Here is a 105,149-nt window from a genome sequence, read left to right on the forward strand (position 1 = left end):
CAGGTGGAGTCTTGTGTTTACTGGCCAGCCATTGTAGTTCAATATAGTAAGACTAGCTTCAGTGAGAGATGCTGTCTCAAAGGGTTAGGTGTGTTGTGGTGGTGGGCTGGGGGGTGGGGGTGGGGGGGAACTGGAAAGATGACTCAGCAGGTAAAGGCACTTGCTGGATAAGCCTGATGATTTGACTTTGATCCCTGGAGGAAAGGTGGAAGGAGAGAACCAGCTCCTGAGAGTTGGCCTCTGACCTCCATATGCACATACACCACGGTACCCTCCTGACCCCCCACTAATAAATAAACAGGTGGAGAGCAATCCAGGATCGGTACCAGGTGTCAGTTCTGTCCCCCACACTTACTCACACACACAGGTGCACATATGCATAGGCCACTCGAACATGGGCATGTGCACATGTTCACACACAAATTGAAAACTTATAATTAATTGGAGTCCTATGATGTACCAGGCACTCCGCCAAACACTCCAGATTTGCTATCTCTCATTTAGATCTCATGACCCATCTATTGAAGCTGGTACTATTATTTCCATTGTTCTGAGCCTCAGAAAGATCTAGAACCTCTTCTGGGGGGAGGGGTGTATGACAGCACCGAGGGTTATGCTACCTCAGTGTGCTGAGTTCATGTTATTGTGGCTCTCAGCTGAGTTACTCCACAGACTCAACCCTACCAACAGACAGGGGACCTGATTTTGGCTGCCCCAGTGGTTGAGCTGGGGTAGCATGATTGGGGGGAGGGCTAGGAAACCCTTCCTATTTTGCTGAGTGCAGCTGCCCATTCCAAGGCTACTTAGCTATAACTGGGAGACCTTGCCCAAACTTGGCTACCCAGGACTTCAACTCCAATCAAAGAAAGTTTGCAAGGAGGGGGAAAGGAACAGAACCAATTTATTTTGGCAACCTGAGCTCTCAAAGTGTCTCTGGTCACTGTAGCTTCCTGTCACTCACAAGTTAGTCACTAGCCTTTCAGGAAGCTCCTTTGCTGCTAAAGATAGCTCCTTTACCAATTGAGCCATGCCCCCAGCTCTGTTGGTGGCCTTTTAGACAGTGTTTATGTCACATTAATGGATTAATCGTGTGTCAGGGCACAAGTGTGGAGGTCAAGGGATGATTTCCAAGATTCAGTCTCTTTCTCTGCCATGTGGTTTCTGGAATTGAACTTAGTTTCCTTAGGTTCAGAGGCAAGCACCCTCTATCCCTTGAGCCATCTTGCTGCTCCGTCAGTGAGTTTTTAAAGAGCTGATCCTGGACTCAACCAGCCTGGAGGGAAACCCTCTTAGGTTTAATGCTCCTAAGAAACCATAGGCAAAGACCAAAAGGAAAAGAATTGCAAGCCCCGCAGTGATTGTTCTTGGGATCGGTGTGTGCTGAGTACAAGCCAGGGCCAGAGAGAAGAGGTGGAGACACAAATGTTTAAGGAGGCTTCTCTCCAAAGTTGTGTGTACACAGGGCCAGCTCTTTAGTCACTGGCAGAGCTGGGGGTGAGGCTCAGTTGGTAGATGGCTCTTGTCTAGTGTGAAGGAGGCCCTAGGTCCTATCTCCAGGCTTGCATAAACCAGGTGTGGTGGTTTATGCTTGTAATCTCAGCTCTTCAAGAGGTGGAGGCAGGAGGATCACGAAGAGTTCAGGGTCATCCTCTGCTACACGATGATGCTGAGACCGATCTAGTTCCGAAGTCACTGACAAAGGTCAAGTCAACTGTCTCTAGGTGAGTGTTTTCTGGGCCAGTGGAGAGCTTTCTATTCCAGGTGACAATTTGTGGGACCGTGGCATTTTCCACATGGTGGCTCTGTCTTTACCCTGCACAATCATGGTCATCACAGGGTCAAGGCTGGGTGTAGCCCACAAGGAGGAAGAATAGGGAGGATGTGCCAGCTGACTTCACACCTCAGCCTGAGGTTTCATGCCTTCGTGGTCCACTGTGAGAAAGAGGTACCCCAGCTGACTTTCAGTCTTTGTCACACATGAGTCATGGGGGTGAGGGTAGGGCAACCATGTAATTACAGGAGGGAAAGTGCCACTGGTGGACCAGCTAGCAAATCCCACCAAGTCGCTGATCACAGGGAACCTAATTCCAGCAGGTTCTATTCTAAATGATACTAAAGGTCACCGAATAGTATCTAGGGGGCTCAGGGAAAGAAGGTGCTCACGGGCTGGAGTAAATGGGGAGGCATGAGGAGACAAGGGAATGCCACCCAGAGGAGGAACTTCAGAGCATCCCACAGTACCAGGAAAGGGGCCAGAGGACAGGGCCTGGCATCCTATTTTGGGCTAGCTCAAGGCAAGAGGCCTCACCAAAGCCATCACAACGAGTGGCAGACTTGTCGGTCAGTTGCCCGTGATTTCGTGTTAATTGCACATGACCTGCAGTCTCTTCAGCTCTAGACTAGACTAGAAGGTGGGAATCTGGCTGAGAGAAGGGGGACTCTGGGCTGCTATGGGAACGCGATCATCTGTGCTGAGGTGAGACTTTCTGGGTGTGGCCTGTTGGGGTCCCTCTCCCCACACTTCTGTAAATAATCCCTCAGCCATTGTGCTGGTCGGTTTTTGGTCAGCTTGACACAAGGTAGAGTCGTCTGGGAAGAGGGAGCAATCAGTTGAGAAAAATGCCTCCTCCATTAGATCAGCCTAGAAGCAAGTCTGGGAGTCTTTTCTTGATTAGTGATTGATGTGGGGCGGGCCCAGCCCACTGTGGGCCGGCCGTGTTACCCTTGGTCAGGTTGATTGGATTGTATAAGAAAGTGCACTGAGCAAGCCAGAAAGAAGTGTTCCTCCATGGCCTCTGCTTCAGTTCTTGCTTCCAGGTTCCCAGCTTGAATTCCTGCCCTAGTTCTCAGCAATGGACCATGGAGGTGTAAGCCTTTTCCTCTCCAGGTTGCTTTTGGCTGTGATGTTTTATCACAGCAATAGAAGGAAAACTATGACACCCATGTTCTGTAAGTGAGACCGATCAACTCATTGGTTCCCCAAGCTGGACTTGATGGAAGACACTTTGGTTTGTCATTGGCGCCTTAAGGGTGGCTTAGACATTTGTTCAAATGTTCCTGCAATAGCCTGTTACAAAATAAGCAAGCAAACAAATAAACCACCCACAACCATGAGGATGCTCACAATACTATGAATGACAATAAAAGATAATAGCATGAACCTGACAGGGTCTTCTGAACCCCCACTGAGCAGCAGACAACTTTGGCCCAACATGGTGGTGTAGACAAGGGCAGGTACACTATCCCAGGCCTCTGTTTATGTTCGGGAATAAAGCGATGCTGGAGTCACAACCCACATTTTCCTATGCTGCATTTCGCGAAAACAGAGACAGAAACTGTGGCTGAAGCAAGCAGTATGTGGACCCATTGGAAGCGTTGAGAGCTGACGGCCCCTGCAGGGGCTTTATCAGCACCGAGACTGTGAGGTTAATTCTGCTGCCCGGGTACCACCCTACTCACCAGCTGAGAAGAACCGTTTTCTATTCTAAAACGTTTGCGGGAGTCAGTGTAACAGTGCCTATAAAACTGCTTCAAAGACAGCGAAGTACCACGGGAAACGTGGCCATTATTTTATCTCTCTGCTGAGTGTCCGTTTCAATACAGAATGGATAACAGGATGTCTGTCTTCTGGGATTGCCCTAAGGATCTGCTAAGAGACACGATTTAAAAAAATAAGGAATTAAACACGGAGAGTGCGCCCTGCTGTCTATCACCGGTTGTATAGTTGGTCCCGTAAGACACCCCCACTTCCACCCCAGTCTTCTCTTCTGCAACTGGGGATCGCATACTGCCCTCCCTACCAGCCTACTGGGAGCAGTAAGGGAGATGGCAGGAGTGAGTCCTTGGCGCGGTGCCCGGCCTTGTTAGATCCGCAGGTGCGGTGACGAACGCCACCTCCCACGGATCCCTACCAACAGCACAGCTGAGCTGTACCCCTCTGCCTCTGCTCAGCGCCCACGGTCAGGCCTGGGTGCCGGTATAATTAGCTCCAACTCGGCTGCTCATAGCCTCTGACACGACTGTCACCTCCCACTCAGTTCCCCAAATCAGCTATTCCCACCGCTGAGCCCATCAGGTGAGCGTCACCAGAGGACAGCTTGCTCCTTACAACAATGTGTCGCAAGGACCCAGAGCTCTTCCCCGAACTCCCTTCACCCTTAGGCTGTGTACAGAAATAAAAGGAAAAAAAGTTTGGGTGGGGAACAGCCTCTAGTGTCTGCTGGGAAATCACGTTCCTTCAGACCCAATAGCCTGCAGGAGAAAGGCAATCTGTCTCTTTAAGAGGCCTTGGAGGAGGGGCGGGGCCGGCCGGCGACGCTCCAGCCCGCGCCCTCCGTTGGTCCCGCCTCCTCTTTAGTGACAGACAAACAGCCCAATGGAAGCAAGAATATTAAGCTTGACGGCAAAGAGGAGCAATAGGAGTCCGGGATGGCCTGCGCGGGGCGGGGCCGAAGGAGGGCGGGGCGGACGAGGCCGGAGGAGCAGCGGCGGGACACGGGCGCGGAGCTGGGCCTCGGCGGGCGCCGGGTGAGTGAGGGGCGCGCGGGGCCGGGGGCGGAGGGACGGAGCACTGAGGATGGGGGACCCGGGACCGAGGATGGGGTTGAAGCCGAGGGCAGTAGCTGTCGGAGCTCCAAGCCCGGGCACGTCACTGGCCCGGTCATCCCCCTGCCGTCGATACCGGCCCTCTCCTTTCCTTCTCCGCCGCCCTGCTTCAGTGCAGGCCGCTCTCATCCGCTTCTTCCCGCAGCGCTGCAATGCCGGGGATGCTCCGGGGCCAGTCTCCACCTTCCTCTCTTTCCCGGGCCTTGCAGATCTGGTCCTTCGCCGCCCTCCCTGGACTCAGGCAGCTCCCCGGCCTGGTTCTGTTCCTTCTGCATCCCTTTCTCTGGCCTCTCTCCGAGTCCTTCCCTCGGTATAGTCTAGTAAACTTTTCTCATCCTCCCAGTCTTCTTTCAGGAGGCTTCCGGGGTCCCGAGTTCTGATCCGGGTGCCACACTCTGACCGCTCTGGTGTCCCTCACAGCGCTCATACTTCTGTAGCTTTACAACTGTTTGAAGTGTTGATTGATGTCTGCCTGTCCTAGCAGGTCGGAGGACCGGACCTGATGTTGCTCCATGCACCCACAACGTCTCAGCAAGGCAGGCACCATAAATATGTACTACGTAAATGAACGAAGGGCTTGGATATGTCCAGAGGAATGCAAGGGCAGCCCCTGACATCCCATCTGTGGGGCATGGAAGCCACCTTTTAGTATGCTTCTGTGTGTAAGGCAGTAGGCTCACCCCGGACTCTCCCAAAGAAAAAGAATGCAAGTCACATTTGTTAATTATTAAAGAAAGATAATGCAAGTCACATTTGTTAATTAAACTTTTCCAACAGTCAATCTTGAGAATGTAAAATACGCAAGTGAAAATAACTTATTAATGTCTCATTTACTATGTTTCAGTATCTAATTAATAGTTCACATAATCAATGTAAAGCCGTGTTAATGGAGTTGTTGACTTTGTGTGCGCGCACTAACTTCTTGAACTCTGGTGTGTACTTTGCACTTGGGACAGCCCTTCTTGCTCAGTGAGGCACAGCAGCAGCCGTTTGTCAAGTGGTCCGTAACCACAAGACTACGGTGGCTGCGCTGGCTGGGAAGTGCTCAGTGCTGTGTGCATGTCAGGGTGTTTCATGCATTATGGTCTTTTGAGGAGACTGTCGTCATTCACATTTACAAGTTAAAAAGAGCAAGTTCCTGAGAGATTTTACCTCCTCCGGATTCATTCTACAGTTTGTGAGCGAAGGAGCCAGGCTAGGGCCTCAATCTGTTGTTTCTTTTTTTTTGTTTTTTTGTTGTTGGTTGTGTTGTTGTTTGTTTTTCGAGACAGGTTCTCTGCAGCTTTTTAGAGCCTGTCCTGGAGCTAGCTCTTGTAGACCAGGCTGGTCTCGACTCACAGAGATCCGCCTGCCTCTGCTTCCCGAGTGCTGGATTATAAGGCAGCGCCACCACCGCCCGGCTTGTTCTTTTTAACAGGTGGATGGTGTATGTGTGTGTCTCTGTGTGTGAGGTGTTTTCCGAGATAGGGTTTTTCTGTGTAGTCCTGGCTGCCCTGGAACTTACTCTGTAGACCAGGCTGGCCCCTGGTTAAAGGCATACATTACCATGCCCAGATTGTTTGCTACTCTTGAATCTCATAATTTTTATGCTTTAATGCTACCTCTAAGAGGTGCCAAGAAAGTTTGGGGTGTGGTTTGTGAGGACTAGACTTTAAAAAAATTGCACCAATATTTAGTATATTCTAGCATTCTCTGTGTCTGGGTCATGTCTTCCTAGGTGACTTACATAGTTAAGGAAAACCTGTCCTGGGTTTGGAGGTCGGGCACTCTGGAGGCTGGGGCAGAAGGATCCCCTGAATACAGAAGTTCAAAACCAATCTGGGCAGTGTAGTGAGACTCCAACTCAAAAGGAAAAGAAAAACCCACAAGGCAAGTACTCTGACCAAATCAGCATTCCTCAGCCCATCTGTGTTATTGCAGCCTGGTCCCAGGGTCAGGGCAGAAAACCTTCCATGACCTGTAGGATCTCAGAGATGCTTGGGATACTGGACTGGAGCTGCCAGTCAGGGTGAGTTATTTCACCAGGTGCTCACTGTTGCAGCGCTGTTCTGGGTCCCTTGAGGTAGCTGCACAGTGTAAGTGACAGCCTTCGTCTTCAGGATGCTCAGGGTGGACGTAGACAGAATCGTATCACATATGACTAGCGTGTGTACAAGAGAGCACATGGTGTGGGAAGACTCAGAATCCCTTCTGTATCTGAAATTGCCAAGTGGAGTCTTGGTCCAGCTGCGTGATGAATGTGGTGTGTGTGTGTGTGTGTGTGTTCTTGTCCACCCCAAGAAACTGAATTTGAACTTCTAGGCAGGGTAGAGCTTCATAGCTCGCTGGGTCCCCGGTGTGGAAGCTGCTTGGTTTATTTACTTACATGCTTGGCTGCATAAGGCACTTGAATTCCTCACCCCACTGAGAGTGCTCATTGAATTGGGGTTCTTAGGACCTAGTGGCTGAGTAACGGTTATGTTCCTGTCATTATACTGGCCTACAGTGGGACCGGAACAAGTGTCTCCACTGAGCGTAGTAGCAACAACACCACTTTTTTTTGTGGGTTTTCCTCTCCCCACTGCCCTGGCACCTGTTCTCCCATTTTGCCCACAGTATACCACAGTGTAGCAGGTAGGGCTCCTTGGTTCTGGGATAAGTGGTTCGCACAGTGTAGCAGGTAGGGCTCCTTGGTGCTGGGATAAGTGGTTCGCACAGTGTAGCAGATAGGGCTCCTTGGTGCTGGGATACGTGGTTCCCACAGTGTAGCAAGTAGGGCTCCATCATGCTGGGATACATGGTTCCAGGAGTTTGTCAGTTCTCACAGTTGGAATTCTTCCTACTTTGTGCCAGGTTTTATGTGAGCGCTTCACATACATTATCCCATTTCATGCTCACATGAAGTGGTTGGTTCTGATCCCTGGTTTAGCTATACAGTTCATTCCCTGCCTCCACATCCAGTCCAGAGACTCTGTGCTTGCAGCAGAGCTATGTGGCAGGCGAGGAGTGACCCAGAAGTGGAGGCTGGGCTTGTTCTTGTTGTTGTCGTCCCTAACTGGTGTCCTGGCCTGGCCTGGCTTTGCTAGTTCCCCTGGACCTCAGTTCTCTTCTTTATGAAATGAGAGGAAAGGCCTGGCCTCATTCTCAGAGAACAATGCTGTGTTGTTATGGCCTCTTTTGAAGGAGTTGGGCCCATAGCCTCCAGTTTTAGGGACAACTCAGGCTACTCTTAGCCTGCTGAGCCCCACCCTAGCCAAGCTCTTTCTGTGTGTAACTATTTAGTGAGAAACTTTTTCATTTTTTTTTTTTTTAGTTTTATGTGTATGGGTGTTTTGCCTGTAGGTATCTCTATCACCATATGTGTGCCTGTGGGGTCCAGATGAGGTTGTCAGATCCCCTAGAACTGGAATTACAGACTGTTGTTAGCTGCCATGTGAGTGTTGTTTTGAACCCAGATCCTCTGCAAGAGCAGCCAGTACTCTTAACCACTGAGCCATCTCTCCTGGCCTGAGAAACATTTTCTTAAAATTCATCTATATTTTCTCTCTTTGTTTCTATTCCCCCTGAAATCTGACCCTTTGTGAATTACTTGTCAGAGTAATTATAGTCAGGAATGTACAAGTTTTGGGAAATGGATAATGCAATCACTAATGGTTCATTACTTTTAAAGACAGTTAGGCCTGAGGGCATTTGGGTGGAATTCTATGGGCACAGCTCTGTGCTAGGCATTGTACTGCAAACTGGGGACAGCTGGTAGATAGGGAGGAGGTGTGCCATTCAGTGACCGTGTCCTCAGGCTGCTTCCCTTCCTGGAGCGGGGTCTCCATCTCAGCCTCCAGTAAAATCATCTGGAGGAGACTTCAGTGACCCAGCCAGCTACTGGGGGTACACAGCCAGTATGGAGAGCCATTGATCTAGAGCAGTGGTTCTCAACTTTCTTAATGCTATGACCCTTTAATACAGTTCCTCATGTTGTGATGACCCCTGACCATATAAATAATTATTCTCATTTTATATATTCATAACTGTGATTTTTATTCTGTAATGAGTCATAATATAAATATCTGGTATGCTGGATGGTCTTAGGTTTCTGTGAGAGGATTGTTTAACCTGCAAAGGGATCGTGCTCCACAGGTTGAGATCCACTGGTCTAGGGCCTTTTTCATGACCTCAAGATGCTGTGAACCACTTTGAATTGCATCTGAAGGCAGGTCCCAATCCAGAGGGTGTGAGCTGGAGGAGACTGGCTCCTAAGGAGTATGCCATGTGCCTAGTTACCAGGTAAGAGGCTTTCAGAGGCAGGATTATAAAATCTACAGTCGTGAAGGTGTGTAGCAAGGACTGGCACCATCACCAGTACCTGAGGATCAAGGATTAGGAAGCCACAAGGGAGGACTTGTAGAAGGTGGCCATTTGGACAGGGTCCTGGAGCTGATGAACAGCAAAGGGGCAGAGTCGTCATGGTTTCAAGGGGGTGGGTGAGAGGTGCATAATTTGCACAGGGGTAAGTGTGGACACCACCATGAAGCTGGCCTAAGTGTGGATGTCCTGATAAGACCAATTACCCACCATCCTCCAAGAACAGAAGTTCCATAAGGTGGCTGCAGTGTGAATGTGCTCAGGGAAGGGTGCCATGGAGCCTCTTAACACATATGTTGCTTTTTCACATGGTGGCCCTTAGCCACAGTTGGACGAGGCCTGTGTTCAAATGTCAGTGCAAAGGAGAGCCTTCAGTTTCTGTGGGTTTGGTGGTCCCGATCTTCTCTCCTGTGGCAGTTCCCGTTCTGCACCTAAGAGCCACACTGTAGTGTGGCTGAGCTGAGGGAAACTGAGTCATTCTCCAGATGAAAAGATCACAGGGGAGAAGCCTCTACTGAGATTGAGAGCTTGATTAAAAAGAGGGTGTGACCTGTAGTTACCTCCTTGGTGAGGCAGCATTCTGTCACAGGAAACATAAACCAAACTCACCCAGGCCTCCCCCACTCATGGCAAGCAGTGTAGAACAGAAAGCACACAGGGATCCGTACCAGCTGGGGGCAGGGGAGCTGGCAACCTTCTGGCATCCTCTCTCCCCTACACCTCCTGGGGAGATTGTCTTCCTTCTCGAAGCTGGGCTCCAGTTCTGCTGGTGGATTCAGCCTGATGCTTCCCTGCAGGGGCGCTGGACAAAACCTTCCTTCGTGTATACACCTCTTCCAGAAGCCCCTTGGAGATTGTTCTGTTGGAGTGCCTGTGCTGCCATATTCAGCTGCGCCGACTGTGTCACTGGAGGGCAGCCTTGGTGCTGTCCTTCCAGGACTCCTGGACCTGTGTGAACCTCTCTTCCCTTTGTTTGATCATCTTTGTATCTGTAGTGCCTTCAAGGCAGCTGCAGGCGACTGGGGTCTTGCTCAGGCCCAGAGACTTGCCTAGCATCCCTGAGGTCATGAATAAAGAAGGCTGGGGAGGAAGAAGGGTGAAGAATCATTGGGACCAGAAGGGGCTGCGGGCTGGGAGTGGGACTCCAGAGCTCTCCAGGGGCCGCGGGCTGGGAGTGGGACTCCAGAGCTCTCCAGGGGCTGTGGGCTGGGAGTAAGACTCCAGACTTCTCATGCTGGATGGTTGCTGTTGAATTGTTTGCACTGCTGTGAGTGGTGGAGCGAGTGACTATTTATAGCCCTGAGAATTTTGCAATGTTATTGAATTGCTTCAACCTAATTTCCCACTTCCTTTCTGAAATGGAAATGAAGAGAGTAAGCAGACACGTGCTAGAGGGTTTCCCTACAAGGAGCTCCTTCATCCCAGAGTGCGCATTGTCTGGGAAGTCCTGCTCCGTTCTCCTCCCTCCTTGTGGTCCTGGGGAAGGAGAAGAGATTGTTTTCCCCTAGCTAGATTCCCCAGTAAGGCTTGTTCTAAGTTCATTCTGAAAACAGGATTGTGTGGGGATATTGTGTTGCAAGGCTTCTGGACTTGATGGGAACAGTTTCTGCCTCCTGCCTGTTGGGAGCCAGCTCTAGTTAGTAGGAGTGGAAGAAGCCAGAGCCACAGGGTTTTGGTGTACAGAGGTCCTTTTCGGTAGGAGGAGCTAGTGAAGAAATCTGGGGGAACACAATGTGGTAACAGTGCACACACAATGAAGCATTCTACAAAAGGGGAGGTGATGTCCCAGCTGGGCTCTGAAGCTTGGATAGGAGCTTTCTGACAGCTAGTAGGAGGGACTTTTCAAAGGTACAGGAGAAACGAGGGAAAATGGCCACAAGCAGCCAGGAAGGGTCTGCCTAGGCTGGCCTGAGCACCGCCCGTGGGAGTGTGGGCAGCCTTCTGTAGACCGTGGAGGACCATTTCCTGTTGGACAGGGCTCTGGTACATCTGGCTTTGCCTTTCAGTCTCCACTGAGTAGCTGGGATGGTTACACACAAGGCTGCCTTCTTTGGTACAGCTTTCTAACACTTAACACCTGGTGACCAGGTGACTCCAGGTGACTTAGGATGCCCCTGACTTCCCTTATGTAGAAAGCATATCCCTACAGATTGGCTGTGGGGTCCAGGTGGCACAGGCTTGTCACCCTAGCTGCTTAGGAGAGTGAGACAGGAGGATTACAAGTCAGACCTGGGCAACTTTATGAGACCCCTCCCCACTGCCTTAAAATAAAAATAAAATACAGTAAAATTGAAACAAGGCCGGGGATGCAGAGTGCTCTCTAGCAAGCTCTGAACCCTGACTTAGAATCTCAGTACCTCTGTAAAGGGGAGGGAGGAGGGAGGAAGCTTCTAGCGGTGTCTTTGCCTTGTGTAATTGTTAGCTAATGTTACCTCATCAAAGGAAGGACAGTGTGGAGGGAAGACAGTGAACTTGGACATCACTGAGACCCAGTTCTGATGTAATTCCCTTCTCTCTTGCCCCTTCCCCTTGCATCCCACCCTCTCTTCCATTCCCTCTCTTCCTTCCAACTCCCTCTCTCCCCTTCCAGTCGGATGAATAGAATGGAGGGTGAGTTTCTCTGAACTTTGACCATCTTTCCTATTTAAAAAAAAAAAAAAAAAAGAATGTTTTCAGGGTCCTGAGGCATCAACTATAAAATGACAGAGAAGCAATGAGTTAGAGGCTGTCTATACACAAGTGTCATGTCTGAGGACCCCAGAGTCACCCTGTGAGTGGGCTGCTGAAAGCAAACCAGCCCTCCCTAAGTGGGTTTTGCTCATGAATTTAGCCAGTGTTAGCTGAGTGCCCACTGGGTACATCCATCACCTTGCACCATGACACCACTGTCTATTTTGGCCTCTGTTGTAGTTTCTCCCAGCTTGGGCCAGTCTTAGTCTTGGACTTTTCCTTTGCAGCAAAAACACAGTGTAAAGGGCTGTCATTGGCAGTATACAGGGGCATTTTATTTAAGAAGTGTCTCCGTGGCATTTGGAAAGTGGTCAGGCTTTGCCCATCCCTTGATTTTTTTTTTTTTTCTCATTGCTGGTTTTTGGCCTCACGTCAGCTGTGCAGGATAGCTTCCTCTGTGAGGCTCATGGCTTTTCCTATGACTTTGGTTTGTGAGTAGCTTTGACTCGCCCTGACACTCATGCTGGGGCTGTGACTTTACTGCTCTCATGTCTGTTGTCACCAGCCTCTTCAGTCAGTGTCCTTCAAGTTCAGAGATGGGATTAGATTTGTCCGCTGAAGCCAAGTGTTCTCTTCCTTTCAGCTGGGACATCACTCAGCGTTAGTAGTCTGCTTGTCTGACTGTGGGCTCGTTACCATCCCTTGGGTGACCTGGGCGGCTGGAGATTTTCCTGCTGTATATGACATGGGTAGAGTTTTTAAATGAATCATTCAGGACCAGCTTTGATGTGACGTGATGACTAAATTACTTGGAACCAAAACAAAGTAGTGACGGCATACTCAGCTTGAGATCTTCAAAGGGAGTGCTCAGGAAGGAGTCCAGAGAGTTTGGCGTGTTTCCTGACAGCAGAATAAGGGTTTAACTTCCTTGAGGACCTTTAGAAAGGTCATCTTCATTTGGGCATTTTTATGTTCTGCTTTGGAATCGTGAACTTGCACCTCAAAGGGCATCCAGGCACTTTAGAACTAACACAACTTGTGTTTCAAGAACAGAAGACAGAGACGTGGGTAAAGACATGACAGTCGTGGGCTCTGAATCCACCTGCTTTCTTCAGCAGGGACAGCGTCCCAGCCTGGTGCTCTTTTCAAAGTGCCTGCTACTCACTGTGTGCACGTGTGTATGCATGCATATGTGCTTTTACGCACTGAGCCGAAGTTGACGCCATGAGCCCCACTTATTTTGAAAAGAAAAAATCCCTTGTTTGACAAATGGTCTGGAATGCTGCACTGTACACTTCCATTTATAGGACGCACAAAAGCAGGCCCAGCTCCTTGGTGGCAGTGAAGTCAGTAGGGCACTGGGGAAGGGCTGGTGCGCTGTCTAGGGTGATGCTGGGTGGAGGTTTAAGGGAGCCTCGTGTGCTCCTGTTTTTATAATCTGTATCCATATGCACGTATGTATAGATATGCTCCGGTCCATGCGCGTAGGTTGTAAATTGCATGTCAGTTCTTAGAGGTGACCTCACTGCGGGAGTCTTGCCTCCAGTGTCAGCGACAATCTCTCCACATAGGATATCGCTGCTATCAGGGTCCGCAGCTCACTCTGCCCTGCTGTCCCTGGAGCCCCTCCTCCAGAAGTTAGCCTCATGGGACCAGTTTCCTTTTAGAGGTTTGATGTGGGCCTAGGCACATAAAAACTACACATTACTGTTCTGGCAGGAGCTGCAGAGACAGCCACCCACTGCGTCTCCTTAGGGAATTCAGATCTGCTCAGGGGAGCGGGAAGAGTTGCTGACGCTACGCTCTGGCCATCTGCCCCACTTCCTAGCTGGGTCAGCCAGGGCTTGACCACGCCTCACTCCTGTCCTCTTCACGTCTTCCCAGGGGCTGCTGGGAAGCAGCACTGGATGTACTTTCACACCCTGATGTTTTTGACAACTGGCTCTTGACACAGCCCACCCCTCAGGAAACGGTCTGTGCTTCCTCCTCTCTGTCTGGGGGTGTAGAGGACACACTTCATGAACCCTTTTCACAAGAGAGGTTTGTGCCCACCAGGCTGTGAGAACTGGCATCTGTTGGGGCTGGAAAATTGATATCACACACGATTAACAGCTTAGCAACGGCGGTGTTGCACACGCCAACAGAGGCAGGCGGTCCCCATTAGCCAGGCATGAACTGCAGGCGAGGGGCTGAACCTTGAGGAGGCAAAAGGTCTTTTTCATTAAGAGAGCGCCTGCTCCTGAACCTGTAGGCAAGAAGTGTAAATATACATTGAAATAATCCATCAGCAGAGTGACTGCCTTCGTCAGACCTTGGAGAGAGCCTCAGTGCTGCCCAGAATACCACTAAGCCATCAGAGTTGCCTAGGATACCAGTCACATGAGCCCATCTCCCAGACTTGCCCCAGATGATTTATTTCCCTTTATTTTCAAGGGCAGTGTGTGTGTGTGTGAGGGCTCAGATGCACTTCCACAGCCCTGCCCTCTAGAGGGGTCTTTGTGTGATAGGGGACACACTCAGATGCACTTCCACAGCCCTGCCCTCTAGAGGGGTCTTTGTGTGATAGGGGACACACTCAGATGCACTCCCACAGCCCCGCCCTCTGGAGGGGTCTTTGTGTGATAGGGGACACACTCAGATGCACTCCCACAGCCCCGCCCTCTAGAGGGGTCTTTGTGTGATGGGGGGACACACTCAGATGCACTCCCACAGCCCTGCCTTCTGTAGGGGTCTTTGTGTGTGATGGGGGGACACACTCAGATGCATTCCCACAGCCCCGCCCTCTAGAGGGGTCTTTGTGTGATGGGGGGGACACACTCAGATGCACTCCCACAGCCCCACCCTCTAGAGGGGTCTTTGTGTGATGGGGGGACACACTCAGATGCACTCCCACAGCCCCGCCCTCTGGAGGGTCTTGGTATGAGAGCATCCTTACTGCCTGCACTCAAGCTCCTGGCAGCCCTTGCCCTTGGCACTAGGGACCAAAATAGCATTTCCTGTCTCAGTTCTCCTCTCCATTTTCTGAATTCCACATTATCCCACAGGGAGGAGGCTCCACACTGAGTCCTTTGAAGGGGCAGGAGTGGCCACAGCAGTGGGGAGGAGAGAGCAGGCTAGGCCCTGCCGACACTGGGATCTGCTGAGCAGAAGTGGCCTGGCCCCTTCAGCCAACCACTCAACCAAGGAAAGACTGTCTTTTCCCTTCTGCTTCAGAGCACAGGTTTCTCTCCTCCCGAGGCCCCAGGATGGGAATTTGCACCCAGTGAGCTCTGCTCCCACCCAGTCCTGTTGGCCCTCACACTGACTGTCACACTGGCCGATCTTGCTGCCGCCTGGGCTGCAGATGATAGAGAGCTTTGTCCCATTTCTGCTGCTGATTGGATCTAAGGAGACAGCGGCCCGAGGAGAGGCTGCAGCATGAACTTAGACACTGTGCACCGAGCAGTTTCGCGTGTCACTTTAGATGTTGTCTTCAGCCCTCCCTAGCCGACAGCGAGAATGAAGAGGAAGGCACACTTTGACCTTCCCTTCTGTTTGGTTCTCTCTGCAGGCGGCTGTGTCTGTGTCTTGAAGCAGGGCCCGCTGAGAACAATGCCTCCTCCGTCAGACATTGTTAAGGTGGCCATTGAATGGCCAGGTGCTAATGCCCAGCTCCTTGAAATCGACCAGGTATGTCAGAGCTGTAAGGAGGGGCAGGTGCACAGAGGAGGATGTGTTTAGGCCCAGAGGCCACTGGCATCATAAGCAAGGGCAGTGACAGGAAGGCTGTGTGCTGGGCCTGGTCCTCTCTAGGGAAGATAGTCACTGTGGCTCTGGAAAGGCTTCTTCTCATCAGAGGCTAAGTGGTTCTGCTGGCAGTGTACCGTGTGCTGAAGGATCTCCTCCCCTCTCTTTCAGAAACGGCCCCTGGCATCCATCATCAAGGAAGTGTGTGATGGGTAGGTTGACTTCCTTTCCACAGTGATAGCCAAGAGTGGGGGAGGCTGCCCTGCACTGGAGGAACTTGTACAGAGAGGGTCCATTTGGGCTGGGTCATTGTCTTACCAAGGAAGGACAGCTAATGAGGATGTCCCTGAGGCGTCCTGGGATTCTCATTTATTCTTGGACCTAGGAGTGGCCTTTGGGAGGTGTGGGCAGTATGTGAGACCCACGCCCTTCTGTCTGTACCTCCTCTTGTGGTACTGACCCTCATTATGGTGGAGAGCCTTCCTTTCTCAGGAGCTCTGCCCAAAGCGTTGTTTGGGTTCCACTGTGCTCCAGGGCTGACAGTCCTTAAGTCACTGTTGAAAATCATGTGTTACTGCTCTAGACAAGCCCAGAGGAGAGGCCAAGAGGGTGTATTGTTTTCTCTCACACAGGTGGTCGTTGCCAAACCCGGAGTACTACACACTCCGCTACGCAGATGGGCCCCAGCTCTATGTCACTGAGCAGGTAAGAACAAAGTAATCAAGGTCAGGGCAAACTTAGCTTGCAAGTGACCTGCCAAGGAGATGGCACTATCCAGCTTCCTAGCTGTCCAGGCGGCCCATTTCCTGGTTGAAGAGCTTCCCTTTGGACAGCATGGAGCACACCAGCCTGCTCCCCAGTGGCTGAGTGCCTTTGCTTCATGAGACCTGGAACTCCTGAGGAGAATCTTAGGATCTCTTTGCAAGGAGCAAGCAGGAGGAGGCTTGCTGCAGAGCCTCAGTGAGCTATAGTTGTCCCTCGGTCCCCGTGGGGAGTGGTCCCTAGGAGGCCGGGACAGCAAACTCTGGGTGTTCAGATGTCACAGTAGCTGCCTCTCATCTGACACATGCACATGAAAACCCAGTCGAGAACGTGCTTCATGCAGCGGGCAGGCCAAGGAAGTACCTGCTGCCCAGCAATGCTTTGGGTGTACCGTTCAAAGCAAACCTCCCCCCTGCAGAGATCTGTGGTTTACTGCTGGCTGGATCATCTGCAGATGAGGAGAGCCAACTACACTTTTAAAGTGACCGCAAGTCCTATTGATTGACCTCCACGCACTCTTAATCTTGTCTTTTTGTTGTCTTTGATTCTTTGCTTCCCAGACTCGAAATGACATTAAGAACGGGACAATCTTACAGCTGGCTATCTCTCCGGTAGGTATTCCAGTTACCTAACACCAAGTGCTGTGGTGGGACCAACTCTGCTGTTAGAAATCCCTCGCCCTCGCAGCCTGGCCACAGCTTAAGAGCAAGGGTAGCAGGCAGCCTCTTGGCATTAGAAAGAGTCACTCCAGCTCTTGGGACTGAGAGGGCAGCCTACCTCAGCATAGGGTCTCCAGAAAGCTTTGCTGGAGCCTGAGCCTCGAAGATAAAGCTGGAACTAATGGAAGGAAGAAAAGACCTGTTTGCTGGTGTAGAGACCATAGCTTCCAGGTGTGCTGGGGCAGCACTGGTGGTCCAGGGACCCTGGAGACCAGTCCCACATTTCCTCGCTCTGCTGTCTGTGGGATCAGACCTTACTCAGAAAGAAAGGGAATCAACAAAGAAAGTAGCCTGTGCTTCCCTTTGGGTGTTACAAAAGTTACTTTCACAGGCAGGCAAGGGAGGCTGGTGGGAGAGTGACCTCTGAGAGCTTGGTAAGGAATGCTCACAGCCCAGCGAAGGCGGTGGATGACAGGGTTGATGGGCATGAGGAGGACTTAGGAGAACCTTAGTGAATGTGACAGAGTGCTGGGTGGGGACAGAGGGGGAGCTCAAGGGGATCCTCTCCTTCTGTATAAGCAACCCTAAACGTGGTTAAAGGGAGCTACCAGAAAGGGAGGAGCCTGGAGTAGTAGCACGGCCTGTGACCCCATCATTGGGAGGTAGAGGCAGGAAGATCATGAGTTGAAAGCCATCTTCAGTTATAGGCTGGTCAAGGCCAATCTCAGCTGTAGATCAAGACAAAAAGAAGGGGTGGGGGGTAGTGGCGAGGACAGATGGGAAGTGACTCAAGCAGAGAGCAGGATAGGGAAGATGTGGCCCCAGCTCGTGAGGAGCACAGGTGGCAGAGCGAGAGCAGGGCGACCGGAGGCACAGACTGCACAGCTCCGGTTCTGACAGGAAAGTGGACAGCCAGGTGTTCTGAGTGACAGTTGGGGGCACGGTAGAGGACCTTATGTCTGCTACTGTACCAGGGAGCTCAGTCTCAAAGGGAGTAGGGGAGGACAGGAACTTGGGAGATACGGAGTCCAGAAGTGTTGCTGTGAGAAATAGGTAAAACGCATTAACGTATTTCAAAACTTGTGAAATTTGGCAAAGAAGTGAGAGGTCTTTGTGCCCAGTCCTGCAGCCCGCTCTCCAAGCAGAGGCTCCTTTCTTTCTCTTGCAGTTTTTGTGTGTCCCATGGATGAGTTCAGATGGGAGAGGGTGAAGGTGCAGGAAAGGGGGTAAGGTTGCAGTGTGCATCAGGACAGGGGGGTGGGCTTGCGACAGAAGTGATCACCAATGCCCAGCCTTTGTCACCATTGTAGGAAGTTTAAGGCCATGTTTTCTGGTTGAGGGAAGGACCAGCTTGTCATAGGAGGGGTCAGGTGGAAGAGTGCCAGCCAGCACTCACCTTGTTTCTCTAGCCCCTCCTGATTGCATCAGCTAATCCTACCAAAGAACCAAGAGGGAAGCATTCTCGGTAGCCCATTTTACAGACAAGGAGACTGAGGACTTAGGTTGAATAGCTTGTCACTTGTTGTGCAACTGAAAAAGTAGCCAAGCCTAGTTCAGACTTGGACCTATGAGGCTTGGCCAGTTTCCTCAGCATCCAGTTCACCTCCCTCCACTCGTGAAGGGGCTTCTCCATGAGACACGCTTGCAAACACACTAGGCTCTGCTAATTTCACGTGACAGTTGTCAGAAGTGCAGAGCCTCTTGTAGACCTCTGTATGAAGTGGAGGGGGCAGCAGCCTGGGAAGGCCATCTCTGGAGGGAGCTTGACATTTGGACGGAAGATGCAGAATGGTGCCTTACAGACTGTCTTGAGGGTGACCTTTTTCTCTCCACTCATTTTCTGCTGTAGGGTTAGAAGGATTTATGAGCCCTGTACGGGCACAACCCTCCCCCCCTTTTCTTTTTTGAGACAGGGTTTCTCTGTACCTTTGGAGCCTGTCTTGGAACTCACTCTGTAGACCAGGCCTGCCTCCAACTCACAGAGATCCGCCTGCCTCTGCCTCCTGAGTGCTGGTGCTGGGGTCAAAGGTGTGTGCCACTTCTGTCTGGCTCAGACCCCTTTTTGTAACAGAGGCAAGGGAGGGGTAGCTGGCTCCATTCCCTGGCCTCCAAAGAACTGGGTTCCTGACACTGAGCAGACAGGCAGACCTGGGGCAGTCTGCTCTTCCTGCTCCTTTCCAGAGAAAGTGTTACACTCAAAGTGTGTGCGCTGAAACAGTGAGCTGGGCTCTGACAAGTTGAGCACGAGGGGTGATAAGTGGGTGTGGCAGAAGGCCAGCATCCTGCTTGGGGAGGACCCATGGTGGGAGGCATTTGTCCTCACCAGCCATCACGTCTGGGAAGCTGTTTGCAGTCATGGCTTCCGGATCCTCCGTCCTTCACATCTCACAAGCATGGTTCTTTTGGGGAAGGGTGATCTAGAACTTTGAATTTTAAAGTTTTAATCGTCAGGCCTATTACACTTTAGAATTAGAAGGATCCATCAGGGTCATCAGATTAAATTCTAGGGCAGGGCCTTGTCCTCTGACAGATGATGTCCAGTCCTCCCCCTACTCCCATTGCTTCCAGGGGTGGTGTTCGGCTTTTTAGCGGAATCCCCCTACTGTCAGGTAGTGCTCATCAGTAAAACACTCCCTGTTAAGCCAGATCTGCTTCTGCAGACTTGCACAGTTAGGAGATATCCCAGTTTTCTTTATCTTCTTGGTAGGAATTAAAAGAAAAATCTGTAGACCAGGGGCTAGCATGATGGCTCAGTAGGTTAAGGCACTTGCCGCCAAGCCTGATGGCCTGAATTCTATCCCTTGGACCTCATAGTGGAAGAAAAGAACCTACTCCTATAATTTATGCTCTAATAGCCACACTCAGGGTGTGGCATGCACACAAAAGAGATGTGATTTTAAAATAAATCCATAGGCTATAGGGGTATAGAAAAGGAAAAGATACAGACATCTACAGACCAGTCTCAGAATACTGGAAATCCTCTTATTGGTCCCATAAACATTTATTTAGCAGTTCCTAAGCCACATGAAAACGTAACTCTGCCCAGGGCTCGTCTGTGAGCCCACAGTAGTAACCTGATGTAGGAGCAGATGGCATCTCTTTTGTCCCTGGCCTCACAGTCCCGGGCTGCACGCCAGCTGATGGAAAGGACCCAGTCATCCAGTATGGAGACCCGGCTGGATGCCATGAAGGAGCTGGCAAAGCTCTCAGCTGACGTGACTTTCGCCACTGAGTTCATCAACATGGATGGCATCGTCATGCTGACGAGGCTCGTGGAGAGCGGAGCCAAGCTCCTGTCCCAGTGAGTATGGCCCAAGTCTTCCCTTGACCTACAGGGCTCCTGTTCTCACCTGTGGGTGTCAGCAAGGAGTCCAAGTCCACATACAGAGAGGTCTCGTCCCTGTTGGGGTCCTGCATCTCAGAGTCCAGGGGACTCTCGTGGGTTGAGTGACCTAAGTGCTGTACTAGGTGAGTAGTGAAAGTAGGGGCCGTGGACGTCAGGAAGGAAGCCAATGCACAGCAGACCTGTAACTTATGGAAAGTGCTTGGCCTGATGAGGTTCAGGGGAGAGAGGGGAGCTGTCTGTCATCTTAGTGACCTGCCTGCCCTCCCTGATCCCATCCCCTCTCCTGATGTGCGTGCCTCCCTTTGGATGCCATCTCCCTGCTCCACACTGTCAAGAGGAACTCAGGACTTGGTACCACCCCTGGACACCTCTACTTCCCTCCAGGCTCAGGTGGCTGTGCCCTATTTATGATCAGCAGTGAGTGACAGGGGCCCAGGTCTCCAACTAAGCCTGTGGAGCCTAAGCTAACAGGCAGGGAGTCAGAAATCTCACAGGCAGCGGATCAGCTCCCAAAACTGTCAGCCAAGCCATGCAGCTAATCCTAGGCATTTGTTTTAAAGTCTTGGATCCTCCAGCTGCACCAAGCAGAAGCCTCTGACAACCGTTGGGAGACCGTTGGGCTGCAGCGGACCAACCTTAGTCTCCTCTCTGAAATGGACTGACACTTAGCCCCGAGTTCTGCTAGCAGCGTTATTACCGCTGGCAAACGGGGCTCTGGCTCGTTAACTGTAGAGCACTGTGCTATGGCATGAATGATTAAATCTGTAAGGAGAGACAAAAGGCAGACGATTAATCCTTACACCACATTATTGTAAGGGCACCGCAGACCTCATCAGCTTGCTCTTCCCACAGCCCTGTGAGACGAATGCTCTGAGACTAACTTGATCTTACAGAAGAGGAAGCTAGAGCTGGGGAAGACAAAACAAGCATGGCAACTGCTCAGACAGAAACCGAAGGTTTATCCACACCCAGACTGTCCCCTTCGCCCCGGTGCCTCTCGGTCTAAGGGGCAACATGGGATATAAGCTCTCATAGATCCCCCAGCAAACTACATTTTGACAGAGTCTTTGGGGAGATAGTTAACAGACTAACCCAGAGATGAAGCAAGGTGGTGAAGACAAGCCTGGGTGCCTACAGCCCACTGACTTTGCAGTGTAGGTACCTGGGCCACATCTGCCCTGCAGCTGGCTGGACGCTGCAGGCACTGACTGCTGCTTCCGCAGATTTCCCATGGGTGTTTACTGAGAGCTGTCCCTTTTGTAGCTGCTTTCACACTTGTGCTCCCTAGATCTGAATCTGTGTTTTGTGTGTGTTGCACATGTCTCAGCTACAGTGAGATGCTGGCATTCACCCTGACTGCCTTCTTAGAGCTCATGGACCATGGCATTGTCTCCTGGGACATGGTTTCAATCACCTTTATTAAGCAGGTGAGGTCTCCAGCGTTCTGTTTGTCTCCTCCCTCTCCCTGTACGTTCTCTGGGCATAAGGGGAGAGTACATACTGCAGACTGTATGTAGTCTCTGGCAGGAGTCATCTTTGTATTCCCTGGGGCTGGATTTTTCATCCTCAAGCAATGATCTTCCCAGGACTCCTGAATGTTGTATACTCTAACAGATGCTTCTCAATTTACTGTAGGTTCTTTCTTGATAAACCCATCATATGTTGGAAATGTCACCAGATTAAAAATGAATTCACTTCCCTTGGCCCGCTGAACTTCCTCCTTAGCAGCTTGTAGTGGCTCCCTTGTTTGTCTCCTGACAAACATCCTGGGAGATGTGGCTCAGTTTGCACAGCCCGGTCTCAAGAGAGGCCATTGTCACTTGCCCAGGAAAAGATTTCAAGTCACAGTTTGCTCTCTCTCAGGGCCTGCACCAAGGACAGGGCTCAGAGCAGAACTGGTTGTCAGGGAGGCTGGCACAAAACAGCCAGTCATCAGCTCTGAGCTACCTGCTTCCTCAGCTCTTCTGAGAGAAAGCCGCATCTCATTTGCAAATGTGCTTCCTTTGTGCAAATCTGACAAGTAGCCTGCTTGGTTACAAGATGAACCAGGGCAGTGAGAGGAGCCCTTCCAAGTCTGCCATCCTGTCTGCTACCAGAAGAGGCAGTCTCAGCCCAGAAAACTGGATGGAAACCAGGCTGTCCGTTGCCTAGCGGTTCACATCTTTGGCTTGAACCATTGAGAATTTCCCAATGTTAGAAACATTTAGGCAGAAGTGAAGTGATAGTGTGTGGAGGGAACTGAGAAGGGGGGTTTAGCTGAAGGATTCTCCAGGTCTGATGCTCTAACTCTGTAGGGAGTGGAAGAGCAGGTAAAGATAAGATACAAGAGTCAGTACAGCAAGTCCACCTCAAGTTGAACTCTTGTTTTGAAAAGGATTAAGGTGTTAAGCATTTTGAAAAAACACAATTGAGTGGATACTGTCACATAGATGGAGGCGTCCATGCTGAGGGAATCCTGGTTCACTGGCCAGAGCAGTCATAAACCAGATGTTGTGATCCACCTGTCCTCCATTGCCCACATAGAGGCAGTGTGCTGAGAAGAGAGCATCAGGGGCTTCCTTGCCTCCAATTTCCCATCCAGTGTGCCTCTCCCTGGATCTAGATTGCAGGGTACGTGAGCCAGCCGATGGTCGATGTGTCTATACTTCAGCGGTCCCTGGCCATCCTGGAGAGCATGGTATTAAACAGCCAGAGCCTGTACCAGAAGATAGCAGAGGAAATCACCGTGGGACAGCTCATCTCTCACCTGCAAGTGTGAGTAAGGGCCCTGCCTTCCCCTGGCCAGCCCATCCTCTGTCTTATAATTCTGCCTGGCCCTACACATTCCTTCAGCACCTCCCCCTCCTCTGTGGGAATTCTTTTAATAGTTCAGACCCCAGCTGCCAGGCAAGGTTAGACACTCCCTCTTCTATGGGCCTGATAGTCTTGTTTGTACCCATGACAATGATATTTCTGTAAAATACTGTATTTCATCACCAGTTGCCCATCTGAAGTTCTGAGCTCCCTGGAAACAAGGACTCAGCCATTTTTGAAGCCCCTTCCTGATTTAAATGGAAGGGTGGTTGTTTACTATGGTGGCAACAGTGTGGTGACAACATCCAGAAATATGGGCTATGTGTGAGTTTGGGATGCCAGCTCAGACCCAGGCTCTGGCATGCCAGGGTTTGGCCTTGAATTACCTACTTGAGTCCTTTGGCCTCGGTTTTCTCATCTCTGGATGTATAAGTCATCTCTACTTTCCATACCTATGTGGGTCAAAGGAAATTTAAAAACTAGCATGATGGCCAGCCCAGATGGTTTTAGTTTGTTTTTTTTTTTTCTTTTAGCAAGCTTACTTTATCAGAACACACATTTAGCCTGTATTAAAGGCAGGAGACACACAGGCACCACTTGGAGCTAGTGTTCATGATTATAGGGGCCGAACTTGCCTAAAAAAGGGTGGTAACACTGTTTATTGACACTGATTCTCCTTCCTACTTGTTTGCCTTGATTGGAATGGGCCAGATCCCCTGTGGGGCCCTGAGGATGCATATATCTAGGATAGTCTCCCAGATGCAAGACGGGTAGATGCAGCTTCACCCAGGACCACCAGCCCAGGAGTGGCCCCTCCTACAATGGGCTGGGCCCTACTATCAGTTACTAATTAAGAAAATGCTCTCTAGGCTTGCCTACAGCCCAATCTTACAGAGGCATTTTTTCACTTGAGGTTCCTTCTCTCAGATGACTCTAGCCTTTGTCAAGTTGACATAAAACTGGCCAGCACAACTGACCTTTTGCCTAGGAATCCACAACTTTTCCTTTCCCCAAGATCACACATTAATAAAGACATCAAAATAGAAAACATTTTACAAGCTTAAAAAAATCCCACAGCCTTACAAAATTCAAGCACTTTAGAAGTAGTCTCTTTAAAAATATAGTCTCTTTTAAAATCCAAAGTCTCTATAAAAGTCTTAAATCTTTTTTTAAAAAAAGTTTGAAGTCTCTCAACTGTGGGTTCCTGTAAAATCAAAAATAAATACTTTCTTGCTTCAAGAGGGAAGAACCAGGGCACAGTCACAGTCTGAAGAAAGCAAAACCAAACTCCGTCTGTAAATAACTCACAATCTTCTGAGGGGCTTGGGTCAGTTTTCCAGCTCCGCCCCCTGTAGCACACACAGCTTGTCTTCTGGGCTCCAGTTGGCTCCACTCCACTGCTGTCGCTGTTCTTGGTGGCCATCCAGTGGTATTGTCGTCTCCAAAACGCTGGGGTCACGTGCTGCAGCTGGGCTTCGCTTTCACCAATAGGTTCTGTTCACGGTGCCACGCCTCAACTTCTCTGCGTGACCCCGTCAGTCCTGGGGCTTCCACTGCACTCCAGCTGCACCTTCCCAGTGCCTCTCCTGGCCTCTCACGGGGCCACTGGTGCTCTCCAGTATTCCTTCATGCCTTTAAAACCTCTTACATGAGGTGCAACCTTGGCTGCCTCCGGAACACAGCTTCCCTGTGCTCTCAGGAAACACTTCCCAGAAGATTTCACCTCCGTGATGCTGGTCTCTTCTTAGTCACTGCTAATTTCTCAGCTTCAACAAACCAGCACCAAGTGTCCCAGTAAAGCAACGGTTTCGCTTCAATGGTTCTGGTCCCTTGCTAATCACAGCTGATTCTTCGGCTCCAGCTGAGCAGATACACACCTTCTTCACACAGATGTACTGGCAGAGTCTTTGCCTCCCTCTGGAACTCGACAAGCCAGGTCGTCAGCCTCTGCATTTCTGTCAGCGTTCTTCCAGGCTCCCACAGAACAGCTCTCCAAGCTTTGAACACTCAATGGTTTTTCTAGCCCAAAGTTCTAAAGTCCTTCTACAGTCCTCCCAGAAATATATGGACAGGTCTGTCACAGCAACACCCCACTCCTGGGACCAGTTTCTCTCCTAATTAGGGTTACTATAAACACCATGACTGAAAGCAAACTGGGGAGTTTAGGGTCTGTTTGCCTTCCGCTTCCACAGCACTGGTCATTAAAGGAGGTCAGGACAGAGCAGGAATCCAGTCAGGAGCTGATGCAGACGCCATAGAGGGCTGCTGCTTACTGGCTTGCTCAGCCTACTTTCTTATAGAACCCAAGACCACCAGGCCAGGGATGGCCCCACCCACAATGGGCTGGGTCCTCCCCCCATCGATCACTAATTAAGAAAATGTCCTGAAGCCCGTTCTTATGGAAACATTTTTCTCTTAAGGTTCTCCACTTGCAGGTAACTCTACTTTGTGTCAAGTGACATAAAGCTAGCCAGCACAACCCAGTAGTGCTCCTAACCCGTTTCCCCATTAATCTAGAACACACATATGTGTGCCCTGATCCCACCTTGTCATTGGTGTTTTGGGAGGAGGAGTGGAACTCACGCTGTCCAGGCTGGCCCTGGACTCATGTTCCTTTTCCTTTCACATCTCACATTTGGGAATTACAGGTGGGTACCACCACCTCTGACGTCATCTTGTCATTTTTAAAGGATTCCTCAGCCCCAACTTTCATACTCGAAGAGCCAGGATAGAGAGATCACAGACTCTGGATAGAGATTTCATGGGTCCCGGTAACCTTCCTCCTCTTTCCTCCTCTCTGAATTGGAGGTGACCTTAGCTGCTCTCCCTGAGAACAGTAGAGAATTGTGACATTTCTTAGACTTCTGTCATGATTATTTAGCCCACACTGTCACCAGTGTGCATGTGCTCAGCAAGGGACCTTCCTGACCAGGAAGCTGTTGGCCCTCTGGAGGAAACTACAAGAGGCACCCACAGTGTGGCAGATGGAAGCCCCAAGCCAGCATTATACGATTCTGGGGAAATGCTTATGATTATTTTATTTACTTAAAGTAAGATAAATTTGTAGTCAAACTTTGAAAATATGGAAAAACATAAGCAGTACATTATTTGCTCACCATCCCACTCCAGACAGGACCACTGCTGAACACTAAGTTGAACGTCCCCGTAGCTTTTTCCTTTGTATGTTTTCGCCAAAGTTTAGATCTTGCTCTACATTCATATGTACCTACGTTTTTCTTTTTTTTTTTCTGGCTGAATAATACATCTTGAACATTTTCCCATATCAAGCTCTTTTACAAGGATGCTTCTAACCCTGTTCTACATCCCAGATGTTTGTGGAAACCAGTACCAGCTGAGCTTTTCTCCCCTTGAGAAGGTCACACACCGTCAGCTAGATACTCTCTGTACCATATCTGGGCTTTACAGATACTCCAAACCCATCTCTGAGTCCCAGGTTAATAATCTTCACCCCAAAGCAAGATTTTTTAGGAGGCCCTTAGGAGTCTCGCATATTAAACAGCCCCCAGTGAGAGCATTTGGATTACTTAACATTCTTGTCTTTTTAATAGGACTCTAGTGTAACAGCTCGTCAATAAATCATGCATAGCTTCCTGATTACTATCTTGGATAAATCCCTCCCGTGAATTACAGGGTCAAGTGTGCGCCTGCGCAAAATGCTTTTCTGACTTAGCCCCAGGTCATTGTTTGATCACAATCTGCGAGTGTTTTAAACTGTCTGTGAGCATCATCCTCTTGCTCTGCAGTGTGTTGATTCCCTTGCCTCTGTCTCTGTTGACACAGTTCTAACCAGGAGATCCAGACCTACGCCATCGCTCTGATTAACGCACTGTTCCTGAAGGCCCCAGAAGACAAGCGACAGGTCTGTAGCTGCCTTTCCAAACTTTTCTCTTGGGCTCTTCTGAGAGAAATGCTACAGTGCCTGCTTTTTGGGGCAAAGAGAGGGATCCAGCCGTGCTCCCAAGTGCTCCTTCCCAACATTTCCCGCCAGAGCCCAGTAGGGTGTTTTTGCTAAGGAAACCCCAAGAAGGAACTGGGAGGTGGGTGACCTGCTGCTTTTGGGATCAGGGCAGAGTTCTGATGGGTTTCCTCTGAAGGCTGGAAGGTAAATATTTTTTTACCTCTTATGGCAACCTGTCAAGTTCGGCTGTTGTAGCCAAAGGCAGCTTCAGACAGGAGGTAAACAATGGTACAGCTGTCTTCCAGTCAAATTGTTTACACAGACAACACACCCAATATGCCTTTAGTTTGCTAATTCCTGGGGCTAGAGGACCGAGAAGAGGAAGGGGGAAGGGGAGACCCCCTGACTGCCACTGGGGCTGAAATGGGGCTGGGCACCGTTTCGCCTGTGGACGTCCCTGATCTACTCCTCAGCCTCCGTCCTCGTTCACCCTCTGTGGCGCAGGTGGTTGTGACAGGCTCGTCCTGTCTCGTCGTTAGTCGCTTACCTGTAACAGTGGGGGTGACAGCATCTGCCCTGACCACTCACTCGTGGTACTGTCCTTAGGTCACAGGAGAGCCCTGTTTTATAGTGTGGGACCTAGACAAGTGCTTGTCCTTCCTCTGACCAGGCCGTGTATCAGCCTTCCACGTCTGAGCCCCTATGTGAAGTGAAAGGACAAAAGGAAACAAGCTCTAAGCCCCCCTAGCCCCTACCGTCCCAGATCTCTGCTAACCGCACACATAGTGTACAGAAGTAAGGCTTTCTAATTCTCTGTCACTATCATGAGCCACTAAATGAAGTTCAAGTGGGACCATGCACCACGCTCTGGGAAGTTCCTTTATTAGAGGGAGGAGCTGAAGCATCCATGTTCTGTCTGTCCTGTCTGTCTGGATGGTGTGACTCTGTGACCGTCTCCCTTCCTGTCGTGTTAACCATAAGCCGAACGCTCACCCTGTCTGCTTCTCTCTGTGCTCTTTGCTTTCTGCTGGCAGGACAAGCACCTTAACCCTCTAGACCTGCCTGCCACTGTAAGTAGCACTGCTGTTGCAGAGGGCCTGACTCTTCCTGGGGGTGGAGGGGTGTCAAAGCTGAACAGGAAGCATATGGACTGGACTGGCTGCTCAGGGAAGCAAGGCCCTGGAAAGGTGACATGTCTGTTTATTGGAATGCTAGAAAGGCTCCATAGGTGAGAGCCATCGACGGACGGAGGGATGCCTGCTCTGGGAGAGTGGCCAGGCATCCCTCAGGACACCTTTGTGAGAGTCTGGAATTAGCTTGGAATCAGATACAAAAACAGCCTGACTTTCTTCCATATGATTCCAAGAATGTGTCACCTCCTGGCTGCCAAAGCCAGAGTGAGGGTAAATCCAGGCCCCTTCTGGACTGTTCCTAGATAGATAATGAGAAGGGTTAGACAGTTTACAAAAGGGAGTTTGAGGTCTAAGAGATGGCCTGGCAGAGAACTCCAGCACCCACATGGAGGTTCACAATCATTTCTAACTCTAGTTCCAGGGGCTCTAACACCCTCTTCTAGCCTCCTCAGATACTGCACACATGCACACACACAATCAAAACACTCATACAATTTTTTAAGGTTAAAAAGAATTTGGGTGCTTATTCTTGGTTAGAGGGAGCTTTGGAGAGGTCACCTGAAGGGCCTGAAGGAGGGTGTGCTCCTGGTTGCAGCGCCAAGGGGAAGCTCTAATCTGCTGGTAGTGCCTTTCTGTGAGTTGTCCACTTAGGGTTTAGTCTTAATGACTTGTATTTAACATTCCAGGCGCCGTCCTCTGCTGGCCAGGATATGCTCGGGGGTCACAATGAACTCAGATGCTCCTGAGCAGACATGTGGAACATGAACAGAGGCTTAGAGACAGGAGGGAGCACACCGGAGCAGCAGCTCTCTCAGGCCCGCTGACTTACAGTCGTCTCTAAAGGTGGCCAAGGCTGCAGTTTAGAAGGGAGTGTCTGTAATTAATATCACTAAGACAATGCTGGTATTAGAAGAAAGGGACCGAGAAATTGAGAAAAGCTGTGATACTATTGGAAGCATCCTGATATGGGACCATTTTGTTTAGGTGAAATTTCAGCAGCTCCTCAGGGTGATAGTGTCATGGCAGAGTGATCCCCTATGAGCTGAGGAGGAGCTTGCATGATAATCATTGTAGCCCCTCGTGTATCTTTTTACAAGACGTCAGAATCTACCGATGGGCCCTTAAAAATCTCCGTGTAGGATGCATCTCTTAGGATATTTTATTTCTGGATACTTCATAAATAAAATGTTACTGTCAAAGTTTGAGCCAGATCTGATGGGAAAGCTGAGAGATTACCCAAAGGCACACGGCAGTCCCCTCTAAACAAGTAACCAGGCGTTGGTGCTGGCCCAGGCCCTGGTCTTGGAAGAGAGTGCTGCTCGGGGTTCTTCGGCTGTGGCCATCTGCCTGGAGTGGTGCGTGTACGGCTGTGTGCTCCGCGTGCATGTCCATCCCCAGCATCCTTGTGACGTGTCTTGTCCTCAAGCAATCTTAGTCCCCGGTGAAGGTGTTCAGTTTATTGTGCCTGTTTGAAGGGAAACTGTCTGAGTCCCTTTGGAGTCAAATAAATGTGAAGGTTGGTGGGTTTCTTCACTTTCAATTGGAAGGGAAACCTTCAAGGCTGCGAGGACACAGTCCCCTACAGCAGTCCCAGGTACCACCTGCCTTACCTGTTTGTTGCTTCCCTCCATAGGACATGGCCAATGCCTTTGCACAGAAGCACCTTCGCTCCATAATCCTGAACGTGAGTTCCCGGTGACTGCCTTTTGTTAAAGCTGGTTGCCGTTGCTGGTAGTCCTCATTCCATTGGGGGGCACAGAGCAGGTTCACTGTTACTACTTTTTAAGGTGCTAGGTCATTCTGAAACCTGAGCTTTTCCTTGGACTTGTCTGACCAAGCTGCCTCTGGGAAGCCGTTCTGTTTAGTTAGGGTTTCTATTGCTGTGAAGAGACATCATGACCACTGCATCTTATATAAAGGAAAACATTTAATTCAGGTGGTGGCTTACAGTTTCAGAGGTTCGGTCCTTTATTGTTATGGAAGGGAGCATGTTGGTATGCAGGACGACATGGTGCTGGAGAAGGAGCTGCTGCTACATGTTGCTAGCAGGCAATAGGAAGTGGACTGTCTCAGCAGGTATGACTGGCCATATACATGTTGATTGATAGCAGGCAATAGGAAGTGGACTGTCTCATACCCAAGACTCAAAACCCACCTCCACAGTGACACACTTCCTCCAACAAGGCCACACCTCCTTAAGAGTGCCACTCCCTTTGGGGTCCATTTTCTTTCAAACCACTACATATCCCCACTGCAGCTAGGAGATTGCAACCCTTCCAGGGAGAAGAGGTGAAAGCCATCTCTACTGCTTGTTATGACTTCAAAACCGTTAAATAAATACAAAAAAAAAAAAAAAAAAAAAGAAGAAGAAGAAGAAGAGCCAGCAACAGCTCAGAAATTCAGAAACCTGGGGCATACAGGGCGCTGATAGCTGAGGGCGGCGGACCTGTTCTCAGCCTTGTGATCTGGTAGGAAAGGTGGGGTCCAGCATAGCCATGGCCAGAAGGCCAGGCCGGTGAGATCTGCTTTGCGGGGGAGGGGTCAGGAAGCCTTTCAAGGAGCTGCAAGTATCAGGTACACAGGCAAGATACCCAGCCTGACCGCAGAGCCCAGCAGTGCAGGGTGGACTAGGTGCAGATCTGTACTGGGCACCTGCTCAGGTCAGGCTTTAGTCTCCCTCCTGGCATGGCTGAGATTCAAGATGGTGGTAGAGGTACGGTTGGCTTCTAGGTCACTACAGACCATAGGAGTTGGGCACCTGCTGAGGGGTTGGAGAGAGGAGTCTGGAAGGAGGTCTTGTCACCATAGTGGTGACACGGGGTATGGGAGGGCAGCAAGTGGGGGTGGGGAAGGGATCAGAGATTGGGGCTAAAAGGAAGAGAATTTATTAGTTGTCAAAAACAGGAAAAAAACAGACAGCAATGATGGTAATAAGCATCAGAGTCAAGCATAAAGATTTGGTGCTGATGGTGGGCGTTAGCTATTTTCCAGTTTGCTGTGATCTTGAGCAGGTGACCCCGAATCCCTGGGCTTTGATTTGCTTAGCTAGGTGTGAGTACTGAAGGAGCTAATGCAGAGAGCATACCTGGTAGGGTGCACAGCATCTGGGAAACTTTTCTGTGGCATGTATATAGGTGTGTGTGTTTTTGAGAGAGACAGTATCTGAGCAAACCTGCGGAGTCTGCTGGCTTTACCTGGCGTGACTACAACCCCTGCTCCCAGCAAATGCTTGAACACTGCCCTTACAGGGTGGGGGGTGCACAGTCTCCTGTGTATTCTTGTGGGCACTCCAGAACAGGCTGAGGTACCCCCTCCTCATGTGGGTGTGAGGAGGCACTTCCCGGGAAAGTCTACCAAGTTTGAGACTTAGCTTGATGGATTAGAAGAGAATCCCTCAGAGTAGACATCTGAGCAACAGGACTGAACTGATCTCCCAGGCAGTAGATAAGCGTCTGAGCGACCCCAGAGAGCTGTGGCATTGGTAGAGCACCCACCTCCCTCTTCACCTGAGAAAGGGGACAAAAACCCAAGAGCACATTGATGTCCACCTCTCTTCCTAGCCATCTCATGAGGGAGGGAGAGATGTGAGGAGGAGGGACTAGAGGTGGACACACGGGTGCAGTAGGGTGGTAGAGAGAGTGGGCAGCTGAGGAATTTGGGACAAGGTAGAAGAGGAGATGTAGAGGAGACAAGGGTGGCAGAACCCCTGGCTATGAGAACAGAACAGAGCATGACCTTGGGGGTGCTGAGTGGACACCTGAGCTTCAGCTAGCAAGAGACATGCTAGGGAGATGGAGAGGACACATGTCAGCAGGAGATCGAGGGCAGGAGACTTCCCACTTTTGTTCTGAGGGCAGCTGGGCAGATACACATTCCACTCACGGAAGTTCTGTCCAGAGAGGATGCTGCTTGGAAGGACCAGGGGTCTGAAAGGATGACTTTGATTTCAGTGGCAACTATACTGGGCAGCGGAGATGTGAAAACAGCAGATGAGGTCCACAGCCGAGGATGAGGTCTCGGATAGGCCCAGCTGGGGGAAATACAGCTCAAGCCTGGCATGGACTTGAGATGGGAGCGATGGAGCTCCTGCCTTTGTTTTTTTCTAGCATGTGATCCGGGGGAATCGTCCAATCAAAACAGAGATGGCCCATCAGCTCTATGTCCTTCAAGTCCTGACCTTTAACCTTCTGGAAGAAAGAATGATGACTAAGATGGACCCCAATGACCAGGCAGGTGCTACTTCTTCTCGACCGTGGTCATTCCACCCTCTGTGTGCTGGGAATGCTGCGTGAAGTGCTCTGTGTCAGTCCTGTCAGCGCTAGTGTGGGCTGCCCTCTTCTGTCCTGTACATTGCTGGTCCCTCCCAAGAGACTGGCTGTTCTCTTCCTCCCTCCCTTCGGTAGCTGATTGACCTGCCTACTGTGTACACCTCCCAGGCTCAAAGAGACATTATATTTGAACTGCGGAGGATTGCCTTCGACGCAGAGTCCGACCCTAGCAGTGTTCCTGGGAGCGGGACTGAAAAGCGCAAGGCCATGTATACCAAGGACTATAAAATGCTGGGGTTTACTGTAAGTATCTGGGGTGCCCCCTCCTAGACAGTCAGGAGGCCTTCTGTAGCCCTGGCAGCTCCCCAATTCCCATAGTGGTAGCTCTGGAGGAGTAGACAGAAAGAGGTGAGGACCTGTGTGTTCAGTTCACCTTGGCCATGGCTCCTCAGTGGGCGTACATCATCTGGGCATGCACATCAGATCCATTAGTTACAGCCTCAGCAGAGGGGAGGGGACCGTGTACCTAGAGTGGTTCTAGCTGTGGTGGTCTCTTCTCACCTTAATGGGGAGCCTCCTCATCTCTGGTATTGAGATTTAGCTTCTGTCCTCTGCCTCCCCACCTCCCACCCTACAGTAGAGAGGAAGGGATGGCACCCATGGTCTGTGTGAATCAACTCACTGACACAGCTTGCTTTTCATAAAGTTAGAGTGACCATAGTCTGGGAGTGAGTTTGGTTTAACTGCACTGTGTACATACTCAGTGCTGGCCTGCTAGCTGCTGGGGTGGATGACAGTCAGCCTTAGCCTGGTGTTTGGACATGCTAGGGTGGAGCTGAGAGAAAGGGAGGGCAGGAGGAGACTCTCAGGTTGTTCCACACATTCCTTGTTTACACCTGTCTCCTGGTTACTCCAGAACCATATCAACCCAGCCTTGGACTTCACCCAGACTCCTCCTGGAATGCTGGCTTTGGACAACATGCTGTACCTGGCTAAAGTTCACCAGGACACCTACATTCGGGTAAAGGCAGGGCAGCCTCTCAGTCCTGGTGCCCATCCATGCCTTCCTCTCCCCAACCCCCATTCCTTCTCTGCTTGTAGATTGTGTTGGAGAACAGTAGCCGGGAGGATAAACACGAGTGTCCATTCGGCCGCAGTGCCATTGAGCTCACCAAGATGCTCTGTGAGATCCTGCAGGTCGGAGAGCTCCGTAAGTCTGCTCTGCTTCTCTGCCAGCCAATGTCCAGCTAGAGATGATGGACAGCTAGATGTTGGGGACTGGAGGACTGCAGGCAGGGGCCATTTGTTCTTAATTACTCCATCCATTTTACCAGTTCGTGGCGACCATGACTGCTGCTTTGTCTGAGCTCCTGTCTGTGGTGATCATGGCTGCTGCTTTGTCTGAGCTAGTCATCTGAGGTGTCTCTTAAGCCCCCAAGTACTCTGTGTAAGGACTAGCTGGGTTTGTAACCAGGTAGAGAGAGACCAAGGGAGAAAACACCTGGGGAGAGCTAAGGCCTTGAGGGAAGGCCCTTCCTGTTCCTTGATGTGCTATAGTCTGTGGTCTGTTTTCCTTGTCTTCAGGACTTGGGTGCAGAGAATCCAGCGTTTCTAGATGGGTGCCCCTGGGTGCCTGAGGGCAGAGCCTTCATGCTTTTGGTTTTTCTCCACAGCAAACGAAGGGCGCAATGACTACCATCCTATGTTCTTCACCCATGACCGCGCCTTTGAAGAGCTCTTTGGAATCTGCATCCAGTTGCTGAACAAGACCTGGAAGGAGATGAGGGCGACAGCCGAGGACTTTAACAAGGTCAGTGCTGCCGAACCACTCAGAGGCTGGCGGAGGAAGACCATCACACGACAGCCTCGGACAGCTGGCCAGTGCCTGGGGAGTCCCTGAGCTGGAAAACCAGCTCGGTCGGTAGTGCTGAGTCACAAGGTCGAAGTGCTGGGGAGCCTGGGTTTCAGCTGCTGTGACTCCCTTTGTAACCTTGAGCAGACATCTTCCTCATGGTGCCCATGACCTTCATTTGCCTGGGGAAGCTAACACCTGCCGCTGTTCTCCACAGGGGTCAGGAGAATAGGGGAGCGGGATTGCTGTGCCTTTCATGGCTGCAGTGTGGTAGATGAGATCCACGGACAGCCAGTGTCAGCAAGGCAGGAGAGCTAGCTCGCTGTGCACATCACGGTGCCTGTCAGACCTCGGTGCTCTGAGTGCCCCAGTGTGGAGCGCCGTGCTAGACCCTCACAGGCGTCCAGGAGCCCAGTATTTTGAGACTGACTATCTCATCATGGAAATTTTAGAATTGAGCCAGCATGGTGCTGCATGCTTGTGAGGCTGTGGGTCATAAATTCTAGGTCAGCCTGGTTTGCACAGCAAGACCCTGTCTCAAGAAAGTAAAACTAAACAACAAACCTTAGGAAGTGTAAAGAAAGAGTCGTCTGTAAGACTGTGTGCGTGAGTGTGTGTGTGCGTGCACACGCGTGCGTGTGTGTGAGTACTCATGACTCCTTCCTGAGATTTTTTTTCCCCTCACTTGGGTCATGCTGCTATACAATGGGAAGGCAAGCATCTTGCTTTGTTCTCTGACAGTTGTTTTAGGGAAATGGGCACACTGTAACACCCTATCTGCTGGGCACCATGCCTGCCTTCCATGTAGCATCTTCTGTTAATGGCATCGTATATAGGAGGATGCCTCTCTGTAGAGACAAGGGGATGGAGCCTGAGATGTTTAGTCTTAATGAAAGAATAAGTTTAAGAGCATTCAAGAGTTGAGCCCAGGCCAAGCAGTTGTGGTGCATGCCTTTAATCCCAGCTCTCAGGAGGCAGAGGCAGACAAATCTGTTTGAGGCTAGCCTGGTCTACAGAGTAAGTTCCAGGACAGCCAGGGCTACACACACAAACAAAACAAAAACAAAACAAACAAACAAAAAACCAAAAAAAAAAAAAAAACCCGTCTCAAAGACACCAAAAGACAAAATAAAGAGTTGAGATCAGAACCCATTCCCTGCCACCATGGCTACATGATATATGTGAAAAATAGAGCACCAGTCACGTGACCTGAGTCATCAGCCGAGAAGGCGTCCATTAGGAATCAGGACTCTACACTGGGTGAGGGAAAGCCTTGGTCTCTAGTGGCCTGCCCATTTTCAGAGTGGCCTGGGGCCTCTCTCTTTGCCCAGGTTATGCAAGTCGTCCGAGAACAGATTACCCGGGCTCTGCCCTCTAAACCCAACTCTTTGGATCAGTTCAAAAGTAAACTTCGCAGCCTGAGCTACTCAGAGATTCTGCGGTTGCGCCAGTCCGAGAGGATGAGCCAGGATGACTTTCAGTCCCCACCAATTGTGTAAGTGTTAAGTGAGAGGGCCTGTGAGGGAGGTGACCTGCTACCAGCTCCTCCGGAGCACCACCATCTCATGGTCTTCTGCTGACGGGTGTGTGTGCCACAGGGAGCTTCGGGAGAAAATCCAGCCCGAGATCCTGGAACTAATCAAGCAACAGCGCCTGAACCGACTGTGTGAGGGTAGCAGCTTCCGAAAGATCGGGAACCGGCGGCGGCAAGGTAAGGGAACAGCTAGGGCACTGGGAGCCTGCCTGGGACGCTTGCCTGGGAGGCTCTGCAGAGCGGCCCTTTGCCCAGCACTGCCTGCCTCACCTGCTTGCCGTCCTGTGTTCCAGAGCGGTTCTGGCACTGCCGCTTGGCACTGAACCACAAGGTCCTGCATTATGGTGACTTGGATGACAACCCTCAAGGGGAGGTGACGTTTGAATCCCTGCAGGAGAAAAGTAGGTGTATGTCTCTGTTGGCGTGTCTTGACACCTGTGCTTAACAGGTCCCCTGAGTGCTCACTGTCTCAAACCCAATGTTTGGTCTCAGGCACACGCCCTCAGTTTCCTAGTCTGCTAAAGATCCTATTTCTAGCCCACCTCAGGGTGGTTGGGAGTTACTGAGACCCCAGATGTGGCAGTGTGCAGGTCAGAAGGGCAGCACAGGACTCCACTGAAAGACCGTGGGTGTCAGAGGCTCTGAAGCTACAGGGTCTGAATAGAAACCCTGGCTTAGTCCCTAGCTGATTGCTAACACTAGTTTTTGTGAATTAATACTCACTTCTGTACTGTACAATGGGATTAATGCCATACTTCTGTCCATAGAGGACCATGTGAGAAATGCATATGTTTCCACAGGGCACTGTGTAGCAGGTGGGGCCTCTTTGCCACCTTCACTACTGGGAAGAGAAGTGGGAAGGGTGCCCAAAGCTCTACTCCTTAAAGGAGATGAGTCCAAGTAGCACCTGTGGAGCACAGCCTGGCGTACAGGAAGAGATGGAAGAGCAGGGCAGGTTCACATGGGCACACCTCCCTGAGCCTGGGAGGGCCCTTGAGCCTGGGAGCTGCCGCGCCCTGGCACTCTGCCCAGGGCTCCCTTCTAACACTGAGGCGGTGCTAGACCAGTTTACAGCTTCAGCTTCCAGGTGTTAATTCCCATTGTTTATCAGTTCCTGTTGCAGATATTAAGGCCATTGTCACCGGGAAAGACTGTCCCCACATGAAAGAGAAGAGTGCCCTGAAACAGAACAAGGTGAGTGGGGAGGCTGTCCTGAACACCAGCACCCGCATGATACCTGCAGGCTCCAGGTGCACGCTGAGTCTCTTCCCGCTGTAAGTTATTCCTGTACACTCAATATCAAGAGGTTTGAACATATAAAAATAAATAGACCTCACGGTACAGCTCACCAGCCTCAGCAAATTCTGCCCCCCTCCCCCCACTTTCCTTTGGACTTTGGAAAACCCCAAGTAGAATATCACTTCATTCATGAGTATCTACTGTATGTCTCTAAACGATAAAACCACAGTTACATACCACGCTAGCAGAAGATAAAAAGCAATAATTTAATATCAAATATTCCATTAGCCTTGAAATGTCCACCCACTGTCTTATGAATGTCAAATGTACACACATGCACACATTGCACCCAGTTTTAAATTGGTTCTGGTAGGTTTGCTTGCTGCAGTGCTTGCGTCTCTAAGTCCTTCATTCATGCCTCCCCTCCGTCTTTTTCCCCGTCTTTGCAGTTTATTAGCTTAATAGACCATGTTGCTTATGTAGTCATTTCCCAGAGTTCGGGTTTTGCTGACTGTCTCTCTGTGCTGTCCCCGATCTGTAAATTGGCACAGGGACCTAGAGGTTTGATTTGGTTCCGATTTGACTTTGCCCTGGTGTGGCCATCTCCTAGATGGCATTGGGGCCTATCAGGAGGCCCATAATGGCCAGCTGGTGCTCCTTCATGTCAGCTGACTATAGCTGCTCAGCGGCTAAGGTTTGCAAACTAGGGGTATTCGGTTTACTAATGAGCTGAACCACTTCTCAGTAAAGAAACCTGCCTTTATCTACTTCCCCGTTGTGGTTTATAGGAAAATGGCTAACAGCTTGACTCTCCTTTCATAAAACTGCTTCTAAAGCTATGAGTTGTTTCCTGGTGCCACACAGTGATGACCAATTTTTATGTCTCCATTTTGTGTTTTTAGTGTTCTTATGAACTCATGGGTTTAAGCCGATAACGTGACTCTGAGCGAGTGGGTTTAAGCCGATCACATGTGACTCTTTGTACTGCAGTTATTTTCTTGATGCTCAGACTGTCTCAGCTTGGCAGTAATTTGCTTTTGTTGGGGTGTTTAGCTCTCAGGACTTTTTTGCACTGAGTACAGCACCGTACAAAGAGAAAGCCAGCCATCTTGGGATAGAGGATAGAAACATAGGGTGGTACATGGCCCTGGCATTCAAGGTTCTGAATGTGAAAAATACTTCGCAGCAATTGTTTTTGTTTGTTTGCTTTTTTGAGGAAGGTGGGTCTCCCATATAGCTCAGATCCACCTCAAACCTCACTCTCCCACGTGCTGGGATCCAGGCAGGCACCACCACACCGAGTTCCAAGTTTAAAATACTACCACCACCTCTTAGGTGTGACTGTGCCAGGGAGTGGGTGAGCTAAGGTTAACTCCCCCTGGGCGCGTGGTCAGGGACTTGGTGACATCATCACTGATCACCGCTCTTGGTGACATCATCACTGATCACCGCTCTTGGTGACATCATCACTGATCACCGCTCTTGGTGACATCATCACTGATCACCGCTCTTGGTATCACTCAAACTCTCTCTGTAGGAGGTGTTGGAATTGGCCTTCTCCATCCTGTATGATCCCGACGAGACACTGAATTTCATCGCTCCTAATAAGTATGAGGTAAGCACTGGGCCGCACTGCCTTGAACAGCTGTGCCCTAACTGTGGCTCTTAGTTAGAGAGGAGCTGTGGTCAGCACAGCAGTGTCCCCCTGAAAGCAGGTGGGCACAATGGATCATCAAGTCTGTGGGCCTTCTACCACCGAGTTGGATTCGCCACTTTACTTTGAGGGGGGTTGTTTTGTTTATTTTGTGTGTGTGTGTGTGATATGTAGACCAGGCTGGCCTTGAACTCACATAGATTCGCCTTCCTCTGCCTCTGGAGGACTGGGATTAAAGGTCTGCACCACCACACCAGCCTTTCACCTGACTCCTTAGGAGCAGCTGGCAATTATTAGACAGTTAGGCATGGCGTGGGGATGGTTTTCCTCTATGTGATCTTGTAGTCACATCTTCCCAGATGAGTTGAATCTCAGTTACATGCAGTGGATGCAATTAGACTGTGGAGCTAGATGGATCGGCTCCCCCAACAAGGGACCCCAGTTCACCAGTAGCCAGGACGTAGCTAGTGCCCAATTCAGTTAACTCATTGTTAACTGGGGGCCTGCTGTTGAGCACTTGGCATCAGGCTGTAGGAGGAGCAGGCACTGGGGCCAGCAGAGCTGTATTGGGATGGCAGAGCCTGTGCACAAGGCACGGACTAAGGAGAACAGCATCAGAGGGCTGACAGAGCAGAGCCTCTGCTGTACCATTGCATTCTGGGAGCTAAGGCTAGCTTTGAACCCTTGATCCTCCTGCCTTTATCTCCCAAGTGCTTGGATGTTATAAGTATGTTCCATCATGAAAGCTATGCCAATTTCTTTTGTACTTCCCTTAAAAATATTTTTTAACATAGTTGACTTAAAAAAAAAAAAACAAAATAGCTCTGCTGAGTCCCTGTCTGCTTCCTTCTTTTTTGAGTGTGTGTTTTCTGCTCCTGTTTCGTCCCACTGTTCCAGTACTGGTTCCATCTTCTTGTATTCCTTATTTAAAGTTTTCACACAAAACCCACCTAAAATCCTATCAGGTGATAGTGACAGCCATTTCCTGTCTGCCCTTGCTTTTGTCTCCTGTGAGCTTTGCATATTCCGAATGGTCCCAACCAGCACTGCCGTGAGTCCCACCGCAGCCCTTGGGACCACGGTGTGACATTTGCAACTTGCCCACAGTACTGCATCTGGATTGATGGACTCAGCGCCCTCCTGGGGAAGGACATGTCCAGTGAGCTAACCAAGAGCGACCTGGACACACTGCTGAGCATGGAGATGAAGCTGCGTCTTCTGGACTTGGAGAACATCCAGATCCCCGAGGCCCCACCACCAGTCCCCAAGGAGCCCAGCAGCTATGACTTCGTCTATCACTACGGATGAGCAGGAAGGGACTGGGGCCCAGGAGAGACGCTGGCAGCCTGTGCCTTGCCTCTACTTGTACAGACTCTGGAGTGGTCTTGGTGACTACCCCTCAAACCCAATGGGACCCAGGCCTTCTCTCGGACCCCATTCTCTAGGAGTCGTGAAGTCAGGGCCTGCCGCCCTCCTCAGCACCACAGAGCCTGGGGTTGGGCCTGGAGAAGTGAACTCAAGATGCTCTTGCCTCCTACCCTGAGTCTGGAATTGGACTTACCAACAGCCATCTCATTCCGAGCCTACTCTCTGGTTTTCTGGAGAACTCATGTGGGCTGGAGCTGGCCCAGGAAAGGCTGCCCATGGGGACTGGAGGACTGGGATGGTGTGAACCTTGGAGTGACTGTCTTCAGATGGCTCAGACAAAGACAGGCCTAGTGCTTCTGCTTACTAGGTCTCTGAGGGCTCAGTCCAGCCTCATCCTGGCCCTTATATCTCGGTCTCTAGAAGTATCCATCTCTCTTGCCCACACAGGTAGCAATCTCTTCCCCCAAGCACTCGGTCTCGTGCTGGCCAGGCAGAGGGCTCCAGGAACACTCCAGGGATAGTCAGGTTGAGGCCTCCTAGCTCTCCCGCTCCATTTCTATCTTTTCCTTACTGAGGAAGAATGTTCCCATGCTCCCTAATTGCAGGCCCTTCTGTTTGCTTCCCTCTTGCTCCCAGACTTGGGGCAGTTTGCCTTCCCTTTCTTTCCTTTCTGGCACTGTGGTTTAGCCATTAGCCATGATTTCAAAAAGCAGCTAGGGCTACAGCTGTGCCATAGGCCTTCTCTGGTGCTGCAGCACTTGAAGCACACGCACAGCCTCTCCTTGGACGCATGTTAACATGATGGTATTAAGTACTGGTAGCCTGGCATGGTGGTACTGCCCAACCAAGAGTGTACTATATATTTTCTTTACTATAGGCCATACTTATACAGACATGTATATATATTTATATAAGACCATCCTATCCTAGGACAGAATGTTGAAGGGAAGATGAAACTCAGCATAAAAAGGGATGCGCTGGGTCATGAGCTAAGCGTGTAACCAGAGAGCAGCCAGCTTCCTGTCAGTGACCGTGTTTTCAATAAATATTCTTTCATGGAGACTGGTTCCTATAAACACCTGCTCCTCTGCACTTGCTCCCTGCCACATGGGTAGGGTGGCGGCGCCTGACAGCCTTCATTCCATTTTGCCTGGGAGCACTCCCAGCCTCCTTCCTGGAGCCATCCATCCTCTCCCCTCCTCGTCTATCCTGCTGTGTCATACACAGACTACTCATACCTGCTGGCTAAGCATGCTCACAGATTGTGGTACCAGGACAGAGTGTTTCCTGCTCAGCCCTGCTGGGTACAGCGTGGAAAGGCGTACTGTACACCCCCAAGTTTCCATCCTCCCCAGCTTCCCTGCCAGGGACACAGCCAGGGAACAGCTCGAGTACTTGTGCTTTTCAAAGAAGACATGTTCCACACCCGTGTGCTGCCTGGACTCGGTGCCCAGCCTTCCAGCTGGTGTTTTAAGCTGTTGCTCCCATCAGCAGCCTTGGTAGCTGGGAGGCTTGAATGAGGGCAGTGATGAAAATAGATGCTTCCTCTGGCCACTGTTAGAAGGGGGTGAGGACAGGCGCTTTCAGAAGGCATAGAAAGTGCATGCAACACAGGCCTTGAGGGCTGAATGAAGCCAAGACCTTGGGCTGCGATGGGTACCATTGTAGGTCTTAGGAAGCATTGAATGAACTAATGCTTGCGTGATGCCAGCTGGCAGCAGCCTGCAGCAGCACTGTACACAAAGCACAGCTTACACTCTGGCCTTGAGCCTTCCGCTAGGAGCAAGAAGCCCAGCCAAGTCATTTGCGTGCAAGGATCTGTTTGCAGTCAGTCTTAGTACAGAGCCCAGAAGGGCAAAAGCAGAGAACCAGACCAGCTTGGGTCTGCAGCCCTAGCTTGCATGGCTTAAGAGATTCTCTTGCCCACATGCCCTGTGCTTAAAATGAATCAAATCTGGGTGTGCACGATTGGCGTTCTGAAGCCACTGCAACCTGCTTTCTTGGGCTCTCAGTAAAACTACACTCTTCCCATCCCTTCCTTTCGGGTTTCGTTTCCCCTGGGATGATCTTCACCCACTCAACCTATTGAATAATTCTCACAAATGTATAGGTTTATGTAATTTCACAAGTGTCCATTATCACTTAGCCCAGACTGTCTACATTTCTAAAATTTAATGGTCTTCACATCATTTACCGATGCTTAAGGCCCCAGAAAAAAAGCACACGAAAGAGTTATTAATATATGTAATTCGTTCCCGCATGCCAGTTTAGGGAAAGAGACAGAGGTTATAAAGCCTGCTGTGGCTGGCTTGGCTAGAGAAAGATGCTCTGGCTCCACCCAACCTCACCGGCTTCCGGCGGAAGTCTCGCCTCCAGCGGCCCAGTGCCCAGCTCGCGCTTCCGGCAGGAGTCTCGGGGTGAGCGCCTGGGCGGAGGAGGTAAGTGGGCGTGCGGTGGGCGGTCCCCTGCATTCCCGCCCAGCCCGGGCCTCAGTTTCCCCAGGCCTCTCATGGCCCTGGGCCCATTCACCGGGCATTTACCATGCACTTACGAGGGGCCGAGTCTTGAGGGGAAACAGATGGACGCTGCCGGGCAGGCGCGGCGATGACACGTGAGCAAACATAGACGTCACGCAGTGGGATGTGCCACGCGCGGAGGGGGCCTTGGGGAAGGGGGACCGAAGCAGAGAGCGTCGGATAACCCGGGAGGACACTGGCTGATGTGTTGGGCACACGGTTGAGTGTGCTGTTGCAGGGCTCCGGCAGGCGGGATCCTAGGAGGACCTGTGGCCCCAGCCCAGGGGTCTCCAGTCTGTTGGTGATGTCTGTCTTAGTTTCTCTCCCTGTTGCTGTGCTAGAGCACTCTAACCAAAACAACTTAGAAAGGAAGGGGAAGGGCGTGATTTTCCGCACAGTTCTGTGTGCAACATCGTGGGGGAAATCAAGCAGCAGGAGCTTGAAGCAGCTGGTCACGTTGCATCCACAGCCCGGAAGCAGAGTCTTGAATGTGTGCTGGTGTCCCTTTCCCCTCCATGCAGTCTGGGAGACCCTGCCCACAACTAGATGGGTTTCCTCGTATCAGTTAACCTGATCTAGAGACTCTCTCGCTGGTGTGCTCCAACGCCCCTCTCCCAGGTGATTGTAGACTGTGTCAAGTTGACAACTGAAGTTCTGAAGTGCAGGCAGTAGGTGAAAGGTAACTGTGGCTTAGACTGCCGTGGTGGAGAAGGGAAGAGAAGTGGGTGGGTCAACACATAGCTAGAGGTGGACTTGACAGGGCAGGATAAGAATGCAGAGGGATGACTGCCTGTGGCCAAAGCAAGCAGTCCTTAGGATGACTTTCTGAGTGACTTAAGAGTGGGACGGAGACCCGAGGAATATTAGGGTAGCTCCCTGGGGCATCTTGAGTTGAGCTGTCAACTGGAGCTTCCTAAATGGCAGTTAGGTTCCTCTGTCCTCACAGGAAGTTTGATGTGGTCTTGGTGGGATGGGAACGAAGGCAGAAAAGCTGGGTTCCACCCCTCAAGGACCAGTTCTGACCGGCTGAGTTGGAGAGAAGGCACTGGCCAAGCAGCAGTCCGGAAAGCAGAAGGCTTCAGGGACTGCGGCAAGTTACACCCCATAGGTCCCTGAGGAGGAAGTGGTCAGTTTCACCGGGGAGCCACAGAAACACAGCCCGACAGACTGACTGGAAAGCTGTGCTGTAGGAGGTGACCATGGGTCAGTGTCAAGTGCTGCTTCTCATGCCAGTGACGCCCTTGCCCCAAAAGCACATGGTCAGAGCATCTGAGTCCTCTCAGGCCCGGTAACCTGTGATCTCAGCAGGAGGTGGACGCAGAGGGGTCTGCTCACAGGGCTTTGATGTTCCAGCCTGTGCTTTGAAGCACTAAGCTTCACCACCGGGGCTACAGCTGAGGTGGTAGAGGGCAGCCAGGTGCCACAGCGTTGCTCCACCCTGCTCTGAGGTAGCTGCTGTTTCTCGAGAACAGGGAGACTGAATCCCTTGCTTGGGCAGAGGTGATCACAAGTCTTCTCTCCCTTACCGCAGAGTAAGGGAGAGGACCTTAGCGCTTTCACTTCTGTGTATCCTGTGTGAGGCCAAGCACTGCTTCTTGATGGCACGTGGAGCTAGGGGCCGTGTGTTTCCCGGGCTTTCCAGCTGGCACTTGGCTTTGTGTTTGGGGCTAGTGACTTTCTGCATGGTCACCTAGAGGTGGGGAGCTAGACAAGCTCTCTGAAAGAAAGGAAGGCTGAATAGTGGACAAAGAGCACCATAGTGATCAGGTAGGAAGTCATCAGAAGGTGGCGGGCCAGTAAGTAAGGCTGTCCTGGCGTGTAGCATGCTCCTCCAGGGAGGGGACGCAGTGGTTCAGAGGGAGCATAGTGTTTTTCCTGCAGTGTTGGAGACTCAGTCCAGGCCCTCCACATGCTCGGCCAGCACTGCAAGGTAACTTCTGGACCCAATATGGTTGTTACAGTGTGGGGTTGGGGTTATAGTACTCCTGGCATCCTGTGGGTAGAGACAGGGATTTGATAATGGATTGCAGTACATAGGACTGACTTCTCCCAGAAAGATTCAGTAGCGCCAGGCCACAGAGCCCTGGTGTTGAGAGAATGTGGACCTTGAGGTCTGTTCAAAGTTGGTTTGAGCCTGTGTCCCTAACTGTCTAGCAGTGTAAACAGGACCCTGTGATTAATGGCCCAGGTGAACAGGTCTAGTCAGCGGCTGGATCTGCCTCCAGGGCTCATGGGGACCAGAGCAGGCTGCATGCTGGGGAGATGTCAGCCTGCAGAAAGGATGTCAAGATGCAAGGCTGCCTTAGGCCAGTAGGGCAGTGCCTCTCCCTTGGACCCACCATGTCTTTCGATCTTAGCCTGTTCATTAACCCAAAAACCGGTGGTGTCCTAACTATAGGTGAAGGGAAGGAAATTGATGACGAAATAAAATGTGTCCGTGTGTCAGTTCTGACAGAGGTGCTGGAGTCACATGAGGTCACTGGTGTTCCTCTTGTTATAGAATACCTGGGAATGAGCCCACCATAAGGCTAAGCTCACAGCAACCATGACAGCAGCCCCAGAGATGTTAGCTGTTGTCAGTAAAGAGGTTTTCCAGAATGGGGACTCTTGGTTCCACTTTGACAGCATGCAATCTCAGTGTATGGTAGAGCCCTTTGAAAATCATGTTTACAGAAATCAGAAGTGAGCCCTCTACCTTTGTGACTGTCAGAGATGATCAGAATACAGAACGGTGCTGAGCTCCTTGGCCAGAGCCTTTGCAGTCCCTACTCACCGAACGCCAGGAGCTTCCTCCAGGTTCCAAACTCCTCGGAGATAGCCACAGTCCAAGAGTCCTTTTGGCAAAGCCCAGAGCCAGCGCAGTTTGCCTCAGGAGGGAATGTGATAACAGGTTCCAGAGTGCAGAGTGGACTGTCCAGGTTGGAAGGAGGGAAGTCAGATCCCACGATGCTGGAAGGCTTCCAGGGGAGCTGGCATTTCAGCACGGAGGGGAGGAAACAGCTGTAGTATACCCAACAATGGGCCAATGCTCCCCAGTGTTCCCTGAGCCAGGCTTGCCCTGGGCACTCATGGTGTTGCTGGGCTGATTGACAAGTGGTAATTTCGTTTGGTGGGCACCTGCTTTCTAGGAGTAGCTCTTGGGAGACCAGGGCAAGGGATGCCTGGGTCACTTTAGCTCCTCAAGACCTGATGAGTCCCCTGAAATCCCATACACACACACTGTGATGGGGCCATCAGACCAAAGGAGACTATAGAGAGTGCTGGGTGTGTGTGAGGCCCTTGTGGAGTGCAACCTTACGAGGGACAGCAGCATTACTCGGGGATGGGGTGTGGCTCAGTGGTAGCATGGACCCTAGCATGAGACTCTGGGTTCTGTCTACAGCACTAAAAAGAAAAAAAAGTCTTCTCAAATCACACCCCTCTCAGTTGCTACAAAAGAAAAGTAGGAGAGCAATGGTGGCTCGTAGACAGGTCCCTGAGGAAGAGGATTTATACTGAGGAAGGATGAAAGGATGGTCATCCCTTCTGTGCTGGGACAGACTGGCAGAGACAGACTAGACCAGATTAGACCTCAGAACTGCAGGCGGACTCTGGCCTTTGTGAAGGTACCTGGGTGCTGCTGGAGGGTTGAGGCAAGGTCCGACAGCACTACACCTACCTGTTGAAAGGTCACTTTGGTGGGAACCCATGGAGGACAGTGTGAATTATACTAGAGCCCTAAGTCCCTGTGCTGGAGTGGGACCCATGGCCTCTGCGGTCACTGTGGCCAGACTCTCCCTCTCTTCTCTCCAGCAGCAGAGCTGGGGACCTGTGACCTCCGTATCCAGCTAGCCATGGAACAGTTTGGCTCTGGCCACCAGCCCCTTAGGTGAGGACTCCGTCTGGGGCCCATTGCACAGTCATGTCATGGAGGTGAAGAGGACTCTTCCAGCCAGGGGAACTGTCCTTTGAAAACCGTGGTCCAGCTCTGCCAGTTCTTCCTGCTAACCATCTTCAAGCGAGGCTCCTGCTCCTGCTGGCCCACGGATGGGGAGGTGGGCCCTTGATGTCGCCTTTGTGTGGAAGGCGGTGCTGACGCTGGGCCTGGTCCTCCTCTACTACTGCTTCTCCATAGGCATCACCTTCTACAACAAATGGCTGACCAAGGTAACCAGGGCCTCACCAGCACAGTGCTGGCCTGCAGGTGGCTGGACTTGGAACAATTGTATTGGGTCATGGTGGCTTTTCCTAGACATTGGCCCTGAGAGGGCTAAGCAAGTGACCAGCAGGTTGTGATGAAACTGGGTAGGGAATGAACCCCTGGGCTGCCATTTCTCTGTGTGACCTACACAGTGGGGACTAACCCTTGTTCCAAGGGGTCACTGTGTGGCTGAGTCCCTGGGTTGGCCCCTGGCACCAGAGGGAGGAAATAGAGGGGCAAGCCATATCTCTCCACTCCTGCCCTCTGCTTTGGCCCCACAGAGCTTCCACTTTCCCCTCTTCATGACCATGCTGCATCTGGCCGTGATCTTCCTCTTCTCAGCCCTGTCCAGGGCGCTGGTTCAGTGCTCCAGCCACAGGGCCCGAGTGGTGCTCAGCTGGACTGACTACCTCAGAAGAGTGGCCCCCACAGGTAGGTCCAGCCCGAGGAGGGGGCTGCTGGAGAGCCTAGGCCGGAAATCAGAGGAGCCCTTGCTCCCTGCCTGTCCCCTGTGCCCCGCCCCTGTTTCTTCCTCAACTGTCTACTACCGTTGCCTCTCATCAAAGCAGGCAGCATCCCTGTTCTTGCTGGCTCACGTGGGCTTCACTGGGTTCCACCAGTGAAGGAGCCTTACTGGGTGACCATGCTAAGTTGGGCTAAAAGATTTCCTAGGACTGGTCTTGAGTGACAGGGCCTGAAAGGTGGATGGGCACCTCTGGCCCTGGGAGTGTGATGTCATAAGGGAGAGCCCCGCTGGTTGGGGGCGGGGGAGGGGGGAGTTGGCAGGCTGGCTAGTTGTGGATGGCCAGGTGCTCTGGGAGCAGCTTGACAGGATCAGGTTAATACTCTTGTCTGGAGCTGTTCAAATTACTTAATAAAGGAGACTGACAGGCCTAGCCAATCAGGATGGACTCACAAAGGAGACTGATGGGCCTAGCCAATCGGGAGGGACTCACAAAGGAGAATGACAGGCCTAGCCAATCAGGATGGACTCACAAAGGAGACTGATGGGCCTAGCCAATCGGGATGGACTCACAAAGGAGAATGACAGGCCTAGCCAATCAGGATGGACTCAAGAAGGAAATTGACGGGTCTAGCCAATCAGGATGGACTCACAAAGGAGACCAATGGGCCTAGCCAATCAAGGTGGACTCACAGAGGAGACTGACAGGCCTAGCCAATCAGGATGGACTCAATGGAAACTGATGGGCCTGGCCAATCAGGATGGACTCTTGACCAAGTGTTAACCTGGAGTTGCTTGGAAAGGAGGGACAAGCAGGGTCTCAGGTGCCTCAGCCACATGCTTGCTGACTGGCTTCTCTGACCTGGTATCCTCTGTCCCCATAGCACTGGCAACAGCACTCGACGTGGGCCTGTCTAACTGGAGCTTTCTCTACATCACCGTATCCCTGTGAGTACTGGCCACGGCCTCCACCCCCATACAGGCCAGCTGGCAGTCTGTGTGGCCAGCAGTGGGCCAATTACTCCATCAGTCTCTGGGACCATCCCTTGCGTTCCCACCGCTCCTAGCTGGCACCCAGCAGTACTCCAAGAAGCCTCCAGCTCCTTAAGCCCAGTGCAGAGAGAGATGCTGCACCTGCCTGCCAGGCAGCAAGGAGAAGCCAGGGGACTGGGCAGAGCAGCTACAATTGCTTGGTTGGGGAGCAGGCAGCAGAGTGAAGGACCAGGCAGTGGAGCATCACCGTCAGCCCAGCTGCTCACCAGTCACAGCTCTAATGTCTTGCTTTAGAGAAGGCAGTCCCTCAGGCCTCTGTCCAGGTTTCTCTCATCTTCCGTACCTGGTCTCTGCCAACAGCCAGGTAGAGAACAGAACTTGGTGAACTTAACACAGACGCACTCCTCCCCCAGTGACTGTCAGGCCCCTAGGAGGCTTCTCTTGAAAGCTCGCATATCAGCACAGATCCCACTGGCTTCCTGCTTTTGCTCTTTGGGGCCTGCTTGCCCTTGTGGGGTGGTCTGCATCCGTGTATTTGTGGGTATCTCTGCTCCAGGTACACAATGACCAAATCGTCCGCCGTGCTCTTCATCCTGATCTTCTCTCTGATCTTCAAGCTGGAGGAGCTGGTGAGGCCCCGCATCCCTTTCCCTTCCAGTCATTGCATATGTGGAGACCGCTGGCCTGGGTCTCTTAAAATGCCTTTCTTGGGGAGGGGAACCTAGATAGGGTTGATGGCAGAAGGAGTAGAAGCAAGTGCAGGAGGGCCAGCATTTCTTGGGGCCCTGGGGTTCCCATGAAGAAATTTGGTACTCACTGGTGCACTGGGAGCCTGGAATGGGCACCAGTACTTTGAGTATTTGAAAAGTTAAGTACATTGTTAGAAATGTGCCAGCTGTGTGTCAGCCGTGTCTGCCAGTAGGCCAGAACCTCTGCAGGAGATGAGGCATAGAATGGCTGGCTCCTGATCCCCAGCTTCAAATGTGGCACATGCTTGAGGCTGGAGCTCCCTGTGAGCTGGAGCTCCCTGTGAGCTGCACTGTTCCCCTCCTAGCGTGTGGCTTGAACCCCAAGCTCCCAGTGAACTGTACTGTTCCTCTCCTAGCGTGCAGCCCTGGTCCTGGTGGTCCTTCTCATCGCTGGGGGCCTCTTCATGTTTACCTATAAGTCCACACAGTTCAACGTGGAGGGCTTTGCCTTGGTGCTGGGGGCTTCATTCATCGGCGGCATCCGCTGGACCCTTACACAGATACTTCTGCAGAAAGCTGAACTGGGTGAGCCCCTGGGGAGGGTTGGGAGTCGGGCAGACAGGCCAACAGGCCAGGTGTGACAACTTCCATGTCGTGTTCTACAGGCCTTCAGAATCCCATTGACACCATGTTCCACCTGCAGCCACTCATGTTCCTGGGACTCTTCCCTCTCTTTGCCATATTTGAAGGTACGCTCTGTTTTCTACCTCTGAGCACCGTAGTACAGCAGATCCCACATTACTCCTCTGAGCTCAGCACAGTGCTAGTCACAGAGGTTGCCCAGATCTAAAACTCAGTCCCTCCACAGACACTGTGGTTTGGGACTGGACAGACATACAGAGACTAGACTAGACTCTCATGACAAGGGTACAAAAAAATGGTGTGAAGTACAAGGAGTCAGTGCAGACAGTTCCAGGTTTTCATTGCGCCTGTAACCAGATGTGGAGGACTGTTTTCATCCCTGTGTGGCAGGAGAAAGAAACTGAGGAAATGAGAAAGGTGAAAGCTTGCCCAAAGCCCCAAAGCTCATCAGCAAGCCAAACTTGGTGCTCAACAACCTGGCATCGGGAGGCTAGGCTCTCTGTCACGTGGAGTGCATGCCTCCCAGGGAGCAGAGTCAGGGTCTGCCCCAGGTGGGATGCTTGGGTCGGAAAGGGGGATGGTAGAAAATGAGTGGCGGATGTCTGGATTGATGACACCAGGACACCCTGGGAAGCAGGGGCAGGAGGCTCTGCCTTGTGGACAGAGTGGCAGCTCCCGCGGCTGGGGTTGGGAGACGGACTGGGTACATGAACAATTGTTCTGTCTCCTGTGGCTTCCAGAGAAGAGGCAAGGCCAAGGGGGTTGTACAAGGTGGGCAGGATGTTGCCACCTTCCTTTCTTCAGTGCTTTGGGATTAGTCTTGTTTACCCTCCTTCTCAGAGTCCCAGCTGTCCTCAGGGTCATTACCGAAAATTCCAGCCCACATCCATTTACGTTTCAAGCAGCGAAGCGTCTCCAGCCTCCCTGAGAAAATGATTCTGCAGCCTCGTTGTCCAGGAAACTTGTGTGTGGAGCCTTGTGCTCTTCCTTTTTAAAGACTCTTCCCATTCCTTCATTACGCCCCTTGTAGCAAACACCACACTCACCCCCCTCCCCAGGCGTCCTCACTGTCGTCCGTTCCCCCCCCCCCCTCGCTCTGCAAACCTCATCCAAAAGCCCCTGGTCGCTGCCACTTAGCAAAGCTGCATGGATTTAGCTCCTTTAATCTTCTCTGGTAAATTAATCCCCCAAGCGCCTTCATTACTTATGTTGCTCTTACCCGAATTCCCTTCAATTTGCCACTGCCTTTGCAGTACTGCTGAGCCCAGCACCAAACAAGATGGCCCGCATGCCAGGCTACTGGCCTGGGGCACACTGTTGTCACAGTTCTGTGCCCCCTCCCCCTCCTGACCCCCAAAGTTCTTGTCCACCTTCAGCTCCCACCAGTGTCTACTGTACCCAGTGGATTCTGACCTCACCCCTCTAACACACCGTGGGGAAAGAGCCCAGGACCTCTTTAGGGAGGGGCCGCAGCTCCCAAAAATGAAGCAAGGATTGACACGTTGTACAGTGTGCTCTGCAGCGAGGGGCTGTAGGTTTGTCGTGTAATTACATGTGTGTGGTTTGGTTTGGTGTGGGATGCGTCTTATGTAGGCCAGACTGGTCTTGAGCTTCCTATATAGCTGACAGCTGAGGTGACAAGTGTGCACCACCACACTCTGGGTTTTTTTGTTTTTTGAGGTTTGTTTTGTTTTTGTGTTTTGAGATCTGTTTATTAGATTATACTGCTCGTTGGAGAGATGACAGTCTAGTTGCAGCCCCATCATTCAGTAGGAAACCGGTAGCCAAAAAGAAGGCATCTCTCCACCCAAATCTATCTGCAGCTTTGTAGTAGCAAAGCCCAGATTTGAACTGGGCTGTGTAGCTCAGTGGTAGAGTATATGCCTAGCATATATATTTGTGTGTGTGTGTGTGTGTGCATGCACATGTGTGCCTGTGTGTGTGCACATACATGTTCACATACACACAATCTAAAGGTGAGGAGCCCTGCATCCATACATTTTGTGTCCCTGTACAATCAGCCTCTACCCACAAGTTTAGTTCCTCCTTGTTCTGATAATGGGCATGTATTGCCCTGGATCTGTAGTGCCACCATGGTCCCTGAGTCTCAGGCCATCTGCATGGTACTGTTTTCACATACCCCATCCTGTCTCCTGCCTCAGACAATCGTCACACCAGGCCCTGGCCTCCCACTCTCTCCCTGTGGCTTTCAGGTCTCCATTTGTCCACCTCAGAGAAGATCTTCCGCTTCCAGGACACGGGGCTGCTCCTGTGGGTTCTTGGGAGCCTCCTCCTTGGCGGGATTCTGGCCTTCGGTTTGGGCTTCTCCGAGTTCCTCCTGGTCTCCAGAACGTCCAGCCTCACTCTCTCCATCGCTGGCATTTTTAAGGTACATACTGGGAAGTGGCCCTAGACCTCCCCTAGAAGGAGGTCCATGAGGGTTTCTCTCATCAGGTTGGCCCTGGATGGGATATGGTCTTCCCGCTGCAGAGCTGAGGAAGTGTCCCTTCTAGCCAGTGCATACAGCGTAACTGCAGGGCAGGCCTCCCACTCCAGGCCTGGGTATGCCTGCATTGTACTTCACTGGCAGCTTGGCTCACATGGCAGTGGCCTGGAGCCCTCATCTAGGTTGATCAGAGAAAAGTCCCAGCTTTGAGAGCTGGGCACATGAGTCAGGTCTGTGGAGGAGCTTCCCTCTAGACAGGTAGACCCCGTGCTGGAGCAGTAATACCTAGAGCAAACATTCGGGTGTAAGGGTCGTCTGGCTATGATGAGGAGAGCCCTGTCCATCTATGGGTGCCTAGCAGTGACAGACTCCCTTCCTCCTATGGGGCACCTGTGTCGTCATCTGGGGCCTGAATGACTTTCTGCTTTTTCTGGGAATATGGAAAGTACCTGTGCACCTGCATCTCGGTGACACCAGGTGGCCTGCAGGCTGGTGATCTGGGCATAGAGGTCCCCCACTTCTGCCTCACCGGTCAGCCTGTCATACCAGCTTCTGACCCCTTGTCCTGCCTCTGCCACAGGAAGTCTGCACCCTGCTGCTGGCGGCTCACCTGCTGGGTGATCAGATCAGCCTCCTAAACTGGCTGGGCTTCGCACTCTGCCTCTCCGGCATCTCCCTGCATGTGGCCCTCAAGGCCCTGCATTCTAGAGGTACAGTGGCCTCCTCCCCATGGCTTAGTATTGTTGACTGTCTCGCCTGCCATCCAGCTACCTCTTACCAATGGTTGCTGTAACTTGGGATATGTGTCAGATGGCACTGCCACCCCGGGAGGATAGAGGTCATCTCCAGAGAAGGTTACTAGGTCAGTAACTGGTGTGTCTACCCCAAGGTGATGACGGCCCTAAGCTCCCGAAGGGCCCGGACCCCAGCGCTGACCTGGAGCTGCTGCTTTGGAGCAGCCAGCAGGAAGAAGATGACGAGGAGTATTTTGTGACCCAGGGGCAGCAGTGACCAGACCAGGAGCAGTGGAAGCAAGCCACTCTGCTGACCACTCTTGGTGGGGACCGGGGGCCCAGCTGCTTCCTCAGAGCAACTGCAGGTGGTGGCCTCAGAGTCACCTGTAGGACCCTAGTGGGGGTGAGGGTGGCTTCTGCTCTTTTCCTGGGGAGCGTGGTCCAAAAAGTGGATGCCAGGCTCACCCAGGACCTGAGCTGGCAGTGAAGGGAGCCAGTAACCTCTTCTCCACTGTTGTTCTGGCTCCGAGAGCCAAGATGAACTTCAGATGTGTGTAGTTTCTCGGGTTGCTGGGTTCGGACTGCAGGGCATAGCATCTGGGAAGGAGCCGTGGAGAGGCTGGGCCTCATCACCTGGACAGCAGCTTCCTCAGAGAGTGGATTTATTTATAGTTGAAATAATGATTTCCTTCTCCACTGCCCAATATTGCCTGAGGCATGAGAGCAAGGAGAACCCTGGGGCCTGGCCTCTCCTTCCCCTGCCTGGGGCCTTTTCCTCTGCCCTGTCCTGCCCTCTGTAGCTCATGCTCCTCTTTCTGCCCCAGACCGCATCCTTGGGGCCATACTACAGACCCACCACCAGAAATAAACGAGTATTTGCACAGTACCATCGTCTGGAGACTGCCAGTGTCACAGCCTAGGCTTGCATTCTCTCTCTGCCATGTCCTGCTCATTGTGTGACTTGAAGTGGATGACTCAGTTTCTCTGTGCTGTAGATTGTCTCTCTGTTTTTCAAGAAGAAGAAAAGAGGATAATGTCTATCCCAGGCTTTCTGGAGAATGTTACAGATTAAATATTATGTATGTATTCTTAAAATACTGTCAAGAACCAAGAGACCATGGCCTAGAAAAGAGAATTTACTGAGCTGCTGGGTGAGGATTCAAGGCGGCTTGCTATGTGCTGTGTGTGAGGAGGGACTCGGTTCCGGAATGTGGACCAAGTTGTGCACTTGTCTAGACCACAGTCCCATGGGAGACAAAAGGGCCATGCTATGGAGCTGAGCCCTCTCTTAGCTTGGCGCCTGGTGGTTGTGCCCTCCTCAGAGAGCTGATCCCCTCCCTCTGCTTTGGCAGGGGAGCCGCCGACCAGGCTCTCCTATAGAAGTGCTTCAGGCACTCACGGCAGGTGGCGCCATTGGCTCACAGTTTGGCTCCAGGCCTGCCTGCTTGCCACCCCTGCCCAAACCCTGGCAGCAGAGGGTGCCTGACAGCAGTGGCATCTGTGTAAGTTTGGGCAAAGACCCAGAAGGGGCTCTATGTAGAGCTGGAGAGAGTGGATCTCTATTGGTGCCCAGAACGCACGGACCACAGACTTCTGGAAGGGACAGATAGTAAATATTTCCATTGAGGACCATATGGTGTATGTTGCAACTTGAAGCAGGAAAGAAGCCTTGCATGGCACAGACACAAAGGGGCGGGGCTACATCCCAATAAAATCTGGTTTCTGAAAGTGAGTTCTTGCCCACCTCCTGCTGGAGAGGGATCCCTGGGAATTGAGAGTCTGGCAAGGAGACTGAGGCCCAGGAGCAACTGTGACTGCCTGCAGCCCTTAAAGGAGCTGAAATTGTGATCAGCGTCGAGTATCTGCCACCCTCCGCTCTCTAGAACACTACCTTATCTGGCTCCTGCCGTCTGCCTTGGGCTCTGCAAGCTTGGAGGTCAGAATCACACAGTGCTCTTGTTCCAGCCCAGTGATGTGGGAAGAAGCAATGGGGGTGGGGGTGGGGATGGCAGGGTGGGGGGCTGAACTGGGGAGGCTGCCTGCGAGGGAGAGGGCTGTGCAGCCCAGCCTGCTGCCTCAGGTGGATGAGAGCTTCCTGTCTACTCTGCACCGCCCCCCTCTCCAGGACACAAGCTGGCACTGCTGTCTGGTGCAGTAATTACAGGGTGTGGAGTGGGTCCTCACCGCTCACATGTTGGGTTCAATGACAGCCCCTCACTTAGCAGCAATTACCAGTCAGGCCTAGAGGAGGCCTCCTTCCCTCCTCCCCCACCCAGCCTATCCAGCTGCCTGGCCTCCTGGTCTAGACTGTCCACCCTCAGCCCTGAGCCCTCCAACCACCTATGCTGTCTGCAACCACTGCATCTTGGGGGCTGCAGCGTCACCATGGTAACTCGGCGTTTGCCCAGGTTGAAGGAAGCTGAGGATGTGACTGGTCTCTGAGGCTGTACTGTTTGTCCCCAGCTCCAGGGCTGCTGCAGCAGCGGAAAGGGGAGGGCTGACCTAGGTCTGAGCTTTAAGTGCTTACATGCCCACCACCTCTCCCAGGAGCCCACAGTGGGAGGAAGGTTAATGACCCCAATATACTAGGACACTTGTGGTTGGTGTGTGGACAAGAACAAGCCAGAGGTTTGCTGAGAACCTGGTATATCTGCGATTCCATTCTGGTACCCTCCCTACCTTAGGGACTCAGGAGCATCCCCCATCCATTTCTTCCTGTGTTAGAAAAACCCCAGTGATCTAAGAGAAGTTGTCTGGCACCAGGCAAATTTGCCCCATGGTACCTGCAAGCATCTTGGGTATTGTGAATTGGTGTAGACCTAAGGGCGGAGTTTCCTGGATCATCCTTCAGGGTGAGCCATCCAGGGAGTGTTGGGCTACTGCTGGACTTGAAGACAGGGTCATTGTCCTTCCAGCCCAGGAAAAGAGCAGGGTGGAGAGGACAGACAGAAGGGCCATTCCCTGACCCTTCATGTGGGTTACTTAATCCTAAGTGGCCCAGTACAGCTAGAATTTGTGGGCCCATTTCATCCTGGCTGTGGATATTAATTTCACAGAAGCCAAGGATCTAGAAGTCATCTATTTCCCTCTGCCCCAGTGGGCTGGGTTTCCTTGGGCATGTTGCTCCTCTGAGCTTGTGTCTTTGCCCATAAATGGAATACTCCTATGTCCCGAGCAACTGTAAAGATAAGGGATGTATGGAAATCCACTGGCCATGTTGAACACACAGCTGTTAGCTCTCTCTATCCAGATTTCCAATGTCACAACCTACCCAGGTGACAAGGGAGAGGAGCAACCAGCACCAGAGCCCCAACACACACAGGAGCCTCTTAATGGGTGTTTGCTTCACGGAGGAATTTCCAGTCATAGGGAGATGGCTCTGTGAGCAACAGCAACGACAGGAAAATGCTCCTCACCAATCCCTAGACTTGAGTGGATCCCTGGGTCCCCTGCACAGTAAGAGGAGACAACCAGCTTCCCCAGATTGCCCTCTGACTGCCACAAGGGTGTTGTGTTGCTCACATGAGCACCTCTCTAAATGTTATAAAAATATTTTTCAAAATAAAGTGCACAGGGGTGGTGCTAGTTGTAATTTTGAAATGATTTGCTCGGTAAGACGGGCAGGTTCCCATCCCCCACCAGCAGCAGTGAGTGCCAGTCCAGCCTCTGCCTGCCCCCTGGCCACACAGCCCTGACATCAGCCAGGCCCCTTCCCCCAGCTTCAGAGCAACCAATGAGCTTGACTGCTGTTCCCATGGTTATTTACAGTTTCGTTTCGTTGGCAACCCAGTACATTTCCCTGAAGCAGGCCAGCAACCCCCAGGCCCTGGCATCTGGTGGCAGGGCCATCCCTTTCTCGGAATGCCTGAGAAGAGTTCTCCTGTTGGGGACAAGGGAACCAGAATACATTCAGGACATGCTTCTGGAGAATCTGCAGGCGCCTGCCTGGTGTGAGCCATGGAGATCGTGAAAGTCGTTAAAACATCCACCCGCCCTCACAGAACCCAGTGGCCCCTCTGAGAAGCCCATTGAGAGCCATGGAAGTCGACTAGAAAGTGGCCCTGGGGGAGAGAGACAAGTGGGACTTGGCAGTCTTGGTGCCTAGGCACTGGAGCTGAGGGCCCATCAGAGTTACCCTGAGGGATAACTGCCTTTACATCAGTCCTAGTGGTGGGCCCACCCCTGGAATGAGGCATGACTTCCCATAGGCAGTTTTCTTCAAGAAAGTCAATCCCCCCACTGTATCATGGTGTCGCTGTCCTCAGGACCATTGCCAAGCTCCAGAACCATAAAGAATCCCAACAGAGTAACATCTAGCGTGGATGTGCACACGTTGTTTGTTTTGTTGTTTTTTTTTTTTTTTGTTGTTGTTGTTGTTGTTGGTTGGTTGGTTTTTAGGTATAGTGCTCTTAACTCCTAAAACATTAGAAACTGCTGCTTTTCTGATCTGGGGAAAGCCCGACTTGTCCAGTGTTCAGTGAATTCAGAGGTATACACTGAAGGCAATGTAGCGACTGGGTAGAGTTGGGTGGATGGGTAGATGGTGGATGGACAGTTGAGATGGGTGTGTGGGTGGTGCGTGAATGAGTAGATGAATGGATAAGTAGATAAATGGGCAGCTGAGGAAATGGGTAAGTGGCTTGATGGATTAATAGATTGGTGCATGGATAGATGATGGATGGATGGATGGATGGATGGATGGTAGGTATGTAGGTATATGTAGAAATGGATGATAGATTGACAGGTGAATGGATAGATAGTGGGTGAGGGATAATAGACAGTGGTAGAATGGGAGACAGAAAAGGGCATAACCAATTGTCTGAAACCATCTGGGTCAGGAAAGGCATTTTGAGAAAGACTTGGCCTTTTGAATTTAGTCTTCGAGACAACATGGGCGCTCACTGGGACAGAGAACACAAAGGCACGGAGGCTGGGTGGGCACCAGGATGGTGCCTGGACTTTGGGGTCAGGTTCACTGTTGCTATCCAGAAGTGCACAGGAAAGGGGGTGAGGACTGACTGGCTTGCTTCTGAAGAGCCCATGGACCCCAGGAGGCATTCTGACAGGCACTGCCCATCTTGTCCTCAGGAGCAGTTGTCCCCCCCACACACACACTGTTCCCCAAGCAGTGTTCACTAGCAGGTCCTGAAGAGCATCCCAAACCAAAACTTTTCCACTTACCTATCTGTGCCATCCCTGCTGTTAGCCTGCACCCTGGAAATGGTTGTGTCCAGTTCTGTGTCCAGATTAAAACAAACAAACAAAAACTGGGCTGAGAGAGGTTTGTCTATTGGCCCAAGGTCACTCACCCTGGCCACTCAACAAGGAGTCCTTCCTCCCAGAGTCCCGAGCCTTCTTCTTCCCAGCACTCACTGCTACTCTCTGGGAGGGATGCCAGGCGGTTTTGATTCCCTCCTGCCAATTAGGTCCCTCTGCCCAGGGGCAGCAGTAATGGCCTACCACAGGGGGCTGAGGTCTAGCAAGGCAGAGACCCCTGCTGCTATCTTTTGGCCCTGGGAGGAATCCCCCACTGCGCCTTGCCACCGTCCTGTTCCGGGCTGCCCCATGAATTAAACATGCCCCCGTGGTTAACTCAGTAATGCTTTTATTAATAGTTAATTACTCAACGTGCACTGGGGAAATGAGACTCACTCAGGCCTCGTAAATTAAGGCAGTGATCTCGCGCAGGAAACCAATGGGAGTTCATTACCGGGGCCCCTTCCCTTACTGTACCTCTGGGCTTGCCATTTAGCCGCACTAATCGAGACGTGCTGGGTGGCAGGGTGAAGGGACAGGGACTCTCTGCAGGGGCGGTGGTGCTGTAGGTTGGCATCTGGGTGAGGAGCAGGGCCCATGGAGAGGAGTGAGGTACAAGCTAGGAAACGTTCTTCTGCGCTGAAGCAGCTTGTTCCCTGCCCATGTGCCCTGTCATTACTGGGGAGGTGAAGCCTCCAGGGATTCCCAGACAGGACAAGGCTGCCAGGGCTGGACCAGGACCTCTTCCACTCAGTCCAAGCCTGGACCTGTCCCTGCTGCTACCAACACCCCCCCCCCACACACACACGTGCGCACACACACACACACTATCGTATGCATGCATACACGCACACGTGCACAGTAAGGCTCCCCATCAAGGCGCTCCCCATCCCTGCCTGCCTTTCTCATTTCACAGGTGTCAAGACTTCCACTTCTGTGTTTTTGTTGTGCCTGAAGCCAATTTCCCATCCTGAGTCTGCTGCCCGGCTGGATAAGGGTCTAGTCTAACCTGCCTTAGCTTTTCTAAATTTAACCCGCTCTTGTGTGTTTTGTTTCCCAGGAGACAGAAGCCCCAGGAAAAGCCTGTCTTCCAGGAAAGACAGCCATGGGTACTCTGAACCTACTGTGTGCCAGGGCCTGTCCTCAGGTTCTCATGGTTATTGATTTCCAACCAGGAAACCCCTACCTTTCTGTACCTCCTCTTCTGATCTGAAAGTGGAATGGATAAGACCTGTGTTGTGGGGTCGTCGAGAGGGTGTGTTTGGGGGGTGCAAGCACACGCATATGTACATTGTTGTTTGTTTGAAGAGTCTCCCTGCTGACTGGAATTCATTCAGTAGACTGATTGGCCAGCGAAGCCCATAGATCTACCTTCCTCTGTGCCTCTCCTTCTTCTCCCCCCCCCCCCATAATCTCTTTACCTCCCACACTCCAGCTTGGATTACAAGCAAGCACGACACCTGATTTTTTTTTTCTTAAGGGGAAAAAGAAGTAGATGGGGCATTGAACTCAGGTCCTCATACTTACACTGAAAGTTTTTTACCAATCCCCCCCCCAGCCCTGTTTTAGTTTAGGGGTTTTGTCTGAGCCCAGGTCTCATTCTGTAGCCCAGGCTAGACTTGAACTCATAGCAACCCTCCTGTCTCAGCCTCAGGGCTAGAATTACAGGCCTGAGCCATCACATCAGGCTTTCAGTAGCCGTTATAATTACTGCCTTCCTCATCTGCATCTGCCAGCTGAATATGTCCCCACATTATAGATATGCAAAATGATTTGTGTCTGTGTCCTTTGCCTGGGAACACAGAGTCCAGAATGAGTTACCAACATCACTACTTCCCTTTGATGGAGGCAAAGTGGGGAGCTGGGTCCCCTAGCAGGGCACATTGCCCAAAGCTCAGCAAAGCTCTGCCATCAGTCACAAAACCTCCCTGAGGCAGTGTGGATGAGAGGCTGCAAGTCCCACCCTGTGTTTGGACTGGCCCAGCTCTGAGTCCTTTCTCAGTCAGCAATTGTGTCCATTGCTTCAGGTTTTTGTTTTGTTTTTTTGAGACAGGGTTTCTTAGTGTAGTGTTAGCTATCCTGGAATTCTCTCTGTAAACCAGGCTGGCCTCAAACTCACAGAGATCACTTGCGTCTGCCTCCCGAATGCTGGAATTAAAGGTGTGCGCCACCACCGCCTGGCAATTGCTTCGGTTTTTACAGCTAGAAAATGGGCACACAGTGACACTTCCCTCCGTGGAAGGACAGCCATAGGATTTCTGGATATAGGGCCTGACATCTAGAAGGTTCTTTTCAGAGCATGTCACTGGTTTCTCTGTATGAAGTGGGGCTCAACAAGGACTCCCTCCCTTTTTTATGGAGGCCTCAGTGGCCACACAGAGAATAGGCCTCCCTGAAAGTCTCAGCTTCTAGGGTTAAATGCTTCCCATTCAAGGTGGCCCTTGTCCTCATGAGGACTCTCCTAGACCAAGAAATGCAGAGGCGTGGAGACAGGTGGCTGCCCCACACCCACCCCAGTTCCCAGCCGCTTTGGCAGGTGGAGGTTAGTGTCTGGAAATGACCCCCAAACTGCTGGAGCTCCTGGCTCACAGGCACAGGTTGGAGCTGAAAGCCTCCCCAGTTTGGGAGCTCTAGCCTCTGGAGTGCAGCTTGGGGTTCGTTTATAATATGTAACGTCAGATTTAAATGTCACTGCTGCAGGCAGCTGACCCGGGTTCCCACACAATGGGCCATGAGGGGTGCCTCCGCCGCCTCTTCATCTTCCTGGCGGTAGCTGACCAAAGGGAGGGAGATTTGGTTTCTTAAAAAACTAAACAGTTGTTGAGCACTCTGGCGTTGCCTGGGCAACAGCCGAAGGGGAGAGAGAAGCATCTTATTGTTTAAAGTTATTCTTGCTCCATTTCAAAGGTCTGCTCTGAAAAGACCGTATTCTCCAAACAGCCCAGGTCCTCCTCTTCAGCACAGGCATGCAGGCAGCCCCAGCTGCCCTCAGCCCCATTGCCACTCCAGCCTGAGGCTGTGGAGGGGCCCTGCTTGGGCTGACATTAGCAACCCAAGGCTACTTCCCTGCTGTCTCCTGGGCATTCACTCTAGGCCAGCGGGGGCTCTCCTGTAAAGACAGGGTTGCATACCGGGCTGTCCCAGCCACTGACTGCTTTTCCAGTCACTTGGGGACCTGGACATTTGGTGACTTGGGGGTTGGAAACATGCAAGGGCCTGTGCTGGGAGGGGAGACCCACATTGTACTTGAGAGGCATGCATCTTGATTTTCAACCCAGGGGCTGGATGAAAGTGACGAAATCTGGCCGTCACTCGCGGACAGTAGCCCGGAGCAGCCACTGGGATCATTTAAGAAACAGTCAAGCAGCCTGGCATCCATGCTTTCTGCCCCTCCCACGACACAGTACTGGAATTGTTTGCTCTCCTCTCTTCCCCACGAGACTGTCAGCTCCCAGGCAGCAGGACCACATCTATTCATCTCTGTATGTTCTCATAAGCCCGAAATCCTTGCAGGCGCAAGGCAAATGCTGCAAACCCAAACAAGATGTACATTTATTTTCTTAATTAAAAGTATTTAGATAGCGAATACAAACACATGACGCAGGACTCAAAAGGTTCAAGGGACCGAGTACTCGTGGCTCATAGCACCCACTTTTTCTGCATGGGGACAGTCATAGTTCCCTTCTCCAAGAAACACCTGCCATAAGACGCAAGTGAGGTCAAGTAAGATGTGTTACTCATAACTCAGGTCTCAGTACTTAGCATAAGGTATAGCATATAGTGGTGGGGGTGGGGGAAGAGTGGATGGATAGCAGGGTGGTGGAGGTGTAAGAGGATAGATGGATGTGTAAGCAGATGGATGGGCATGTGGATGGGTGGGTGGACAGATGGACGGATGGATACATGGGCAGGTGGGTAGATGGGTGAGAGGATAGATTGATGGTAGTGTCGTACAGTTTCTATTACTGTGACAAAACACCATGACTAAAGACAACCTGGGGAGAAAAGGGTCCATTTGGTTTACACTTCCACATCTCAGCCCATCATCAAAGGAAGTCAAGACAGGAACTCAAGCACGACAGGAACCTGGAGGCAGAAACAGATGCAGAAGCCACAGAGGAATACTGCTTACTGGCTTGCTCTTCCTGGCTTGCTCAGCCTGCCTTCTTATAGTACCCAGGACTACTAGGCCAGGAGTGGTATCACCCACCATAATCCCACATCAATCAGCAATAGCAGCAACAACAGACATAATGACAAAATGTACCATAGTCTTGCCTACAGGCTTGCCCATGGGCCAAGATGGTGGGAACATTTTCTCAAGGGAGGTTCCCTTTTCCCGGATGACTCTGTCCTGGGTCAGGCTGACATAAAGCCAGACAGAACAGGTGGTTAGATGGGTAGGTGGGAAGATGGATGGGTGGATGAGCCAATGAGTGACAGGATAGGTGGATGAGTGGATGAATGATTGGCAGGCATATGGTTACATAGATAGGTGAGTGGGTAGATGGGGAATGGATGGGTAGGTGGGTAGGACGAGAGGTGGATGGGTGATACGTGGGCAGGTGGGTGGTAGACAGGTAGATAGGTGTCCCACGTGCCGTGTACTCGCTTGCCCACCTGCTGTCATCCTCTAACTGTTACACAGCGACCTTATACCACCAGTTCTCCTTTGTCACATGTGTGCAGACTCCCTGAGAAGAAGAAGTCCTTGAGAGAAGGATAGGTGACTCAGCATTGGGCACACCAAGTCCCAGGGGCCTCTCATCATCCACATGGCACTGTCCAGCAGAAGCAGGATTTGTGATTGTGTCCAGTGGAGATTCTATCCCAATGTTAGTGACAAAACCCAATTAAAATGACTCAGGCCCTTAAAGGGTTTTGTCCCCACCAAGGGGAGTCCAGATAGAGGCTCATCCTTTAAGACAGCTAGGTCTACGGTACCCTGGTTTCCTTCACTTTCCTCATAATATACCAAAAAGACTCTTGGAGACAGAGGCCTTCAACATCCTGCCCATGTTCCAGGAAGAAAGAGGAAGAAGAGGGGCAAAAGAATGAGTCAGCCTCCTATAAAAAGCCTGTTCCTGGAAGCCCCACCCTATGACTTCTAATTAGATCTCCATGGCAACCCTTAACTGCAAAGGAGGCTGGGAGACATGGCCTCTAAGCTGGCCATGTTACATTGCAGAGGAGCTTGGGATGCAGTCCTCATCATCAGAAGGGGGAAATAGACCAAGGCAGGCAGCTGGCAGCCTCTGCCACGGGTGAAGAATGAGGAGCAAGCTGGCCGAGGACCGAGAGCCCAGCCAATCGGCTGGGGACATGCATAAGCCAGGCCAAGAAGGACTTGGGGCTCCTTCTACTGGTGCAAGCTCAGTCTCCAGTTCTCCCTGCAGGAATGCCCACCCCTGTCTGGTACAAGCCACCATCATGCTTCCCCAAATGCCTGACCTTGTTCCTGGTCTTCCTCTTCCTTTTCGGCTGTGCCCAACCCCTCCTCCATGCCATGCCAATATCCAAGGCAAGTCCTTCTTTCTTCATGTTTGTCTGTTTGAATGTGTGTAGTGCATGTGTGTGTGTTTGTCTGTTTGAGTGTGTGTAGTACATGTGTGTGGGCATCCTCCTCAACCACTCTCCCCACCTGACTCTTTTGAGACAAGGTCTCTCAGAACCTGGGACTCAGCTGGCAGCCTGCAAGTGCCAGCATTCCTTTTGTTTTCAGGCATGCATATAGCCACACCTGGCTTTTCATGGAAGTGCTAGGGATTTGAACCGGGGTCCTCGCTCCTGTACAGCAAGTACTGTAACCCACTGAGCCATCTCCCTCGCTCCCCAAAGTGGTCTTTCTAACCCACACATCTGATGGCACAGGCCTGATCAGCGGCAGTCCTCCTCACTCAGAAAGTGAGACCGTAGGCCATGCTTTCCTTGCTCTTCTGCCCTTTCTCCCATTGCTAACTTTGCTCTAGCACCCTGGGCTCTCAGATCCATCTTAGGCTAGGGTCCTTGGTCCTGGGCTTCCCCTTTCCCACTGTGAACTTGACCAGGCAGTTCATTTTGGAGGCTACCTTTGAGTAGCTAATAGAATACCCCTCCTCCAGAGGGTGTCCTGTCCTGGATACTCCATCTCGACCTGGTCCTGCGTATCACCCTCCTGCGGCAGCATGTGTGATAACCCATTAGAGGCAGGGCTGTGTGAAGCTTATGACCCCCTAACTCAGAAGAATGTTTGAAAAACAAAGAAAAAAAATGCACAGATTGGCAAAGGCAGCTGATTTGAAGTACAGTCTTCAAAATATTTGCAAAACAAATATGAGATACGGTCCCAGACCACCGTCTTACTGACACATCAGACACAAAGATCACGTAGCCGTTCCATTAACTGCCACGATTTTGAAGCGGTGATAAGTGTCAATGATCTTTCAAAAATGTCTGCGACAACTACCACGTGACAGGGAATATCTGATTTCTACAGGTGACAGAGTCACGGGCACTGTAATACTGCATCCTGCGTCCCCAGCCTGCATAACTGAAAAGAGATGTGTTTCAGGGGGAGACTGGGGAAATAAAACAGGCTGTTTTCCTGTCGTCCCTCGCCCCTCACTGATCTCTGGAAGCCTATCTGAGGAGTCTCTCTTTTTTTCTTTTCTTTTCTTTTCTTTCTTTTTTTTAACCTTCCCATCCCTGCAAGAACTTGGCTTGCTCACTGCCAGGTCCTCCCAGGACAGCAGAGCGGCAGAGACCTTGCCTATCCTGTCCTCTGCCGTGTCTGGAACACTGCCAGGCATACAGGTGGTCAGCAGAGGGTTTTCGTACAAATGAGCAATCAAGAGGCCACGCTGGGGAGATGGGCCCACACAGAGAGGCCTTCGGGGCTGTCCTCAGAAGCATGCCTGAGACCAGAGGGAAGAGACTCGCTCTAGGAGGGGAGGCCAGCCTAAGGAATGTCCGTGTCCCCACAAAGCTAGGCTGGCAGGCAGGATGACTAGAGGTGAGCAGGCCGCACGACCGATCCGGGCATCAATTGTGAATGTCAGCAGCTACTTTGCTCCCGGCTGCCCTCTGTCCTCATGGCCTCCCTGGATGTTAAGCAGGGACCTTGGAGAAGCTTGGCCCAGAGTGCTGTCATCAGCTTCCAGCATCTCCCGGGTGGTAATGGTGTGCCAGGGACAAGGGGAAGCAGAGGGCAGAGGCTAACAACGTGTCTTGGGGCTGTCCCAATGGCAACTATGGGAGAGCGAGCCAGTGTGTGGAGTCAGGGAGACAAGGATGAACCAGTTCAGTCATCTCAGACTGGGCAGGGTGTTCAAGGGCCCGGATCTCACAGCTACCTAGGAGTCAAGGAGAGAGCCGCCTTCTGGAACCTCAGGTGACACCCATCCTGCCACCTGTTTGTTGTTATTTAGTTTTGAGAAAGAGTCTCACGTAGCCCAGGATAGCCTTGAAATATAGGCTATATAGCCTTGACTATATAGGCTGCAGATGACCTTGGATTTCTGATCCTCTGCCTCCGCGGCTGGGATTACAGGCCTGTGCCACTACACTCTGTTTCTGTGGTGCTGGGGAGCAAACCCAGGGCTCCATGCCTGCTGGGCAAGGATTCTGCCAACCGAGCTATGTCCCCAGCCCCACTGCCACCTGCTCCTTCACTGCATGTGTCCAACAGGTCACACTTTAGTCCTAAATCTCTGTCTCAGTCCCTGGGGTGAGGGGATTCCTTCTGCCTGGCAGGTTTGAGAGGGAAGCTCTACAGGCCAATGTCAGGGACACGAGAGACACTCAGCCACCCTTGCTGTGCCTTTGTCACTGCTAACAGGGACGACGACTTGATGACACTGCCCATAGTCCTGCCGTTTGCCCTCATGAGCCACCTCATCGGCCTGCCCAGAAGGGGAGGGAGGGTGGAGAATCTAGTCTTAGCATGAGGCCAGCAGGTCAGAGGTGGAGTGAAGAACTCTCTGTTCTAATCCCAGCTCCGCTGTTAACGCCTGTGCGTCTCCGGGACAGCCACAGCACCTCTCTGAGCCTCACTGGCCTCATTTCATCAAACAAGGAAAACGCTTCTCTCCCTGCAGTGTCTCGAGCCATTACAAGCCAGGAATGATGTGAGCAGAGTCCCCGGGACAGGGCCTGGCCCTCCATAAGTGTTCAATCAGCGGTGGCCATAACTGCATTATCCCAGCCGCAGCCCCGTGCAGGGAGCCAAGGACACAGGTAACAAGGATCATCTGTCACTCTGGTCATCCTTAGAAAGCGCTCTCCCCGCCAGCCCTGCGGGGGGCCTGGGCTTGCTGCCCTCAGTCATGACAAGCCAAGCTGGTGACAGGGACTTGCAGGAGCAGCATGCTCGGAGCTTGCAGGGCCGGACGTCACTGGACAGACAGACAGGCCCTGAGCTGTCCTGGAAGGAAGCAATATTGAGCAGTGGACCCAGAGCTGCCCTCAGCCTGGAGGACTCAGGTCTAACTCGCCCTGTTTCTGCGTGGGGAGGGAGACCCAGGATTGCTTTTGAATGGCAAACTGGCAGCGGCTAACCCTGTGCTCACCCTGGCCTGTGGACAGGCCGGGAAGAAGAGGCCTTGCCGCTCTTGATCTGGGCCTCTCCTTAGACCACCGTGATCCCAGCACAAGGGTCCTACATGGAGGACCAGAGTCCTAACACTTGGGAGGAGCTGTGGCATCCCAGCTTTCCTCTTGCCCAGGCTCTTTGGAAAGTTAGACCAAGAAGAAAACGCTGCCCAGACTCATCTGATGTCAGGAGCCTATTTTACAAAGCCACATCCCTTGCCTCTGGGCTGTGCAGAGGAGAGAGCGCAGGGGGTCTGGACTCAGGCCAGCGTGGGTTCCAGGGCCTGCCTTAGACTCAACTAACACAAGATGAAATGTGGAGATGGGGGAACCCAGAAAGGGAAGTATCGTGATGGAATCGAGGACACCCAGCAGCCCTGGTCTAGAACCCGGGTCCCCAGACTGTCACCAAGACACATGGCATCACTGTCTCTCTGACAGGGAGGGGACCTGACAACCAGGTGGCCTGCTAGGGTAAAAAATCTGGGGCCACTAGCCCATTTGTACGACCTCAGGGCTCACAAATCCAAGACAGGGCACATGGATCGATGGAGCACCTTACATCCAGGGCGTCGGCCTACTCTCGCTTCTCAGCCCAGCACCCTTGTGCAGGGTACAACCTGTAAAACCATACACGGTAACTGTCGTTAGCTCCTTCATGATTCCTCGCCCCTCCCACCCCTGGTGCTTGCATACCCAGCCCTCAGGGTGCCAGACTGAGCCCAGTCTATGCCCATGAGAGTTCAACTTGGCTTAGGGACAGCCTAGTTGTTGGGTTGCACTTTCCGAAGCCCCAGAGCCGCGGCGGCCAAAGGTGCTGACTCAGCAAACTTTAATTTATCTCACAGGCCAGGGGTGCACATGAAGCAATTAGTGAAATAATGGTTATGTCGCACTAAAAATTATTTATAGAGTCACCATGCACACAGCTGTGATTAAATTAGACAACCAGGGGGACTTTAACTGCCAGATGAACTGTCATCCCAGACCCAGGCTCCAGCTGGCTAGGGATGGGGCGGAGCTGATTCTCACACATTCAGTGAGCGCCCCCACCTGCCCTGTCCAGCATCCAGCCAAACTGAGCCAGGTGGGGTGGGGAAGGTATGCGCAGGAGGGGCATGGGAGAGGATTCTGATCCTGCCCGATAGCCTGAGCCCCAGGGCCCTTACACATGCCTTCAGCAGGGGCTTCCCGCATTGGCTTAGCTCAGGCACCTTCCTTCCACCTTCCCTACTGAAAGTGATCAAGTGACCTAGCAAAGTCAGTCTTGGAGCTCTGTGGACTGGACAATGACCTTACCAAGACCCTGAGGTCTTCAGGGGGCCATACTGGAAAGTGACAAGGGCTGAAGATTGGCTCTCTGGCTCCCCACAGGCAGGCTGTGGAGACTTCAGTCCAGCCCATGCCTTTCACTGGACCCAAGTTCACGTCCCTGAGAGTTCAGATACACAGGGTGAGCACCTGCGGCAGATTGTCGTCTCCATGGGTGTTTGCTTTCTATTTCATTTCTTACAGCATTCCTGTATCCCCCTCTGTGTATGTCTTCTTTCATTCCATCTTTTAAATTTATTATCTATATCTATCTATCTACCTATATCTATCTATCTACCTATATCTATCTATCTATCTATCTATCCATCCATCTATCTATCCATCCATCCATCCATCCATCCATCTATCCATCTACCCATCTATCCATCTATCCATCCATCTATCTATCCATCCATCCATCCATCTATCTTTGAGACAGAGTTTCAGTGTGTAACCCTGAGATGGAACTCACTCTGTAGACCAGGCTGGCCTCAAATTTCCAAATACTCATCTGCCTGCAGAGTGCTGGGTTAAAAGCATATCCCACCATGCCCAGCTCTCTTCTTCCTTGTTGAGACAGGGTCTCGTGTATCCCAGGCTAACCTAAAGCTCAATATGTAGCCAAAGATGGACTTGACCTTCTGGTCCCGCTGTCTCCATCTGGATTTCTGGGGTTGCCACTGTGGCTGGTTTCCTTGGTACTAGAGACTGAGCCTAGGGCTTTCTGCATGCTAGTCAAGCACTGCCAACTGAGCCACACCCTCAGGCTTCCAGTAAAGTTTGCTTACTCCCACTTTACAGATGGAAAAACCAAGGCTCAGAGAGGTAAAAAGAACTGCCCACCATTATACATCAGTGGACGGGGGGGTTTCTGGAGCACTGGAGGGTTTCAAGCATTTGAGGGATGCTTCAGGGTGCAATGGGAAAATAGGGCTTTCCTCGAAGAGAAGCAGGACAGACACTTGGATGCAGGTGAGGAAACTTGAGTTGCAGGGTGGTTCAATGACTGGCTCCCAACCCCTCAGGAGGGGTAGATATCACGTGTATCAGCTATACCTGAGCTAAGAGCTTGGGTAAGGATATAACTGAGTCAGCTGCTGCAGGAGCCTGGCAGCTGCCATCAAGGGACCTAGGTGACAGCTGTGACCATCTGCAGTGCCTCGCAGGCTCTGGCTTCAGCTCCTGTCCCTGTTGTGATGTGAGTTCAGGCCACCTCCCAGCTCTCTGCCCAATGTCCAGGCTCCTTGGGACTCCAGATCTCTCTCCACAGGGACAGTTCAGCATGTGAGTCCGCACTGGGAGCATGGATGCATTCAGAGGCCCGTGGAGTGCCAGCTCCCAGCCTGCCCCCTCTCCTGCCCCAGGCACTGCATCTCTGGCACCCCTTTCCTTCCCCTCTGAGCAAAAAGATGTTTCTAGATTAGTTCACAAAGCTTTCAACCTCATTTTTTCATACTGCCTGGGGTGCTCTCTGGCCCTCTCTCCCTCCAGATAGACTGAGAAGTGGGCTGATGGAAAGGGGCCTCTAGACAGGCCTCCCCACTAGCACACCCCAGTTCCTTTCCCACCAGCACCTCTCCTGTCTCTGCTGTGACCATGGGTAGGCCTCTGCCTGGCAATTCTGCCATCACAGAGGAGGGAGATGCTTCCCCAGATGCCGCCTGTCCAGGGTCACAGACTCGGGTTTCTGCCAACCCACACGAGACACCCCCAGAGGAGGGCTGAGAAGAAAGGGCACAGCCGAGAGCACTGGGGGACCCAGGGTTCATCTCCCAGCAGATGCTACATGAGATGGACCCTCACTCATGGCTCCTTTGGCTGCCCATTGTGCCCCTTCCTCAAAGTCAAAGGCTGGCTTGGGTTACCTCCCTCTAAATAGAGACTCGCCCCTCTTCTGGGCCTCTCTGGGGCCTGCCACTGCCTCTGGTCACTTAACATGCAGCCCTGATGGTATGGGCTGCAAACAACCAAATGAGATTAGCTTGCTTGCTAACGCAAGTCCCTATTCGCTACCACCCACGGCCCTGCGCAGCCACCAGCTGTCGCAGTGAATCTCCTGCAGCCGCAGCCAGCACCACCTATCTAAACTGGGGCAGCAAGGGCCAGGTAGGAGCATAAAAGACCCTACCCGTCTCGGAGAATGCCGTCTTTCCCCAGTGGGGCTCAGTGATGGGGTAAGGTGCAAAGGGAGATACACAGGGTTCAGATTCCACACAGCCACCTGTCCTTCATGACATGTGAAAGAGACTTCACAGGGCCACCTGAGCCATAGCCCCCTGTGTCTCTGTAACTGCCTTAGCCTCTCCACCTATAGGGCACCTGCCCAGCCAGCAACAAGATGCTGCCAACGCCACCCAATGGTCTGCAGTCTGGGGATGAAATTCCTGCCCCTTCTTTTTTTTTTTTTTTGGTTTTTCGAGACAGGGTTTCCCTGTAGTTTCTAGAGCCTGTCCTGGAGCTAGCTCTTGTAGACCAGGCTGGCCTCGAACTCAGAGATCCGCCTGCCTCTGCCTCCCGAGTGCTGGGATTAAAGGCGTGCGCCACCACCGCCTGGCCCTGCCCCTCTTTCTTCCTCTCCAAAGGGTCCAGCTGATAGGAAGGAGCCAATGTGAGGAAGAATTCCCTCTGCCTCCTATCCTTGCCTAGAAGGAAGAAAAGGTTCTAGTGGGCCTTTTCCAGTATTGCCTCTCCTACCCCTTTCCTTGTTTGTGTGAGCTTCCCAGCTCCCCCACCACAGCCCCACACATTTCCAGACTCTCTCTTCCCATCTGCAAGATGGAGGGACCCCATCTAGTACAAGGCTCCAATGAGCTCACTGCTCTGTCTGAGGGCATGAAATACTTATAGCTCAGTCCTAGGGATCATTTGCTGTCATCGACAATTCTGGTCCTCCTGGGTCTGTGTCCTCTGGCCCTTGGCCTTTGTCCAGCCATGGATCCACTGCTCAGCAGGGTTTACCTGGAGTAGAGGGCTCTTCCCGAGACGGCACGTGCAGCAGCAGGAGGAGGGAGCCTCAGAATGCAAAGGCAGCTTGGATTAGAAGCCCATCTCGGGAGGGAAATGGCTTTCTTATCATGACACAGCCTGATTTGCCAGGTCCAGCATTGGAAATTGAATTGCTTCCCCCCATGGCTGCCTCTCTCTTACCTCTTCCTTCTATGGTTGCCCCTCCATATGCCTTCCCTCCGTGGCTGTCCCTCTGTCACCCCTTCTGCCCATAGCTGCTCCTCTGTTACTCCTCCCCCACCAGACTGCCCCTCCATTATCCCTTCCCTCCATGGCAGATGAGAGCAAGAGAAGGAAGTAAGAGAAACAAGTACCCAGGTAGCTAGGCATTAGATGGGGACAAAGACTGGGGACAGAGGCAGGGTCAGCTGGGCCTTAGGGTTTAGACAAGGCAGAGATGAAGATGTCACCCATCCTGCTGGTTCTGCACACACCCCATGTCCATTAGGCCTAAGTTTCATGGGCCAGGTTGCGCCCTCTCTATCTGCTGGCCCTTGTCCAGCCTCCACCTTGGCGCCTCTACAGGGCCCAGGGAAAAGTCCTGATGGCCTGGGGCAGAACCCTGGGCTGGAGCCCACCAATGCTTGGAAGAAGCTGCAGTGAGTTCCTGGCAGAGCCAGGCTGCAGGTGGTGGGGAATGGGCCATGGTGGCCAGGGGACAGACAGCTGTGTAATCAGACAAGCTCTCGCCATGAAAACCATGAAAGCTGAGAGTTAACGAAAAGCAGGAGGTGGCCGGGTCTGCAAGGCAGGTGTTTAGGGAAGACCCGATTCCCTTGCCTCTGCTACCTACCTTGGCCTCCAGGCAGGACAACCTGGAGCCTGGGGTGGAGTTTAGAGTCCAGAAACACAGCAAGAGCTGCAGAAGCTACGCAGAGGAAGGCTTGGAGGAAAGCCCCCATAGTTCCAGCCCAGCCCAGTGACCAATCAGACTGTGCTGCCCCACCTCCACAACTTGGTACCCCCTTTACCAACCAGCACCTCTGCTAGCAGCCTGACCATCCAAGGGGCTAACCTTAACTGTCCAGATGGCCTAGGGATAGCAGCCACAGAAACCAGGGAGCCCAGCACAAAGAACCTTAGCCCAGAATCACATGACTCTGCTCTTTATCATCCTGATCCCCCCCCTTCCGATCCACCCCTTCACACCCTCCTTAGAGTGAATCTAAAGGATGCTTTTTGAGCACTGGTAAGATGAACCAAATGGACAAGCCTGACACCCTAAGTTCTATCACCAGAATCCACATAAAGCTGGAGGGAGAAAACCACCCCACAAAATTATCCTCCGGCTACATACACGCTGTGGCATGAGTTCACTCACAGACACATGCACACACACACACACACACACAATCAAAAAAAAATTTAGAAAGCGAGGCAGGGTCTTCCTGTGTAGCCCAGGCTAGCCTCCAATTCAAAGCAGATTTCCTGTCTCCAGTTGCTGAGTGCTAGGCTTACCGGCACACATTACCATGCCTGCCTAAAAGGTATTGCTGAATCTCAAGTTCGCATGTGATAACTCTGGTTTTTGAGACAGGATCTTATAGATCTGTCCTTTAACTCTCTAGATACCCAGAGGTGACCTTGAATTTCTGATGCCCCTGCCTGCATTGCCTGAGTGATGGACGATAGGCATGTGCCACCGGACCTGCTTTATGTGGTGCTGGGATTGAGTTCAGAGCTTCATTCATGCTAGGTGAGCACTCTACCTAGTGAGCCACGTTCTCAGCCGCGCACTCTATAGGACTTAGTCAACTTGTTTTACAGACAAATAAGCTAAGACCCAAAGAGAGAGAATGGTCTAATCCAATGTGACACGGGACTTCCTCAGCCCAGCCAGCTCTCCATTTACAGGAAGATCTCCCCAACAGCCCTTACTGGCCACAAACGCTTGTCCAACTCTTGAATTTTCCTGGCCTCGAGTTTACCGGGGTCTTTCAGACTTGGCCAATTGCAGAGCCCCAAAGTTAATAAATCAAGGTGACTTTGGGGACAAGAATCGGCCTCTTTCTCCCTTGTCCCTCCCATTTGCATAATCCTGGCTGGCAATATGATAATGATGTTTGTTAAAGACAGAGCACAATAAATTAATACCGTTAAGTTGTTGCTGCAAAATGCAAAACAGGTAATTTACTGCCAGCGAGGACCGGAGCCTTTAAACTGTAATGGATTAACTTTCCCAGCAGCAGCAAGTTCCCCGAGGGAGGGAGTTGGGGAGACTCAGGCAGGGCTGGAGGACCACAGGAACCAGAGTCATGGCTGGGGTGTCCAGGCTCCGTGGAGTCCTCCGCTCTGCTCTGAGCCCATAGCAGGACAGGGAGCAGCAGAGGAGCTGGAGCAGCAGGAGCTCTGTCTGGAAGCTCACCCCCTAGAGGGTAGGGAGTCTTAGATGCCCATTTGCACACTGGCTCCAGGGCCTCAGAAGCAATCCTGTGGTGAACCCTCAATGGAACTAGAGATGTTCTAGGACCCAGCAGAGGCTTCAGCCCCACCTCGTTGCCCTGGACCACGCTCAGCCAGGGAGGGTCCTGGGTTGGATGAAGACCAGAGGAGGGAAGTAGCAAAGGAAGCAGCTGGGTGATGCTGACACCCTGGTTGGGGGCCCTTCAACAGCCCCCAACTACCCTCAGATCCCCGAGAGGAAGCTGTGGACAGAGACAGAAAGGGCCTCAGAGGGACAAAAGTACACTCCTGCGGGAGGAGCAGGGGCTCAGGGGGAGGCCAGAGGCTGGAAGGATGGAGAGGCCTAGACAGGAGCAGGCCTCTCAGAGACAACCCCTCCATTAGGACTCAAGACAGCTCCGCCGGTCCGGAGGAGAACTGCGCATCCTCTGCTCAGGGCAGGCTGGCAGGCTGGTCCCGGGGACCCCAGTAGAATTCTAATTTCCCATTTATCTCTGCAGCTTCTCTGGCAATATTAAAGGGACAACGTTCTGCAGTCGGCTCCCAGGCTAATTGGATTTGGGCCTCCTCCTCCAGGGCGAGGGAGGGGCAGCCTGATGGGGGAGGGGAGGCCCAAGGATCTAGGCTTGGCCCAGTGTGAGCTGCTGTGGTCCCTAAAGCCAGGCCCTTAGGTGGCAGCTCTCTCTACAGTTCTGCTTGTAGAGTGGCCCTGCTCAAGCCTTTTTCCAGCCTGGACCCTGTAATCTCAGGTCTCAGGTGGTGATCATAATATAGCAGGTTTCCTAATGGCTGGGCACTGTCTAGGTGTAGCACACACACCAGCTCCTCTAACTCTTATGGCCCAGGCCAGTGGGTTCAGGCGAGTATGCTGAGGCCCAGTTAAGAAAAGCCCTCCACTCACCGTTTCAGATCTGAAAGGTGTAGAGTCCCGGTTTGAAAAACTCAGTTGTGCCCAAACAGACTTGAGGTGTGGATGGTCTTCCCGGGGCCCATTTTTCAGATGGAGAAACTGAGGCTTGCTCTGGCGCTGCTCTTGGCATTAGGATTCTGGCTTTCCCACCCCAGAGTTCAGGGCCCAAAGCTGGGTTTTCAGATATATCAGGGTAAGTGACTAAGATCCTCTACCTCTGACATCTGCCCTTGCTGAATCAGTCTGTCACTCCCCTTGCCAGAGTGAGACTCCTGTGGGGACTCTTTGAGCCTGCTAGGTCTAGGTCACCCTATTGGGGGGGGCAGACCCCCCTCTTTATCTCAGAACCATTCTGAGTGAGTCCAGTGAGCACAGGTCCAGTGTGGGTGGAGGGGGCTCACTCCACTGGAGCCGTTTCATATGAACTAGGCTCTTTGTGTGGTCCCCAAGTCACCTTCACCATGGACTTGGTACTGCTCGTAGGCCCCTTTCACAGACCAAGCACCTCAGGCTCCTGTGAAGAGCTCGATGCAGGGGGCGGGACTGAGAAAGATGCCAATCAGGTGTATCCAATGCTGAGCTCCTGTTTGCTTGTTTTGCGCTGGGGATACACCACCAGCCCTGGGTAAGCTCTCCAGCACTGAGCTAGGCTCCTTATTCACATGTTGTACAGTGGAGAGGCAGAGCCACTGAAGCTGCGGCCCAGGGTTGGGGTGAGGTCTGGAGCCAGGGAAAGAAGCTATGGCCTACGGCAACCAGCAGGCCCAGAGTTAAATGTCCATAGGGCCCCAGCCCACTGTGGGGTCCTGAGTAAATGATCTCACTTCTCTGAATCACAGGTAAATGGAGATGGTAGCAGTTTACACCTACTGCCCCAACTATGAGAAAGCACTTTCTTTCTACAGGAAGATTCCTCCAAGCCTCCCAAGGCTGCTAGAGTCTTACATGGGACCAACATGGAGAATGCTCTTGCCCATCGGATGGGAAAACAGAGACCCAGCATCAGAACAAAAAGTGGCAGGGCCAGGACTGAGCCCCAAGTCTCTTGCTGCCTCCCTGCTCCCAGTTCCAGTCTTCTCTTGTCCTGGATGTCCGTAGCATCTGTCTGTCTGGACATCCCTCCCCTCTGAGGCCAGCTGGCCAGCCGACCAACACTCTGCCGTCTACCTTCCTGAGTCGATGCAAAGAGAGCCCCTTTGGAGGCCGCTCTTGCCATGCGTCCTCTGTCCAAATGTTAATTTTGCCAGGACTTTGATAAATCTTCCTGTCGTCTCCATGAGCTTGAGACATAGATTTCATCTTATTGAGAGGTGACACTTCTGCCCTTTGGTACCAGCTATCAATTTCAAGCAACAGAGCAACAGAGGACCAACCTTGTGTAACCCCTCTACCGGTAGAGCCTCTCCTTGAATGGGGCCAGCCGGAGACAACTGCTTAACCCATCTTTCCCAAGTGGCTTCTTGTCCTTAGCCGTTCTGTACATAGCTACATGGCTGGCTTCCAGCTTCTGGAAGCGGCACAGCTTCGCTGTCCAGGTGGCAGATGGGAGAGGCTGGGAACGATGTCCAGCTTGTAAGTGATGACTTAGGACTTGCAGCTGAAGTGTCCAGGACTGGGATGGGACTCTTGCATCCTTGCACCAGACGGGAGCACAGGAGTGGAGCTTCCAGAATCCTCAGGGTTCTGCTCATCCATTTGCACTGTAGTAGCAGGGTTTTTGTTTGTTTGTTGTTTTTTGTGCTGGCTGCTTTCCCCACTGCAGGTACTGCAGGGACAACTATCCTAACAGCAGGTTACCCTCGAATCCTTGTCTCAAGGTCCTCTGCTGAGGGAAGTCCCTCCCCAAATGCTGAGCCCTTGAAGACCTGTTGCTGTCTAGCCAGCGATAGAGAAGCATTGCTGATATCTCGGTGGAGACCTCCAATTGCCGATATCTTGGTGGGGACCTCCAATTGCCGAAATCTCGGTGGAGACCTCCAATTTCCACGCACCGCGCCCCCATGTCTGCGCTCGGTGCGCTGGCACCCAGTTTGCGAGATTCGGGCAAGGGGCAGGAGGTTAAAATACACAGGACACAAACAGACAGAGAGACAGAGACACGGGTCATCCTCGAATTCCCCAAGAATGCCCCCTTTATTGTGTTCAGGGGCAGATTATATAGAGATAGCCACGCCCCAGCCAAACCCACCAGAAACCACTCTCCTGCCATCAGGAACTCCTGAAGATCTCGTGGCTCGGAGCAGCTGTAGGCACTCAGATCAGGGGAAAACAAGTTGTTAACAAGAAATTCAGGATCTGGGGTCTCACTGCTCCCAACAAAGCATCAGGAAGGGATGGGGAGCTAACTCAGGTACAGTGCCTACCTACATAGCATGCATGCCAGAAGAGTGCACCAGACCCCATTATAGATGGTTATGAGGCCCCATGTGGTTGCTGGGTATTGAACTCAAGACCTCCGGAAGACCAGCCAGTGCTCTTAGCCACTGAGCCATCTCTCCAGCCAGCTCCCAGACAAGAGCCTTTCTTTCTTTCTTTCTTTCTTTTTTTTTTTTTTTTTTTTTTTTTTTTTTTTTTTTTGACAAGAGCCTTTCTTAACACCAAGATCAAGTTACATTTCAACAGCAAGCCTGCATGGGCTTTCCCAGTTTTGCAGGTAAGGAAGAGGCGCTAAGAAAGGTGAAATCATATGCTGAATGTCACGAAGCCCAGCCAAACTCAGGCAGCACCCTGCCTCATCCTCTCTCTTCCACCCCTCTGATAATGGGCATGTCGTGGAGCTAGGACTACTCCCAGCTATGACCAGCGGTTCAGTCAAGCAGGGTTCTTTCTCCTAGGGTATTTCTCTCAGTAGCCTTCTGCGAGGTGCTAAGGGCACAATAGTAGAAAGATGCCCTTTCTGTTGGTAAAGTTGCTGGAGGTCTGGTGTGTGTGAGGAGGGTAAATCCCTAGGCCGTTCAGCTAGAGGTCTAACTCAAACATGTCATTGCACAAACAGAACAAGCAAGGCCCCAAGGGATTGACAATTGCCCATGGTTGCCTTGCATCACCAGGGTGGCCCCAAGGGATTGACAGTCGCCCATGGTCGCGGTCCATCACCAGGGTGGCCCCAAGGGATTGACAGTCGCCATGGTCATGGTCCATCACCAGCGTGGCCCCAAGGGATTGACAGTCGCCATGGTCGCGGTCCATCACCAGGGCTCTTGTCTGTGAGCTCTTCTGATCATCATTCACACTTATGTCCGCAACCTCGTCTTGGTCCGTCCAAAGTCCCCAGAGAATTAATTAGCCTCCTAAGTAACTCTCAAAACTCAGAAGGCTCAAGTTTTTAAATTTTTTAAAGTTTTTTTTTCTATATAAAATGTTTAAACTTCTGAACTCTTAAGGAGAAGCCTTTATATGGATTTAGAAGAAGATATAGCAGATAAACACTTAGTAGCCTTACTATACAAAGAACTTTTGCTAGTCAATAAGAGAGAGTAAATTTAAAAATAGACAAAACGTATGAGCAGAAGATGCCAGTCTAAAGCGCTGATGGCAGAGCTTCAGGTTTCTGAGGATTCTGGGGGCATTAAAACTGTCATTACTTGTTAAATACGTGCTTATTTATTATTAAAAGGGTCATTAGTAGAGTGGGTCACTCACAACTGCTTGTTAAACATTTTCGGTGCTGGGAGGTACTTATTTACAGTTACAACCAAGAGAAAGGTGGCCAGTTGCCAGAGCCACAGACCTGTCGTGGAACCCACTTCCTAGCCTCTTCTCCAGGCTGTTGTCATACATGGTCCCTCCACTCCAAGTGGAATAACCTCACAATCCAGTAGTCCCTGCAGCCTGGATGAGGCCACTAGGGGCATCAGGAGGCCAGAGCCATGGTGGTCATGTCTCTGACTGCTGGTGACCTGGGCCCCATCTACAGGCTTCAGGGTACATCTGGGGTACCGTACACCACCATGACATCCAGAGTCCCTCCAATACCACCATGACATCCAGGGTCCCTCATGAGTCAAGAAGCCATCATGCACGGTGGAGGAGAACAGGGAGAGACTTGTCAGTCTTCCCCTTCTACACTGAGGCAACCAGAAGAGCTTTAACCAACCAACGTACAGAACCTGGCCCCCACCCATCCCCACTCCACCCGTCGCCACCTCCATTTCTGACCCAAGATAAAGATTTCACTCTGCGTGTGGAAAGTCAGGTCATCTAGTGGGTACCAGAGCCCAAGACACGGACCCCCTCTTGCTCTCTGGAGAAGTGGAGGCTGGAGCCAAACAGGTTCTGCCTCCAGTTGTCCTTCCCGAGGCTCCACCTCCTGGATTTCTGGGGCCCCTCCCCCTTGGGTGGGCAGGAAGTACCGGCTGCCCAATGGGGATCCCCCAGCCTGGGATGGGGGAATGAGGGCATGTTCCCCAGCTCTTCTCTGAAGGCCACTGTGCCTAATACATTCTTGTTGCTTTGGGTAGGTAAAGCATGACCCTATGGGGAGGAAACGGTCCATACACTTCGCAGTCTGTTTCTATGGCTGCTCCTCAGGAATTCAGCAGCAGCCCCCTATGCCCCATGATGGCAGTAAGAAAAGCAGGGTTTAGAGCCAATTCTGCCACTCACAGTGTGACTCCAGGCCAGCGGGTCACCTCCACCTCTCTCAGCAGCAGGACTCTTGTAAGGGGCCAGTGGGATGATGAATTAAAGGTATTAGCAGAGGCCCAGGACCGGCAGAGGCGGGCAAGAAGTAGCTACTGAAGCTATCTGAAAAATGGGATTAATAACACCTACCGTAGGCTTCTCGGAAGGGTAATGGCATAATGCATCCGAAAGGCATGACAAAATAGCAGGGGCTCATTTAGTGGCTGCCCTGGGCCCAGACCAACAAAGGCTGTGGCGGCTCTGAGGGCAAGGGGGTCCATCCTGGCGGCTCAAGTGTTCACTACAAAGCATGACCCCTCATCAGCTCCCATCTGGTACCCAGCCTGGGGACATGGTCAAGCTGGGGAAACAGTGTCCTGGATAGGGGGAGGGAGGGGATGCAATGATCGATACTAAGCCAATCTCCTACAAGATTACCCCGGCCTCCGGATCCAGCGGTAAAGAAAATCACTGGGCACGCGAGGGAGATGTGAAAAATGCCGTAGATTACAGTTTGGGATGTTCCAAGTGAGAAGAAGTGAGTCTGCGATTGTTTGCTGCGGTAAATAATTCATCCACTTTAAATTTTGTTCTTTCTTGCCAGCTCCCTCACCCCTCCCACCATCTCGTTCTCAGTCCTCGCTTTCCAGGACTCCCATCCCTGCGTCTGTCCAGGGCACCTCAAAGCCAGAAAGGAACCCATCATGCAAACATTTTGAATCTGTTAATGATACTAATCGTCTTTCGCTGCTAATTAGTAACGCTGCCAAAGAAAGTTCTTTGATAATGAGGCCACGGACCACCCAGGCAGGGCAGCTTACTTAGGGCAGTGTGGGGAAGGTTGTGACTGTGCTGGAAGCCAGATGTCACCAGTTGAGGGCACAGATCAACTGTAAGACAGTTCTGAGAGCATGGGCTCAAAAAAGAGGATGGGGAGCACCCAAAGGACACTCAGAGGGAGCATCTATATACCCAAGGAGCACTGGGGGTTATCCATTCACTTGGAGCATCCATACACCTAAGGAGCACTAAGGGGACATTGAGGCACCTAAGGAGCACTCAGGGAGTGTCCATGCATCTAAGGAGCATTCTGGGAGTATCCATGCATCTAAGGAACACTCTAGGGGCATCCATGTACCTAAGGGGCACTCAAGAGGCATTCATGTACCTAAGGGCATCCATGAACCTGAGGAGCACTCAGGAGGGAGCCATGCACTTAAGGAGCATTCGGGGACATCCTTGGAGTATCCTGTCTGTGCACAGAAGCTGGGTCTCAGCAGATGGTCAGTCAACAGTCTGGACTCTACTCCAACCACTAGAAACTCACAGCTTGTAGAGGGAGATGAATTATAATAATCTTTCTCCTCCCTCCCTCTCTTTCTTTCTTTTTTTCAGTGGTGAGCACAGAACCTAGGGCCTCCCACATAATTCTAAGCAAAGTGTTATGCTCAGGCACTGCACCTCAGTCCTTGGTTTCTTTATGTATGTATGATGTATGTATGAATGATGTATGCATATATATGTGTGTTTGTGTATATATGTGTGTATTATGAATGCATGTATGTATTGTGTGTGTGTGTGTGCAGATGAGTCATGCTATGTCACACATATGGAGGGCAGAGGTCAACGTTCCAGAGTCTGTTCTCTCCTCCCACTATGTGGGTCCTAGGGATTGACCTCAAGTCATAAGTCTTGGCCACAAGTGCCCTTACCCACTGAGCCATTTTTGCTCCTTGGTCTCTGTAGACAGCCCCCACTCACTATGTATCCCAGTGTGTCCTTCAACTTTCAGTCCTTCTCTTTCTTCTACTCCAACACTGGGATCCCAGGCCTGCACAGCCATGCTCAGCAAGAGCCGGCACTTCTTAGTCACCGTGACAGGCGCTTAAGCACCTCACTTCAAACCTTGTGGAGACAGTGCCTTTTTCCATAGGGTTTTTGTTATCACTCGCTTTTAATTTTTTTTCAAATACTTTTACCATCTCCATTTTGAGGGTAAGAAACCAAGGCACAGAAAGATTGAGCAACTTGTCCCTGCCATACGGTCACCAAGGCCACCATAATTTCACCATGACAAAACCAGGACGGTGCCTCCAACTGCCCAAACCCAGCTCATTTGCTTTAACCATAAAACCAAGCTGAGAAGTAAAATGTCTTTTCGGGACATGCTAGCAAAAGGGACTTGGGTTGGTGGAGCACTGAGGAGACATGAAGCTTCTGGCGCTCAAGGCAAGCTTCCTGGAAGAGGTGAGCTCTCATGGGGCCTTGAGGGATGCATAGGTGTCAGCCGAGGGAGAAACAAAGATCTCCCAAAAGGCCGGGAGGGGAGCAGAATGAGCCAAAAGCACTTGGGTGAACTCAGTGTTAGAAGGTGAGGGGTGGGGCATGGGTTCTGGGAGACAGAGGGAAGGCAGAAAGCTACATGAAGGGTCAGGAACTATGCAGGTACAGTGGGATACCTGAGTCCAGGAGGCTCCCCCAGGCCACAGGCTGAAGAGGAAGGAAGACAAGGAGATCTGCTACTGGCAACAGTGCAGAAAAGCAAGGGCTGGGCTTAGGGCAGCCTATGCTGGAATGGAGAAGAGACAAGCCCAAGAGTGATTTGGAAGGGCAGTGGGTCGGTGGGGTGGATGGGATGAGGACGAAGAGTAGATGGGGTGTTGGAGAGGAGTAGATGGGGTGACAGAGAAGAGGAGGCTGTACCCTTTCCAGCATTAAGCACCATGTCAGGTGTCCTATGGTGGGGCCTAGCCTGCGAGATTAATCCCAGCTGGTGCTGCAGGGGTCCCAGCTGCCAGGAGCTGATAAGACAAGAAGTACCCATGCCCAATCTGGCCCATGGCCAGCCTGCTTCTCCCCAGCATCTAAAATTCAGCCTCATTCCCTTGGCTAAATGATGCCTGCTCTCTGATGCGGACATCATAGGAGACTAGGACTCAGGCAGAGATGCAAATAACATATCATTGAGTTTGAGGTGCGGCTTTCCAGGGTTTCCCTAGACAGAACAAACTTTTGTGCCTCTGTGGTCCCCGAGTGCCTGGCATGTGTCAAAGCCCTGATGAACCTGGAGGAGTTTTCACCGCATCTCCCAAATGCCCCAGGAAGTTTCCAAAGGCAAAGCCAGAGGCAGTCTCTGGGCACATGTTCTTGCTAGCCTGTTGGACTTGTGTGAATGTAGTTTTGCATTATCTATTTATCTCGAGGGTGTGTCTGTGCACCTGTGCATGCCACAGTGCAGATGGAGAGGTGAGAAGATGGCATGCAGGAATCTATTACATCCTTCTTCCATGTGGGCCCTGGGAACGGAGCTCAGGTCGTCGGGTGCATTTACCCTCTGAGCCATCCCACCAGCCCTGAGTGCACTTTGGAAATGAACATCTTTCCTCCTAAGCCGCAAGCCCTCTGAAGGTGGTCTCTTGTTTGTTTTATTTGAATCATCATACAGTAGCATTGACTTTTTTTTTAAAGTGTACTCAGCCCTATAAATTTGAACACACATCTAGCTTTCGGCGACCTCCTTCTGATCAGACTTTCAATCCACAAATGGTATTATGCTGTGCAGACCCGCCGGTCTCGTTCCTTTGATCACATGCTTCAAAGCTGCGCCCTCGGCTCGTGCTGCGCAGTGCCTACTATTCTCAGCACCGCCAGGACAGGCACAGTGTGTGTCCCCCATGCCTTCCCTGCTTGTCACTCACATGGGTGCCTGGTGCCTTGACCCCTACCCCATCCCCAGCACAGTGTTGGGATAGCCACCCTCAGGTTTGTCCTTCATGAGGCATGCTAAGCAGTGTATTGAGATTTATAAATATCACTGAGATTTTAAGCAGAATCTTTGTGTTTGGACGTTAGTCAACAATTCTTTCTACATCTCCAACCATTGTGGAGGACAATCCCCAGTAGGCTATGCAGAGCTGGTGTGTACCAGTAGGGCTGGCTGTGCTGGCTCTCAGATGGGGACATATATCTGTGTCTACAATAATGGGCAAATGGCTGTGTCACTGTCCTGACCCCCTGAAGGCTCAATCTACCTCCTCAGTACTAGCTCCTTCCCTGGCCTTTGACTCCATCTGGCATCTTGGAAGCAAAGGGTCACAGGTGGCCCTGTCTGGCTTCTGATGCCTGTGACAAGCCCTCACACATTCTGAGGGTCGTGCATGTCGATGACCTCTGTAGGGGAATGGCTCCTGGAGCTGAAGCTCCCGTCTAGAGATGTAGGTTTTCTATTCATTCATCTCCATCATCTCCACACCCCCTCAGCACATGATGAGGACTCCACTCTCCATTCATTTACTCTCTCTCTCTCTCTCTCTCTCTCTCTCTCCCTCCCTCCCTCCCTCCCTCCCTCCCTCCCTCCCTCCCTCCCCCCTCTCTCTCATGTGTGTATAAGCCAGAGGAGAAACTCCAGTGTTCTCCAGTCCTCAGCCACCTTTCTTTTGAGACAGGGTCTCTCACTGGCCTGGAACTCATTGAGTAGGCTAGGTCGGCTAGCTGGCTAGCCAAAGAGTCCCAGTGCCTAAAACCATGCACCACCATGCTCAGCATTTTTATGTGAGTTCTAGGACTTGAACTCAGGTCCTCACGCTCACAAGGCAACTTTACCAACTGAGCCATCTCTCCAGTCCTCTGGATTTACTGAGATGAGGTCTTGGATAGAGCCCAGGTTGTCCTCAAACTTGTGATCCTCATGCCTCAGCTTCTTGAGGAGCAGGGATAACAGGTGTGTGCCTCTGTAATGAACATTTTTAAGTGCTTGCTGCCTTCCCAGAGCAGGCTCCCATCCTTCTCAAGGCCATCCTGGCATCCAGAAAGTGGTTCTCCCTGTCTGACAATGAAGACTCGGACCCAGGGAATGGCGGTGACATGTGTAAAGTCACTGAGTTGGGAGCAGAGCTGAAGCCCAAGAGAGTCTGAAGACCAAGGCAGATCCCCAGCACCCCTGCTTTGAGAGTCCTCATCCACTGTATCCCACATGCAGTCGGATGGCGATCCCACCTCATCCATTTTCATCAGTGCGTTTGGAAAAGAGGAGCTGGACCACGTTGGCCCAGTGATGGGTTTTGCAGTTACTTGATTAGACACACGTTCATTTATATTTTACAGTTTTCTTTTGGCATTTTGTAGCTAATCTTTGTTTTTGCTTCCATTTACATCTTGATGTTTTCTGTGGGCTCTTAACAGCTCCCTGAGGGTTGGTCATAGGTTCTAGGCCATGAAATGATGGGGCCAACTATCCTAATATCTTGGATGGACCCTGGGCTGTGATGGATCAGTTGTCAGAGAGTCCAGTCTGTCACCCTGAGAGTCTACATTCTCACCAGTGAAGGCTCTGTCCTAGAAGAGGGTCCTTCAGGACCTGGCTCTGGCTCTGGAGGCTCGGCACAGAGAGTCCCCGGGTGCCCAGCGGATGATGCGGGAGGACTGTGACATTGTGGGAGGAATCTCTAAATGACTAGAGTTTTCCAGAGGGTGGGAGGGTGGGGAAGAGAGAGACTGACCATCAGGATTCATGGCTAACAGCTGTGCACCAAATCAATAATGCCAAGTAGTGCCTGTGTCTACTCCTACGGGATGTAGGCCCTGTGTCTACTATACTCCTACGGGATGTAGGCCCTGTGCCTACTATACTCCTACGGGATGTAGGCCCTGTGTCTACTATACTCCTACGGGATGTAGGCCCTGTGTCCCATCGTCTCATTTCATCTTTGAGCCACTCTAGGACACAGACAGGGAAGATGTGTGGAATACTGACCCAGTGCAGTGTGGAAACAGCAATCAGAACATCAACTGCAGGTGCTGAAGCAGGCTCTTGAGGCCCTGACGATTTGACCTTCAGTTTGGGGATCATGAGGAAGGGAGGTAGCGGATGGTGGCCCAGAGGAAGGAGCAGGGAAGAGCATTTGCTGGGTTGGCGGTTTACTGACCAGCATGGAAGTCTTGTAAGGTTTGTTTGATTTTCATTTCTTTGAGGCAGGATCTCACCATGTACCCTGGCTGGCCTAAGGACTCACTAGTAGGCCAGGCTCCCCTTGATCTTACAGAGAACCACCTGCCTCTGCTTCCTGAATGCCTGGATTTAAAGCTGTATGTCACCACGCACTGTACTCTTACAGGGTTTTGACAAACCTTAGCTAGCACCTCCATCTTACACTAAGGAAACTGAGGTTCAGAGAACTCTACCACCTGTAATCCAGAAATGCTCCCTAAAAATCAGGCCTGTGCTAGACTCACTCCAGTGCTCATTCATCACTAGGCCATTAAGGTTTAGCACTGCTATCCCTAACACACAGGGCCTGTGTGCGGCAGCCCCCAGACCCAAAGGACTGGTACAGTGTTGGCAGTGGGAAGGAAAGGGTTAACTGGGTCACAGCCCAGGACCCCCATGACCTCTTTCACAGGCCTGACAAAGACTGGCACTTGCCCTGGCCTTTCATCTCTATGGGCTCCAGGTGAGAGGAGCTGGAGCCAGGCCTGCCAGGACCCTAGCCACGTGGCTTCTCTTTGATTCCTGTGGAGTCTGCCTGCTCTGAGCCTGGAATCAAAGGCAGGCAACAACCGCCAGTGCCCCCAGCATCCCCAGGATGGCAGCCTTGTCAGTGCCCCCAGCGTCCCCAGGACAGCAGCCTCCTGTTGCCCCTTCCACCTGTCTGGCCTGAAACTCTGCCTCGGGGAAGGTCCTTCCTGCCAGAGGCTCAGGGACAGAGCAAGGCCATAGAGAGTCTGGGGCAAGCTGGGGCTATAGGAAGAAAAGGGACAGTGAGATATGACAGAGGGTGTCAGGGACTCAACCCTGAGCGGTTTGAGCGGTTTCTGAGGAAGTAGTTCTAGAAGACTGGCAGGGAGTGCGAAGGTCCAGGGAAAACACAACCATGACTTTTCCCTGTGGTACTGATAACCCTCGGGGTTCAGGTCTCAAGGTGAGAGCCTGCGGGGGGCCAGAGAGAAAAAACATGGAATATAAAAGGAATTAGTCAGGAGGCAGTGACAGGCCCATTCTGAAGCAAGATGAATGGGTTTCAGTTGGCGAAAATGATTCTAATTTATAATCTGCTTCTCGCTGCCGCTCGCCAATTAATTCTCTATAGATACATAAATAGGCCGCGTGTTTGCTTTGCTTCAAACGTAATAAACATTACACTCTGTCCCCTTCTTTTGTGCCGGTTCCTGTCACGGCTTTAGTCCCCACAGCTAATTCCTCACACCTGTCTTCGCCGCTCAGGGGAGCGGGGCTGAGTGGGGAGGAAGTGCTGGGCTCCAGGAAACTCCTGGCACCAGGAGATAAATTGCGGATCCAAAGCTGCAGGCCCCCCGCAGCGCAGGCTAGGAGGGTAGAGGGAGGGGGGCGGTGCATGGGAGCCCCCGTTTCCAGACTCCTATGTCATCAGCATTGGGACCAGCTTTCTGTGGAGAGAAGGATGAAGGGAAGGAGACACAGGAGCAACCACCTGACTCTCCGACCCTCCTAGCACCCACGGACCCTCTGAGTGCCACACTCACCAGGCCGCCCCTGCTTCTCCCTTCTGCGCCTGCTCTTTCCTCTGCCTAGAAGGCTCTTTCTCACCAACACCACTACCTCCTTTGTATCTCTCTGCCTGGATCTTCTTCTAGGGGAGCTCTTTGCCTGCTCCTCCTTCCTAAAACTGACAGCCCTCTGCAGTTCTCCTGGGGCCCTTTTCCTGCCTTAGATTTCTCTGACATGCTATTTATTTTACTAATTTATCTTGCTCACTGGCTTCCCTGCTGGAAAGGAAGTCCTCGGTGTCGGACACGTAGATGATCAGTGTTAGTTGAGTGAAGGAATGAATGAATGAGCTAAAGAGATGGAGATGAAGTGGGTGGGGAAGGGCAGAAGATGCGGCCCAGAGATCGAAATGACACACCCCCTGAGCTCAAGCTGCTGTCTCGACTGGACGTGAGAGGAAGGTGAAAACCAAGGCATGGGTACTGGTGACTGGTGGCTGGTGGCTGGGAACTTGTCTGGGGTAACACAGTGAGTTAGAGGTAGAGACAGGACCAAGATCCCAGACCTGGGTTCTTCTCTGGGGCAGCTTCTGAGCAGGAACCTGCAGCCCACAGGGCCTCCACCAGTAGGGAACTCAGAGAGAGAGGGGTGTGACTCACCTGAGGTCATACAGCCACCTGCCCCATGAAAGAAGGAAACAGTGGCTCTGCTAGGCAGTGCTGGAGACGAGGCTGCAGGAGTGGGCGGGACAGGCACCATCCAGCAGAAACACCGACAGCAGGTCTATGAGCCCAGAGCAGCACTGGGTGTCCATTCTCATTGGTCCACTCCTGAGTGCCTACTGATGCACTTGGACTATGGTCCCTCGTGGAGAGCATCCCAGACAGGGAGGATGAGTGTAGGGCAAGCAAGGAGTCCTGAGTGGGTAGCCATTGAGCAAGAAGGGAGGTCAGGAATTGAAGGCAGGAATGACAATCTCTCTAGCAGGTCCACAGGGGGCAGGGCCTGGAGTGGGCGCTGGGAAGTCCAAGCTGACAAGTTGGTTCTGGAGCAGCCTGAGGGCAAGGTTTGGATAAACACACCCAATGGGCTACTTCCAAGGGCTTGCAAAACTGGCTTGTAAAATTTTCAGCGTGTGTGTGTGTGTGTGTGTGTGTGTGTGTGTGTGTGTAACAGTTGTTTTGGATAAACCAGTATAAACCAGCTATTTCAGGCCTGAAGTAGAATTCATGTAGAGATGGCATGGGAAATTACACAGGGGCAAAGCCCCCTGAGTGCTAATGACTGGGAGGGCAGTGCTCATCGTGCAATGATCGGTCACCCTCCTGTCTCCTGCAACGCCCCTTCTGTTTCACAAGGTAGAAAATCAAGGCTAAGAGCAAGACAGGGACCCGCCCAAGCACAGTGCCCTGGGACCAGTGTGTTGGGACCAGAGCCAGGACTGGGAGGAAATCGCTTCTCAGCAAGCCAGGGACCTGCCCAAAGTATAGTAAGCTGGGACCATAGCCAGGACTGGGGGTGGAGGGACACTTCTCAGCATCCCCACTTCCTCTCTCTGCTTCCAACCACCTGTTCTCAAGTAGCTGTGATCGCAGATCACCGGTGATGGCTGTATGCTGTTTGACCATGGAGGATTCTGATATTCATTTCACGGTCCACAAAGGAGGCAGCCAGAGCCAGGTGTTTCAGGCTGATGAAGTGCGGAGGCAAACAAGCTCCTTGCCATCCTCTGGAATTGGGTTTTGAGAGATAAACAGGAGTTTTCCAGTAAGTCTGAGTCCCAACAGAGTTCCAAGTGGTAAGAACACTGTAAAAGATCAGAGTTAGGATAAAATCCTGAAATAGCTTGGCGTTTCCAGGATGGGAGATGCAGGAAGGAAGCCAGTAGCAACACAGTAGCAACACAGGCAGCTGGAGAAGTGGTGCCCTGCTCCTCCCCAGTGCTGAATCGGGAATGGTGGGCTTTCGGGTAACTGCAAAGAGCTATTTTTAGATGGGTGTTCCGGCTTACCAGAGCAGGTGAGGGAGGGGGGCACTACACCCTTCACACATGAGGACCAGCAGCGTGGGGTTCTGTGGCATCCTGGCCCAGCCTTCCTACGATTTAGTGGGTCACCAGTCCCATGGTGGTCTCTCCTGACTGTCCCCTCACTGATCCCCCTTCCGTATCTGCTCTTTTTCCAGGCCAGGAATAGAACCTCATGTCTGACAATCCTCAGTGGTGTTTAAATTTAATGGGCCTTCCTGTTTTTTTTTTTTTCCTTCCTGCTCAGCACCTGGGCTGGGCGCTCTGTAGCAGCCCTGGGGAGAGGCAGGTGAATAATTCAGGGAAAGAGGAGTGTTTGAAGTGTGTGTTTTTGGGGAGTGTGGGTGTCAGGGCTGTCTCACCCTGCAACCACAGGGAAGGGAGGGGGTCAAGAGGGACCCTCCAGGTGCTTGGGCCCTGTTCCAGGCGGCTGGATCTTTAGGGACGATGAGAAAAGCCCTGGGGACCTTTTCTCTCATCTCCACACAGCCACCTGCAGTGTCAGCCTCAGGGCTGAAGGCAGTGAAGAGAGGAGGTAGGAGAGGCACTTTCCCCAGTGGGACTTCTGACTTTGGATTTGGGGCCAGAGGGAACAAGAAAAGGGACATAGCAAAGCATGCAAGATTGGCAGCGGGGGTCTGGGGTGGGGGCGTGGGCAGAAGGCTGGAGCCTAGCTCCAGGCAGAAGCTGAGAGAGCCGGCCAAATGGGTTAGAACAGTCCCTGGACAGCGCCAAGGCAGGTGGGTTGCCGCCTGTCAACATGTCTGCTGTCCAGGGTGCTGCCGGCTCTTAGACCAGATGGGAGTTATGGATTTGGGCAAAATCCCATTCTAGAACTCCCCAGGGCAGGGTCCAGGCTCCTCTCCAAGCCTCCTCCCACTGCTCCTCATGCCTGCCCCTTACACACCTGCAAACGAAGTACCTTTCAATTGTCTAACCTTGATGTGTTCCAACATTTTTATCCATCTAGTCACAAGCGTTTATTGGACATCTACTATGATCCCCCTCCACAGGACATAGCAGGGAAGCAAACAGATAACTCGGCCAGCTAGAGTGCAAGTCCCAACCCCGTGCCCAAAAATCCCAGGAGAAAGGAAAAGGAGAGAGGGAGCGGGACTTTAACCCCTGCTCCCCCCCCCCCCCCCCTTAGGTCATCTCCCCACCATCCTATCCAGCAGATTCATTTCTTGGTGACTACAACAAACACCTATTTTAAGTGTCATGCGTGGGTTAATTTATCTAACCTTCACCCCAGGCTTCCGACATAGACGTTGCTAGAATCATCTTTGCTTTCCCTCTGAGGAACAGGAGTAAAGCTACTTGCTCAGGGTGACAGGGCTGAGAAGTGGCAGTGGTAGGGTCTGCATTCATACATTCTGGCTTTGGGTTGGTGAGTTTGAACAGGATGAGTTGTTGGGGGGGGGGTAACAAACCCATCCAGCTCTGCTCCCCAGAGCTCCCAAATGCCAGCTGCCAGCCTAGTCTTGCCTTGGTCCAACTGGCAGCCCTAAGGTCTTCTCTTCCTCCACCATGCCTGCCCCTGCCCCACCCTGTGCTAAGCTCAGCTTTGAAGAGGTACAGAGCCATGATAAGGGGCCTCCACCCTGTCTGGGTCAAGAATCCCCTCCTAGGAGTCACTGGGGTGTGCCCCAATAGTTCCTCCACCCGCCTTGTGGGCTGGCGGCCCCATCCTAGCGTTGACATTTCTTTGGTTGTTCATGTCACGGCCCTTCAGTCTGCGCAGTTTTACAAATGTGCTGGCGAGATGAAAGGCGCCAGGAACAGCGACTGCAGAGCAAGTTCGGAAGAGCTTTTAACTTCCAGCTCCCAGGGACAGAGAGGGAGGGGGAGAGGGAGTGAAGGGGGAGTGCAGGAGGGAGGAGAGGAGGGATGGGAAGCATGGAAGGGAGAGGAGGAAAGAAGTGAAGAGGGAGGAGGGAAGATGGGAAGGGACCAGGGTGAGGTCAGAGAGTCCAGTGACATGGGAGGGGGGACCATGGAGACCTGAGAGCAGGGGGGCTGATGGCAGAGACAGAAAGACACACACACACACACACATATAAACACACACACACACACACATACACACACAGAGAGAGAGGAGAGAGAGAGAGAGAGAGAGAGAGAGAGAGAGAGAGAGAGAGAGAGAGAGAGAGAGAGAGAACTAAGGAGAAGCAGACAGCCAAAGGCAGCGACAGGGTGGGGGGATGTGGGGACAGGTAGAGAGGACAAGTGAGGACACACATTCAGGAAGCCTCAGAGAAACACTGCTGGAGAGGAACAGACAGCCAGGATGGGGGGTGTCAGAGAAGAGAAGGCAGAATATGTGTATCAAGGCAACAGGCAGACAGAGAAGCAGGAGGACAGAAAGCCATTCTGGGGCTGTAGGTGGGGAGAAAAGAGGCAGGTGAGCCTTGTGGGGTCTGGTTATAGTGTAAGCAATTGTAAAAGGGAGAGGAAGAACCAAGGAAAGGAAGAGCCTGGACCTGAAAGTGTGCCTGTGTGTATGTGTATGTGCACATGCACACACTCCTACATACACATATAAACACACACAGTGTGTGTATATATATATATATATACATATATAGACATACATACAAATGCACATACATACATATACACTCTCATATATACATATACAGACATATAAACACACATACACACACACACCTGGTAACACCTGTTCAAAAGCACAACACCCTGGGGCAGACCCTCACGCGGGAGCCCTGATGGTCAGCTAAGGCTGCCTTTGCCCTTCAAGAAACATTTGGCAGCATCTGGATGTTGTCTTATGGTTGTCATAGCTAGGAGAAGGGGCTGGTGCCACAGGGTTTAGTGAGCAGATATTAGAGACACTGCTAGGCAGACTGCCATGCACGGAACAACACGGTGACAAGGGTTATGGCCCCAAATGTCATGAAATGGAGGAGGAGGAGGAAGAAGCCTGGGTTCAAAGAGGGTGAAGGCCAGGGGCCCAAATGACTACTCCAAAGGTCATCAGCGTGATGGGGCCGGTTAGCACTCTTTCGAAGGAATCTCAATCTTCTCCCAGAAAAATCCCTAACTCGTCCCTCCAAGTTCTTCATGACTCCATCCAGTCCTGGAGGAGTGGTTCTTCTCTGCTGTGGTCACCTTCACACATGACATAAAGACACCCGAGATGCACTAGGCCTGTTGCTAACCTGGAAGCAATATTCCATACCAGTTCAGCTCAGAGGCCTGTGTAGGCCCAAAGTCCAGCTCTCCCATGTGCCCTGTGACTTTAAGCAAGTTTCAGGGTTTCTCTTTGCCCCGGCCTCCCTGTGTATAAAATCAAGTGAAATAATCTATGTAAAAATCAACGTCAGCACAGGGCCTGCTAACCGCTATTGTTGTGATCATCTGATCTGTGCATCAACACTGGGGAAAGAGGCCTGCCTCTCCATCCCAAGCAGAACGGAGGCAGTTCTATTACACTACACTGCCACTTGCTGCATTGGTCACATACTGCAGTTAGCAAGATTCTTGCTTACCCACTACCAGACCGGAGGAAAACAAGGGTGGAGGACCCAGGCAGAATGCATTAATCTGCTCTCACCACTTGCTGCCTGTGTATTCCTGATATATCCAAAATGTGGTACCTCAGTTTCCTCATCTGTAAAATGGGACTGATGTTGTATCTTCATAAACAGGATCATGACAATTGTGATGATGGTGAGTCCCCTGTATTCCCAGAGTCCAGGACAGTACCTGGCATGTGTCCAGTGGAGGTTTGTAGAAAGAAGAATCAAAGGTAACAGCAGGAGGCACCCTCAGATGGGGAGGCTAGATGTTGGCAGAGTAAAAGGTGAGGTTTTAATAAAGAGTTCTGGGGAGAAGAACACCCTAGTATGTACAGTCAAGGGTGAATGGCAGCCCAGGCCCAAATAACCTGTGGCCATGTAATTAGGTCAGACTCCTTAGAGAGCAGCACACACCCAGGCATGGGGGGAACAAGAAAGGAGGAACCACAGCTGCCAAAGTCAGTCTGAGAGATGCAGAAAGTGAAGAAATGCATCTGGAAGGATCAGCCTCTGGTCTCTGAAAGCATGAAAGAGTAGCAGCTAAGAATAGAGAGGAGGGAGGAAAGAGACCAGAGGGGCTATAGAGTAGCGAGGCTTGGGAGATCAATGAAGGGACTGAACCGCGAGAAGGACTTAAGGGAGGGAACTGGCTGTCGAGGTAGAGAATAAATCTCAAAATAAATAAGAGTGATGGAGTTTAGCAGGGAGGACCAGAAATGCAACCACCCATAGGGGAAGCGGGTCACCAGGGACGAGTGAGTGTGCTGCGAGTGTGCGGGGTGGAAATTAGAGCGCCTGGTGGTGTGGGCCGGCCAGGGTAAGCTGAAGTGTGGCTCCCTGGAGACCCTCAGGAGACAGGGTCTTGGAAGAGGGTGCTGCCTCCACTTTTACTTTAGTGTCTGTTTTGCAGGCCAGGGTGCCTGGTTAGGGGCGGGATGGCAAAGACATACAGCTGTATGATAGACTTCAGTCACCTAGCTGGCCCCAGTGTAGCCAAGAGAAAAAGCAGTCCAAGCAAAAAAAGACAAGGGGCAGTGGGCTAGCTCAATTTGAGGAAGGATGAAAAAGCCGATCTTCCAGGCATTTCTGGACAGTGGGAGGATTTTATTACACAGGTGCAAGAGGACACTAAGTTTAGGCTGGGCTGGGTTTTTGTTTTGTTTTGTCTTGGTTTGGTTTTTTTTTGTTGTTGTTGTTTTGTTTTGTTCTGGTTGGGTTTGGTTTGGTTGGAGGCAGGACTCCAGAGCTCTCTCCTAAAGAGGGATGGTCCAGCATGGCTCTCTTCCCAGGACAACTCACCTTCCACCTGCCAGCAGACTCCCAGCCCCAGAAAGGGGCTCTGTCCACCTCAATGCACAGTGATTGTTTCTGAAGCCTCAGTCTGTGCAAAGGGCCTTTCTGGGCAACCAGCCAGGGGTGGCCTCTTGAGAAGCCCGCCCCTACCTTAGCTTGCACCCCCTTCTTTTGAAGCCAGGCTTTCAGTGGTGTGTGTGTGTGTGTGTGTGTGTGTGTGTGTGTGTGTGTGTTCTTGTAGGTTAGATGCAGCGAAGTCTCTGGCCAGGGGAGTAATGGGGACAGGGTCTAGTCGGCCACGGGTTGCTCGGGGCAGCTGAGCCGCCAGGCAGGGAGGAGCGTGCTCCCCTCCTGGGGGCGCTCCCTTCGCGCGAATCGCGGCCGGGAGGAGGAGGAGCACTTCCCCGGGGGCTTTCCCGCGGCCGGCCGCAGGGGAGACGGAGCCTCTCGGCCCCGCGGGCGAGGGAGGGGCGCGGTCGGGGCGGGGGGCCGGGCTCCCCGGCTGGCTGCGGGGTCCGGCCCGGCGGCCGCCTGCGGCTCGGCACGGCGCGTCGCTCCTGCCCGGCGGGCGCTGCATTCTCCGAGTCTCCACCAGAGGCTGCGGGAGGAAGGAAGGGATCCGTCCCTTGCACACTTCCCCCCTAGTCAGACACGCACACTCCCTCGCTCTCTCGCTCCTCCACACACGCGCGCACTCGCCGCCGCGGCTCCCCATCTCGCTCCCGCTCTCCCTCGGCTCCTTCAGGCGGACGCCGGGGCCGGACCTGGCCGGGATCCCGTAGCTCGCTGGCGTCCCGAGGCGAGGGGACAAGGGTGCAGCCCGGCCGCTCCCCGAGGTAAGAGCGCGCGGCCCCCGCGGGAGGCCAGCCGATCGCCGCCGGGGGAGGCTGCGGGCCGGGAGGGCGCACGGACCGGGGAGAGGCGGGCGCGGCGCGGGTTCCGGGGCAACGGCACAAGCGCGCCCATCCCGCGCCCCCACCCCGGTAGGACGAAGGGGACTTTTCCACGTCCAAACTTTGCCCGGCGCTGAGCCCAGCCCGGCCACCTCCCGGACCCGGAGTCGCGGTCCCTGAGCCCAGAGCTCGGGGATGCCCCGCAGGCCGGGGGGCTGGTGTGTGTGTTGGGGGGGGGGAGGCGGTGGCCGCACCGGGGTGCAGGGCCGGCGCGCGGGAAGGGGTGCGGGGATGGCAAACCCAGCCTAGACACCGGCCGGGATCCCGGCGTCCCCGCACCTCACCCCGCGCTGCCCGGGCTGGGCTCATGGGCTCGTGGGCTCGCGGCCCCTCCCGGAGGCTCGGCGATCGGCGCGGCGGGAGCGTGTGCGCCGCGCGGGTGCGTGTGCGGGTCGGGCCGCCGAGACACGCGCGGCTGCGGCCACCCTGGGGTGGGATGAACAGGACAGGCTACGGGGACCCTTGCGGCCCTGCAGACGTGACCCCTGTACCCCTTGGCCGTCGGATGAGGGCGGAGATTGAGGGGCAGCGCTTCCCTCTTCCTCCGCACCCTACTCCGGGGACTCTGTTCCCAGTACGGAGAAAGACCGGGCTTCACAAGCTCACGTCCAAAGCGAGCGCCACTCGGGACTGACTCGAGGCCCGGGGTTCGGAACCGGGAGGCGTGAACCGTGTGGCCGTGAGGGTTGCGGGACCCTCGGTAGACACTATCCCTATCCATGTCGCCTTTGCCTGAGGACCTGACCTCACCACTCCCGCTGTGGCCTAGTAGGGTTCTTATCTCAGCCGGGGAGCTGCGGGAGACTACCCTGTGGGGTTCAGCGAGCGGAGCGCAGACAGAAATCGGAGTCCCCCGAGGTCTCCCCAAGCCGCAGGGGCACCCCCTGCTGGCGGGCACAGGCGCGCCGGCTGGCTGAAGCCAGCCCTTAGGTTGAAAGCGCAGCTGGGAACCCTCTTGCTTTCTCTCCCACTCTCCCTCCCTGGTCGCTGGCTTGTGGGATGGTGTGCGGTCCAGTTCTGCTTTACCAGGGTCTGATTCTAGCGCTCCCCGGGTTCCAGAACGGGCTGGCCGGAGTGCCCAGCCTAGCCAGTGGCTTGTTTATTAGCTTTGGCTATCGCCTCTGCAGGGCTGCTGGAGCTGGGTGCTGGCTCCCAGCTCCCACCCTCTTCTTTCCCCACCGTCCTGAAAACCTACCTATCACGTGCTCTGTCCCTAGGTACATCCCGCACGCTTGCCCACCAGTCCATCTCTTGTCCACATCTCATCCTTAGTGTGTCCACCTTCTTTCAGCCTGCCTCAGTTGCTCTCTGCCAGGTCGGGAGGCACCTTCTTCCCGAAGTCTGCCTCCACTCCTCCCTGCTCCAGCTGGGTTCCTTGCCTTTTCCATTGCTCCTGGAAGTCACTGTGATCCCTTAACTACTGCTTGGGATTGGGAGGGTGGACGGGGTGTCTCTGTCCTCTTCCTTCATTACCAGTGCCAGTATCTCTCAGCGGGTGCTTTACCAAGCAAGCTAGGTCTCTCTCAGCCTAGGGCATCTGCCTCTGGGTCACCATGTCTGAAGCTATTGACCAAGACTTCCCTCCTTCCCATCTTAAAGTATGGGAAGCAGGCTTGAGGTTACAAGACAAGCACTATAAAGAGGAAGAATGGGGACCCAGGTACCCTGACACCCAGGCCTCATGAGGTGTTTAAGGTAGATCCCTGGGCTTCTAGGGGAAGAAAGCTGTTCAGTGAGTTTGACATACTGTTGTGAGCCTGGCTGGGTACATGTGTCTAAAGTGTGTGTGTGTGTGTGTGTGTGTGTGTGCGTGTGTGCGATGGCTATGGTCTTGTCTGCTTCTCTGGCAGTCTACAGTTTGTGCAGAAGTGGGACTTGGGCCTCTGCCCTTTCTGGGTTCGTTGTGCCCTCACTTGTGGGGTTCTGAGGCTCCCTGTCAGGGTCAGGCGAGAGCTGGGACAGGGATCTCCAATATAGCAAAGTTTGGAACAGTTTATTTACCACACCAGATAGAAGAGTTGGCCAATTAAATTTGCTCTTTTGTCTGAGTTGCCTCTCCTTTTCTTCCATCAGGAAAATCCATTGGAAATGCAGCCCCAAGTGTGGGGAGAGAATACATTCCTGTTTATGTAACCAAACCCATGCTGGGTGACCTGGGCCAGGGTAGGAGTTACTTACTAAGAGTGGAAGGAGACCCTGAGAAGAGGCGAGGCTGAGACCCCAGTTAGGATCCTACCACCCCTCCCCAGTGAGCCAGGACAAGCAGTATCAGTCATAATTGACTGGGAGGGGACCAGGACCTTCGTGCAGGCTCAGGAATCATAGCCTTATTTTGCCAATGCCACACACACACACACGGGGGTGGGGAGGATCCTCTCCACTAGCTTTGGCTCCTCAGAGCACCCTTAAGAGGGAACACTTGACAGGGGGCCTCTGCTTTCTAGAACCTTCAGTTTTGTTTCTTGTGTCTCTAAAGAAAGCCTAGATGCCCCCTATCTATCCCTACTGCACTCCTCGCTCCTGCCCTAATCAGGACAGGCTCTGACCTTAACGTTGTCATCAGGATCATGGGCAGGAGTCATCAGACTTTGTCTGGCCGGGAGCAGGCAACGACTAACAGAAAAGTTACATTTGCCCAAAATGGCTTGAGTCCATGCGTATGGGAGGGAGCCTGGATACTAGGAGGCAGGGGTTTAGAACAGGGAGGCTGGAAGTGTAACTGTCTTGTGCGGCATTGGGCAGGCTGTTGACTGTCTTGAGGACACTCGGTTCAGAAGGAGAGGAGGGTCTGAAATCTATTTTAAGCTCCACTCAACAAGTAAGGTGCCCTGAAGGCAACTGCGTCTGCCTGGAGAAGGCACACGCTCGGCTAATTTGCAATAAGGCTTGCGATGTGGTGCTCTTGGGGCCTGGGCCTATGCCACTGTTTCCCCCTCGGAAGTTCCTGTTTTATTTCTGCTGAGGACGCGCACAGTGCCCACTCCTTAGCTGGGTTCTCTTACAGCGGCCTCTGCCTTCCTAACTCTGAGTCTGGGTCTGAGCATAGAAGGTTCCAGAACCTGGAGGTGCTCCTTTCCTTCCTTGTCGGTTCTCCAGGCCCTGTCTTCCTGCTGTCACGTTGAGGGTGCTTCCTGTTTCCCCATCAGACCCATCAGTCTGCTGTTTGGCTTTGTCAGTGCAACTTGTAGGCTGTGTGGCTTTTAACAAGTTACTTCACCTCTCTGTTGGGTTGTTGTGAGGGAAAAAAAGAAAGAAAGAAAGAAACATGCACAAACCAGTTCCCTTAGTGCCGTCCTGGGCACTCAGGATGCCCATAGACAAAACATCGATTACAGAAATGCTCCTCTGCTGTTAATCCTGAACGCGTGGCTTCACCCTGCTTTGGCACAATTGCTTGGCTACTGAGGGGGAGTTGGGGGGAGTTAGAATCAGGCTCCCTCTGACCTCAGGCTCCTCCTATGCTAACTAAAAGGCCGGGGCAAAGAAGGAAGGTTCTAGATTTTCACAGGTTCTTTTTGTCCCAGTTTTTGTCTTCTTTCCCCGACCCACCCTATGGTTCCCGCTCTGACTCAGGCATCCTGGCTTTGAAAAGTCTCAGCTGTGGTGGCGACCTCCTTGCCAGCCTCCAGGCCTCCTGTCTCCCCCTACCCCAGTCCTTGCCGCAGTCACAGCGACCGTTCTCCGGCACAGGTGGGACCGCGTCACTTGCTTGATTAAAACCCCTCCATGGCTCCCCATCGCCTACTGAATTAAGTCCGGGCTCTGCACAGTGACATTCAAGGTCCTTGTAATCCGTCTGCCTCCTCCTTTATCTCCCATGGTGCTTCCAATCCGACAGTCCTGCAGAAGGCCAAACCTGCCCTTCCTCAGAATGCTCTGTCCAAAGATCTTCTGAAGCCCAATGACCCAACCCTGGAGCCTCTTTCCCGTGTGTCCACCCAGACACCTGGCTGTACAGCTGTCCATCCCTTCATAATCCAGTTGGAAAAACATACATGTAAACATGTGTCTGCTAAGCATGCATGTGTACTAGGAGACACAGCTGTGAGTCTGAGCCAGCAGGAGGCCAGCGGTCCAGGGTGCCCAGCAGACAATTAAACAATTCCCATCACCGTGGTCAGAGCTATGGATGCGCAGCAGAGACTTGCGGAAAGAGTGAGGTACAAGCAGGGCCCTGCAGGGTTGAATAACGGTCCTCCGAGGAGTGAAAATGAGGAGGGGGCACTGGAGAGGAAGACAGGCTCAGGGTTGCTGACGTCCCCCGAGGTGAGGGAGAAAAGGGGTTGGGAAGCCGCAAACCCAGCTGCCTGAAGTGAATGCCGGGAGGGTGGTGCAGAGAAGCCACCTATGGGGCTGCAGCAGCAGGTCCCTTGGGGCTGGAATCTTTGAGCAGTGGGGGACCCTGAGAGTTTCCAGCAAGGGAAGCACCTGGTGACATTTGTCTGCAGAAGCCTCAGCCTCAGCTGTGGGGGTAGTGGATAGACTGGGAAGCCAGGTCCATTGCTGGACCAGCTCTGAGGGCAGCATGCAGGACCCAAGAGTGCTCAGATGAATGCAGAGGGTGTATGCCAATTTCCGGCTCATGAGGCTGTGGGAGCACAATATGAGGCAAGGACTACAGAAGTGGTGGGGACCAGCTAGGGACAGACGCATGTGACAAGCTGGTGGGATCTGAAAGTGGGGATACCCAGGGGATAAGTGCTGAAAATGGGCTTCCTTGTCAGGGCTGGGAGCATGCCTGTGGGGGCCCTAGGATGAAGGGGTTCACTCCATGTCTAGTCTAAGGCAGGAGGAGGTCTTGTAGGACCTGATCCTCTGGACCAGGTGCTGCCTGGGGAGCCCTGTGGTTTTCCCACCAGCGGCCTCATTATTGTTTCCAGCATGTCAGGCCAGTGTTTCTCAGCCAGGGCCACTTTTGTTTCCCAAAGGACGTCGGGTGATATCTAGAAATGTCTCCGGGTCAAAGGCCATTCCTGGCACCCGGTGGGTGAAGGCTGACACTGATGACATTGCCAAACCACCTACCACCCACAGGATGTCCCCACCCCTGGCCACTCCACTGCGGAGCACTCTGCAGTACAAAGACTGGTGGAGAGAGGCTGAGGGCCCAGCCCTGGAGGAGACTCCATGGAGGCCAGTGTGGACATTCCCTTCTGTCTCCGGGGTGTGGAGCTTGGCATGCGGCATAACAACCAGCACTGCCTCTGCTGCATCAAGTGTGGGCTTGGGGAGGGGCTTAGAGTCACACCGTGTGGGAGTCGGCATACCTGTGACTCCTACATAAGGAGACAGCCGCAGCTCTGAGGCCACTGGCTGCTACCCAGTGTGTAGTTCACCAGCCCCTCTCCTGGTCCTGTTCGTTTTCGTCATTTGTTTTTCAGGAGAACATGTAGATTTTGTTGTTCTTTTGGTTCTTCTAATGTTCATTGCTATTATCATTGCGTATGTGTGTGTATGTGTGCATGCGTGTATACACGCGATGTGCCATGTGCATGTGGGCACATGTGCCATGACATGCTTGTGGAGGGCAGAGGACAGCTTTGTGGAGTCAGTTCTCTCCTTCATCTTTATGCCGGGTCTGGGGATTGAACTTGGGTCAGCGGACTTGCGAGTGCCTTTATTTGCTGAGCCCTCTTTCTGGCCTTGGGTTGTTTGGTTGGTTCTGTCTGTCTGTCTCTTTTGATACAGGGTCTCATGTGCCTCTGACCTCAAACTCACTTTGTAGTTGAGGATGACTTTGAATTTCTGATCCTCTTGCCTCTGCCTCCTGAGTGCTGGTATTATAAGTATGAGTTACCATGCCAAAGTATTGTAAGCATGAGTCACCATGACTGGCTCATGCAGTACTGGGGATCAAACTCAGGGCTTCCTGCATGCTAGGCAGACACTCTACCAACTGAGCTATTCAGGCCAGTGTTTCTGAACCAGGGCCACTTTTGGTCCCCCAAAGGACAGTGGGCCGTGTCTAGAAATGTCTCTGGGTCAAAAGCCATCATTATTTTCTTGTTTTTTGTTTTTGTTTTGTTTTTTGCGAGACAGGTTTTCTCTGTGTAGCATTTCTGACTGTCCAAGAACTCTCTTTATACACCAGGCTGGCCTTGAACTCACAGAGATCTGCCTGCCTCTGCCTCCCAAGGCCATTCATTTCTAGACATTATTTTTCTTCAGATAAATGACTTACAGATTATCAAAATGAAAAACACAATAACTTGCCAACTAAGAACACCGACCCTGGAGCCCAAGAGAGCTGAACTTACAGCTAAGCTCCTCCACTGCTCATTGGTAGGACCCTCTGTTTCCTCACCTAGGGAATCCCTTCAGTTAACTTACCTCCCATGAAGATGGGAGGAGGTACCGACACACGACAGAGCATCTGGCTTAGCTCCTAGGAAGAGTGTATTCGTGTGGGCGTAAGTGTACACACATGTTCCTGCGTGTCATTTTTCACGTGAAGACGTTTTTAATTAGTCATGATCCCACTACCCCTTGGCCACCACTCTGATACGCGCTCTTCTTGACATAGATTGAAAATAAAAATCAAAATGGCATCACGCTGTGCACGTGTGCCTCTGTAGCCTGCCTTGCTGCTGGATAGTGTACTGTGAGCGTCTTGCCATTTCAATGAAGAGCCATCCACATCACCATTTTTTAATAGCTGCCCAGCCCGCTGTTGTGTGGCTGTCCATAATTCACTCGGCCAGCCCCCACGGTCGGACACTTGGGTTGCTCCCAACCTTTCGCTATTACAAACAATTCCGCCGTGAGCATCCTTGTACACGCATCTTCACGCTTGTGTCCAGTGATTTCCTTGGGGACTGCTTGGACATTTTTGGCAGAAGGTACATGGCAACTGATCTGATTCCTTAAGTAGGAGCCCTTAGACTCAGCAAGGCTGGGGGCCCTCTGGGAAATGAGGAGGGGGCTGGGTGCAGGGGGGGGGACCAGCGGGACTCTGAAACGGCGGGTTGTGATGTTAAGACGTGGCCAGCTCAGTGAGTGGTGACCGCAAAGGCCACACTCCTCCTTTGTTGTCACTGGAGAATGGGGGGCCAGGGTTGGGAGGTGGACTGTGTGTCTGATGGTCAGAGTGGCAGACACCAGACAGACAGGGACAAGAGGTGGACAGGTTGAGGAAGGCTGATGGATGGGGAACAGAGGCAGGTGGATCCAGGTCAGCAAGCAGACAAGATGATGGACAGGTGACAAGCTGGGCAGATTCAGGTGTCCAGAGAGAGAGGCATGTGGCTTCAGGGTGGGGCCTGCAGAGACTGTGAGTTGACATTGTGTGTTAGAGACTGAAGAAGCTGAGACGAGACGTAGCCCTGGCTAGAGGCTCCATGGCGTGTGTGTTCTCATATAAGCAGCTGTGTGGAGGTTTATGCACTTGGAGTTGAAAGCCTTTAGGGACCAATCAGCAACTCACTGCATGGATAGGTATTCACCCCAGGAAAAGGGGACTGCAGTGCCCTCTTTGGGTCTGTTCATTCACGGGACCCCCCCCTTCCGAGTGAGCTTGAAGGGGAACAGGGAGGGACTAGAGATGTGGCTCAGTTGGTAGAGCACCCAGCATGTGTGAATCCCTAGATTTGATCCTCGCTCCAGATAAAACTTGGGGTGCTGGTATAAGCCTATAATCCCAGTATTCCAGAGGTAGAGGCTGGAGGATCAGAAGTTCAAGGTCATTCTTGGCTACATAGTGAGTTCAAAGCCAGTCTGGACTATGTAAGACCTTGTCTCAGCAAAAATAAACCAAGCAAAGGAAGAGGAGGGCAGAGGGCAGAGGGAATGCCACTTGCATGGCCAGAGGGGACTGGGGCGAGGAAGAGCCAGTCTCACTTCCAGGATGCTGTGTAATCAATCACAGGGTTCTGTTGAGGGCACAGGAGCCAGACTGCCATTTACCAGCGGAGGGACCTGAGACATGTCACCAGCCTTTGGGCTTCTGTCATGACCTCTTTTTGTGGGGGTTTTGTGGTGAGGGACGACTGGAGCATTCACCACAAGGAAGGTTCTAGAAGCCTTGAACATGGATGCTGTACTATTCGAACCTGTTACACACATGTATGCACATGCATACACACACAGAGTAGGTGTGTCATAAGCACATCTCAACAAGGTGACTCACTGGACACATATCGTGGAGGACAGCCTGGAGCTGTCATGGCGCTGCTGTGGTTGGAGAGGCCTTCAGGAGGGAGTGGCTGAGTGGAGCCAAAGAGGCTTGGTGATGTCTGGTGGAGAGCTAGTGGCCACGCTGGCCAGAGCACAGAAGACACAAAGGGGAGGACAGAGAGAGGAGTTGAAGGGAAGGCTCCCGGCCATGCGGTGCCCCTGACTGAGGAGCTACTGCAGGGGGCTGGCTGGATTTTTAGGAGGAATTAAAGGAACGAGGACACAGGGAGCAGGCACTAGAATCACCCAGAAGACAGTGAGGAAGAATCGAATGATGCTGTGGAGAAAGGAGAAAAATGAAACAGTATGGTAGGCCTGGGTATCGTGTGTGTGTGTGTGTGTGTGTGTGTGTCTGGTGTGTCTGTGTATGAGAACTAGGGTTCATTAATCAAATCAGGGGAGTCTTGGCTTGAGAGACTCCCAGAAAAGCTGAGATTCTGCCAACATTTTTCAGCCACCCAGCATCCCACCTAATGCCATCCATCCTTCGGTCATTTTCCAACCCATCACCCACCCACCCACCTCCCTCCAAATGCTGAGGTGCCCATTGTCCCCCTGCTGCTTCTGCCCACATAACCACCCACTGCTGTCCACCCACACGCGCCATCCACCCACCCACGTCCCACTGCCTCGCTTTGCGTCTCCTGTCTGTTTGCTGCCTCCCATCAGTGACTACACCGACGTACCCATTCATTCACAGTGTGTTTCTTAGAAGCTCCCTATGTGCCCAGCTGGGGTGAAATCTTTACACAGACACTTGGAGATGCCTGTTGATGAAGACAGAGATTAAGAAAGACAGTGGAAGGCAGTGAGCCTTTTAACCTGGAGGACAGAAATTAAAAAGAGACCTCATGTCCTCCTGGCGGTGAAGGCTTCTGATGGACTATGGTCTGGAGATGAGCCACGCTCCCGAAGTGTTAGCGGCTACTACTGCACAAATTTGCTGTTTGTTTTCCCTGGCTCCTGTGAGTGTGTGTAGTCACAGGCACACTCTTCCATGCACATCTGCCTAAGCTGGCAGTGCCTCCTCCAAACCATAGCTGGTGTCTATCCCATCCCACATGGGCTATCTCCTCCCACTGGGGCTCTTTTAGCCCCAGTTATAGGCACGAAGTAGGTGTTCCGTGAAGGCATCTGGATGAAGTGGCTCGCGGGATGCAGCTGGTGGAGAAATGAGGACAGGGCATAGGGCACTGACCGCTTTGAAGCTGGAGGGATCGAGGCTAGCTAGCGGGAGGACTGCCGTATTGACCACTGCACCATCTGCCTGTGTTCAGCTGGAGGGAGTCCTCAAAACTGTAGGAGTGGTTGAGCAAAGAGGACAGCAGACTGGGACATTGGGACGGGGTAGTGGAGAACTCTGGATGTGACCTTGGAGAAAGGAGTGGGGGTGATTATGTTTGCAGGAGGAGGTGACTGTAGAACAAGAAGATAAGCTGTGGTGAGGTGAAGGTGGGTTAAAGCGGGGTACCTGGTATCTGAGCAGGAGCAGCAGGGAGCACTGATTCTCGAGAAACCCAGAACAAGGGTGTCTTCTTCAGCCCCAGGCCTCCACAGCCACATTTGTCCCCAAGGTATCCTTCATTCCTGAGAGCCCTTGCCTCCATCCTGGGGAGCCTGTGTCCTTTTCTGTCCCCTTATAAGCCCTGTTCTCACAAACCTCAGCCTCCAACTGAGTCCCTGGCAGATGCCCACTGGCTCCAGGAGAATGTTGTCTTTTGCGCTTAGGCTTCTCTCCGCACGGTCCAGAACAGAACCTAGGCTGTACTCCATGGGTGTGTCAGCCCCTACGTAGCCCCAGATCTTGTCACCGAGTCTGTGACAATGGCCCTGGACCACAGTACTGGTCCTCTTACCCTAATAGACACCTGGCCACTTTGCTTAGCTGCTTCTGATGTTCTCTTCCTGCTGTGAGTCCAAGTTCCTGACAGGGAATTTCTGTGCACACATATGTTTGTGCATGCATGCATGCATGCGCGCACACGCGCGCACGCACACACACACACACACACACACACACACACCCCTTGTAAATTCTCACAATCCATTCTCTCCACAGACTTTTATCACCAAGCTCAGCCGTGGCCCCTTCTGGAGCTTGGTGGCACCCTTCCTCCATAAATGGTAGTACTTATGTCCTCAATGTGTGGCAGCCAGCTAGAGGAGGTGCCAACTCCCCTGCCACTCCAGGGTCTCTGCATCTACTCCGCAGGCCTTGGGCCCTGGATCTGGGCCTGTGAGTCCCTTCCACCACCTGCCCACTGCCTCATGGCTCTGGGAACAGAGGAACTTGCAGGTTAGCAAACAGGCTGGGTTGGTGGCGGGCACCAGCCGTGCTGGCAGCTCCACTGGGCTTGGCTCACAGGCTGGAGAATCCTGGACTTGCTGTTTCTGGGTTAGGAAAACAATCACAAATTAGAGAAAATGTTTTGGGAAATTGCTCTACTGCATGGGAGGGAGAGAGCACAGGAGGGAGGGAGCACAGGGAGGAGAGCAGGGAGGGAGGGAGCACAGGGAGGAAGAGAGCAGGGAGGGAGGGAGCACGGGAGGGAGGAAGCACGGGAGGGAGAGAACATGGGAGGAAGGGAGCACAGGGAGGGAGGAAGCACAGGGAGGAAGAGAGCATGGGAGGGAGAGAACATGGGAGGAAGGGAGCACGGGAGGGAGAGAACATGGGAGGAATGGAGCACGGGAGGGAGAGAGCACAGGAGAAAGGGAGCACAGGAGGGAGAGAACATGGGAGGAAGGGAGCATGGGAAGATGGGAGCACAGGAGGGAGAGAGCACAGGAGGGAGGGAACACAGGGAGAAAGAGAGCACGGGAGGAAGGGAGCATGGGAGGAAGAAAACATGGGAGGGAGGCCTTTGAGGGAGGGGCATGGGAGGGAGGGAGCACAGGGAGGAAGGGAGCACAGGAAGAAGGGAGCATGGGAGGGAGGAAGCACAGGATGGAGGCTGTTGAGGGAGGAGCACAGGAGGAAGGAAGCATGGGAGGGAGGAAGCACAGAGGGAGGCTGTTGAGGGAGGAGCACGGGAGGAAGGAAGCATGAAAGAGAAGGAACACGGGAGGAAGGGAGCACGGCAGGAAAGGAG

At 52.3% G+C, this 105,149-nt stretch overlaps 2 protein-coding genes across 7 annotated transcripts; both read left to right on the forward strand.

Moving 5' to 3' along the window:
- Positions 1–4,474: 4,474 nt before the first annotated feature.
- Positions 4,475–40,926, forward strand: Elmo2 (engulfment and cell motility 2). Its single transcript, XM_038330857.2, has 21 exons — positions 4,475–4,527; positions 15,164–15,282; positions 15,511–15,551; positions 15,972–16,044; positions 16,662–16,712; positions 19,880–20,061; positions 21,434–21,533; positions 22,709–22,860; positions 26,701–26,779; positions 29,585–29,635; positions 32,058–32,180; positions 32,388–32,522; positions 33,136–33,240; positions 33,321–33,429; positions 33,893–34,029; positions 35,403–35,566; positions 35,670–35,782; positions 35,899–36,006; positions 36,717–36,799; positions 38,382–38,459; positions 39,606–40,926. Exons 2-21 carry the CDS (start codon positions 15,205–15,207, stop codon positions 39,804–39,806), a joined length of 2,163 nt encoding a protein of 720 aa, XP_038186785.1. The 5' UTR covers positions 4,475–4,527; positions 15,164–15,204; the 3' UTR covers positions 39,807–40,926.
- Positions 40,927–42,226: 1,300 nt separating this feature from the next.
- On the forward strand, positions 42,227–53,415 carry Slc35c2 (solute carrier family 35 member C2). 6 transcript variants are annotated; one of them, XM_038330566.1, is made up of 10 exons: positions 42,227–42,304; positions 46,175–46,528; positions 46,844–46,994; positions 47,910–47,973; positions 48,575–48,647; positions 49,124–49,292; positions 49,373–49,456; positions 51,563–51,738; positions 52,376–52,505; positions 52,685–53,415. In XM_038330566.1, exons 2-10 carry the CDS (start codon positions 46,409–46,411, stop codon positions 52,804–52,806), a joined length of 1,089 nt encoding a protein of 362 aa, XP_038186494.1. In that variant the 5' UTR covers positions 42,227–42,304; positions 46,175–46,408; the 3' UTR covers positions 52,807–53,415. The 6 variants fall into 6 exon arrangements, with proteins under 6 accessions (XP_038186494.1, XP_038186498.1, XP_038186499.1 ...); XM_038330570.1 differs by having other exon boundaries at positions 42,230–42,304; positions 46,178–46,528; XM_038330571.1 differs by lacking the exon at positions 42,227–42,304 and adding an exon at positions 42,326–42,477 and having other exon boundaries at positions 46,178–46,528.
- The last annotated feature ends 51,734 nt before the right edge of the window (positions 53,416–105,149 follow it).

Source organism: Arvicola amphibius, chromosome 5 (assembly GCF_903992535.2).
Source record: "Arvicola amphibius chromosome 5, mArvAmp1.2, whole genome shotgun sequence".
In the NCBI taxonomy this organism is placed as follows: domain Eukaryota; kingdom Metazoa; phylum Chordata; class Mammalia; order Rodentia; family Cricetidae; genus Arvicola; species Arvicola amphibius.

What these genes read in the sequence shown, in the direction of transcription:
- Elmo2 (XM_038330857.2), top strand. Translation starts at nt 15,205, where the DNA reads ATGCCTCCTCCGTCAGACATTGTTAAGGTGGCCATTGAATGGCCAGGT. An exon ending in ATAAAATGCTGGGGTTTACT is followed by an intron (nt 32,523 to 33,135) that starts GTAAGTATCTGG and finishes TGGTTACTCCAG; the next exon opens with AACCATATCAACCCAGCCTT. An exon ending in GTGCCCTGAAACAGAACAAG is followed by an intron (nt 36,800 to 38,381) that starts GTGAGTGGGGAG and finishes CTCTCTCTGTAG; the next exon opens with GAGGTGTTGGAATTGGCCTT.
- Slc35c2 (XM_038330566.1), top strand. Translation starts at nt 46,409, where the DNA reads ATGGGGAGGTGGGCCCTTGATGTCGCCTTTGTGTGGAAGGCGGTGCTG. An exon ending in ACAACAAATGGCTGACCAAG is followed by an intron (nt 46,529 to 46,843) that starts GTAACCAGGGCC and finishes TTGGCCCCACAG; the next exon opens with AGCTTCCACTTTCCCCTCTT. An exon ending in TCTCTTTGCCATATTTGAAG is followed by an intron (nt 49,457 to 51,562) that starts GTACGCTCTGTT and finishes TGTGGCTTTCAG; the next exon opens with GTCTCCATTTGTCCACCTCA.